We start from the raw sequence: 134,148 nt of genomic DNA on the forward strand, positions 1-134,148 counted from the left end.
AAAGACACAGGGCAAAATTAATTCTCTATACTGAAGGCAGGATTTTGCAATAAAAATCTGTTACTTCTCAATGATCTATTAATGATTAAATTACCACAACATAAATATGACTATATGAGCACACCGCAAAATGGTTTCTTGACATAACTTTTGATTAACGTTAAGAAAGTTACGAAGTTTACACAAACTAAATTGCTGGTCACCATATACTTTTAATTTGCTTGTATTGCAATGATCCACTGCTTTATTTAGTCAGTTAAATGAATTGATTTAAAAATTCTATGACAATTTTGACAGGATATATTTTAATTAAGAAATGATAATAAAAAGAGTACAGTCTATAACCCTAGAGTACTAATGCAATACATTTACAGCCATTAATCTATCCATCAACCCATCATTTAACAGAACCCACAGTCAAACCAGAAACAACGTGAATTAAAAAACAAACACATCCTTAAGGGAAGTGCTGAGTAAAACCCATAGACTATATATAAATGTAAAAAAAAAAAAGTATGTATCTTTATGTACAGTCTAGGGTAAAAACATTAACAAAATAACAGTTTTCGTGCAATCTGATCTTACCCCCCCTCCTGTCCTTAATACAGTATTCAATACTGTGTGTAACACCAAATAATTTCTAAATACTCAGTTACTCAGAATAGAATAAAAGGTGATTACAATGACCATAAATATGTTTTATCTGTTACATGTGAGATGTTTCTCACATCTGTGATCTTTCTATTGTTTGGACCTATAGTAAAATTAGCGTTAACTGTGCGTTAATGTAGCGTTAATGTGTGTTGAACTTTAACTTCCTAGAGGATATGAAAGAGCAGCATATATTTGTAGAATATTTGATAAATAAGTGTTCCCCATGCATAGACTACAGTATGGCATCTTTTCACCTCTCTGCATTCAGGAACTGCACCACAGCCTGGGTATGATAAACAGAAGATAATTTATCCAAAAACGTAGCAAACATAATATAAGACACGACAACCAGAGAGAATTATCATGCCCTGGATTAATTATGAAACTGTCCACAACCATGCGTATGATAACTATTTGGCCATATTTGAAATTAGTGTGGGGGAAAAAAAAAAGAATTTCACATCACATTTACACTAAAGAAAGGCCTAACAGCAACCAGGATTTCACTATTGCTATAGGTTTCTTACCACATTTGGTGATATACTACCAGGCTCCTATAATACCACTGTCAAAAAAGGCAAAACTGGATTTTGGTAGTTTGTTTGTTGGGACCACAAACTTAAAGGGAATGTGTGTGAGGGAGAAAAAGTGATTATAAGCACAACACTGATAACACATTCGGGTTTGTGAACCTGGAGTCTCTTTTACAAAGAGAAACAGGGAAAGGGAGAGGTGTTAAGTAGTAGCACTCCCCATGTTAAGGTAAGTCTGATGTTACAGGCAACATCCCAGAATCCTTAGCAGAGTCCAGAACACTGGTGGGTGTTGGTGAATAAGCCTTCTCATAGATGAAACGGTAGAGACTGATATCTGGTCGAGTCGTGTTGCAATTCTTACACACCACAGTGGAGTACTGGTTCAAAAGGCTGTACAGCCTCCCTGAGAGAGAAAAAGAGTGTGGTGGAGACAGGGGAAGATAAAGAAAGGTGCAGGGTTCAATGAGAGGGGGGAAAAAATGGAGGGAGACAAAATGGGATTTGAGAGAATTAGACAAAAAGGATGAGAGTCAAAGAAGAAGCAAACAAGACTGAAATTTTAACAGAAAAAAAATAAAGAAAAATGAAAGCTGGTTGGACTCATCTATAAATCAAGCGTACATAAACCCGCACACAATCCGCAAGCTTTTTCTCTGTAGCTCCACTTTAGGAAATGGATGGCTAGAGGGGGAATTCTTTGAAAGGCTTCAATAAATGTCAGCAGAAGAAAAATGAAAAGGGGGAGGGGAAGCTGGGGTCAGTCCAGGCAGTAATCCACTGAATAGATGGGCCAAAGAACGGAGGTTGCCCATAAGGTGGAATAACGTAACATACAGATGAACTGTGTTCTGTTATTTATCTGCACTATCCCTGTAATGACGCCAACAAAGCCAACCTGCACGTGCTGTATAAGTCTGATGAGTCCCACAGTGTCATTGTGGATGATATCACCATTCCTGTTCTTTCTGTAATATACTGGAAGTGCTCAACTGAGGAAGGGCTGACAAGATAACTGTGTGACTGCAGTTTAACGAGAAAATTAAAGTTCTACAACCTAAAACATTAGGCAGTGGGAGTGGGTCTTACCAACGGTGACTTGTCTCTCAGTAAGGAAAGTGTGCATTTTATGAACATCTTTCATAAGCTCAGCATCTCCGAATGTGAAGTATGCCACGTCTCTCCCTGCCTCTGCTGCAGCCATCAACTGAATCAGTACTGAAAAGAGAGAAGGAGAAAGCTAAAGAGAAATTTAAGCAACAATAATAAATTGCATTAGTATCATTAGTATCCTTCAGTTTCAGAGCGAAATCATAAATGTGTAATTGGTCAATAAGCCAGATAAGGAATGGCTTCTGGCAGAAAAGAACAGTAGTGACAGGCAATTTGTATCAGAAGAGTAAATAATCCACCACTGGTAGCATAGCCTCATCAACTGCACTCAATTTTTTAGCCTCTGCAAATTAGATCTTAAGACTTTTAAATATTTAACACAGTGGATATTGATTTCAGATTAATGAACATACATAACAAAGCATCATTTGCAAAAGGTCTGTAATCCTTACAACATAACATAACATCTTAGTCTTATGTAACTACCACATCTCAAGTTAGCTCTGGGACTTGAATGAAAAATACAATTACTGCCTTCTAAAAATATCTGCCATGCTAATTCTAGTGCTAATGGGCGGGAGTCCCCGGAAGCTAATAGTATCCTCACACAGGAAATATGTGGCATGCTAATAAAACCTTCAGTTCTACATGAAGCTGTACACAAACATAGCAATGTTATTCTAATCTCAGAACATTCATAATGCATGGACATTTGTGTGGAGATGTGCACAAACTCCAGGAATCCAGGCAGAACACTGCAAATGCTTCTTTAATAACCTGTTAAAGAAATGTGTCACACTGACTAGAAATGCAGCAGGTAAACTCTTGCAGTGTGGCACGCTAGAAGGGACAGTAAGCAGGGACCCTGTTTATGAAGAGTGATGTGGTATAAGCCCACAGAGATCTGAACCATAGATTTATGATGTCCCTTCCCTGTAATCAATCGCCCTTTTCAGGGAAAACATAAATGTGTGTTAGTGGATCAATAAAGGGAGGGAAGGAACCGGTGAGTGACACCCTCAGAGATCTACTAATTGAACAGAGGGGTCAGAGTGTGCAGTGGGCATCTGTGAGTGTGCTGTACCATTTATGCTGTGAATGAATGTCCTTCAGCAGGAGGGTTTCATTGGATAGGATATACAGCACAGATAAACATTGAAAATCTCAGTTTCACCATTTCAGTTGTCAAGATTTGAAAAACTGCAAATTTCTTCATACCTGTAGCTGCACATAGGCTTCTTCATTTACATGTTTGTGATTCAGGTAATGATACCTTTAAGCCGTGTGTCTCCACCAAAAGCTCCACAGCCCCAGTTGCCTGTGGCTACTGCAGACAAGTGCTTCCTGTTGGCGTTGTTTCGGAAGAATCCACAGTACGCCTGGGATAAATAACAGGGAGTAGGAGGAAGTGCGGGTGAAAAAAAAAACAAAAAAAACAGCTCACTGGCTTCATGCAGGCTGGCCATAAAAAAAAGCACAATATCACAATTTTAAGTGTACGCGTCACAACGTTGCAACTAGTAGTAAATGACAGCACCTCTGATCTAAAGAAGTGTAATATCACCCCAGAAAATAAATGTGTATCACCTACAGACATGTTAATTAAAGGTTTAGCGACCTTTGAATAGGTCACTAAACCTTTAATTAACATGTCTGTAGGTGATACCTGACAATATTTCAAGATTTACCACTATGTGCACTTTAGTCAAAAACAACATATCTGTCATTATCCAATCAACTACTGATAGTAGCATATTCTGAGAGGTGGAAAGAAGTGAAACTGTATTCTATACAGTAGGTTTGTTTAGAATGTTTAATATTGTAAACAACTATTTGATCACAGTGCATGACACGACACCTTATTGAGTTCTCTGGTGATCTTCTCAGGAAGAAACTGCTCTAAGAAGTTCCTGTATCTAAGAGCATCAATAGCCACGATCTCTGTACATCGTCTCTGCCAGTCATCTCTGGAAATGAGAGACAAATTACGAGTGGGATGGGGAAGACAGCAACTTAGACAGATCCTCCCACCTTTCCTGCACTTTTTTCTAATGAATTAGGGCTTTTATGTTTAAAACATTAAAACAAGAATTCCTAATATTAAACTGTATAGTACTACTGTGAGGAAAAAATACCTAGGAGTCTCATCCTTGTGGCTGTCGTTCCATTTGTAACTCTCAGCGTAACCTGAATATTTGCTGTACTGTTCAGTGCCTGCAGAATGAGAAAGACAAAAAAAGACATTACTCAGTATTCCGCAGTCAGAGCACACAGTGGGCCTAAATCTGTTTCAGCGCCTTATTTCTTAAATCAAATTTAGTGCTTTCTGTGCTCTCCATGTGAGTACACAGCATCAGCTTGTATTGGATTGTCATAAATAAAGGCCATTGATTTAATAAGTAATCCGCTTTGGGGTTTGAAATGAAAAGCTTTCAGCCATAATTAGAAGAAATGAGTAGAATAGAAAAAGATAACCTTGGCCACATTTGCGACATGCTTGCAAGACATGAAATATCAACATACCATTCATTAACTGACAAAGTAGCACACATCTGTTTTCAAGCCATTAGCCCTTTTATAACTTATATTGGTACATTAGATTTAGGCATTAGTTTCAGCATTAGAGCACGAAAGATTTCATCATTCATCTTTACAAATACTGTTGTGCTCAATTCTAACAATAACGCCTATTAAAGGCTCCATGCATTATGCATTAGGTGTGAGGTAGTTACACAGCACTTCAACGACAAGCAGGAGTTAAATGTGACTAACATAGCCTTTGGGTTTCTACTGTATGCACTGGCAGTGCACTACAGGCAGTGAGGAAGATTTAAAGTAAAGTTCATAACTGGAAGAGCAATGCATTCAAAATATTTCAAAAGTAATCAGATGCTGTTTATACAGTATCAGCTGTAATGCAAAGTCATAAGCACAATCTGTTTGCCTGTTGTGCTTTTCTACAGTATATGTCGAAGTGTGACTCAAGCTAATGGCCTGTACTAGAGCCAGGACAATCAACCAATGACGAGAGTACAATTGAGAAATTAAATTAGGCTTCTACATAAAGTAAACCCTTGGCTCAGTGAATGAAAATAACTTTTCTTTTCCCCCCGCACCGCAAGTCAAGCCAGCAAAATGGAGGACGACTCCTAATGTCAAAGAACAGATTATCTATATCAGTTTGTCCATCAACAGAGCTGCCCTCCTCCTCCTCTATCTTGATCCTATTTATCCGCCAAGCAACCACCCATGACAGCATCCTGGCATACAGGCCTCCATCACTGGATTACATCATGGACTCTACCTTCCGCTCTGAAAACACCAACTGACAAAAGCTGATATGACATTTCTTTTCCAAACACACAGGAAGACCCATGTTAGGACACCCCAAAAGAAAAGCAAATATGATTACCAGGAGAGAAAAACAAGAGGGACAAAGACTGATATTAAGAGTCTACAAACAGAGACTAGACTAGAGAAAACACTGCAACGTGCAAGGAATATTCTGAAGGTTTTAATGAATCTATGGCGCAACTAGCCCATTCCATTAGTGGAGCAATGACCTTAGTTGGGCTATAAATTCCTTTCTGTCCAAATGTAATAAAGTTAAGTGGAGGGGTTGGCGGGGCGGTGGGGGGGAGGGAGGTACGCAGAATGATGGGAGGCATGATAGGAGGTGACTAACCATTGAAGGTGACTTCGAAGAGATGGCAGTTTCAAGACGCCATGGCGCCATGCAAAACAGACAATACTTGGCTCAGTGACAGGAAAAGAACTAAACAAGACAGAAGCCAATTTTTACATTGTATTTGATGGTACTACCAGTGTGGCCACTGTTTCACTACTTTGCTGTTCGCAAGTGGCCTATAAGAAAACAGCGATGTACAGTGGCAGATAAGGATTGTGCTGAAAAATGAGAGGATGCAAACTCCTAGTCTCTTTATATTTTCAATTGTTAATTTGCTTCTCTTGTTAGGAACAAGTTCAAATGAGACCCCACTAACAGAATTAATCAAGTGCAGACATGCAGATATTTAATATTTGTTGTAGATTAAGTGACAGTAAAATAAACATGACAAGTTACTAATATCACACACATGCCTCTATAAGCTGGGAGGCTGGGAAATGGTGGCATGGTCAGTGGTGGAGGGAGGTGAGTGCGAGGGCAAAGCATTTAGACACGTTTACTGAAGCACAGTGAGTTGGAGGTTGAAAAATTGAGCAGTTCTGCTGGGGAGAAATGAAGGATATCTGGAAAGTCCCAAGTGAATCGATGCAATGGAGGTACCTTTGAACCAACTAGAAAGATGAGGAAACAAATTAATGGAGCTCAATAAACACACAGGGCTCGATAAAAGACAGCTCATAAATTACCATGCCCCTGGCACAATTTGAGAAATACTGGCCATTTTTAAAAGTTATAAGTGATTACTGTATATAGAAAACTTATCTTTATAGGTGAAGCGTTCTGATGTTATATTTACCAAGAATTGGCAATATTTCTCAAATATGCCAGTGGTTTGTTAATTCATGAGCACAACTGTAGATGTGTGGTGTGTATATATATAAGAAAAAAAGTGCAACAAGCAATTTCCAATAAATACGGTCCAATACACCATATGACATGAATACACTAAATTCAGAGTATTCATATTGTGATATCTGTCTGTTGGCTCTGTATTAGCTGTACTGCTTGTAACTATACAAAGCTAGAGCCAGATTCCCTTGCCTTAGGTCTTACATGACCAAAATACACTGATGTACAGAGATGCCAATTGATAGATAACAGCATGAAAATTATAAACCACAGCAGCACTTGCTGTTGGCTCTACAATGGCTCTATTCCCTACCTAATTTGAAGGAAGTCTTAACTGATAGAAGCAGGACAAGCAAGGTAGCCAAACTCTTTCTGCCTAAACATCTCCTCCAACATTCCCATTGGATGCTGTAGCACTCTCAGGCCAAGTGGGATATAGAATATAATCCCTCCAGTGTGCATTGGGTCTGTCCTGGGTTCTCCTCCCAGTCTCTAAGGGTGAGACCAGAAGGAAAATCATTTCAACTACTTGGACACATAATCTCTTTCTACTGGCCACTGCCACATAATCATTATCGTAAGGTGACACTTGGAATATCAATGAACTGGTCTTTAGATTCTGCTCCCGTTTCATCCCTTTCACACCCCTTAAGCTTGGGAAGCAGCCTGCTGTAGTTCCTGGAACAGTACCACAGCATCAGACTGAAAGGAGGTACTGACGGTCCGTTTCATAAGCCTTAGTGTGTCCTGGAGGTCACTGTCCAATATAACCAATGAACTATATCATTTGCAAAAAGCAAGAGAGGAAATCTTGAGGCCACCAAACACTACAAAGAGACACTGTCCATGAAATACAGGATACATCTTCACTTTGGCTATACAAGCACACATCACTCAGAAATGACATTCATACCTCATGTTGAACAGTCCACAAAAATGTAACATTGAATCAGTGGACAAGTGTTTCAGAGGAAGCTGAGGATTATGATACCAGTAAAGTGGAGCATATTCTCTGAACTACTCATTTTTGTACAAAGACGATGAACTTAAAAAGGTTATTATAAAATTAGCTTTCTGTGTCATAAAATTGCATTTATTGCGATTTATGATAAATGAAAATTTCAATCTACCTCTGAACAATACATTTATGCTTTACAATTTTTTTTTAAATCAACAGATGAAGCAGAGATTTTCTGCCAAAGAGGAAAGAAAAGCTAAATCCAATGAAAAATGCATACTCAAAATACACGTCTCAGGATAAAATATAGTAAAAGTCAAAGGTGTTCAAGAAGCCCAGTAATTAATGTCCTACAAAGAGAAACCTGAAAGTTGAAAATGATGTGTATATTTGTGTGTTCATATATACCTGTAATGATGAGGCATTCATTGTTTTCCAAAGCTTCAGTAAACAGGCGAGAGACGATAAGTTCAGGGTTGATCAGAAACCTGATTTCCTCCTGGACTAATCCATGTCCTGTTACTCCTCCACCCACAAACATATTTGCAAAGTCCACCTAGTGAAATTAAAGAATATAAACACAGGAGTTAAATGAAATGGCACCATCTTTCATTTCTCTTGTAAGCAGCTTTTATTGTTGTTTAAACATTCTTGAATTGTCTAAATGATATAAGGGCCAACAGATGAACACAATTTGTGTATGGTGTATAAGTTACAAAGTGACTACTGTAGCTAAACCAGATATTTACAAGACAAATTTTAGTTAGACTATTTTAATAACATATGTTGCCCTTTGTCCTGCCCAATCAATTCATTTGAGAAGAATTGTGAGGTTTAGCTATTGTCACTCCCATTATTTGAACAAATGACTATTAGTTACTCCTTATTGTCTGTCAACCAATGCGGTCATTTAATTCAGATAAATGTCTAAGAATCATAACAATGCTTCCTTCTTGGAAATAATCAGATCAGCAAATCATAGTGAACAACACACGAGAAATCTACACAGACAGTTGTAGAGCTGTAAATCTGCTATTAAGATTGAGCAGAGCATTTAGGCAAAATCTGCAAGCTGGTGTGCAGACATCCTTAATGTTTACATACAGAATACAACAAACCTGAGAACTTCCGTGATCAATATCTCTGTGATTCTTTCATTTGATATTGAGAAGGTAGCAATGTTAACAAATTAACAAAAACATGAGGGAACCATAAACTGAAGGTTTATGATGGTTGTGGTTATAAAGACAAAAAAATACATATTTACCAAACATTACTCAAATTAACCCAGGGTTCTAAATTTCACATGGGGGGGGGACAAAAAAAAAAACCAGCTGCAACAAAGGAAAGCACCATCACTGGTAATAAAAAAAAAATGCGCATAAAAAAAAAAGAAAATCCTAATAATGATTAGGAATCTTAGTCTGTATATTCATTTATATATTGAAGTACTGGTAAATATTTTTAGTCATGCCACTGAAGTGGGTTAGGGAAGGAAATGTCTGTGTTGTCAAACAAATTAAGTTGCAGTGACCAAAAATATTAAGTTCATTCACTCATAAACTGAGGCACCAAGCCACACCTGGACAACTACAGGTGATTATGGTTAGTTTAGGACTTCAGTGCTTCAATGTAGGAAATATTTTGATGTAATACAGCAGTTTCATTCCATGTGAGTCCACCCCTTGTTTTTGTTGCATAAATAAAAGGCCAGCCCATTCAATCACAGTGCTGATGTTTAAACAGCCTGTCAGCGGTGGGGATTCTGCTCACTGGCCCACAGCTATGTCAATGTGACAGTGAATGTTTGTATGTGCATGTGTATGTTTTCTAACCAGTCGCTCAGCTCCTCACTTCCTTCACTGGTTCACCCCTGACCTCACCCCCCTCACCCTTCAATTTCACCTCCTGACAGAATGACAGCCCACTCTGCCCTGTCGAACCCCAACACATCCAGCACCCAGCCTGCTGAGGTAGCCATCAATCCACCTGCAGGACTCCTAGCCCACTGGGTCGCCACAGTGAGACGACTCACCCTCTTCTTTTTTCCTCTCATCCCCCACCCAGGGTCCTCTCCTCCACCCTGCCATCTCAGAGGTACTCAAGTGTATCAGCTGTCAACCACAATAAAAAATGCACCAGCCACCCTGGAACATTGTGGGAGTCGGGAGATGGGGTGAATCAATGCAGACAGATACAGAACCAATAACCTTAGCAGACATGCACAAAAATAACAAAACTGATTTAAAACAACAAGCAGTGGACAACTAGTGAACAAGCCACAGAGTCTCTTTGCTTGTGAGAAGGAGTTGCAATGGTCAGAGTCATGTTTGGCCACACCATGAACAGGTAAGTTAGTCACTTAAAGCCAATAATCCTGACATTGACTTTGTGGAGCCACTGTTACAAAACTGAAAAAGAATTTTACAGTGGCTGTGCACGCTGACAGGTGTAGTGACTTTCATTATATCAGGCTGAATGACTAATTCTACTTTATACTGGATGCAAAACTGTAACAGGAATTCCTACTTGCAGCATCCCGTATCCATCATCCTCAATCGCCCCCTTAGAAGTGATATGTAGCCGTGTCAGCTGAGACTGGGAGCTTTGACAAAAGAAGATCACAAATTTTTCAGATATTAATAACACTACAGTAGCATTCAAAGCATGCAAAGAACAACCAGCGAGATACCATGCTAATGTGTATAGACTCCACCTGCACATACTTCCTAAAACAGGATGTGTACTATGGGTAATAAAAAAAATTCAAGAGGTTGAATAGAAAAAGAGGTGTTTGATGTGAGATCCTTACACCAAGTATCCCAAATGGATTAATGTTCCTTTAACTAGCAAGCATAAATGAAATAAATAGAAATGAAAGGGAACTGATTCCATGCTCTAAGGTTATTTGACTAAAATTTATAAATACCTCCCCCACATTCCTAGTTTCTACAAATATTGATTAAAGAAACAGGGCCAATTTCATCATTCTCCTTAGACATGTTGGTCATAACTGAATTTGGGATTTTACATATATCATCCATACACCATCAGACCATTTGGGCCACTGAAAGAATTTCAATTCCTGCTGTGAAGACATATTTACCAGCACTTTTCAGATTTATATAATCAAATTTTCACTTAGATGTAGGTACACTTTAAGTCTATTTGGAATGGCAATGCATATATGAAAAAAAATATGTACAGACAAAACATATAACAATATATTTTTGGAAAAAACTTAATATCTATAACTGTTATGGTGGCTTATGACAAAAATCTTAACTTACTTTAAATTCATGCCATTAAATGATTAAATTTATAACATATTAGAATATAGAGTATTACCTTTCCCAATGTGGCGGATTGTTCAATGTTTGCCTTGTGAATGTAACAAGACCCACAGGCTCTTTCAGGGGAAAAAAAATATTATTTAATCTTAGTCAACTGGAAAACAGTGTCAACATCATGTAGGACATTGTTAGTGCTTACTAGTTTGCGTAACTCTCCTGAAGTAACACAGCAGAGTTTTCAATTTCTCAATTTTTCTTGGTGAAGAACTTTCAAATAACCTGTAACAGAAAGCAAATAGAAATTTGAGTTCAAAAAGGAGACTTCTGTAAAGTAAAGACTGTTATAGAGTAATGTGATACTCTAACAGTCACTGACAATATAAAAAAGTAATCCTTTACTAAAGGTATTATTTTGGTATTATTGTTTGACCCAAGCATCCATCTATGGCTCACTGCATAGCCATGCTATAGCATGTAATGAATGATGTCAAGTTTTGAAACTGGCATGATGTGTCTTCTCCCTGTGATGGACTGGCGACCTGTCCAGGTGTACCCGTGCATTTCGCCCAAAGAGAGCTGGGATAGGCTCCAGCACATCCCCATGACCCTAAATAAGAATAAGTGGCTATAGATAAGGGATGGATGGATAATGTGTCTTCCATCTACCTCTATCTTATTATCCTCCATCATACAATGGCACTGCCTGGGGCCATGTTTAACTTCCTCAGATGCCAGAAAAAGGGGGAAGGGGGACTAAGAAGAAACCTTAAATCAGTCTATACTGGGACTCTCCTTGCATTAAAAGCAACCAAAGATGATGACTAATCACAGTTCAGCATTCATCTTACCATCCCACCGCTTTCTGCCCACACAAGTTTAAAAAAAAAAAAAAAAAAACAGAGGACACAAATGAAAAAGTGTAATGTACTAAAAGCCCTTGAGTGAATAAAAACTAATTTATTAAGGACAACTCCTGGATGTGAAGTGCATTTCCCCCCACTGTTTAAATTCCTTACACAGAGCTTTTTCTGTTTTCTATGTACCTCCCCTCCCCAAAATCCCTCAGTATCAATTTGGCATAATGTACCCTGGAGGACAAGTAGCCCATGAGACAGTGTAACTGATGCACAGGTGGAGGAAGGTAAGATTTTCAACAAAGCCACAGATCAGAACTTACTGAGGACAGAAGGGCAACTAATTATAAAGGATTTAGTTACAAAATATATTGTAGCAATGTTCATTTTCAGGGACAGTCAAAATAATTATTGGATTTCCTCTGGTGTAACTAGTACCAGGAGACAAGGATTTATGACAGCTTTACCACTACTAATTAGACTATTTTCTTGTAAATAAGGTAAGCCAAAAAGAGGATTTGTTTCTCAGTAATAAGCATTCATTGTTGACTAAATTGCTAAACAGGGTTCCTGTGTCATTTTCTTCTCATAGGAAAACACATGCTTAGGAAATAAGTCTCCTGCCTTCTTTCCTCCCCCTCGAATCTATCCATCACTTAACAGAGGACAAACCTTGACAGTTCTGCCAAAACAGCAATCAGCAGATTGCTTGCTGCTATGCTTGTCGAAGACAGAGCGCTACTGTAGCCAATAAGCAAAGTGACGGACACTCCCTCAATTACATGGGGGAAAGGGAGGGCCAGTAATGATCCAGGGCCCATTTTAGACTGCACTGGTTGTCTTGAGTCATCTTCTCAGAAACACCAAGGCCTTTTTTTCGTCTTGCTCCTTCCTCTATTTTGCTTTAGGCAGAAATGCTGATAGTGACAGCAGATCCGATTGCCTGAGTCTAAAACAGCCAGCCCTGCAACTGCAATCAATGGTTACATCATTACAGAGGCTTTGTCACTTAGGCTGCCACAAACATTTGATGCAGAGGCAGATATCATGCACTCATACAAATGATTGATTCTGAGATGAGGATTAAGGTTGATTTGATTTTAGGGGATTTAAGAGGGTAATGAACAAATCACAAAACTCAATATGACCATTCATAAGATTCATAAAATAATACAAATAATTAACCTCCAAGGGACAGTAGATGGCTAATTAGACTCTGGGTAGCATACAGATAGCAGGGAATATACAAATTATATAGTATTAACTGTACCCTTCATGTTCTGCAAAGATATTATCTTTCTAAGAGATAAACAAATCGACATCTCCAGTATGCCAGTAGGCAACAACACCGGACGTTATTACACATAACACTAATGAGGACACGATGCCTCAAAGAAAAACAGGAAAATTGAGTTGAGGTGAAATCTGGACTATATCCAGCGTACACAGTGGTGCTTACAGACCATAAATACAGGAGTATAGCTGGTAGGAAGATCTTATTATAAGTCTGTTACCAGCTCCGCCTCACTCAAACACATCATCTCATCTTTGTAGGAATTATCAGCTATGGCAAAACATGAGATGTTAGTGTCCAAAAGATTTCCCCCAGATTCAATTAGATGTCTGCTGAAAATCACCTTATCAAACTGCTTGAACAAAAATAATAAAACATGACAATAACAACAAAGATGTAACAGAGAACAACCTCAGTAACCAAGACAGGTACCAGAAAATTGTGTTAACAGACAACCTAAGTCCAATAGCCACACATTCAGCTGCCTTTTAGGCACGTTACAATAGTAGTGTGCAACAGCCACATTCATGCATCATTTTATGTTTTTTAATATACTTTTCAGCTTTACTTTGAACTGTCTATTAAAACAATTTGTGTCAATTAGCCATCCAAGGATTTCTTAACAGACCACAGGTTTTGCATAGGTAGAAACAGTGCACCAATTTAACACGCTTACTCCGAATCTCCCTCCCACGCATAAGGACATGACAGAAACATGGAGTTCTGCCCACTGTTAGATCCTCAAATCTATATGGTGAAAGGGGCAGTAACAGTGCATACTAATAACTATCAAAAACCCCATAAACCTCCCCTTTGAGTCAAAAAAAAAAAAAAAAAAAAACAACAGCAAAAGAGACTGCAAGTTGTAACTCAGTTCACCTTCTTTTGACCCATTGGATGCAAGCTTAAAAAGACACATCAGTGCACCGCACTTAATGAAATCTTAATCAGTATAAGCTGAGTAAAAACACAGGTTTCATCTCTTAAGGTATTTTAAAGCAGCAGTGCCCCCTTATGGAATCAGTTTACTTTTCTCTTTTTAATTTTACTCAGTTGAAATAGAGATATGCTTAACCATGAAAACAATGCACATTTTTGAATTTATTTGATGCCTGTTTACTGGAAAGCATGTTATTGAAAACACAGTGACAAAACCTGTTCCTGTTCTAATGCCCACAAACCTCATACAACAGGTTGCACAGTGAGAGGACTATGGAAAGCATCTTCTAGAAGAGTACAGACAAATAAGGGCAACTCAGGATCAATAACTGAGTCTGCTGTGATCTGCTTAGTCTCCTGCATAAAAGAATTGCTTACAAATGGACAAACTTTTGTCACAGCACACTGATCATTGTTTTGCATCACTCCAGTTTCCTGTGAGGGATGACATGCTTTTTACCTGTAGAAGTTTATCTCGGGATAATTGCCATACTCTGACTTGCGTGAGTTGCGTCTGGGGAATGTGCAGAAGAAGGCGTTGGCCAGAAGACAGGCTATTTGCTCCTGAGACAGAGTCAGGGAATGGTTCCTCCTTGACTTTAGTAGTGGAATTGGCTTGAAAAAAAGAAAAGCAACTGAAATCACTATCAAAACATTTCAATAGGATAAAGTCAAAGAAAAGAGAAGAACCGAGAGAGAGGATCAAAAGAGGACAATTGTTAAAGAAATTTACAAAGTTATGCAAATGCAATGGTGTAGGTCTAAGTGCTAAAGGGAGTAGATAATTATTTTTGCAATCTAGCAGGTTGAAGTGACAGAGAGAGTCCCATTACGTAAATGGGTGGTAGTAATTAAAGTACTGGTTGTCTTGGTCTCCCCCAGGTTTGTTCAGTCAGACAAACAGGGCCTATCTATCTTCAGTGATTAGGGCAAAAGAGCCTCCCAAGGCTGCCCAGTTAGCAGATCAATACGTAATACCTCCAATAACACACACATAAACATTAGCCTTGATGCTTACAATACCATACAGAAAGTGGTAAGAGTCAGAAAGCTTTTGTAGGAAAAAAAAAATAATTAAAAATTCCCTCCTTTATTTGAACTATGCATTTTTGATGTTCTGGTTTCTGTCTCCAATAACAGCTGGAAAGATCTTCCTATTCTACCTGAGTGGGAGCTGAATTAACTTTATTAAATTATAGTTAAGATTGAAATAGATAAATTAAAATCTGAAATCAATCATCTCCATTTAATGTCAATCAGTAGGTGGAGATAGGAAACCCTATTTCCCAAAATATGTAGCTCCAAGGAAGAATGTCTAATGTGGAACTCCACAGAAATAGACTGATTTTTTTAAATTCATGACCAGTGTCAGCTTAGTGGAGCACTGCATGCAACAAGTAAGAAGAATTTCCTCAAGCGCACAAGCATAATCCCTCAGATGGATGACAGGACATGTGACGGACCTCTCCTCTTACAGTCTTCATTTCTAATGAAGTTTTTGATGTGGACCAAAAAAGGGCATTCATTACCTACCATCTGTAATTCATGAGCTGGTCCTGTGCAATATGTACTATCTAAGTAGATTGCTTCTACTCCCTTCTGACTACACACACTTCCTTCTATGTACTGTACTTGAAGAAGACTGATCTCTTTGCTTTTTTTAAACTCTACCAAATGAATGGCAGCAGTTCACCTTTCAACTTCATCACACCACTCTAGAAACTCCTCCAAAATGTACACTGTACGCACATTCAAAAAACAGTATACTGCACTTACCATCGTGCAAAGGCGAGGAGCGCTGAGTGCCAAGTCGACCATGGCTGGCAGTATGACCTCAAACAAGTTCTGTACTTCGCAAGGCTCAAGATACTGGAGAGAAGAGAGTAAAAGAGAAATACAGGCAGAGGTATTGTTAAATGGGATACCTCTATGGTGTTTACTGCCTGGTTAGGTGGGACGTTACTCAGAGCCAGCAACAAATCAGAGGTGATATAAAATGAAATGAATAGTATGATGAAAAGTTTTGTTTAATTTTAACTCATCATAACCCAATACTGATAACCAATATCCAAGTTGTCACATCCAACAAGAAAACACAGTGTCAGTGAAAGTAACAGAGGTTCATTGAACTCCCACTCATCAGATACCAATAATCCTCACATTTCAGCAGAAGTGAAGAAAAAGAAAATCTGCAGAGCTACGTACTACACAGAATCTGTTTCAGAAGAAACTACCATCAATCTGGGAACAAGTCCACCATAGCTGAGGCATCCATACTTCAGCCTATAGCTTACCTCAGCATCCATCTGTAATTCCCTCTAAAATAAACACCCAGTTATTCCATCATAGACCTAGATTTACAGCGCAATCACTTATGAGTGTATTGGCTTCGATTGTCACTGTCATCTATCACTTGCCTTATTCTATCAAGGTAAGCAGGGGACCCTGCACTGATTAAATGGATCTTCTGGAGCAAATGCAAATGACCAATTGTGGGGAGCGTAGCAGGATGGCTTGATTTTCAACAGGAAGTCTTTGGTAGGTGATTTGGCCAGAGGCATTTATATGGCTGCAGAGCAGGCCTGACTAAATGCTGTCAGAAGTAATGAGCTGGCAGGCATCATAAAGTGCTCCTGTGGGACTAATAGATGGTAGCTGGTGATGCGGCAGGATGAGGGTAGAAAGATGATCCCCCAGCTTTTCCACAGCTACAGCAGCTGTCAACACAGGTTGGGCTGCACATACAAACTATATACCTTTCATATCAATACATGACTGACTGAGTGCCTGCAGGACCGTCCAGATTTAATACTGGATAAAGTGATGCCCAGTTACATCAACCATTCTGGTCTCTACAAGTTATTATTATTACTAGGCAGCTCAAAATAAACATTTTTAAATTTCTTATTTAGAGGCATCTTAAGCAGTCTTATTTAGTGTAAACCTCTGACATTAGAGCACTTTTTAAAAACACTCTGTGAAAGTGACAGAACAAGTGACAAAGCACACAGTTGAGAGGGATAGAGTGTGTTGACATGTTGCTGTTGAATGTCCATGCACTATTTGAATATCAGTTATACTTACTCCTGAACTGCTTTCCTGCTCAGCCCTCATCAGAAAGTGACACAATGACAGTTTCATTTGGCAGGGGAGAAACACAGACAATTTACAGGCAAGCCCTAATTTGGATAACTCTCTTTTTGTACCCCCAATAGCTATCACATGTTAAGCGCAGTGTCAATCAATGGCCCAGGGGCAATGCATGTCTCCTGACAATCACCCCCGTGTTGCTCACATGTTGATTTAGATTTAATTAGGTGGTCTTAGCAGAGGAGTATGACAGTTGGGATTTAAACTCACCACAAACTGAAGCAAAAGAGGATTCAAATTATAAAAAAAAATAAGCAGATGAGCAAGTAGATTGCCCACCATTACAGAATGGTTGAAAATTCAGTCCACTTGATTGTTTACCACATTGGACTGTTAGTGCAAGATAAGTCACTTGGATGGTGCATGTCCATTGTGGAATAGGAGCTGTGAGTCATTCCTGCTTGACTGTAGGCAAATGCCCCCTCATCCTCCATCCACTGACAGAAATTAAACTAACATAATATAGGCATAACCAGCAGGTATTCTGTATCTGTATGTGCATATCTATTCCCTTTTTCCAATTACTGCCGACATTTGGGCTTTATTACCAACTATTAATAATCCTGCCTTGATTTATCCACCATCCTCCCTCGCTAAATACATGGGCAGCAAACAAATGAAAAAACAAAAGGAAATACCATACTTTAGAGAGAAAGTGATCACATAAGAGTCGCTGACATTATAGACTCCTGAAAGGGCAACTTTTTTTCTATCCTTACTTAGTATCCTTTGGTCCCTTTTAATTAAATTTGACTAAGCTATAAAAAGGCTCAGTCAGCTATTGATCTACCAAACACTGCATTACTCTGAGAAATTATTTCAGAGAGGAGAAAGAAGGATAATTTTGGAATGGTTTAAATTAAGCTGAGTAAGGACAAAGAGAGTCAATCTGACTTGACTGTAATTAGTATAAAATGTTCCACTTAAGTGTAAGACTCAGGATAATGAACTTATTTCTAATGGCTCTAACCGTGAGACGTATTTACCCACACATAAATTGCCAACAAAATATTTTCCTAATGTATATAACCAAGCTTAGGTCTAAAGTGGAATCAGAGTAACACCCTATTTAGGGAGCCTTTAATCGGCCACTTCAGGGGGTAATACAGTCTATATGGAGACTCACTTCCACTGCCAGTTGACAAGCAGTACTGCTAATACCATATCTACCAGATTTCAGAAAAGATTTTTTATAAAAATGCCTGATGGTTCACTTGGAAATCCTGAATTTATAAAACAGTTTTAATAGGTAATTTTATAACAAAGAGAAACAGATACATATCCGTGTCACATGTGAAGAAGTTTCTCTAACAACAGGTATATAATTACAGTCCCTAACTGTCTGTCTGAACAGAAGACAAGAAGTGTTAAAAGAAAGGAGGAAGGAGAAAGAAAGACATTCCCCTGGTTCACCTGCAACAGCTGCTGCTGCCATGCTCTGACTCATCTGTCCTAATTGTATGATGCATATTTGCTCCTATGAGACTTGCAGCTACTAGGAGGGGAAGAAGCACACTGATGGGCTTGCACTCAAACAGAGAAGAGCAGACTCCTCATAATATAACCACTCCAGCTTCATTCTTCATGATTAATCATGGTGAGTTAAACAAACACTGCCAGACTCTATAAGGCAAAGTTGCACAAGTTGACTTAGAAATATGATGCATTTAACTGCACTTCACTGTCTGTGTTAATTTATAGTTTATTTGTCTAACAAATACAATATTAAACCCTATTACATATTGATGAAGAAACTAGAGTGATAACATAAACGTTGTGTTCCTTTGGATGAGACTTTCCCATCCAAAGAGTTCAACTGAAATTTCGTATGTCCCATATTCAGCAAAAAAACATCAGAGTCAGATGCCTTAGGGAAGCGACTTAAATCTACATGCTTTATTTTCAAATTTAGCCCAAAAAGTAGATAACAGGTTTTGGACAGCTTACCTCTGTGCAAAGAAGGTTAAGGGCAGTGAAGTCCCATCTCTTTGTGTGGGCTGTGTTATATCTCAATATTGAATCCTAAAGAGGATAATGAGGAGTTATTTATGCATGAAAAACTGATCGTAAATATACAGTAATGTATGGCTGCAGAGTAGCCACATATTTATTTCACAAAACATATGAATAAAAGTCTTATTTTAATGGATGCCATAAGCTACTGTTTATGCAAACTTTTATGCTAACTCTGCCACCTTGTGGCTGTTTGTGGAATTGGGCATTTACAGTAACTTATGAATTGAATTTGGAAAAGGCATCAGCAGCAAAGACTGACATGCTGCCCAAATAAAAATCAGATACTTGAGACAAATAACAGTGGCATCTTGTTTTTCCTTCTATTCACACTAATATGGTACTTTGAAGGCCTCCCATTTTAGTATGGAAAGAAAAAACAAAGGTTTTTGCCAAAATCCTGATATATGACCCAGACTAGTTTCAATATTGTTTTGACAACTAGAAGAAGTGCACAATTTTGTTTGCTATGAGAGAGGAGAGAAAAGAATACAATATGTTTTTGGGTTGTTTTTAGGTTGTGGGTTTTCATTAAGAATGGGATATCCTTCATTAAGGATGAATGTCAAAAGTGTGCATGCAAGTCATTTTACCTCTTCATAGTATTTTTTGTAAAATTTGGCCCAGTCCAGCTCAGCATTGTTGTCTTACCCTGACATCCAGAGAACTTTTAAACCCTCCCTTCAAGGCAGTACGGATCAGCTCCCACCGACTTTGGACACTACTTCCATCCTACATAAAACAAATGACATATTACTTTTGCCATTACATTCCTACAGTACCTAACCTTGCTGTAGTACTGACAAGATTTGATGAAAGACTGTGATGCTGCTGAAAAGCAAGACTATGACTAGTATACCTCAGTCTCCATAGGAAACAGATTCTTTTCAGAGCAGGGCATCTTCACTGACATATCATCCCATGCATCTTTGAACTTGGTGGGGTAAGGGACAGGGACCACTCCTTCTCTGAGGAGGTCTGTCTGTAACAGGGAAATAACAGGTCAGGGAAGAAAAAATGTATTTAGAGATTATTTCAGTTGTTAAAGTACAGATGGCTGAGACAACAGTTATCTCTTTGCTTATTTAAAGCATGTGTGCTACAATACTTAGTACATGGTATAGTATGGTTTATACTACAAAATCAAGAAGACTGTCACTCTGGTACTGTACATTACTTCTAAACACATTTTTAAGAGAGCAGTATATACTTAATGCCTTACTTTTAAGTTGAATACATAGATAATAAGCATTCAAGTTTGATTCCCGTCTTACCAAAAGTCAGATGCACCTTTGCTGGCTGACCAAACAATTGAAAGCTGTCCTATTTTTAATGTAGAGATACAGTTGAATTTCCTTAAAACAGTAATTAATTTAAGGGACGGTTGGCAGCCTCTAGCTTGGGTGGCAGCGGCTTTCAATGGTTACAGCGAGTGTTAGCTGCACACCAACACTGACAGTGTTCCTGTGGGACTAGCAGCAGAGGACACAGTCTGATAGGAGCTTTACTGACAGGAGGCCCTGTGGGGATCACGGAGAATGACTCCACTCTGCCCCACTCTGCCTCCCTTTTCTCATTTTTATACTTTCTTTTTTATCTGTTCTTATTTTCTCTCAATAACAGACAAAGTGCAGTACCACACTACATTAAGCAGCTATATCTGCATGCACGTTCTTGAGACTGAAGTATTTATTACATCACAAAACATAAAAAGAAGAAGTGGCTGTTGACTAACCCTGACTGTAATTGTGTGGTTAGGCACTGCTTTCAGGTGAGACAGAGGTGGGGCACACTGGGGCATTCTGTTCAGCTCATTTATGGGTGTCCCCAACCATTCCTTCTTCAAATTATTGACTGCGAATGAATCCCTGTACAAAACAAACAAAAAAACAAGCAAGTATACTACACTATTATGTAATGACTACTGTGTTAGGACACAACAAGTGGTAAATTTTCACATTTACCTTTCAGACATTGCATCTGGCTTGCTGCACCTCGCCTGGTTCATATCAGATGAGCCACTGCAATCAGCTATTTCAGCATTCTCAGTCTCCATTGCAGCCAGAGGGGCTCTTTCTTTGCCTGAATTTCCAGAATCAGAGTCATTGACAAACTGCTGAGATTCCATTTTCAAATCCCCTGCAATGTCAGAGTCCCCTGCACAAACACTGTCATCATGAGTTGTGTCTGCAGAGTTGTTTACAAGGGTGGTTTTGCACATCAGACTGTCAGGACTCAGCATCTCCACATCACTGGGTGTATCTAAACCTTTCTCGGGACTACTATGAAGACAGGGGGTGTGCTTTGGTTTTGGAGAGAGTGCAACACAGGTTGCTTTAACAGGGTGTGGACCAGGTGAACTCGGTCTCTTAGATTTCTGCCCATTAGAACAGTATGTTTGAGCTGTGTTACTTCCGCTGCCAGCAAGGCCAGATTCGTCCAGCCCACCTGCGGACCCACAGTCCACTGAAGTACAAGATGGTATGCCATCTTGTATGTCCTCTCTTAGTATACTGTCTTTTGTATTGTCATATGTCTGGGGTCCACAAACAAGTTCATCTTTTCCATCTGTTAAGCTTGTTTTTGGGACATTATTCTTTACAACCTCTGGCTTGACTTCAGTAGTCACACTGCAGCAGAACAGAGCAGAGAAAAGTGAGAGAAGGTTTTGGTTAGCAGGCTGAATCTATGAAGTGTACCCTTACAAGATCATTAGCTTTCCTTTTCCCAGAATGCATCTTGTGTCCTCATTGTTTAACAACTATATTCTATATGCATATTTCTTGCTTAGATACCTTAATAAAAAGCTTAAGCACACAAAATCCCAATGGCTTACCTACTTTGAGAATCCATTGTTTCATCCATCCTTAACAAGTCAGACAAGATCGCTTAACAACAGCTGCTTGAGAAATAAAAACATTTAGTAGTTGAAAAGCTGGGACATGGTTGATGATGTCATAATATAGGTGACCTTTTTCAGGTAACACTGGACTAGATCCATGTTAAGGTTTATGTTTCGTCTTGGACGGAAACACTCACACTTTTGATATGGGCAGCTGGTAAAACGTAAGTGTTTCAGGGCTTTGTGTGGTCCACTTATCCAGGTCAGCAAGCTGGACACCTCGCCGAGTGAGTCAAAGGCTGTCAGGCAAAGTGTTTCAGTTTTCATTTCAGCGGCTTTACTTAGGCGTCTTTACCTTTGCACAAACAAATAGCTACATGATGGGCTAGAAACACACTGCTGACAGCTACAGCAGCTACAATGAGCTAGCTGACCAATCACCCTTACACGTTACTTTTGACATTAACGTAATGTTACCTTAATGATAAAAATACTCGCTCTGCTATCAATAGCACATTATTTTCCTAGGCATTTCTTTGGGTTACTATCTTGACGCGAACATACCTTACTGAGCAAAACAAGACATTTTGAACTATCTTAGCTTCGCATAAAAATCCAAACATTAGCTATTATTCGCTAGCTTCTATAATTGTATGAAGCACTAATTCAACCAAATCGAGCTAGCAATGCTGTCTTCCGTAAAACGAATAGACACAACTTACAAACATGCCCCTCTTTATGTTGGACTTCTGAGATAGCTACATGGAATAATTTTTTTGTACATATAACTGTGTCTCTACAGACCACACATCACTCCAAACGCTAGCTAGTGTCTAGTTATTGGTTCAACATTACTTTCCCTTGCAGGGGCTACTGCTTCTTCTTCTTCGTTTTAACTGCGGTTGCGGCCGTTTTACGTGCATTACCGCCACCGTTTGCTTCGGAGCGTCAACAAGAAATTTAATGTTAACGTTACCCAACTTTCTGTTCCGTTTGTCTAAACAGCTCAAATTAAAACTTACTGATTAACAGTGACGGGCAAATGATATCGAGTCTTTGGAGCTTGTGTCACTCTTCCTAAAACAGAGTGATCGGAAACACTGTGTCGGAGCTTGTATCAAAACAACACTGTCACGTGAGCGATGACAGTTGAGCGGTTGCTATGGTTTCAGTTGGCCTGTTCTTAGTTAGACTGAAGCCTCGAAGCTTTGAAGCTTTTTCGACACAATTAGAAGGAAAGCCCCAGAGTTTCATGAGGCTTCACCTGCCCATCACTTCGTGATATTATATATTAGGCTAAGGCTTACGGCTAATGTCAGATAGGACTGGATCAGTTTTAGCCGCTCTCTCCAGGAGGCGTGTACGTTCAACAGGCTCGTTGCTGATTGGCTCAGTGCTCGTCTGCCTTGTTGTCCAAATATAGTACTTCCGGCTCCACAAAAGCAACATGGCGACATCAAATAACGGCCAAAAATGGCGAATGAATTGGCTTCATTCTTGCGGTTCGTAACTCTACGTCACCCTGTATAGATCTACCCCATGGTCTCAACCAGCCTGGCTGACAGTCACTGGGCTGGCCACGCTAATAGGACTGTCCACTCTGGAATAATTTGTGACTAATTCCCAGTATTCTTCCAATACATCCATACAGCCCAAAATGAAAGACACAACAATACCAGCAAGAGCAACCGGCTCGGACCAAAACGGGAAAACGAAAGTGTCCGTTCTTCCGATATTTCGTTTTACTAAACAAAAACAAGAAAACGGGAATTTTTCTTTTTTGCTGTTGTCAGTGACAGCTACAAACAAGTAGCTCATGTAAATAAATGAGTGCCCAGGTGCAGTAATAGCTACGTTGTGAAGTTCTATTTTGAGTTGGCCTGACTGTTAGTTGACTGAAGCCTTGAAGCTTTGAATCTTTGTGGTCTTTGTGATTGGTGCACGCAAGAAAATAATAAGTCACAGGATTCCGTACCTACTGTGTCTGGGAAACTACAGCGGACTTTAGATATATTCAAAACGAATATCAAAATCTCAATGTCAAACTTTACCATCCACAGTTGTGCTAAGTAAATACGTTTACCCCTGTAGCCTACTGTATTTTTGAGATATTTGTACTTGATATTTTTATGCTCTTTATACTTCTCCCCTTTGAACCTCGAACTACTACTTTGAACTAAGTTTATTAAATACAATGCACTTTTGAGACTGATAAGGTGAATAACATAGATTACATTTTTTACATTTTATTCATTTTCAAAAGATTTGATGTAGTTTAAAACATTTGAAAATGAGAAATACCGTACATTGGTCTCTATGAAAGGAATTATTCAGCAGCTATAGTGGGAACATCACAACTAGAGTGGGGAGGCTGTTGAATTTGTCCCTAACATTTATCTCTAACTTGTCCTCATGACCAGTTTCCATTCATTTTACGTGTTACTCACTGAATGGTAGACAAATGTGTGCTCCTTCTAACAGTATAGCTAAGGAAGCAAACAGTGCACAGTTAGCTGTTCATACTTCTTTACAGAATATACCAAACATAAATTCACACTTATAACAACATATGAAGATTTTCATTACATCAAATGTCATATTTGTTTCAAAAATTGTATTATAAGAGAGACAATGTGTTACAAAAGAGATCCAGTACAAATAATAGTGAGAGTGCCAAAAATAAAAATAGACAGCTCTGGTTATGCAAAAAGAGAATAATGAATCTCAGTTTCCCTTGGCATCAGCAGAGAAAGTTATTGCATATTTCTGAGATACAGCAACAGTCCTGAAGATTCTGCTGCAGCAAGGTAGACAACTTCTTTGCAAAGCTCCTTAAGAGAAAGGCTTCACGATCTTCATTGAGATATAATTCTGTGGGGAGAAGAATACATTTCTGAGTTAACTAGACCAGTAGTAATACCATTAGTCAAGTGTTGTGATGGAAAAATACATTTGTGCTAGTTTCAGAAATAACTGAAAACTAAATTAAATTAAGAGTGATCTTACAGGCAGAGAGTAAAACAGGATCCCCAGGAACAAGAGAACAAGCAGAAGAAGAACCCCTACAATGAAAACCCATTTGAATCTGCGCCAAACTATGAACTTCATGGTCTTGCATGGGTTTGTAAACCAGAAGAATGATGTGTCAGGGCGGCTGTTGAATGGAGACACACAACAATGTTCACAATATGTAAATTAGTGTTAAAAAACAAATTATTGTTTTGTTTCAGTCTTGTTTCTTACTTAGGTGAGTCCAATTTAGGATTCATGTTAGGCTCATCTCTGCCTTTCCCAGCAGGTCTCTCATCCATCTCCTTCTCATCAACTATTTCCAGGGTCATCTCTACTTTCCCCTGTGAAATATTCACACAGTCTTAAACAGACACCAGGTTAAAAACACTTAGCTAAGGATTGCACTGTGGGCATAAACATACACCAAGCACATGTTTCCCATCCTGCTCAATCGCACATGGCCACCAGCCTCGTACGGACTTCTGGGCGAAGAGTGAGTTGGGTTGTGGCTTTTTGGCGGAGACTGTGCATGCCATCCCTGGCAACATCTTCAGGCTGCACTTTTCTGGGGTCTTAGCAGGGGGGATCAGACTGAGTAGGTCCAGCTCAACTGAACCTGTGATATGGAAAAATATTACGTGTATTTTTGGCATATAAATACAGTGAACATAGAAGATCTTTGTCTTTAAAGGGTTTCCCTTTGTCTGGTCATGGCATAGGTTTAATTACAAAAATGTTTTACCTAAATAGTCATCCAGGGAGAATTTGTCATTGTCCCATATCTGGATGGTCAGTTTAGGAGGAATCCTGAACTCAGTTTTGTCCAGATTCCAAAAATGTTCCTGTAAAAAGACAATTTATTTATCATTACTTAACATTTATCACACCATCACAGGAGAAATGGTACGGTTACGAACACTAACGTGAGCCTTTATTTCTGATCTATGATTTCACTTACTTTCCTTGAGACGACACAGAGCTGTTCTGCAGGCAGATAGTCAAACCCAAAGACGAACCTCCAATTAAAATTGCCGTCTCCATCCAAGGATCTGTAGTGGACGTCAGTCTTCTGCTTGTCCTCCTCCATTCCTGGCATCCATCTAGGGAACATGTCAATGTTAAGTATTGGTAAACATATAGGAAAATGCATATTTAAATAAATTACAGTGTACCTATAAAAGACAACACTAACAAATGAGGAAAGTATTGTACCCTTTAACATAGATGTCACTCATGCTTTCTCCAGTGATGCTTGTTTCATCCAAAGTGACATCAGTTGTGTTCCAAATGATGGCCCGCAAGAAGTACCTGTTTTAAATATACCATTATAGCTTTCCATAAAGCTACCATTATAGATTATGCTTCAGTGCATTATGTTAAAATAATAATATTTTGTCAAATGCTTCGTACTTCTTGGCTTTGCGTGGAATGATATCAAATGGAGGCCCTGGCAAACCAAGGTTCTTGGGGAAAATGTCTACCCACATTTGAATCCGTCCCTGTAGTTTTAGAAAAGAAAGTCTTTTTTGGTCATACTACTGAATCATTTTTTAGAACATAATACATAGAACTTTACTAAAAACCCAAACACAGTGCTTTTGCTCTAACCTGGGAGAGATTAGGTTGGTGTGAGCTGCACAGGGTTCTGGTCTCCACATGCTCTGGTACCAAGCCCTGATTTTTGAGGACATGAAGAGCCAGTCTCTCGCTGGCTGGGCCCAAGTGTGGGTGGATCACAGTGTTTGCTTCTGCAAAGGATGTGACATATTTCATAAGCCAGACATTAATGCATGTTAATATTAAATAAACAGTCAGAATGTGAACAAAATCCAGCAACAGTAGTCAGTATTTATTACTAATTCTTTACAATTCTAGCAGTGAGAAAATAGAAGTAGTAATTCTATGAACAAGAAGTAGTATGAAGAAGTACCAAAATCTTGCAGGTTGTATAGTTTTCCTGAGAAAGACAAAGAGCATCCATCTCCCTCTATGCGTGGAGGAGGAAGACCTCTCACTCTAGCCACATTCTGGAGGATTTGAGAAGGCTTTAGTTGGTCTCTCCACTGATTGATCCCGGACCTGCAAGAAAATGTACAATTGAGCCTTGTACATGTTATTTTACCTTAACCTCATATAGGTAAGGTAGTGCTTTACAGGTTTGGCTGTAAGAATCTGAAACATCCAAAGAGAATTCTCTGGCCGACATCAACATGATATAGATGTCATATTTGTAGGCACTATCAAGTGCACATAAACACACAGCATGCATACTTACACACAGTAAGTCTGTGGCAAACCACAGCAGGACCTGAAACGGGACAGAAGTCTGTTCTCCAAATCGATGACTGTCTCACCCACTTTTTCATCTCTGCTCAGTAAGTCAAAGTCATATACAGAAATCTTCAGGTCCTTATCTTGAGGCAGGAAGCAGGACACCTCAAACATCCTGGACAAAAATGCAAGTTATGATGTCAGGTTGCTCATCTATGTACCTACACAAACTAAAACTAATCGGTTTTAATTATTTGAATGAAAATAAAATGAACAAAAAGTCATTGTCACACCTCCCAAACTCAGGATTAAGGGTATTTGGTTTGTAGTGGTCTCTGTCATCCAGTGTTTTCTTCCCCAATGTTATCTTAATGTATGGGTCACACTGAAATTAGAACACAAAAATGCTCTAAGCTTCACTAGTTTCAAGCATCCTTTACATTTTATACAGATCTAGCTCATACAGTAATTTTGACTCAGATCTGGATAGTGTTTTTTTACTGTACCAGGGCAGTTGTTCAGTTATAGTTTCATACAAAACTTACCATGCCATTTGTGTCTTTAGGCTGCAGGTCAATACAGCGGACTATATATATTCTGACCAGACACTCCTGAGGTCCACTCTCAGGAAGCTCCTTGAACTGGCGGGGTGGAACTGGCACCCCTGGGTCATCAGGCAGTGGGTAAATCTTGAATGAGCCCTGCATACCAATAAAGAGTAAAGCACCATTGGTTACATAATACCTCCCTGAAAACAAATTAAGATCACTCACTAGAATATAAATTTGGAAGTGATAAATGAAATATCTCTGTAGTTTTAAAGTGTCACAATAGAAAACAACTTTCCTACAAATGAAATTGTATCAGATCTTTTCATTTAACACAGAAAACTTTATTCTACCCAGTTTACCATGTTCCACTGCAGCAGGGATAGCCAAGCCATGTTCCTCAAGAGCCACTACCCTGCTTGTTTTCCAACTATCTATGCTCTTCCTGCTTTTGATTGGCTGAACATACAGTACCTGATCCTGGTCATCAGCAGTGGATAGTGCAGGGACAGTTGAAAACCAAGCAGGGAAGTGGCCTTTGAGGACCAGGGTTGGCTACTCCCACACTATGTTGTGTCCTCCCTGCAAAATCAGTTTTTAGATAATCCACCAGAGGGCAGACAAAGGCTAGGAGAAAAAGATTTGCAGTTTCAATAAATGCCACTGCTACTACAGCAGTGGATCAGACACAGTGGGATGTTGTGTGACAGAAAGTAACACACCTTGAACTCTCCCACCACAGAAGGATCTTCTTCTTCATCTTCAGTCTTTCCTCGATGAAGTTTGAAAGTGCTGCAGAAATCAGTGAGCCCATGGAACTGGGCAACATGCTCTAGCTCACTGTTATATACCTAAAAACCACATGACAAAATAACAGACACATTAAAGGTTAGCAAATCACATGTCACTAATACATCCCAGTGGGAGAATACTTTACATTTGTCTTAATGTTCTTTATTTTCAGATGTTTGCTTGTGAAAAAAACTTCTTTTTACTGTTACTATAAAATGCTGCAAACTCTCATCTCCAAAAACAACTAGGACTATCTTATGTCAGTCTTGGCAGTCCCAGTTAACTAGCTGCAGCTTGTATAACCAACGCAGATTTAAGCACTGATTCAATTGGTTTTGTGCCATGACATGTTCTTACCTGTAATGTGTCATATCCCTTTTGCAGGTAAGGTCCACACTTCTCCTGCTGTCCAACTGAGGCATAGAACTTACTCCACCAGTCTACTGCCTCCTCCTACATAATGGAAATGAATGATGAGCTTAGTATTTTGAGAGATGTTATCAACACACTATCTGTGAAAAGAGAGAATCTCACCTTTTCTGTTTGAAGCTAAAAGAGGAAAGAAATCAGTGAACACTGGTTTTCTATTGGTCTAGTTAACTGCAATAAAAAGTAGACATTAAATCTTGTCATACCTTTAATGTGAAATCTTTTTATTTACCTGAGGTTTCAAGATTGGTCTCTCCTCCATGTCTATGACAGCATCTCCCTGGGAAGCAGCTATCATTGCCACTGCAAAGTTAGTGGAACACTTAATCTCTACTGTACTGTAGCCGTGTGTGCATAAACATGTGATAATTAATGCATGAGTGCACAGTATATACCTCGAGCAGACATGCAGACTTCGCTGTTTACATGATATGGATCACAGCGGAACTCCTCCAGAGTGTCGATAGTGCACTGACCCACTACAGGTTTTCTACCAAAAGGTCGTTGGTCGATTACCTTTAGTACGATAGGAGGGGTGTACATCTCATCTTTGGGAAGAAGCTAAATAAGTAGTGAGAGAACAGGTGATGTAACAAAATATTTCAAAACTACATATGACAAACTTCCAAGTATCTGACTATCTTTAGAAAGGTTGAGGGTCAATACCACTTTGAGAAGCAGAACAGATCCAGGGAAGTTTGGGTTCTTTTTGAAGTTCTTGATGACAGCAGTTTGAACGATCTCACCGCCACATTCCACTATCAAACTGGGACAAGAAACTGTGGCCAACTGGTAGGGCTTCATGTTCCTCAAGCCCCAAGTCAAAACCTGGTATCGAATAAATTAATTCATTAGTTATTGATCCACCTACTACCACCAATGGGCTAATCAACAGACAAGCATGGTGACAGGAAAAAAAACAAAAGAAGGAAGGGAGTTGCAGATGAGAAATGCAACCACAGCAGAAATCATGGGGTTGGGCTGGTCTTGTCTAATCATGCAATGTGTGTGAGGGGAAATTGTAGCTGCTGGCAAAGGTGCTGGATGGCTTGGTGGCATACCTCGATTGCAGTGAGTTGCACTACAGGCCTGATACCCTGGGGAACCATGTAGAGCTTCTCCCCACGCCGAGGAGGATTCAGGGGAAGATTGCTGTCATTCACCTACAGGGCAAAGCACAGCATCACTTCATAAGTATGGTTTCATAAAGTTAAGTTACAGTATTTTATTTTTGTTAGTGTTTCTTATACCTTGTCCTTTAGTAGAAGCTCCGCAGCTACCAGTACCTCTCCAGCACTGAGGCCCTTTCTGGTGACTGGGAACCACAGCAGCTTAGGACTGACAGCAACACTGGGGTTCAGTTTTACTACTGGAGGACAAGTGCAACGGCCCATAGGCTCATCCTTACCCTAGAGAATAAAGTAGAGCAGTACCCTTAGAAAATCCAGTTGTTCTTTTCTTTCAATTTGACAATTCTACCTTTACATTTTGATCAGGTATTTGGCAGAGTAAGCCCATCACGTACCACTTGATCACTGTCATACAGCTCTAACACCACGTCAGGAGGGTTGTGAGCAATGTTCTGTGGGTCTCCATAGATTTCAATGTCCTCAAAGATAAGAGTCTGATCCCATGTGGGGTTCAGTGTGGCCCTTATCAATTCTGTGGTCTTACTCACATGTAGGAATGACACATGGGCGTAAGGATCTGAAGAAGACCAGAGCATTATTGGGATTGAAATGTGAGGCCATAGGTGTGACATTTGGATCGTGGAGACTTATGAAATAGGAAATATCATTTAGTACATCATGAGTAGATTCACAGTGATAAATTCCTTCTAATCAGGGTCATATTTATACTGTACAATAAACTTGGTGCTTTCTTATTACCTGAGAAACTATCTTTGTCCATGGCACAAAGATTCCTCGCCTGGTACACATACACCCTCAGATGGTACATGTAAGACCCTGGGGGTAGATCATTTTTTAGCAACATGCAAAAACAACTGCACAACCTCCCAGGACATCTGATCCACTGCTGATAAGGTATGGGCATGTATTTATCCCAAAGTTTCAGACGCCATGACTCTCTATTATCTAGCTTCAAGACCAAGCAGGAAGTTTTAAGAAACAATATATAAAACCTTTAATCAACATCAGTGACCAGGAATTAAGTTTTTTCTAACCCAACTACTTACGGCTAAAGTGGCAGGAAACAGTGGGTGTGTTAGCACCAAACAGTTTGGCCGCATCCGCTTTACTGGCCTTCTCGTCCACGTCAACACCCTGTTAATGAAATGCAGGGTGAGGTGCTTCGAGTCACACTTGACAGAAACATGGGCAAAATGGAAATGAAATATTGCAGAAAAAAATGCAGAACTTGAATAAACTTCCTGAGTTGCCTAGATCTTAGAGAAACAGGCACATGCAGGAGAATAATGACAGGATATGACTCACATGGCATAAAATAACTCCCGTTACCATGACAACTGCCTCGCCGGGGGACATTTTTAAAGAGTACAACACTAATTCAGCAATTTTTCTCAGAGGAGTTAAAAAAGACCCACTAATGCCCCTTCCAGTTTGAAGATAGCGGAGGCCCCAATGCGGTCGGATGGGACCATCTTTCTCCTCCATCGGCGGCGGCGGAAAGTGTCAGAGGAGCGTTCCTTCCTGTGGAATTTCCAGCCAATCAGGGAAGAGTATTCCCAGCCTTCCCCTGGTTCATGTCTCTGTAGAAAAGAAATGTAGGAAAGAAAAATTAGAAACTGCGCTCATAACATACTGCATATCAAATCTACTTTTTATTCACCTCAGCAGCAGCAGCTTTATCGGATATCTTCCTCCTTGGTCTTATGAGTCTCTTCCTGCGATGGACATGGTACATCTTCTCTGCTGCAACCCAGGACTTGGGCTTATCATCTGGAGGAATGGTAACTCCGTATTCCCAACCTAATGCCAAAAGACAGCAATGAACAAATCTAGTTAGTGTTGTAAACATGAAAACTGGGCAAAGATTTTAAAGATTTACCTTTCTCATCAACAGCTCTGTTGCTGTCAAAGGTCCACTCATCCTCCCAGGCCCATCCAGGTGGACACTCAAACTCTCCTGGGCTTTGAGCTTTTTCTCCATTCTATACATAACACAGACACACCTGTCATTAATTTATGTGATGTATATGTGTATGTTTGCAGCATTAAGCACTTCAAACATTAAAATCTATATTTCCTTTTCATTCCAATCTAATGGACATGAAATTATTTAATTTGAACATTGATTACAATTTAACACACTCAGTAATATACGAATATTAGCTTGTTACAGTTATTAATGGCACCATAAATATGCATGACCTGCTCCATAAGAGTCAGAACCTTATTTGGGTAAATGCAACTGCAAAGCAACCTACCTGAACAAAGCAGCACACGAGAAACTAATAACACTGAAAACAAGCATGAATAGACAGATTTTAGTTCAGGTATCTTATAAACACTATGTCGTACCACGTCTGTGTAGGGCTCTGCAGCTGGCTTCCACTCCCCACCAGGGAAACGTGTTTCATTCTGAAACACTTCGTCTGTGAACTCTGTGTGGCCTGCGTCTGCTTCTGTCAGAAGACTGTATAAAACCCCACAACAGCACACAGGTTCATGACTCAGACAGCAGGTATGTAGGATCATGTTAACAGCTCAGGAAGACTGGATTCATTATTTACATGAGTTTCACTGGGAGACTGTAAACACGGAGGTAGCAGGCACTAAAAGAAGGAATAAGATTTCCTTCAACCAAAACACCAGCTGATGCCAACATTCCTTTTCATTTCCTGTAATTGTGTTCTGGATATGGTTCTGTGTTGTGACTGGTCAAGGCATTCATTATGAAGGCTGGCAATTAAGGGGGGGAGAGCGCTGAAATATGAGCGTGATTCTTGAGTGTGTTTAACTGAACAGTGATAACAGGATGTTTGTACTTGAAACTGTACAAACCATGAATCACAATGGGCTGTTTGCGTGTGTGCTTGTGTGTGATAAAGTGAGTTTCTTAAACTTACCATCGCTCAGGGTCAACAAACCAGTCTCCCTCCCATTCCCATCCGCGTGGTGGCAGAAAGCGTTCCTGTTTAAGTTTCACCTTTCCAGTAACATCTGAGAACTTATGGCGACCAACCAGACCAGTTGTTCCCCACTTCCCAAACACCTGAGCCTGGTTCTCATACTGAATAGAGAACATGAGGGAAAACACAGCTAAAATTAGATATGTGCATGTATATATATTTTTTGAAATAGCTAATGTTCTGTCTAGTTACTGTACCATTTCAGCATAAACACTGAAATTCCCTTCTGAAAAGCTGTTGAACTTCTTCTCATGGGCAGACAGACCGAGCCACATGTTGACCCGCAGCTGGACAGGGATCTTCACACCTTTGTTTTTGTCCATGGGGTACTGAAAAAATTATGAGAGTGAGAACTGGCTCTTTCTAAAGTGTAACATTGACCCATATGTTTAAGACTATAAATGTGCTACTGTCAGTTGACTAGTCTTGTACCTGCAGGAAGATGGTCTGGGTCTGTCCACAGTGTTTGCCACAGGCCGGCTCACTGAAGCTGGAATACAGGATCTGGTTTGCTGGGACGCGAGCATAAGCCACCCGCTTCTCTCCTCTCAACATCCAGATGATCACATCTGGCATACTGTTCTGAGGCTGATACAGACAGAAAACATTTCAGTTAGATAATTCAAGTTTTAGTCATATCTTTGTTAGCTATGTACAGATACACCATTAGGTCTGTTAGAGTAGGGAGCAAAAATGTATGCAACCATGGAGTAGTTTTTCTTTCCTGACCTCTTCTGCAAACTGTTTGATTCTGTCCAGCCAGTCTTCAATGTCAGCAACCGTAGCCTTAACATCTGTAGCCTCTTCCCTCATGCGACTGGCCATCTGTTTGATACTGTCTAAGGCAGCATCACGCAGGTTTTTTAGTTGGAGATCCAGTGCGGTAATATGGGGCTGGCCCTCCAGCACTGGAAGCTGAAAACTGTCGAACAAAGAAGTAACACAACACCAGATGGCAACACAGACAGACACCTGGAAATATATGTGACCTAACGGCATTACCCATACTACATTTTAGTAATGCAAACAGACATTAATGCATGACTGTATACAGCCTACAGTGCAGGTGTGATGTAAGAGCTGTCTGGTCCTGTCTTACCTGTGAAGGTCTTCAATTAGTTGGTTGATGAGTTTAACCCAAATCTCTACCAGATGATTCTCTGGGACCTTGGCAAAGATGGCTGTTTTCAAAGAGGTAAGGTGGGACTCCTAAGATAGACATTCACACAGGCAAAAAAATGACTGGGCAGTACTACCTGTACAGACCTGCGCAACAGACAAACACTGACTTTGTCTCACCAGTCTATCAGCTATGAGGAGGAGAACATTAACAGTGTCCAGACGGTGGCTGATGTCCTCCCAGTATGAAGTGAGAATCACTACAGGCTTAGTGTCACCCCAGGGCAGGTAATAGTAGTGATTACCTGTGGGAAACAAAATTATACCCAGTCATTTTAAACGCACGTTGTAGAGTTTACCACATACTAACATTTGCTGTCTGTGTGGTTCTGGGCATTCTCTTTGGTCTGAAACATACAGACTGATGTGTATATCCAGATAAACAGTGTAGCTAAAAGGAACTGTCCAATGTCGTCTGTTACAGTGGAGTTCTAGTAATGTGCTTTACTCATAACTGTTATTTGTTTGATATCAATTTGAATATAATTACATTTAATAGGGATGACTTATCATACAGTATATTTAGACCTCTTTCATTGTTCTACTTGTTGTGACAGTAAAATGTCAGAAGCCAAAAACCTGATCATGGGCCAGAAATATATTAAAACACCCTAAATTACATAACATGAGGATGAACATGAACATGACTCATGAACTGTAGAGTCATTTTTTCAGTTGTTGCAGATTCCTTCTTTTCGTACCATCAAATACAGCAAAGCTGTACTGTGTGGTGGACGCCAGTGGCTTGCAGGTGGAGTCCAGCTTGTTGCCATAGTTACCAATGCTGACCTCGAACTGAATTGGCTCGCCCGGCTCTTGGAGCATGCATGCACTGTGGAACACAGCACACAGGGAGTACTTCCTCCGTCGCTGGTATTTCTGCACTCCATTAAAAAAAGGATATGACAGTGTTAGAGATTAAAGCACAAATATTTCCTTTTTCGAATCACTTTCAATTTAAAATACCATGTCTCTGTTTCTGACCACACAGGAAAACTCTTAAAACCCACACTATTATACCACTGTCAATGAGAAACTAATTAAGAAATGTATGAAAACATAGAGATTATGTAGCTTAAGGGTTGGAATTTAATCAAAGAAGAAAGGGGACACTAGTATTTACAGAATGGCAGGGTTAAAATACTGCAATTTATACCTGTGCCACCAGAATGTCATCGCTGGAGATGTCATCAAGGTTTTTATCAATCTTTCCATCCAGCTGAGTGGACAGTTCAACAAGGACCCTCCCTCTGTAAGCAACCCCTTCACCCTAATCCAGAAGCAAAAACCTTGCGTATTCATACTTGTTAAGGTAAAATTGCACATATCTATTCTATACTGGTCTCTCAGCACTGAGATGATTGGGTAGTCTTACTTTGCCGAAGTTAAGCTCCTCATAAGGGTCTGGTAGGCCAGTGAATTCTCTTGGGCTGCCATACAGGTTGACATAGCAAGGCCCAAAGGCTGGGAGAAAACCCAGCTGTGATGCTGCAGTGCTCGCTGTAACACATATATATTTTGCTTAAAAACCCCATCTGAACAGCCGCTTATAAAACAATACAGTGTGTGGGATATAGAAATAGAAAACACTCATTTCCACAATCATGCTGAAATAAGCTTCTACTATGCAGCATAGCTTGTGTTTCTATGAACATAATAGTCGTATTTGCAACAAGACCGTAAAAAATTAAAATTAGAGATAAAACATAAAGATGACCAATTCTTACATACATTCAGACACTGTGTTGAGATTTTCAGCCCCTTTTTCTGTTTTCAATGAAAAAGAAATGTAAATTAAACAACACATATATATTAAATGTCAAATGTCGCAATATAAAAATGTAAAACAGAGCGACAACAATCACTCCAAAAATACAGATACGATTACCTTCGATCTCACCACCAGAGGATGAAATTTTGCTCAGATTCAAAAAGGTTGTTCCAATGGCATCATCCCTGGTCAGCCGATCCCTGTGAAATGTAAACTGGTGTGTCAGGGATCAGTTGTGATATTTTCCACACGTGCAGGTTGGTGTGCATAAAATTCAGCTCTTACCAGTCATACATAGTCAGCTTGATGCATTCACACATGGATGGGAACTAGAGGGTGGAAACAGTATGTGTTCATTTATGCTGAAGGTTGAAATGTTTTCTAAATTTGAATCGAGCCCTTAAGTTCCTCTCTGGATGCGTATTTTTCTAACCTTGACTTGGAGATTGATGAGTTGATTCCACTCTGGATTAGCATTTTTTTCAATGATTTTAGAGCGCAGCTAAAACAAAAATATATGCTCATCAATCGACAACGATACAGTAAATACATTTTTAAATTTGTTGTTTTTTCACTTTAAACTTGAAATACCTTCTTCCCTGCAAAGCTGACTTCCAAATATGGATCCACCAAGTTTTTCTTGTCTCCATCCCCTCCAAAGACTTGCTTTACTGTCTGAACAAAGGCGTCATCCACTGCAACAGAAAGTTAAAAGTTCTTGGGTTTTGACTGCATTAGGCTGCAAGAAAGGCAGTAACTTATTAACATGGGTCACTTACTTTGTGGCATATCCTCAGCCCGGTAGACTTTAAGGCTCAAAGTGGCCCATCGCATTGTGACACCAGCTGGCACCAAAAGATTGCTTTCTATGTCATCCTGCTCATCACTAATTTCTCTTCTCTCGGTCTACACACAGGAGAGGGAAGACGAGGAGAGTGTGTCATGATTTTTACCAATACTGTGTTGTTCTCTGTGACTTTAAAGAAGGCGTACTCACGGGTGGCTCATCTCCTGTGCCCACAATGATTATACTGACTTTCAGGTAACCTCTGGCCCCAGAGCTGGAGTCATCAGTATCACTCAGGAGGAGCCATTTCCTTATTATGGCATGACCTGGGTGTGGTAGAATATTCAACATGTTCAACTACATACACACAATATGGTTCAGTATATACAAAGAAGATTTTTTTGCATTTTACTTTGAAAGACTGACCTGTTTCGTCATAGACATAGCCAACATCTAGCTGGATAAAGCAAGAAAAAGCAAATACTATTGGAAAATTTGAACTTTTTAACCTTTCTGCTGATAAAAGTCACATTTCTGTTACACTGAGTCACTGCTTGTGAGTAACAAATCAGTAACGCTCAGGATCCTGGATTTAAGAGGCACATAAATTGGCATACCTTGAACTCTCCTATTAGGCTATCAGCTCTAAGGGAGAAGGAGTCATAAACCTGTGAAGGACAGCATTACAGCTTTAGCAGATGCAGAAACTCACACAATTAATTGTACATTCATTTTAAAAAGTATTAAAAGATATTATCTACACACCCGAAGACTAATGCTCTCATCCAACAGTTCTGCGGGGAGCATGTTAACATTGAAGAAAAACATCTGCGAAACATAAAAACGTAGATGCAGGAAAAAATTTTCAAGCTCTATTATCATCCTGAGGTATTGTGCACAACAAGGTTATTGAAATGTGGTGTTGAGTGATTGAGTGGCAAATAAAGAAGACAAGAGGCTGTTATAAAGAGACAAGCAAGTTAAGAGGCAACAGTAAGCGATCACTAATAGATTTCTCAAAAGAAAGGAAGGTGAAAATCTTTTTGTGTGGTGATGAATTCATTACCTCATCAAAGAACGGGTTATTTCCTCTTCTTATTCTAGTTCTGTGGGTCTGTCCACACACATGCACCTTAACCACAGGCTTGATGTTGTTGCCAGGCAGCTGTCGCCCTTCGATAACTCGAACGCGAATCTGGACATTGCAAGCAATATTCAGGCAGCTGAACAAACAGTGAGAAAAATGATCTGGATCCCTTTTGAAAAAGGACCATTGGTTTGTTTGAAAAAAAAATGTGTTCTCAAAGAATCACATGGGAAATTGTTTGCCCTGATGCAAGAGAAAAAGGATGCTCACATATTTGCAGTTGTTTAGTAAGTGAGAATTATTGGCTGACGCTTCCTTCATTTTATATTTACACTGGAGAGGCCTACTGTCATTCATGTGATTAACAATGTGAATTCCCTTTTAAACTGATAATTATGAAGCTCCAGTAACAGAGTAATCCAAACACAGACAATACCTGGAAGTCCTGAGGTTTATTGGCCAAGGCCCTGTGCCTCTTACGGCTGAGACGGACCGCTTTGTGGCTGGGTTTCCCAGGCTGATTTGGTGAGGTGGGAGCTCCAGGACTTCCAACTTGATCTCCTCCCTCCACATCTGCCTCCTCTTCTTCAGCCTCCTCACTGGCGCCTGTCACAATAATGACAAACTTTCTTTCAAACAAGGTTCCAAATGCTTGTACTGCTTTTTCACCGTCATTTGCATCCATCATGAAATGACAACAGACAACCTGTGGCTGGGGAGGGAATAAAGTATTTATCTATCAAAAATTAAAATTGTTCTATGAGCAGCACCAATAGCAGCTAATAATGAATAATCCCTTTTCTGTAATGAAATGCAGTACTCCCATACCCAAGTAAACATTTTTGCATGAATGACAGTAATATGATTATTTTATTTTATATTTTCTGGCAAGAATTAAAAATTCAGATACAACCATCTCTTTTCATTTCTGAAGTTAAGTGTTTACTTACCAGCGTCCACGTGCGAGGTGCTTCCATCATATGGCTCATTTAGGTTTGGGGTGGTATTGGCAGGTGGCTCATACCCAATGAGCAAATTAATGATTGCCTGAAAAAAGCGTATTTTCTCATAACTGACAAATATAATCAGCTCTGCTGTACATCTCTCTGATATCAATTGATATGTCATAGAACTCAGCTACTGCCTGCTGAGCTATAAAAGCACCAGGCATCATTTACTACCAGCACTGAAGCTGCATTTGCTGGTATAGCATGTCATAAAATAGCAAACATGTCATATATAGGTGCATGGGTCCTGTTTAGGATCATATTATACTTAATGTATTCACCCCAATAGCTTGTTGTTTCTCATTGATTAATGACACATTCTTGAATGGGAGGGACTTCACTTGACCACTGGCCAAATCTCGCAGAGAGACTTTTGCCGAGCCAATGAACCTGAAATTAAATCACATAAATGTTCCTTTGGTCAGATAATCATACATGGGTTGCAGCTGGAGAAAAACAATCACCTTTATCTGAAATGGCAGCAAGGACGAATGGCTAAAAGAAATATCTGCCAGCTGGTTCCACCATTACAAACGTGCAAATGACCACATGAGGGAACTGGGCACAATGTTTACTGGTAGCTCTGGATAGTTGGTGGTTTCCACTTCCCAATTTCACTTCTTCACATTCAGTATTATGACAAACTGTGAAACACCTACATTGTTAATTTGTTTTGTCTCCCAAACAGAAATCATGTAGCAACAGTGATTGATAGCAGTAGATTGCAACACATAAGGTATTTCTAAAGTGATTCCAAAATGTCACAATTTCAGTTCACTGACTGACTGTGGTTAAAATTCAGTGCCACATAACCTCTTCATCACCAACAGACAAACTCTACTTTAGCTTGCTTTGCGAGCAGCAGTTGCATATTTCAAAAGAACAAATGGTAAACTTTTCTCTGTGACAAGGACCAGACGGATACACAGTCCAGAAAAAGTGCACAAGAAAAACCACTGGAAAGAATTAACTTTTACCACAGGAATGTGTTGAACACCCTGTGCCCAGTTACCAGTGGCCAAATACAGAGCCAAGGAGGCGGGAGGAAAGGCGGTCTTAAGTAAGCAACATGAGAACAAGCATAATTATATTCACGATTAAAACGGAGCTCTGTTCTTAGTCACTCTTTTCCTCAACAGTTGTGCCTGTATTTCTTAATATATCATTATACAAAGCTTTGACCAAATAGTTCTCCTTGGAAAACAGGGTCAGCTATGTAAAGCAAGAAGACAGGACATCTGGTATGGCAATTTACTGTTCCTACTCTTGCACAAGCAAGGACTGGCTCATACAGATTAACTTTGTATATATACCTGAAAACAAAACACTGAACTCTTAGTCTTAATTTTTTTTTTTTTTTTTTGGAACTACTCCATCAAAGAAAAATAAACTACAATAAAAGAGCCAAGGGACAATTCAGCTGCTGATATATTTTCCACTACACACAAAACTAATAGCATACAAAAATATTTGCCAAACAAACAAGTAATTATTGCTGCTATAGTGAGAGACATCTTATCGTGGTCGAACCACAGACAAGCTACAATCCTTTTCTAGATCTTCCTAGAGTGCAGCAGTGGGTGAGAGAATATTTTCCCTGATTTTCCCTGAGCCTGATACTATACAATTAATTTCACAAAGCATTACAGGCTGAACTGCTACCAGTCATCACAGATGTGGAAGTGACAAGCCAGAGCACCCCCCCCCCCGACAGTGATCATGGAAAAATATTTAAGTGCATGCGTGGCAGACACCCATCCACCCCCACCGCTACCCCATGTGTCTGGCTCACAATAATTTACAATATCCCCAGTCAGTCACTAGAGGTACTGAAATTATTTTACTTAGCTGATCTTCCTGCCTGCACTGCATATAGACAAAATGACTCAGATGCACAATGTTACAAAATGCATGTATGTACCTTTCAAACAATGATGACCAATAGTCTGAGTCTACCATGGGAAAGGTTAAAAAGAAGTGATTGTTTTTTCCTTTTAAGGCAACATTCCTCCCATAAGAGATAAAGTGCTTCTATGCCAGAAACAAAGCACCTTCTTTACTGACAATGCAAGTCTCAACATGGTCCTAGTGAGTCCTGTGGGTACAGAAGTCAGTGAAGTTAAAACATGCTACTCCGCTCCTTAGGAAACACTCATAACTATTTCCAAACACACTGTTTAAAAAAGTAGGATAATATTTGTAATACTTGTAGTTGACACAAGTACTTTCACAGATTATAATCACATCTATCTTCCTAAAAGGCAAGACTTAGAGGTTTTCCCTTTCAGTCATTACCTGCACCACCTGGCATAGCATAGGTGTGTTTTCTTTAAGGAGGGAGGGAGGGTGGTCTATAATGACTGCCTGCACTCTGTCATGGGAAAAACTCATATGCAGCAGTGTGTTTAAATGAGCAACAACTTGTCATACTGGAAGTGGGTCATGTGTTCATTCACGTCAAAGACAAAAATGTTAGGAGCACACTTGTGTGTCAGATTTAGAACAGCACAGGTTTGTGTTAACTTTTAGAAAAACACACGTTAAGTTGCACGATAACAATATGACATGCTAATATAATATGTCTGAACCTTATACATACTTGTGTTTGCCGATTGTCTCATAGTCTTTCACCACTACATCGATGAATGACGACGTATCCAAGGAAGAACCTTTCAGATCAAATTCAAGCACCTGTGATTACAAGGAAGAGACAGGTATAATCTATTGTTAACATACAGTAGCTTGGTGTTGAAATAGTTCACAATAAATAAATCCACATGGGATAAAGTTCATTTCCCACTTACTTCATTCCAAACTGGATTTAATTCATTGTCAATTGCTTTAGTTTTCTTCTTTTCACCTGTAAATTACATTACAAAATAAATTAAATGTATTTCAAAATGCATTCAAAACAGAATCCTAGTGCAACCACATTAAACACGCATAAGCACAACAAAGAATTACAAATCTGAAGGAAACAAAGACAGACTTAATGCATTAAGGGAGGCTATAATTAAAACACAATAATAAAGAAGCAGTTTCTGCAGCCAAAAAGGATGCTGTTGTTTGAGATAAAGTCACTATGACCTTATAAGGATGTCCCAGTGTTTTCCGTGGATCATTGCCCAAAATAGATAAATTAAACTATGAGGAATATGCATAAACTCCGACTTCGTTTAACTGCAAAAGAAAATGTGCAAAACTCTACAGATGAGAGAAAAGCTGACAGTTTGATCGTGATTAATTTGGCGAGAAACAACTTAAAGCATAAGTTACAGCGGTTTCCCAAGACAAAAATAAATATTATGGTAATAGTGAATACTTTATCTCACCTCGAAAGACAATCGTAGTTATTGGATCTGGGTTTCCAAGTTTCTTCTTGGGGATCCCGCTAGCGGACTCAACAATGACCCGCAGCATTTTGAATTTAATCCAAATTTATTCAGAGCGAAGAAACATATTCCGCTATGAACGAGGGAGCTCCGCAGAGGGAAGTGAAACGCGCAGATGTGCGGAGGAGAGCCCAGAGGACACGGGAGGGCAGCCTCATCCATGAGTCATTAAACACACCAGCCAGTCTGTGAGGCTCAGGCTAACCTTTCTCATTACCTTTTCAAAATGCTTCATGTTTATAACTCAGTTCTGCTGGGTCTCATTATGAAGGACTATGGGAATACATCAGCCACTCTCTTCTCTTGTACTGCTGCGCCCCTGGTGGTAAATGATGACAAATAAAGAGGCTAACAACTCGCCAGTATGTTTTAAATGCATTAGGGAAGAATGCATACCCTGATGAAATATAAAAACAACCTAAGCATACATGTTATTGAGTTATAAAAACTTTGCACACGTGACGATGTACTGCGAGTTAATGAAGGTTGTTTTTCACTAACGGTGGCTAAGCGGCTGAGTTTTCCCGGAGTCCGTGAAGGGACCACAGTAATTGTACTGTCCTCTCTCCTTTCTGAGGTAATTACGTTGAGTTACATTACTACAGTGACGTCCATGAAAAAGTAAGAGTAGAAAATTAAGATGCAGATTATTTCCAAAAGAACAATATTTTAAGATTGAAGATTAGTTTGCTAGTATAGTAATCTAAACATTAATATGATTACCCCAGCTAACAGTATTGTAGCTAACGTGTTAGCTTAGCCAATGTTAACATTAGCTTAGTTAACATTTAGCTACATTTCGGGTTTATGTTCATGTGCAGGTTAAAGTTAAAACAGGCTGAACTATGACTGAAAGTGTTGGAAGGAAAGTTATAACGTTAGCAACGCAAAAACTGTTTCCACAGCATGGATCATATTTAGCATGATAGCATCCTATGTGCTAACTTAACCGTTTGTGGTATCAGTAAATAAAGCAGCCTCGGGGGGTGATAAGTTAATGATAAGATAAACGATAAAATCGTTGTTTAATTGGACGGTATTTAACTATTAGCTGAGAAACTAAAGCATCCAATAGGTTTTTCCAGTTTTTCCCATCCTAATGTTAAGTATGCTACCGAGAAAAAGCTGTTTGGTGTTAAAGTTATGCAATAGAGAGAAGATGTATGAAATGAACTAGTTAACGTTAATTCAGAAGGTCTCAGTTGTAGGCCTACTTAGTAGCAGGTACTAACATAAGTTTATGTTATCATCACAGTGGTTTTGGACTTTATTAGATTGTTCAAAATTGTTCAAAATCTTTTTCTTTCTCTTCTGAATTACTTGGCAAACAGACTTGAGTCACTTCTCCAGTTGATGCGTTTGTCAGTGTCAGCAAGTCAAAGGAAATAAACTGAGACCCATTCAGAATGTTTATGTTTGAAACTGTATATCCACACATGGTTCAAGTTGTAGTTTTTCTGTCTCAGTCTCTTGTAATACTTGTGAGCAGATTCAAAAGATGGCAGCCTCCAAATATAAGGGTTTCCGCAAGAAAAAGCTCAACCCAGATCATGGTATGGTCAGCGGCCTGAGGAAGCAGAATGCTTATCTGAGGAAGACCCTGGCTGAGCTGTCCCATCAGCATTCAGAATATTACCGGCTAATAGAGGTAACCTAAATTAAACAATTTGTTTTGTTTTAACATTTGTCAAGGTTAGTCACACCTGTGTGTAGTAAACTGACTACTGACTACTCTTACTACTGACTTATTAACTACAACACTACCTGAATTTTCCTTTGGGGATGAATAAAGTTTATCTCATCTTATCTTATCTTTTTCAATGAGAACTGAAGTTTCTTTTATTTAGGACAGGGCTTTACAGTAGCTAAGCATTACAGAAACCACATTTTCCTCTGTGTCTGTCTGCAGAGATTCCTCTCACTTGAAACCATAAGGCTGGAGAGTTCTCAGCCGCCGCCGACCAAGGATGAGAAGACTGCTTTGCCACCAGAGCAGATGAGCAACAGAGGCAGGAACCCTTTGACAGAGAAGATCACAGAGAACATGAAAACAAAGAGAAGCATAGCCAGTTATGCCAGAGAGATCGAGGAAATCAAGAACAAGCTTGTAGTTGTCTCAGCTAGATGCCAGTATCTTGAGAACAAACTAGCTAGAGAGAAGGTATAACAGGGTTCATTTCTGATATGTGGTATTCATAATAGGGGATTGTACAGAAACTGTTCCTGTTGCATTTAAATTAAACTCAGCTATTGTTCATTTTATCATTTAAGAGCCTCTCATCTCTTACCCTTTTTACACCATTAGATGGCAGCAGTGGCTTTTTTTGTTCCAGTTGTATCTTACATCCACATGAACAAACAAGAGGCAGTTGACAGGAGGAATATAATGCTTTATAAAAACAGACTTCCCCTTACAAATCATGTCAAAGCCATTACAGCACTGTTGTAGATGTTTTATAGAACTAGCATTTAGACTTTTATATTTGACTGTACCTATGTGTGTCCTGATGACATGCCAGTCAGCAGTTTCATTTATTATAGCAGCTGGAGGAGTCATAATATGGGTTGCTCATTCATATATGTGTATTCTTCTGCTATATGTTCTTGTTGTCCATTAGGATTTGAAGACAGAGGAAATGGCCTCCACCACCAGTGTACCAGAGCTCCAAAATCATTTGAAAATTGTAAGCACTTTGCTGTTGCTGCACAGCTGGAAAGGGTCTCTTTTGTTTGTATTTTTCCATCAGCACTTAATCAACTTTTCTTTATTTGTGGTTTTGTTTGACTCTCTACTTTGTGTGTATGCACATTTGTTTCTGAGGGAGGGCATGTGCCTTTGTACAGTGTATATGACTTTCGCAGTGTCTGTGCTTTGGTGCCGTCCTCCTGGCATAACCTTCTGTCTGTCTTTCTCTGTTATGTGCTTTTCATTCTTTTATTCAATCCCCCGAGGCCTTGGAGAAGAACAAGCAGTGGCTGGAGTATGACCAGCAGAGAGAGGCCTATGTGAGGGCAATTCTGGCCAGAATGTTATGGCTGGAGAAGCAGCTGAATGAAGCCAATCAGGCCCACTCACAGCAGCACAATGAAGACCATTCAGATGGTGAGTCAGAGGGACAGTGGGCAGTAGGCACTCAGCAGTAGGGCAATGAGGGGCAACAGACTGTCACAACAAGGTTTTTAAGATATTGAGATTGCCCTGGAATTACCTGCAATGACAGAATAATGAGATGCATTTTCAGAATCCTGTGTTTTATTACTGTATGTGTAAAGCTGTATGTAACATTGTTCATGTGAATGTGCAGTTTTTCTTGACTCGTATTGTCTGCTTCTCACTACAGACAAGGAGCTAATCCAAGAGATGCAAGAGCACTATGAAAGACTGTTACAGAAAGCCAAAGATGAGCTGGAGGTACTCAGGGAGGAAGTTGACATGACCAACCAGAAACTGATAAAAACCCAAAACCGGTATGTCTGATAATATAATAATAAGGTCCTGTTCAATGTTGCTTAAAGTTAGGATGGTAGTCAGCAACATGACAGACTGGTTGACGTGTAGGGGCAAAGAACAGGAGAAGGAGTTGGAAGAGCTCAAACAGCTGCTGCAGACTGAAACAATGCACAGAAAATGTGCACCAAAACAACACCACTGCCCTGAGGAAGAACAGCAGCGACTGAAAGATGAGACCAAAGACCTCCAGTGCAGACTGGATCAGGCAAAACGAAAGTCGGCTAACTTTGAGCTGCAGGTATGTCTTTGTTGGACATTTCGTTCACTAGGTTTGGGTTAAAATTGTTAACTTTGTCAAACAAAGGAAAAAGGCAACTAAAATAAGCCCTTGTCAGGCAAATCTTTTTCAGAAGTTTATGTTAAATCGTCATCATGAAGACCAGGAAAAGATTGCAGAGCTGGAGCGACAGGTATTACAGGCACACTCACTTCCTTCATTCATTCATTGTAGTGTTTTAATAAATCCTTATTGTTAATTGGAAATTGAAGGTACCCACTTTTAATGATGGCACAGGTAACTTACATGTAAGAGTAGGATTGACAACAGTGGGCATGCCGTACCTTTTTTACTTATTTTCTTTTATTCTAAAGGGAAGATATTAGTCCTCACATAAGCAAAGGAAAGTGTTTTTATTTACTTTTTTAAAAACCTGCTTACACCTATAAAATATTTTATTGCAATGGCACCCTTTTTAATTTTAGATCAAGATTTCTGCACAAGACCTTGAGGATAAGAGGCAGGATTGTTCATATTTAACAAAGCAAATGGTCAGAGTCCTGAAGACGCTGCAAAAAACTAAAGCCCATGTGACAAAAGAGTCAGAGGTTGGCATGAATAGAGCAAAGGACTAGATTTGTAATTAGTAATAGTGCTGGAACTTTAAGCTGCATTAATAGATTTTTTATTGGACACTTCAGGACAGCACCATAAGCTGAAAATAAAACACTGGCATATAATTACCTTATAAATGTCTTTTAGTAACATGCTTATTTACATATCCTGATGATTGATGCTTCTAAATGCTCCACTATGTTCACTTACTAACTTCGTCTGTCAGCTGTTTGATACTAGTTTCTAGCGGGTTTGAAACGGTTAAGGAGAGGAAACTTGTTGGCCAGAAAACCGGAATAATGATTCAAGGCTCCTTATATAAAAAGACAACTGCAACGTCAATAATTGTCTGAATTTGTAAAGGTGATTCAGTCTTTTTGACCCTCCTTTGATTAAAAAAAAAAGTTTATTAGTGCAGCTTGAAGTTTTGTTGGTTGACAGTGATGATGATGTTAAGCAGACATAATCAGCCAAAGCCTCATTAACCATAACTGATAAATGACTCCATTGATACTGTATTAGAGAGACCATCAGGATTGCAACTCATGTGAAGAGGCACACCCACCCTCCCAGCTCTCCACACACAGCCTGACATCTTCCCCTAACAGCAGCTGGCTGAACGAAAGCATCCTGGAGTGTCCCGGCTGCCAGGCTGAGTATGCTGCCAGTCACTATAGAGAACTGATGAACCACCTAGATATCTGTCTCGTCTGAGCTGGGGCTGAAACCTCAGATCTCATCTCGTTAATTCTAGATCTCTTTAGTTCTGTATCTCATGTAATATGGATTATTTTTTCATCCATACTGTTCAGTCAGAGGTACACATTATTTTAATAAAGTGCAGTGTTCAGTGGTTGAAGGTGTTCTTAGCTTATGTTATCTCAACTGTTGGATGAATTATCATCAAAATTTGGCCAAATATCTGGACAGGTATTGAATGGAAGTTTGCTACAAATATTCAAGGTATTAATTGTTCTGACTTGGATAATGATTTGTTTATTGCTTTCCCATCAGCCTCAGATCTACAGTGAGACTATTGCTAGCCAGCAAATGATAGCATGTTAACAGGCTTGTTTAGCATGTAGCTTGTAGCATCATCACTGTGAGCATGCTGACACTGGTATTTAGCTCAAGGCACTGTTGTGTCTAAGCAGTCTAGCACAGCTGCTACCATGGCTGTCAACTCTTTGTCGTGTTCGTAAATATTTTTAAAGAATAAATTTATTATTCTGGGTGACACTTTGTCTGACCATGCTGCTCTTCGGTCCTTCTGTTTTAAGCCTCACACTTTTCAAACCAGCTCAATACAACTTGTGTAAATGAATTAATTTGCCTTAGCTTATTGAGTCTGAAATTGCTAGTACCACACATGAAAAAAAATCACATTCAAAGAAAAAATGTGTGCATTTTTGTAAAACACATGACTGAAGGTAATTGTACCTTTTCCTAAAGATTTCACACCTATCCCTGCAGGGTTTCTATGAGGTGAAAAACCAATTTTTAGGGCAGCCTCTAATAAGTTACCCATTCACCACTCAGGAAGCAAATTGAATGCACAGATTAAACAAAGTAGCACCTAATTACATGTGAACATTTCATTTTTGATTTAGATTATTATTTTTCAGCAGATGCATTGAATGAAGATGTTAATCCACAGTGCAGTCCAATCAACCACAGTCATAGACAAACTGTACTATGCTGTCAGTAAATGTAGATATATTCCAAAAGAGGTAATGAAGAGTATTCAAGTCTGTTTAATACTGTTGGAAAAGTGCAAATAATTGGCTATGAAAAATTTCTTTGCTAAAAAAAAAAAAAAAACAATGACATTGCAGCAGTATAGGGTAAAATCATGTTTATCTATACAAAAGCACAAAGAACATATTTGACTTCCCCTCAGGAGGCAGCTGGAGCAAACAGCATAAAAAAAAAGCTGGTCACCGCCCTCATCCCTGCTTTTACTTAATGCCTTAATCAGCTTCAGTTCCCTATTGACTCATCTGGTAGGCACCACAGTGAAATCAGTTGGCATCTTGGATGTGAATACCTTTTCTGCCTTTATGGATCGTCGCACTGACTTACTTCACTTGGGAAACTTCACCTATTTTTCCTTCTTCTCTGATCTGCACCGCTCTGATCATGTTGCCACCACTGTTGTCGAGACCCTGGTTATCTCCACTGTCTTCCTGGTCTCCGTGGCAGCAAATACAGGAGCTGCAGCCCTGGTAACCTGGGAACGTAAACTGCTGGGCAACAAGACCTTCCTGACCCTCAACTTGTTTGTGGCTGACTTGTTGTTCGTCAGCATGATCCCATTGATCGTAGCAGTGCGCTGGACTGTGTCCTGGACACTAGGGCATACAGCCTGTCACATTTTGCTCTATGTCATCTGTATGAGTGGCTGTGTCACCATCACTACCCTGGCCTCCATCAGTGTGGAGAGGGTCCAGGCTATCCTCCAGCTGCAGACTGCGCCCGCTCTAAACCCCAAGACTGTGACTGCCACGCTCCTGTTCATCTGGGTCTTTTCTGCAATTACCGCCTTACCCCTCAGTTTGTTCTTCACAGTGATAGAAGTGGATGTCCCTGAGCAGGTATGGAAAAATGGAAGGATGAAAGAAAAGCACCCTGCCTTTTCCCTGAAATTAATGCATGTTTTTCTGTATATTTTTGGGGATTTCTACACAGGAACTTTTATACATCTGTACTCTCAAGTGGCCTGACACAACTGGAGAGATTGTGTGGAATGTAGCTTTTGCCACCTTGTCCTTTCTTCTCCCAGCACTCATAATTGTGGTCAGTTACAGCAAAATATTGCAGGTAGGTTTATTATAACTGGCAAAAGTGTCAGGGGATGCAAGACACATTTTCAAAGGATAAGGCTGTTTTTTGTCTTTTTCTTACCTCTGGAAAGACCAAAAGTAATTTTGTCAGTACCTACGTGACTGCACCCTCAGACCATGCCCAATAATTTTTTCTCTAGATATAAATAGTTGAAGATCTGTCTCAAATATAGTAAGACATTTTAGAAAAAACTGCAGTAAATATTGCAGTTGTTGGTACATTTTTAGCTATAGATTAATACACATATTGTGTTTCAGTGAGTATTTACAGTAGCTGAACTTTGAGTACTCACTCAAAATGCATAGTAAAGAAAGAGTCTTTCTCTATACAGCCAGTATTTGTTGTTCAGTGTTTTGTTTTCATGTGACTTGATAAGAACAATGTAGAAAATCACCAACCTCACATCAGCCCATAGACCAATGACAGTCACTGATGACAGAAGTGCTTTCCTGTCTTGTCTCTTTGCCCTGGCCGTTTTTGTACACATATATATATATATATTATATTGTTGCAATTTAATAAGCATTTTCTTCTGAGTTGTAAATTTGTGTGAAGGAACTGGTATTAACCTTCCATTCATAAATTCTTGCCAACTCATGCCCATTTATTTACAGACATAATGACATTTCCCTTTGTTCCCTCTGTGAATATTAGTCATTTCTCTGACATTTGTGGGAACATAGGTGCGTGTGTTTTATTCATTACCAACGGTGAAAATGGTACCTGTGTGTGTGGATTCAGAGCTTTGCACTATCAACTGTCAATATTACATTGGGCAACCAGTTCTGCCAATGTGGACATTAAAATGATACAGAAAATAGATAAGGACACATTGATTCTAGCTCACAGGAGGCTTTATGGATGTTTGAGACACAGAGGAAACAAACATAAAGGATCTCATGCCCCATGTGCTACTCTATGTGGATCAATCAGGCTCCACAGTTGGATTCATCATATCTAAAGTCCACATCATATATCTCAAAGTACAGAATGTCAATTAAGGCTGAGCGTTTGACCAAAGAAATCAAACCCTGATACCTCCCACCACCTGTGTGATGGTTTTATTTCTATCTACTTCAATGCCTGGAAATGAGTTTTTACTAAAACTACATGGCGTTTCTCAAGTTACTAGTTGGGCCACGTGAAAAATCGACAAAACTAAGTCATGAATTATTTGTTAATAAACAGTAAAAATAAATCTGGGTGACATGACTAACCTTTGTTTGGCATTTTTCCGACTCCTTAGCTTCTCTGTCGGATTTAACTTGTTGACTGGCAAAGTTAACATGTGCAGGCGTCTCCAGGGAAACGTTGACGTCTTACGTTACTGTCGTAACTCCCGAAAAAGGAACCACTAATTTTAAGTTTTGCCATTTAACGCTAGGTATTTTTCACATCGTTAAAAAATTGAATTAAAAGAATTAATTGTATGTACCACTCCGTACTAAATGTAATTATTATTTTAAAATATGTTTTAAATTGTATTACAGATTGCTAAAACTTGTCGGCGAAGGCTCCAAAACCGAGCCGGTCAGCCCCCGTCTGGAGACGCTGTGGACTACCAGGTCTCCCGCCAGGACATGAAGCTCCTCCGCACTCTCCTCGTCCTGGTGCTGTCTTTCCTGATCATGTGGAGCCCTATTTTCATCATCACCTTCCTCATCCTGGCCAGAAACTTCCTGGGTCACCTGTATGTCTCCTCCACCATGTTTTTCTGGGTGGTGACTTTCACACTGGCCAACTCAGCCCTCAATCCCATCCTGTACTCAGTCTGCCTGGTCAAGAACTGCTGGCCTAAGCTGTGCTGTGCTTCTGCTGTGGTGCCGCTGAGAAAAGACCAGGGAGTACATCCATGATTATCACTCTAATCAAATAGAAGATGCAGACGTACATAAAGCATGAAGGACTCGATGGACTACATACCTCCAGTGTAACATGCAGTATGTTGGTTGCACTCATTAAACTCCATTCATTTCACTCAAAAGCAATAATTTCTGAAGAAGCATAAAACTACTTTTAAGACTGAAACACCTTTGTAAGAGCAGACACTGTGAAGATGGTTAGTTTTATAATAAACCTTTGAAATGTTGTGATTTTCAGTCGTTTCTTTTTTGTTCGAAACCCATCAGGAGCTTTTCTGTGTGAGGTTTGCATGTTCTCCCTGTGCTCGCGTGGGTTTTCTCCAGGTTCTCCAGTTTCCTCCCACAGTCCAAAAACATGTATGTCAGGTTGATTGGTGACTCTAAATTGCCCATAGGAGTGAGTGTGAGTGTGTGAGGTTGTTTGTCTCTATGTGGCCCGGTGATGGACTGGGGACCTGTCCAGGGTGTACCCCTGCCTTTCACCCAAAGAGAGCTGGGATAGGCTCCAGCAGATCCCTGTGACCCTGGTTAAGGAATAAGCAGGTATAGATGATGGATGGATGATTAATCAGATGTTCAGAAATTATAAATTCACTTTGAACTTGTTTATTTTTGGGTAAAATCCCAGAGCACCTTATTTAAAAGATACTGTTTCTGCCAAAATGTCAAATTACTGCCTTCTAAGTCATCTGTCACAACTGTGTCTCATCTTCAGGTCATACTAACAAAATCATTGCTTGCTTGCCAACAAAAGTAATTAAACTTCAAGCAGCAGTTAACAATCCACTCAGTTCTGTCAGAAGATAAATGTACTGTCACTGCTATCTAACAGGAGTGGCCCAGGCCTGTGAGATAAACACATTCATTTCCCTCTAGAGGATAAGTTTTGAAATGAGGTCACATTACAGCAAGTTTTCACTACTTGTTCTCTTTTGGTCAGTCTGAAGTTACTTCAAATTGCCAGAATCTTTATATCATAATATCACATCTATGGCTGCTTTTCCTACTCTGATAGCATCACACATAACTGATGATAAACATGAGTTTTTTCAAATCTTGTTATACACAATATTTAAACTATTACTTTGCCACTGCACTATACACAGTATATATACTGAAGAGGTGAGCCAGGGGTTTTGTAATGCTTATGACAGACATTAGTGCCCACAGGGATCCCCCTGCCCAGTCAGTCGCTCAATTCCTTCTGTTACTGGGAAGAAAGTTGAAGCTGCAGCTTTGGTCCTGACTGCACAGAGTGTTGAGAAATGCCTCAGTCGTGTCTGTGCCACCTGTTCTTCCGGAAGATTATCAAAATATCTTGTATGTCTTAGTTTCATTCTGTAGCTGTACCCCTAGTATCTTTGTGCAGCTACAGAAGGGTTCATCCAAATTTGGACAAAATGGTACACAGACACTGGAAAGAAACACTTAGGAGATGAAGTCATCACAGATGTGATCACTGCTGCATTCAATAAGGTTAATGTCAAAAACACAGCCTCTTTCTGTGTTGTTGCCACCATCCAGGAGGCTGGTTTATATTGCAGCTCATAAAGGAGTTGCAGGGCAACAGCCCAGTCAGTAACACCATGCAGAATTCTGTTCTGCTGGTCCAAACTGATCTTTGCAGCCACTTTGGCTATGGGGCCCGTAACGGAGCATTCGAGCTGTCTTCAATTTTAGTTGATTTTCCAACCTCAATCGCAACCACAGCCTGTTTCCCCCTAGCGTTAGAATTGTTAGATGGATAGATGTGCCAAGAAGAATATTACTATCATGAAGAAAGTGAGACTACAAAAGATCAGCCTACTATTTTTAATAAAACTACAAGAAACAAAAAAAAAGCAAATCAGATTTTATCCAATAAACTAAAACTGCAACATGGATATAATGTTGTTCTCTGCAGCATTTTCATTTTCTTGCATTATCTCCACGACTGACTCTTATCTTCACTATTGAGCTCATCTAAGAGGCTCTAGGAGACAGGTCACAGAGGCATTATTTATGAAGTCGTGTGCATTAATATTATCAGATACAGAAAAGAAACAACATTGATCCTAATAGTCCATTAAAAGTGAGGAAGATTGCACTCAGGCATATCAAGAGCTGTTGCCAAATAGTTGCAGCACAGTGTGTTTTCTATTCTGGTGATGAATGATGGCATTTATGAAGCACAGACACGACCCATCATCTTGCAGCACAATAATATCCAGTGTTTGCCATTTAGTCCAAGTCCATGAAAAAAAAAGACATTTGTTGCTTTCTGTCCATTCCAGCATCACAAAGCTCACATTTTCTCTGCCTATGTTTCTTTTCAGATGTTATTAGTCTCCTTTAGATTTTTTTTTTTTTTATCTCACTGGTAATAGTTTTACTCCTCCATCCCTCACTTTACAGGCGAAATGGTGTTATACACAGACAGATGATATCAAATAGTGTAATCACATCAGGGACAGAGAGACCGGAGGTCCAGAGCTGCAGATGCTTTAGAGAAATAAACCATCAACAAGAAAGGACTTGGTCACTGATGATGTGGGTTTGTTCTACAGAAAATCAGAGTAAATGACTGTTGACCTGCCCTTTGTCTGTGAGGGACACGAGGGGGATGGGGTTCATTTGAGTGAGGCAGAGCAGATGCCAGGATGACAGGAGGGCTTCCCCACACCCCTCAATCACTGGGCAGCCACGATTTGCATCCACGAGTCACCATGGAAACCGCGTGTTAACCAGGAAACACATCCAGGTTGTGCAAACCTCTGAGCCCACTTAGGAAAAACACCAGAGTCTTAATGGCATAAATAATAACAGTAATAATGATGATGCACATGTGCTTTGTAATGGCAGTCTAGTGCGGCATACCGAGCCAATAATGGAGCTGTAGGTTTCCATTATGACAATTAATTTTCATCGGGTTGCCCACCCGCCTCCCGCATTGAGAGCCCGTGTGCGTCTGCGCCACAGGCAGCAATCACGTCGGGGCTTCGTTTTCTCCAGCTGATTCACGAAAAACTGCACAATTCAATTGCCCGTTGGGCGGAATCCTCCAGGAGCTTGACGCGGAGAGTGTGGCGTTGGCCGTAATCATAGGCGTGGTTTTGGATGGAGATGCGCTGTCTGCTCCCGCTGGGATCCCCACCTGCCCTCACAGCGCGTCCTGAGCTTTAGCCACTTCCGCGCGTATTTGATTAGATCTGATCTTCTCTCACAGAGGATTCGGCGGCGGTGACGGCGCACGACACTTGGCGGAGATAAACAAGAGCGGACACGGCGCGTCGCTTGGCCTTCAGGCAGCAGCAGAAGCGGACAAGGAACCACAGCGCAGACCCCGGTTCATGTGTAGGGCTTTTCGACGCGCAGGTCGTGGCCGCAGTGGTTCCCAAGAATGGAAAATACACGCAAGATGCCCAGAGGATCGCAGTGGCTTGGCTTACTGGTGGTGGCGTCTGTTTTACTTGTAGCGGTCGGAAAGAAAGCCAAGCAGCCTCGCTGTCCCTCATTATGTACATGTACCAAAGATAACGCGTTGTGCGAGAGCGCAGTACTGATCCCTCGCAGCTTTCCATACGATGTCATCTCACTGTAAGTCAAACCATTGCTTTATTCTAAATTCTTAATAGGGTTTTCTATTACAGAAATATTCTCTGCTGCTGCTGCTGCACAGTGATGCATCTGTCCAAGGAACACACTAGGATAGCTGCATGTATGAGACAGTCTGTGCTCTAAGGCTAAACTCTGTGTCTGCCTGTCGTGTTTTCACTCCTCAGATCATTCGTCAAGTCTGAATTCACTGAGATCCCGAAAGAGAGCTTCATCCACACTCCTGCCCTGCATCTCCTGTGAGAAATCTCTCTGGAGCTTTTTTGTTCTTCAGTCTGTGTTGCATGCTGTCAGTCCCCAGTGAGGTGATCAACGCCATGTTTAATGTTCAAGACATCTCCCCTAGTCTGGTGCTACATAGGATGAATGTTGAAATATAGTCTGTTGATAGATTGGCCTGGGGAGCTTAAACATAAATCCTTCAAATTAAACCAGTTCAACCAGTCAAATTATTTCCCTACATCTGTTTTCAGGTCAAGGTAGAATCTTGTCATTACTGGGCATTTATTCAAATCTGGCCTTTAAACAAATCTGCATTGTGGATCAGGTGTGGTTTCAGGGAATCCCTCCTTTTGAAGAGGGAATCCCCTCCACAACCAGTCTCATGGGGTGGAGTCACCGTGTCCTTCAAAATAAACATGTAAGACTGCAGGAATCCTGATGGGGAGCAGCTGTGGAGCACTGAGCCTCGTGTTTGATGTATTTGGGTTATCATTAAAAGCAAAGGAAATGGTTTCACATCAGGCTGGCCCACTTTTCTGAATGCACCGCTGATAAATGTTGGAAGACAGCTTGTAGTTATCCAATTTCTTAACCAGAATAGTAAAATAGTAACTATGCGTCTGTCTGCACAGCCTCTTCACAGCCAACAACTTGGAATCTATAAATGAGGATGCTTTTCTTGGTCTTCCTCACCTGGAGTATCTGTGAGTAGATGGCACGAACATCCTCTGTACATGGTTCCTGAAAGACAAGGCTGCCTCCTTCCTCATGCATTTACTCAACTCCTTTTCAGATTCATCGAAAACAACCAAATCAAGTCAATATCGCCACATGCTTTCCGTGGACTGAAGACCTTAGTGCATCTGTGAGTATATATATATATATATTTTTGCCCTTCTGTGCAAAAACCCCCCCAAAAAACAAAGCCATTCATCACCAATATAGCGGTAATCATGTAATGTCAGTGTGATGATTGATTTCACTGTATCAGTGGAAAGTGGTATAATCCGTCTGCAGGTGCAGGCAAGTACTGTTCTAACGAAATGCTGACAAAGTTTATTACAGTTATTGCCACACAAGACAAGTTCCTCAGCACCGTGCAGCTGTTGTTATGATTATAAAGCAAATCCTGTCGCTTTCACTGCCTGACCCCAAACAGTCTTTGTGTTACACACTAAACTGATGTCAGCAAATAAAACTTACATCTACATTTACATTTCTTTTACTCAACAAGAAGATATATATTTTTAAAAAAAACCCAAACGTGATGACAGGCACGCAGATAATGTCATGATATTTAAGACAAAGCTCTGAGAAAATGGTTTCAATACAACTCCACCATTTTTCCTGAACAGCAAAATGTACTTTTCTCACTTTTCGTAGCAGAGGAAGCTATAAAATGGCTGAGGACACTGTGCTAAAAATAGCTTAATGTTTCCTCATACTAACAATAAGAAATGTTCCTGCGTTCAGTCTCCAGACTGGCAATATGTGCCCCAGCCCTTTGACAGAGCTCTGCGTTTCCTCTGCAAGGAATAAACTGCACCCACATTTGGATTTTGTAACGCACTAGAAGTTCCTCTTAAAAATCAACATACAGTCTGCAGAACATGTCCCAGTATCAGTCTATTTAATGAATTGTCACATAACAACTTTTATTTTTTCCTCTTTTATGATGCAGGAGTTTGGCCTATAATAATCTGGAGACTCTGCCCAAAGATTTATTCAAGGGTCTTGAGGCCTTAACAAAACTGTAAGTATGAATTTAAATCCCACATTACCTGGAAACAAATAGAGAAACTGGATAGTTGCTACATGTACAGTATAATGCATGCAGTGGTAGACAATGAGCTTTCTGTACAATCTCCTATAAACAGAACATTGTATCATTCCACAAGGCTTGAAAAACGTGTGGGCAGCTGGTGCTTTTAACACCATTAAAATTACATGCAGCAGCGAGGAAGAGAGATAGTTCACAATCTATCACCTACTGAACATGTTCAGTTCTCCCTTATAATCCCTCTTGATATTAATGAGAGCACAGAATGAAGCTGTGGTGGGCCAGAGAGCAAATCCACCAGTCACACTGCAGTGACTGGGTTTTTTAAAAAACCAAATCCATTCACAAAGCTGAGAACACTCCTGTTAGCGCTTGAGGGGATTGGAGGTTAGTCTGGTGTTTTGTTTTTTTCTCTCCCTTCAGAGACTTGCGGGGGAACCAGTTTATCTGTGACTGTAAGCTGAAGTGGCTGGTGGAGTGGATATACAGCACCAATGCCACAGTGGATCAGATTTACTGTAAAGGCCCAGCTTCACAGCTGGACAAGAAGATCAATGATCTGGCACCACAGTCGTTCGACTGTATCACCACAGGTAGAGTGCAGAAAATGCTGGCGTGTGAAATTTATCCTTATTTCTTTATTTAGTTTCCCCTGGCTGGTTAATCTTACTAAGTGTCTTTTCTTTTCTGTCAAAGAGTTTGCTTCTTACCAATCCCTGAAGTTTGAATCCATATCAGTGGAAGCGTTTTCTTTCGGGGATGACCAGTATGTAGTGTTTGCTCAGCCCTTCACTGGGAAATGCAGCTTTCTAGAGTGGGATCATGTGGAAATGGTCTTCAGAAACTTTGACGATATTGACAGTAAGTATAAGTAATGTCAGGTATACTGTGTCGTGGTTTTAGGAGTAAGCAGTGGTGATATTAAAAAGGGAACCACTAGATGGAGACAAGTATCTGAGACAAAGTGAGGCTGAATTGTTTTTATTCCTTTTTATTTTTCACCAGGTGCATCTACAGTAATTTGTAAACCTCTGGTCATTGACAACCAGCTCTTTATCATTGTGGCTCAGCTGTTTGGTGGCTCACACATCTACAAGCGTGACATCTCAGCCAACAAGTTCATCAAACTTCAAGGCATTGACATTGTCAAAATCCGCAAACCAAATGATGTGGAGACTTTCCGCATTGACGGGGAAACCTTCTTTATCATAGCAGACAGCTCCAAGGCTGGGTCCACCACTATCTACAAGTGGAATGGTAATGGGTTCTACTCTCACCAGTCGCTCCACCCTTGGTACCGGGACACCGATGTGGAGTACATGGAGATTTCCTCCAAACCTCATCTGATCCTGTCCAGCAGCTCTCAGAGGCCGGTCATCTACCAGTGGAACAAAAACTCCAAGGCGTTTGACAGACGCACTGATATCCCAGAGATGGAGGACGTCTACTCCGTGAAGCATTTCCAGGTCAAATCCGACCTCTATATCTGCCTGACTCGTTTCATTGGTGACTCCAAAGTGATGCGCTGGGACGGGGCCCTCTTTAGAGAATTGCAGACCATGCCCTCTCGTGGCTCTATGGTGTTCCAGCCCTTCTCTGTGGGCAGCTGGCAGTATGCCATCCTGGGCAGTGATTACTCTTTCACACAGGTGTACCGCTGGGATGCCAAGAAGGGCGAGTTTGTCCATTTCCAGGAGCTGAACATCCAGGCGCCGAGGGCCTTCTCTCCAGTCTCCATAGACAACCGACAGTTCTTGCTGGCCTCCAGTTTCAAAGGGAAAACTCAGATCTATGAGCACCTGGTCATCGATTTGAGCAATTGACCGATTGTATTTTTTGGCTGATTGAGCGTTTGGTCGATTATTTTATTTTTTTGTGGTTAAAGAAGCCTGTCGCAGAAAATACAGTGCTGAAAAACATTGAAAGTGATCATCATAAGTTCCTAACTTGAGAAAGGCATTGAAATCACTACATGGTAAATGTAAATTTATTTGGCTGAGATGATGAGGTCAGTGCACATACACATCTCAAGTTAGGTTTAGACTCAAAATATCATCAGCACATTGATGCATGACCAGGCCTCACACAGCCCATCCCATCCTGATGAATGCAGCATCTGTGCTCATTAATCCATTGACTCTAGCACTGGCCACTAGGTTACCTTTCTGTGTTCAATCATTTATGTGACTCAATGTTTATACATTTGTAATCTCATATATTTATCTACAGAAGGTAATAATGAAGTGGTTCTATTTAGTCTATTAACATGTCTAAGTGAACAAATCTGCCAAAATGAAATGTTTACATTTTTCTCTTTCCACTTATATGCTTAAAGATTTGTAAATCAAGCTTTTGTAAGTTTAAGAGGGACCACGTCAGCTGGATACATATTTGTTAAGGAGAACGACTTAAAATTATGTTTATAATTTGGAAAATAACAGAAATGTGTGATAATTTATCTGTACATCCTTGCAACTAACATTTGTATCATTAATGGTTTATATAATATTTAAAGTATTGAAAATGCAGTTTTTCAAAAGAAATACAGAAAACACTTTGGGCACACATGGAACTATTTTCACACATTTTAAAAAGGTACTGAAATGAAAAACCAAGTATATTATTCATGATACTTAACCTTTGACTAACATGTATACAAAATACATCCACTGTGTCATGATTAGGATTAAGTTATTGACTAATATGATATTTAGAATCAATAAAGGTTTACATCATTAACTGTTCCCATCTGAGCTCCCTGCTGGCACTGTATAGCATGACACCCGGGCCTCAAAGTGAAACTACACACACTAACACATCTACTTCACTCGAGGAGACCAAGTTAGTCGCCTAATTACGATACAGACGTGACAAATTAAATGAAATAAATACAAACAAATAAAATCCTTTTTATTTTCTCCAACAAAGTGCACGCCTCAATTCTACAAAGCAGCACATTACAATGTAATGGAATAAATACAATAAAATCCGCTGAATTTAAAAAAAAAAAAAAAAGAAACACAAGCAAGGAGATACACAAGTACCTGCACAATCACACTGGAGGCAGGACTAAATCGGACTCTTTGGAAAGACTCCACAAGACAAACTGCATTTTTCATGCATCTTTCATGCATCTCTGGCCGAAGACACCCTGCCCAAAGCTTTCCAAAGTAAACCAATTTAAAACCTGCTTTTTTTTTGTAATTGAGGACTACCAAACTAACATGAAAGAAATACAGGTGCATACTCTCATATTCATACACATCACCCTGGAAAACTTGTGCAATTGCAGCAGGGTCTCCAAATCACCTACCTACTGCTGAGAGAAAATAAAGTGAACACTTTTCAGTTTTAACTGAAGTTACTACTCAAGTCAATATGGTGCAACTGAATGTTTTCTTTTTTTTAACATAGGCAAAGAAAATAGAACATAAAAGGCAAGGGAACACATCCCTCAATATTACACAAAATAATTTAGTGCTCTTTAAATAAAATTTAAAACACTGTTTTCAAATGGTGGCTCTTAAAAAAAGAATTAAAAAAACTCACAGACCGAAAGGATAATGTTCTAAGAGACATCAATTATATTAGGAAACTCAAATTCCATGAAAAAAGACAGTATTGACAATAAAATCCTGTACAGAACTCAAAATCAATATACAATACAGTACCTGCAGATGTTATGCATACAGTACGATTCTCTTTTTACATAGTTTTAGTATGGGCTCCAGCCTGATCTATATACTGACTTAACACAGGTGGAAAAGCAGCTGCTTTAGCTTTCAGTAACTTTAATGGTTATTTAGCAAGGAGAGTAAATCTTGTAGTAGGCGTTTAGAAAAGAGATTGAAAACATTATTGCAGGATGGTCATCGTCAGTTGCATACTGCATGTGTTATATGAATGTGTCCCATTACAAGGAGCAGCGGGCTGATGAGAGAGAGACAGAGGGCTGGACGGATGAAAAAAAAAAAAGGAGGGCGGGGGTTAGCTGTTTTTGCTATCTCTCCATCACAGAGGTTACACCTTGTGATATCGCTATGATCCACTACCCTGTACAGTACATTCGTGGCCAGTATTGCACGTTACCAGCCGAATCCACCCTGATTCTGCGTGGTGAGGACCATCAGTGCTGAATTTTGTCCTGTAAGTCAACACTAATCCAGTGATGAGATGAGACTGTAACCAGAGCTCACCAAAGACTGACTGGGACTCCATCTGCTGTCACAGTTTGAGCTCGTTGGCAATTTTGCAGGCGATATTCTTAAAGGCGATGGACGTGCCCGATATCCTCTTGAAACGCACGCCATTGAGTGAAAGGCGGGGCAGCTTGCACACCTCCATCTCCCATTGGACCAGATTATCCTGGCGAGCATCGCCATGGACACAGAAAAGCAGGAAGCGTTCACGTTGCTCATAATCACAGCTGTTGGCGTCCAGAACCTTTCGGATCTCCCTCATCATCTCAGCAGGTTCCATGGAGGACGTGGTCTTCATGCTCCAGGTGAAACGCAGCGAGCGAGGCTTAGAGTCCCGACCACCATCCTCCTTAGTATCACCGGATGCACTCCTACAGCAAGAGAAAAAGACGACAGAGAGAGCAGAGAGAAGGAAAGACGGAGAGAGACGTTGAAGGAGGCAGAGGATGGTTACCGGTTCTCTGTGAAATCTTTGTCTCAATCAAATTCTCACCTTGGGGTTTCTGTCCTGGCACTGGCCTCTCCCTCACTAGGCACCCTGAAATAAACCAGAAATACACTGTTACTCCCATGAGTTGACGTCAATATGTGTTCCCCCACCCACTAACCAACACCACCCCCATCATGACTGGACACAGAGAGGGCTGTCAGGCATGCCAGGATAGAATCCATACTCCTGGGTGGCAGGGTTCAGCACACAATGGAGGTGACTGTGATTTACTGAGGCACATAATATCGTTGCTCCTTCACAATAACCAAATGCATCCTATGTCTACTGTATGCTACCTTTCCTTAATCCCCACTGATCTTACAGGAGGGGAAAAGTGGTGCTAAACCTTTGATCCGGCCTCCATAATTTGCCTGATCTTTTCTCTTCAGCTCAGCAGGAAGATGGGGGAGAGTAAGGAGAGGAAAGCCAGGAATTTGAGAAGCAGATATCGTGGCTTAGTACAGGGAAAGCTGGTGAGCCGTGAGGTCTGTTCTCAAGACAGTGGACACAAGGGAAGGAAATACACGGCATAACATAGGTGTCAGTAGGCAAGGATGTGGTGTAGTGGGCAAGTACATAAGGGGTTAAGGAAACACGGGCCAAGGTCATAGTGGGCACAGAGACGTTATTATTATTATTAATATTATTTGTTTGGGGGCACAGGTGCAGCAAGCGTGTTCTCCTACCTCCGGGTCGACCTGAAAGACAGAGCTCTATGCAGGGAGAAAAGGAGAGAGAGCGTGAGCCTCTACCAGGTGGGCCAGAATGAAGGTGACACAAGGAGCTTACTGCTGTATGGATGAGGAAGCTCTATCCCTTGCTTGTCATATTGACAGGATAGGGTAACAGCTGAATGTTTAATAAGCACTAAGGGCTGAGTGCAGACAGTAGCCTAGCTGTTTTAAAGAGGGAGGGATGGTTGTGTTTTCCTTTTTTCACTGCTGAAAAAAGTTTGCATTAAGTAATTTGAACATGCTGCATCAAGTATTCCTTCATTTAATTTATATACTTTGATTTGGAGGAATTTTACTCCTCTTTAAGCCTAATCAGAGACAACAGAGAAACAAAACATTGGATGGTTGTTTTATGTCTACACATGCACTCTGAAGATAAACAGAAGATCTCAACATAGTCAAGTCAAATTTTATTTATGCAGTCTAGGATTGACTGCTGCTCTCTGAGAATGTAGCATGTTATACTTGGCAGCTTGACATTAACCATTTTTAGACATTAGTCTAAATTTAGGTTTGTCCACTATTTTGACTTTTGAATAAATACCTGTAAAAAATCTCCATCAGTTGTACAATGTGTTTTTTGCTAATTAGCAAATATGGGCAAACGACCAGTCATCCATCTTTGAAAAAACTAAACTTGACATTTCCCTAATTAGAGTAAAAACTTGACGCAAATGAAATTGGGTAAGATTACTAATTAATCAAAGATCCATTACTAATATCACGATCTCGAGTTCAGACATAAAATGGCATCCAAGAGTTTGTCTTGTAGAAAAAGAGCAATTCCTTCAAAACTGACTATTTATATTACAAGCTCATAAATAACAATACTTTAGGCATTTTAGCAATAGAAAGTAGCACATTGAGGCTTTTGACTCCATTGGTTTTTGAGTAAAGAAGATGTGACACTCTCAGTTAAACGTTTGCAACATGTATTTCACAATGGCTACCAAAAGGAATACTTGAACCATTAGGTGCAAGAAGTGCTAACGATAACCTAATGTATATTTTGTGCAGCCACTTCACTGACCTGCGGACAAACTTGGAAGTGATCTTGCTGATGATCCCAGTGGAGGTGCCCCTGCGTTGCTGAGCGAGAGCCCCTGTATCGTGGGATAGTGTGGGTGAAGCTGGGGGCCCGTTGTAGGTAGCGCTACGCCGATCTCTGAGCTGAGCTCCGTGAAAAGTGCTGCGACTTGTGGTACCACGGGGGAAACGGTTCTTCTCTGGAGTGCTAATACTGTGCGCAGAGGGAGAAGTGGAGGGGCCCCGTGGTGAGGAGCTGCAACATAAACAGACATTATAGAAGAGGTCTTAAATTCAGCAAGCTCACTAAGTGTAACTTCATATTGTCATTACCAACATCTTCACCACAAGTAGCTCTGACATATTAAACACACACGACTGTGTTTTAGCCACTGTTACTGCAGATGATGATGGCAGAATCAGGGTGTTTACCTGGCTTTAAGCTCTGTGTTGTCATCGATCGGGGGCAGCGTGCTTTTTGAAGGATGCCCTGAAGATGACATGGACTTGGTGTGACGAGGTCGTGTAGAGCTCATTGCAGTTGATGGGGTGCTACCTGACACTTCAGTTAAACTGAGGATCAAGGGAATTAGCATGTGGGGATTAAGACATTTCACTGAAACATATTCATTTGTACAATGTGATTAGAGTAATGCAATGTAAAGGGGGTTAGGACAGACCAAAAAACACAGAGAACATATAAAGCAAAATCTCACCCTGTATTTGAGTGTGAATGTTCATTTACCTGCTGTCTTTGCCATTGGGAATAGCAGAATAGCGGTCTGTCGAGGATCGTTCACACACGTATGTATTCCTGCGGGTCATTGATCCATTGGTCTGTTTGTGTGGGCACCGAAATAAACTATTAGCAAAATGTGATGGCTTAAGTCACTGAGGAATTTGGTAAAGAACATCATCTAACACTGTAATTTTTTCTACAATATAAATTTTTCTGTCATTATGGACACACCTTCTCCTCTTTGTTTATGTGTATGCAGACATGTGAGTGTGACCTCTACTTTCTCACCCCAACTGCACTTGTAGTTTTCTTCCTCTCTGGCACACCCAGAGGTGAAGCAGGAACGTCTCCTTTTGAAGTGTTGAGCTCCAGCCGGCGTGCTCCATCCCACTCTTCTCTGTGGTCACTTTCCACACTTAGGGCTTGGCTGCGCTTTGTATACGATACTGCTGGGGGCACAGATGGACCCACTAGGACAAGCACAAATATGGGAACAGATTTACATATGTCCCATCAAGGACATCATCAATTCTACAGTCCCAATATAATGGACTTTAAGACAAACAAGAACAGACAAGGATGGTGTCTTTGTTACAGTACTGTCAGGCAAGCCACTAGAAGCAAGGATTTCCAATCTGTCAGGCATTATAATCTGCAAAATTTTGTTTCATAAATCTGAAAAGTTACAGAAGCCAAGGTGAGCAGGTTTAAAGCAAAGCTGTTCCCTCCTCATGCAGGTGCTGTTTCTGAGGAAGCTGCAGAGAAGCAGCTAGCCAGCAGATGGCGCCAAACACAATGGCCCCACATGACATAGAAGGAAGCTGCTAGACAACCAGGGTTGTTGTCACTGATCTGTGCATATAAATATACAGTTTATGAAAATGTGCTTTACTTATTGTACTCATCTGGTAGAGCTCAGCTGGGTGGATAACATATCTGATTACATGGCCAATCTTCAATGACTAAAAGCAGCTTCCTCCTACACAACACACAGCCGGCAGCACTCTCAGGGCTGGGAAGGACGAGGTTACTTTACTTGGCTTCTCTACGACACCACCACCACCATCATCATCCCCACCATGATCACTGTAGCGACGCTGCTTCTGATTGGCCGAGATGCTGCGTGTGACCTTGGGGTGGGCAGGAGAAATGCTAGAACTGTTGTTGATGTCGCTAGTTGGTCTCTGTCGCTGACCCAGGATGCTGTTTGTCAGGGGTTCACTTCCCTCAAACTGAAATACATAGACACAGGATAAGAGATGTGGTCAGTGTATTAACCATTGCTGATAGTGTTAAGGTGACATGATGTAAGGCAAACAAACTGACCTCTGGAGCTTTTCTGCCTAACAGCAGGTAGGTGGCCATGACGTCATCATACTTCTGGCCATGCAGAGACTCTGTAATCTCATCTTTAGGGAAACCCATGGTCACCATGAGCTCTGATGGTTGACAGAAGTCAATATATATCAGCTAGCCATAGACATGACATATTCTAGATGACAGACACAGGCCCACGCACGCGCGCGCGCACACACACACGCGCGCGCGCGCGCGCGCACACACACACACACACACACACACACACACACACACACACACACCTATTCTGGATGAATCATTGAAGTCTGCCTCAGGCTCGATGTAAGGTTTTAGCTCCTCGTCCTCATGACCCACATTCATCCAGTGGTCTTTCATGATTTGCTAACAAAAAAAATAACAAGACAGAACTTGTGTATGTCAGTGTATTCAACAGTGATTTCAGTTAATAATACCTCACTGGAAGATGATTAGTCATGACTTTTGGTAATTGTACAGAGTACAAGGCAAACAACAGAACAGAGAAATGAATGGCTTCTTTGTGAAATCTTTTTTGATAAGTTCATCCAGGGTTGAACAACAGCACGATCAATTGCTATTATTAGTGGAGAAATCTTTACTATTGACCTTCAGCCTGGTTCTGAGTGCAGAGGTTGTATCGACTGAGTGTGAAATGAACTGACAACTATATATTATTTCCAAAAGACTCAAGCTCCATCCCACTGAACATGGAGTGAAAGTACAATGCAGAAGGATTTTGTTAAATTAATCAATTTCTTTTTACAATACTTCTGCAAATACCAATTTACAACAAATAACAATTTTGTTTTATTATTTCTAAATGCTTCAATCAATCAACAATAACAAACTTTAATGAAGATTTATGTAAGGCCACTTTTTGATCTGAGATGAATAATGTTTTCAAATCCACATCTGACAAATTATAAATTGAAGTGGTCTGTTGGTTCATAATTAACACCAGTAGCAATTATGTGCTTTCAGATGACGCACAACAATCACGCTCCAAATCATTAGGGTTGTCTGGTCGACAGCAACCCAGCTGCTATAAAAAACATTTCTGAATGGAGAACAAATAACTGTAAAAATCAAATGCAACACAAATGCTGTTAATACCTCCAAACTGCCTCGTTTCACAGGGTTGAGCACAAGTAGTTTCTTCAGCAGGTTTTCACAGTCTGTGGACATGTAGAAAGGAATACGATACTTTCCCCGCAGGACCCGCTCCCTCAGCTCCTACATACAAAACCACCAGCAGAGATGTCACCAAATAAGAAATCAGCAGCACAGATCTGCAACAAAAGATTATTTTTGTGTTTATTTATTTATTTATGGCCATCTGGGGGCAGTGGATGAAGCTGTAAGAAACAACATGATTGCTGCTTGAAGTTATTATGGCAAACGTGTTGGCAAACAGTTTCCTATTCAATCATCCAGCAGATACAAGGGAAACAGTAGCATTCATTTAGAGTGATGTTCCCGGCCAACTGGTGTATGTAGGTCCAGTAATCACTCATTTATATGTAGCTGTGTCTTGGCCAAAATTAAAACCTGAGGGAAATATCTCTTTAGCTGCTGATGTCTTTGTCTTTGCTAAGGATGAATCCAAAATATTGTGTGCCATACAACCAAACAATGTCTTGAAAGCATCTTAAAAACTGTCGAGGTAGGGAAATAGCACAACCAGGTTAGAATTGATTCAATTCGCCAGCTTGAACAGGCCCTTTCACATTATATTTAGTCACATGATCAGTTCTTAATATAAAATATTCATACCTGTAGCTTTAAGAAGACTCAGCCCAGCTTTGAACATGCATTAAAAATGACCAAATGTAGAATATTCCCATTTTTTGTGATTTGATGCATTCACTGTGGCTTCACGAAATAACTTCCAAACAGCTGCAATATTAAAGCAGCGTGAATTAATCTCTACAGTGTCTCATCAATAAATGCAGGAAATTCCGCTTTTCATTTGGTTATTCCAGTAACCTAGTTTGGTTTGACACACATTAAAAAATTAACACTAACTCAGTTAAAACAGCCTCAGTTTATATCTCACCTATAAGAAACCTGGTAAAACACCAAATTGTAGCACTTCATTTTGCACTTTCTTTGTTGTCTATGCAGTCAGACTCAAGCTGAATTATTCATATATTTTGATGCATGCATGTATTATTGCGCTTACTACAGGGACCATCAATTTTTTCCCCATGCAACAGAGGCAGATGTGTTGTTTCACTCTATTTTAAAAGATGCATTTAAAGGTTATGTGTATTTCAAATGAGCTAGGCTGTAGATGTCCTCCGAATCTGTCTAAACGCAAAAGTTCTTATACCTGTCCCCTCAAATCTGCCATTATAGAGAAGGATGAGATGTGATGAATCACATAAGTGGAGAAAACACCCCAAAAGGCTTTGTGGTGTGGCAATCAGTTGGACACATGAAAAATGCAGCAATACTTGTGTGGAAAAAAGAAAAAAAGAGTTTGGAAGAGAATTATGGCTGAAGATGCAACATAAAAGTGAAGGAATGTTTATCAGAAAGAGTTGAATAAGGCTCGGTTTCTATTCACATAAACAATAACACATCTCAAAGTCAGGAGTGTGAAAGTGCACACCTTTAGGTTTTGCCCGTCAAAGGGCAGTGATCCGCTGACCAAAGTGTAGAGGATGACCCCAAGACTCCAGACATCCACTTCTGGTCCATCATACTTCTTTCCCTGGAAGAGCTCTGGAGCAGCGTATGGGGGAGAGCCACAGAAAGTGTCCAGCTTGCTGCCCAAAGTGAACTCATTGCTGAAGCCAAAGTCAGCTATCTTGATGTTCATGTCTGCATCTAATAACAGGTTCTCTGCCTGGGGTGGGGAGAGAGAGGAAAAATCACAGCGTAGGTTGTCGAGTCATCAGCACTGACAGAACATAAGTACAGAGGGTTTTTCTCAACATATACTGCCTGATGCACTTGCTGAGTGCATCAGCAAGAAAACATTGAGACCCTTACCTTTAGATCCCTGTGTACTATCCTCCTCTGGTGACAATACTGCACTGCAGACACAATCTGTAACACAAATACACACATTACAGGACATAACCAGTATATTAAGTATTAAAACCTATTTACATAGCATAGTACTATAGTTACATAGATCCATCCATTCATTATCTACCCCTTTTCCTGGCACATCCAGGGATGCAAGGGGGCTGTAGTCAAGTCCAGCTGGCATTGGGCAAAAGGAAGGAGACAGATATTCTAGGGCTGAGACAAGCACTCATTCACATGCACACCTATGGACAATTTAGAGTCCCCCCTTAGCCTAAGCCAAATCTTCATGTCTTTGGACTGTAAAGGAAGATGGCGCACCAACGTAGACAGGGAAAACATGCAAACTCAACACAGAAAGATTTCAGGCTCAAATGGGATTCAAACCTGGAACACTCCTGCTGTGAGATGACAGTGCTAACCACTGCACCACCCTAGCTCCTTAAACTGAAAATAAAGTCAGATGTACAAAATATATAAAAATGCAGGATTTATCAATTAATCTGCCAGTAAGCTTCTTGATTAATCATTTAGTCTATAATGAAGCTTCATTCAGTGAATGATGAAAGAGCGAAGAAGTGCACAACATTTTTTCACAGGTTTTTATACTAAGTGAATTCATTATCCAGTCAGCAAGCTTTGATTTTGAACTGTAAGTACAAAATCTCTGGCAGCTAAAGTTCACCTTGCATCATGCCAATAGAAACATCAAACGGTGGGCCTAAAGATTGACTAAAGCTGGTTTAGCAGGGCAGGGGACATGGCATTTTTTCCTGCTTGCAAAAGAACGGCATGACAGAAAATGTTTGAGCATCACTCTTCTATTGAATTCTTTATCTAAGGCTTATGAATAGCATTTCTCATGCAATTAAACATTCAACAGTTGCCATGGCAGTTGACGGGGGAATTTCACAAACATATGCCAGAGTAGCTACAGTATCAATCAAGCTGAAAAAACACTGTTTTTGACAGACGCCACCCACCTGCCTGCACTCAGCCACACACATAAACACTTTCTCTTTTCTATCTGTACACACAAAGTCACACAAACACCCCACACTGTGTCACACACTGTTCCTCTGAGTCATCTGAGAACACGAGGGATTTTAAATATGTTCATCGTGGATTTGAAAAATATCAAGCACTATTTTATGATTCATTGAATAAAACTAAGATTAGAAAAAAAAAAAAAGAGAGAAATGTTCTAAATGTGTTCATTCTCAAGGTATACATTAAAAAAGACTACGAAATGTATAAACTACTGTACTGTAGACGTCATGTTGGGTTTTTAGCACCACTAGGTGTCAGAGCAGCATCAAAAAGGAATTTGCTCTAAACCCCCTATTCTTTCTGACAATGCTCCATCTCTCCTCTGCAGTCGGTGATGAAGCTTGAACTCGGTGCATGAATGACGACAGAGGTGCGAGTGCTGCAATGTCGATGACTCACCTGTCTGAACTTGGACCTGGCTTCCTTCTCCTTCATTCTGCCATGAGCCACTAGATAGTCAAATACTTCCCCTGGAAGGTTGAATATACAACTAAAAATCAACACGTTTTCACCATTTTATATTATCTTTATATCAGGGTTAACATAATCATATATTCATGTTGGCTGTGAAGTAACCATCCATCAAATGGTATGCTCTGAGTATCTGAGATAAGTAGAGTAGCTACAGTTATAGATTTGTAAGAGCAAGAGTTTTCTGTGATGAATATTGCATTAGATGCAAATTAAACTTACATGACCTCTTGGGATACAGTACTGACAGTGTTTTTGTCTGTGTGCAGGTGCATTAAATTGCTCTGCAACTGATGACGTGGAAATAAGCAGGAATACACTCACAAAATCAACCAAATGTCACACTTTTAGTGGGCATACATTAATGCATCAACTCACCACCACTGGCATACTCCATCACCAAATAAAGTGTCTTCTCTGTCTCAATCACCTCAAATAATTTCACTGAAGGATAAGGTGGGAAAAGGGAAAGAGAAGAAGGCAGAGGTATGAAACAAACTGGATTGCACTTTAATTTATGGTATCTATTTTCTAGAAATTGAAATTTCTATTGGTAATACTCTTATTGGGAAAAATACAGATAAATGAACAAGATATAAGAGGATCCCACTGAAGACATACAAAATATATCATTCTCAACTGGGAAACTTCTGGACTCACCTATATTAGGATGATTTAGTATCTTCATGATTCGCACTTCCCTGAAGAGCTGTTGGGACACAGAGGAATCGTTAATGCATCCAAAAACATGCATCAACTCTGTCTCTGTGACGAAGGCAGAGTTGGAAAATGTTACTGGAGCTGATTAGGGTAAAGGAACTGTGTCCCAATAAACTCCAAAGTGTGGATATTTCTGAAACAGGATTACACTCTGAGGATGATGAGACTACTGTTCTGTATAATGTAATATGACCTATGCAGTGACAACAGCACACTAAACCCTGCCCTACACTGATAAGGAGCAGAATTACAACTCCACTGACAGGCTGCAGGCCAGCCAGTCGGCCAGTTGGCCATCCGAGCAGCCATTCAGCTGCATCACAGACAACCAGCCACTGCAGAGTAGCAGGACATAGGCTGAGAGCCAGTTAGGCATCTGCTGTCTACTATAATCATCTTAACAGGGACATGCCAAAAAGAGCAGCAAAATGATACTGGTACATTAATTCTGCAGTTCTACAAAATAACATGTAGCACAATTTGAGCTCTTCAATAAGGTTTAAGTTGACAAAACCCCCTCTACTACAAATGGAAAAAAGTTTCTATCCAGTCTTAGGAGAAACCTCCATAAAGGAAAATTACATCTTCCAGTCTATTTTCTCTGAGCAGCATGTGTAACAGCTCAGTGTAAAGTCAGAAGGGAGCACATTCAGTCATAATAATTTAAAAACGCTTCTCCTCACTCTGGGCGTGACTGTTTATGTCAGATGAGCTCCTGCTGCCACTTAGAGGTGCTGTTGAATCATTTACATTCTGCTGATTCCCAGTCGTGCTGTGCTCAGGCTGAGTTTCAGCATTACATTTCAACACTCACTCGACTGAGATTTAGCTACCGAAGACAGAACACAGATTTTTAGTGCTATTTACAGAGCACTCGAATTCACCAAAAACGTCCTGAGTGATGCTTTCATCTCATCTTTTTTCAAGACAATTACTTTACATGTCAATACTGAACATGCCAAATTTTAAAAGAATGATTGACTAGCAGTGTTTACAAGTATGTGTGTGTATATATATCAGTGTGTGCATGCTTTAATTTTAATACATGTTAATTTTCAGGAACTTTGAAGGCTTCCTCACATGCAGTCACAAAACCTATTAAAGACTCAGTTGAAACTCAGTTACCAAGACTCAGAAATCCCCAATGGTTCCTCAGAATTCAAGTAGCAGACACATTTCAAAAGGAACTGTTCAGAGGAGACTGTAAATCAGGCCTTTATGGTGGAGTTGCCACAAAGAAACCACTATTGATGGAGACCAATAAGAAGAGGAAAATTGCTTGGGTCAAGAAACACAAGGATTGGGCATCAGACCAGTGGAAATGTGTATTTTGGTCTGATGTGTCCAAATTTGAGATTTCTGTTTCCAAGCAACGTGTCTGTGAGATGTAGAGAAGGTGAACGGATTGTGTTGGCATGTGTGGTTTTCACTGTGCACGCAGAAGATGTGATGGTGTGGGGTTGTTTTGCTGGTGACACTGTTGGCAATTTATGCAGATTTCAAGACACTGTAAACTTAAACCAGTATGGTAAACACAATGTACGGAGAGATGCACCATCACATCTGGTTTTCCCACAGTGGAACCATTATTCATTTTCCAAAAGCACAATGACCCAAAACACACCAAACCTAAACCCAGCCTGGGATGGGTTTAACCACAGGATGAAGGTGAAGCAGCTAACAAGTGCTTAACACATGTGAAGACTCCCTCAAAATGAAAAACATTCCAGGTGACCTCCTCATGCAGCTGGCTGAGAGGATACCAAGGGCAAGCAAAACTGCTATCAAAACAGAAAACATTGGCTACTATGGGGAACATAAAAATTAAAGCATATTGTGTTTACAATTGCTTTTTGGTTACTACATAATTACATGTGTTATTTCAGCTTTGATGCCCTGAGTATTAATCTACAGTGTAGAAAATAAAATAAAAAAAACAAAAAAAACAAAAAAAAACAATGTATGAGTCAAAACATTTGACTGACATAGTATTTCAAGGACATCAAAATCAGCCATTATACCAGTGAGAGCAGGCCTGACTTGATGGGACCTCTCAGCTACAGCCCAGCTCAATTAACATGCAGGTATCTTCTTCTAGTCCCTGTCTCTACTTGCTCATCTCCCTCTCTTTTTATGTCTTGCTGACACCTCTGTTCTCATTAGTCCCAGCACACAAACACAGCATACAGAGCTGCTGCAGGGAGTTTAAAGTATAAGGCTTCCATATTTTTATTATTATCCAAAAAAATCCCTAACAACAAGACAACAACAAGAGTAGCCTAATAAAACCAAAGATTTTTCCTCCTAATACGTAAACTCTGTAACCAAAGCTTACGTTATTTACTCATATTTGAGTAATGTTTACAGAAAATTGCCCTTTCTAGCTATAGGTTTGTTTTTGTATTTTTTTTAGTATTGATGGACCAAGGGCTTGGGCTGAGAGCAACACTGATACTGAGAGACAGGTTGTACATATGTGTGATATATTTGTGATTTGCTTGCTTATTTCCAACAGAGATTATTTAAGTAATCTGTTTCTGTTATATGAAACTCTTGAAAATAATCTTTTCACATACAGAGTTTAACTTTGTTATGAGACCATGTTTTCGTCTACAAAAACATTCAGTTCCTGAGCGGCTCAGAATAAAGAGCTTGTGTCCTGTGTGGTAAATCCTGTTCCATATTCATCAGCTGTTGTGTTGGCCTGAGAGGTTCCCCCATGGTAACAAAGTCAATTAGAGTGGAAACACACTGACATAATGACCAGAAGATGTCCTGCAGTGCACAAGAATAAAGACATAAGTCATAGCTTCAGATAATGTACAGATTTAACATGTGACACGTCTGCCAAGATAGAAATTCTTTATTGTGGCAAATGAGTGGCGTAAAGAGTCCGTGCTTTATCTAAATCTTTTATCTCTTCCTATCTCTGCCTCCTTCCCTGCCTCTCTCTCTCTCTCGTTTGCGTCATTGCCCTAAAGCCCCTCACATGGGAAGCACACATGCAGCCACTTGGAAACAAAAATTAGAACAAATCTGAGAAAGGCGATGGAAAACAACAACAGCAAACAGTGCCTGTCAATACAAGCTCAATAGGGATGCTGCCACCATGGAGGCTGACAGGAGATAATGAGATTGCAATCTTTGATCCAGACTAGTTTTAATATCAATAATATCTACAGGCAAAAAGGAGATCCACAGCATGCCATGAAGCAGTTTTTCAGGTGATTCTGGACAAGGACAGAGGGCAGTGAATTTTTGGAGCAAATTTTCTTTGAGGCAGTACAACTTTTTAAACTAAAACAAGTGAGAAAGGTCAATTCAGTTGATTAACTGAGATAGTGACTGACGAAAATGAGCTGCAAAAACAAAATGAGCATTACACACATGAAAACACACCGTTTCCAATGCGCCTGAATCTCAGTAGTCTGTGCCAGTGACCTACTTTCAGTCACCCAGGGGCACCCAGACTCCCAAACCAGCCTTAATTACAGCAGTCCCCATGCAAAAGGAACAGAACAGCAGATATCAGACTGGGAACACTTACAGGAACTGGCTGGACTATTTCAGTCACAGTAGCACAGCTGCTCATTCAACATGGAGATTATTGATATGATGAGTAGCCTGGAAGGCTGGAAGCCCTCATCCCTCTAATGAATGTGTGCGTGCATGTTTTCATGTGCACAAATAGCACTTTAAAACTGCGTATCAGTAAATAACCGATGCTTGCTGTCTGTCAAAGAAAGACAGGGAGACAAAAAGACAGACAAACAGGCAGACACAGGGATTGAAAGTGTCATTGACAGGCACACTGCCCTGTCCTATCCCCAACTCCCGATGTAACCTTTACCAGAAAAGGCAGACATGTCTCTCTCTGCTTCTGCAAAGATGGACTACTTATTATTCACTATCCACAAAACTAAGAGACAACTCAGTAGCAGAGTTCAGTGCAGAGCTTTATATGCATGAACCACAAAAACCACACATATTTTAGCAGCCTCAACATCTAATTTGTATTATGATTCACCTTGGACAACAGTGCTGTCTGTCTAATCACATTCCACTCATCTGAACAAGACCAAAGCTTCTCTAGCTCATGGGCTTGACAGTATTTCATTGGCTAATCCAGAGTAGCAGGTGCAAGAGAGTCACAAACAACAGCCATTAAGAGAGCTTGACCCCATGATGGGCATTTTGCAACTTGTGCTAAATACACAGAGTCAGGGGATGTTTTTCAGAATGCTTGAGGTTGCCTTAAAAGTCAGAAAACATCCATCACACAGATGTGATATATCTGAGTGATGTTAGCACTGTGGCCCTGAGACATGTCAAGAAAAGAAATTTTAGGTTTTGAGCTGCCAGTGTTTCTCTCGCTTCATTTACTCTCTTCTCTCTCTGCAGCCTGTTTTGCGTCACAAGCCAAATGGCTCCACCTTTCCAAACCTGAATGTGTGTTGCATTTTAACACTAAGGTTTTATTTTGTTTGTAACAAGCAGATATATGGCAGCATGTCTGACCACAATGTACTGTACCACCTTTAGTGTTTTACTGAAGTTTTTGTTGACAACAATGAAAAGGGAAAACACATAATTACAGATTCAAAAGAGACTGAGAGCAATGGGATGATGGGATGAACAAAGTGTTTGCTGAGTGAAAGAGCGGATTAAGGGAGAGGCCTATTTTAGGCCTAAAATGCCTAAAAACCATGACAGAGTCAACATCTCTGACCACAGATGACATGTGATGCATTTCCTGTAGTGGATCTAAGGGTGTGCCTTGGATGCTCCGCTGACCTCATTTCCTGTTAAACTGAAATCACCACAAAGTCGCACCAGAGCAGAAAACACTAGTGGCCTATAAAGGAACAGGACACAGCTTCATTATAACCTCCTGAGTCATTCTGCCCTCTGCTAAGAGGGGAAAGACCAGATTCACAATGATAAGCTCAGAAAAATAAGTGATTAAAAAAAAAAAAAATGCAAAAAATGCTTGCATATACACAAAAAAACCATATGGCTGCACACAGGTACAGGAATACATACATGTGTAAAATGCTGCCAAACTGTGACTGAAACACTGAAAATACTGAGATTCTGCCAGCTAGAGCCGTCTGCATAAACCGAAGAATCTCCTGTGTATATATATATGTGTCATACAGGCTTTCGTGTGTGATTGTATACGATCTGTCAGAGCGCTGGCTGTGCCTACATGGCCAGATGGTGTGCACACAGCCTAGCTCCACTGAGAACATAAAGGGAGATCAGTGGCATTTTGACAGAGTAACATGAAAGAGCCGCCGTTAACAGTGAGTGGAGGAGTGATGTGGCCAAATCAGATCTCTCAAACCTTGCTCACCCACAGTGACAAACAAACAGGGTCAAAAATAAAAGAGAGAATCCTTCAATTTCTACTCTTCATGCCTGTAAAAAGCCTGAGTCACTAAACCAATAATTATGTCCTTCTGCTGTTTATATTCATCTCTAGAAATAGTCTGGTCAGCTATACAGAACTTTTTAACATGAAACTGTACACTGTTGCATAATCAAATTATCACTGAACAAGCTGTGCTTGGTCGAAATCGGCTTCATAAAACAGAATTTGAACATTCCTTCTTAAAATTTTCATCCAGTGTTAAATATTCTTGTTGCTATTCCAGGATAAGGTTCATGATGGGACTAGAGGAAAGAGACAGAGACACTGAGAACGTAGAAAATAGAAATCCCCCTAACAAAACAAGCAGCCAAAGCATAAAGGCTAAAATTCTGATGCCAGCAACAGTTTTGACATCACTGAAGACCAAACCTGTTGACAGTACCAACGAGGATTTTCCAAGCAAAAGAAAGATTTATGTTGATATTAAATAATCCAAAAAAAGTTTGTTGGAGGGAAAAAACTAATTTTTGTTTTATCTTCAAGCCATCTGATCTGAAAAACTCCATTAGCTGGAGTTAACTGGTTAACTAGTTTTACCCAAACATCAAGTCTTTATTCAGCCAGTAAAATCTCTCAAGAGCAACCAAGCAAAACCTGAATAAAGTTGGAGGTTCCCTTTAATGCATCTATAGTAGAGCTTTCACAAGGCACAGGACACACTGGGTCAATGAGGCAATCGATTCAATCCAGGAGACAACTGGTGCATTATAAAACAAGCTTCTGCATTGCAGATGGCACTTCCATATAGCATTACAGCAATTTACAGTACACGACCTATACAACTACATATAAGCTCCACACAGAGATATGGACATCGCTACACTTGGATAAAGATACAAAAAAACATATTAAACACATGAATGCACATGTACAAGCAACATGTACATGCATGCTTTTATGTCAATAACTCATATCCCATAAGAAGCAAAAGCTATAGCCCTTCTCCTTATTGACCCTCTCAGGTCTACTGCAGCTGACATCTCAAAGGGCCACTGAATAATTGATCAAAGAGATCCTGATTGGTCTGTCGTCTCACATGATATGTCTGCCCTGCTACGTTCGTCACCAGGCAGCGGACAACCCGAACAACCATCAGGCGTGCAACCACTCATGACCTAGACAAGACCCAAATCAGTGAGATCAGAGCCGGTTTATATTCAGACTCTTAATGTCATACACACATCTAAATGCTCAATACTCCACTGCATGTGTGCAGATTTAAAACCACGCAGTAGCCTGAGCTCGCACAGTGCAATGTATCACAGTCAGTTTAGATGAGTGTAGAAATGAAGGCTTTGAATTCTCATAGCGTCTTCGCACCGATTGGCTGAAGAATTGCAAGGTCCAAGTCAATTATAGATGTGTTTTGTTTGGAGAACAATGTGGAAACGATTGTGCCACCGATGCCCTGAAGATGGTCTTGCTTTACAGATCTATGCAAAAACCAAATCGTGTCTCAGATTAGCCCTTTAAAATTATAGTCCGATTAGCCCAGCATTCATTTCCTCCAGTAGTCACCAACTTCACCCCCTCATCCCCATTCAGACCAGTGTATAATGGCAGACATTCTGGGAACTAATTGTTGTAATTATTTAGTCATTACAATGCTTGCAGCAGCAATATTTTCTCCCCCAGGTGGCTTACAGACACGCAACATCAAGAAATCAACTGCCATTTATGTAGGGTTATAATGGTCCATTATTAAAATGAGTCACCACAGCAGTTGCTTAGCATTTAATTCATTTATATACCCAAATTAAAAAAGCAGCAGTGGTGAGCAGTGCTACAGTAGTGTCATGACAATACAAAGAAATCCAGCTGTACACTTGCACTGTTTTTAGATTCACAGTAGGCAATGCTGGCTCATAATGTAGCTGTGACCACTCTCATTCCACATGGTCAGATCTAGAACAAGGATTGTATGAGTATGAGAATGAATGTGCGTGTGCGCGCGCGCGCGCGCGTGCGTGTGTGTGTGTGTGTGTGTGTGTTTAATCAGCAAAAAGAGCTGGATTTGGACTCAGTAAACAGGAAACGGCCCTAAACCCTTTGTTGTAATTGGTTATGACTGGTAGACAAGGGTAAGTGACAAACAGGCAGGCAGAGGTATTTTTAGCTGCTCCTAACCACAAACCAACAGAGAGTTGAGAGCGGATGATAGCGGGGGGGGGGGGGGGGGGGGGGGGGGGATTAAACAAGTCTTGTGGTCTCTCCTGACTACATTGATTACATTATGTAAAATGGCACATCCTGGGTTCAAAGAGCAATAAAACAGAGCTGCAAGAACTCAGGAATGACTCATGGAAAAGCCATGAGCACTGTAATCAAGACATTAATGTTACCATGTGGCCATAAAACACAGACTCACCTTCTGCAGACTGGTGGGATTCAGCTGGGTTTTGTCTATTATCTTCACCGCCACCTAGAATTAGAAAAGGAAGAGACACAAAGACAATGGAGGAGGACGACAGGAGGAGATAGACAACCAAAATGTCAAAACTAATTATCGCTTTATATTTTCGATTTGATTGTACATTGAAAGCCAGTGTTAAAATGAACCATCATTATGTCACTATTCTCCTGTTAGGTGGTTTTGTCAAAACATGTCACAGCTGAATCGATGTATTCAATATAGATACACCTTAAATCTTTGAAGAGATGAAAATTTGATCAGTTGTAATAAAAACAGAAATATGTATTGGTTCATGAGGATGAAGATGTATATGTAAATTCATCAACACACAGTCTCAAGACAGACAGGCAGGGAGCAACTAAAGTAAACTGTCTCTGTTTGGCAGCCCAGCCAGTGTTGGTATATATGACTCTGCAGGTCAGTGATCTACTGTTGACTTGGCAGATCTTGCTAGGCAGCAGTTTGATCCATCCATCTCAATAATCACCCCAAAGTGCAGACTGAAACAGACCTGCTGCCCTCACTTTCTGAGAGCTCAGCAGCTTTCACAAAGCCACTAACTGAGCCATGCTGCAGACTCACCAGTAAGCCCATGCATTATGCTGATAAGCAATTGACAGAGCAGTTTTACAATATAATAAAGATACATGGGCTTTTTATAAATGCAGACCTAAGAATGGTTGAATAAACATGAATCTCGCCAGTACTGAGTCTGTGGTCTGATCAAATGGCTGGTTGATTGGTCCAAACCACTTCAGAGATGCACGGCTTCCAAAGGCCACAAGACCAGTCCAGACTCTTCAAACATGCATATGTTTATTGTCAATAGCTGACAGAAAATAAACACAGATGCAAGTTGTTTTATACTGTAGTAATGCTTTGCAGTGAAATGTTCTGTGTGTTTTGAGTTTGGTAGTGTAGGATACTATAAGTGACATATAATCAAAAACATCAGCATACAAAAATGTCTGGATTCTTTTTAGTGTAGTGTTGACGTGAAGGGAGCCTGTTGTTACATTACGCATCTGACAACAAAAAATGAGGAGCTACTTGAATAATGAGCCAGTCACAGCCAGATGCCTGAAAAAAGGAAGAAATAAATCACCCAATAAGGAAAGTTAAGGTACTGTAGAATATAGAGGAAATCCTCTATTGAGAACATGACACACTATAAATAATACAATAATAACAGTAATTCAATTTAGTTTCTGTCTATATTTAACCTAACTTAGCTGGAAACTTATTATATTATGGATTTAAAAGCTTAATCTCCATGTGTTGTATCATGGGACTATCAAGACCACACTCAAAAAAAAAAATTTTTTTTTTGTCATCCTGCCAACTGTAAGCCTTACGCTGCCATGAAAGCAATATTTACTAGAACAGCATTGCTGTGACTCTGGCCTTATGAGATTTTAATAAGCTTCACTGGATCTAGATTCTGACTCTAATCCCAAGCAGCCTGTTAACTGGGAAATGAGAAAGCAAATGCAGAGTCATGATGGAGAGAATGCATGTTATTCATCCTGAGCTGGGTTTCCCTAGCACTTACAAGTTGCTAAGACATTTAACTTCATCCAAAACCAAAGGCTAAACTCTATAATGACACCACTGTAGTGGCTGTGTAAGGAACAGAGTCTTAGCAGGGAGAAGAGAGAGTGGAGTCAAATACTGCAGAGAGGCCTGCTGTGTCTGTAGACATGCAGTATGCAGGTGGTGTCTATTTGCAGCTTGTCTTAGGTGGGCAGGTGTACAGACAGATCTCTCTCGCGCTCTCTCTCTCTCCCTTGCGCTCTCCCTCTCTCTCTCCCCCTCTCCCTGTCCCTCTCTCCCTGTAACGGACAACACGCAGGCATGTACAGTATGTCTTGGTGTGTGCTGATGTGTGCGTGCAGGTGCTGGAGCTCATGTGTCACTCTATTGTTCCTACTTCTACTATTCCGTTTGCATGACTCAGATGTATTCATTACATTTCCTCTACACTTCACTACCAATACTTGTCTTTTTGTCCTGAGATTGAAAGATCTAATGAATGTGTAGATGGCAATGCATCATATATGAATATTTGTGCACATGTGGGTGACTGTGTGTCCCCTCCATAATGGATTTAAGGGTGAATAATTCAGTTCCACAGTGACAGAAGGATAAAACGTATCACTGTTAATTATTCAGTGCTTTGTAACACGCGTGCCATATGCTCTTCATCGTATACAGGTCTTGAGAATGTGCTCGCATATAAAACCTGAAACGTGAATATTCACACAGAGGACATGGAGGGGAATCATAGTCCTAGCATCACCTCCATGATTTATATGTTCTACTGCACTTTTCTTTCCCTCCGTGGCATTTTTCTCCTATAACAACAGGGTCATGCACTCTGCATGCTAAGGGAAGCTATTTCAGCAGAGTATAAGGTCATGTGTCATACAAAGAGAGGAAAATTATGCTTGTTGAGTAGTACAAGCACTGGGTGAAATGTTCAAAATCAATACTATAACAGTAGTAAGAATATATATAAAATGTACATATACATAATATTCTTTTCCTGTCACATGTATGTTGAGATAAAGTGTATATACTATGAACACACATCATCCATCAATGTATACCTGTGTATACAGAGACATTTATTTCATAACCTTTGATCATCCTGACTTTAAGGAAATTGTGAGAAGAATTTTTCACAATTTTTTGACGTTATTGTGAGTGTGAAGTGTGTCCTCATCCTCTTCTATAGAGAGAGGACACTGCTACCTAGAAGTGACCACTGCTCTACCTTTTGATTTTTGACAACAACACTAAACTATTTTTTTTTTTTTTTTTTTAACTGTGTGCAAAACCTTTGCTGGCTGCAGACTAGCTAGGCTCAAGCTAAGATAGCTTCGTTTTTATTGGGTTATGTTCTTTCCACCTGTTCCCTCCCTCACTCTGATCCATATCTTTGCATTCTGATGAGCCAGCAAAGGCACTCAGGCACACAAAGCACGCCTGACCTTCTCAGCAAACATTGGGCACCATACCAAGTAAGCCTTTTTTAACATTAGCACTAAAGGACACAGAATGGATCAAACTTTTACCGTTTTCACTTAGGAGAATAATTATGGAACAAATATGTCCAGGCATATAATAAAACCTAGAGGATTAAAGGATGCAAGTGGCTATGACAGACATGGGTGGACATCTGATGTGAATCAGGGCTGTCAGCGAGTGCTGTGGGCCCTGCTGAGTTCAAGGCAGTGAACAGATCGCAAGGCACTGTTTTCTCCTTAAGGAAACAGGAGCTTTAATTACTAACACACCAAAGCAGGACGTTTATCAGTTTGACAGGTCAGCAGTGTATGAGAGAGAGAGAGGGAGGGAGGGTGTGTGTGTGTGTGTGTGTGTGTGTGTGTTTGTGTGTGTGTGAGAGACAGAGGGGGAGAGATATAAAGAAAAAGAGCTTGACTTGACCTGTCAGGGAGAGCTAACATGCTCAACTATAATACTGTCATGACAGAAGATTATTCATTCACTTGAAGCAGGCAAAAAAAAAATCCATATCTCTCATTTAAAATTCCTGCATTCAAGCTGATTATGTAAGTCAATATAGGCACTATGCTATCATGATTTGTAAGGATGCATAAAATTGTAAAAATTGTTACAAAGTCATAACTGCAAGAGAAATGTAAGTTGACATCCACAGATCAGAGAAGACCAAGTACACTTTGTATTCTAGCTTTTTTCCTTTCAAGTGAGCTCGTTTCCATTGTTGCTACAGCTAAAATTAGTTTACAATTCATCACTTATCTAACGAGAGAGAATTACATTGTTTTTAAGCAAAAATGCCAAAAATTCACTGGTCCAAACTTCCTAAATGTGAACATTTGAAGGTTTTCTTTGTTCTCTTTATAAGTAAGTTCAATAAACTTGAGTTTTTGACAGATAAAACAAGCAACTGTCAACTTCTGAATATTTTCTGACTGATCAATAATGAAAGTAATAAGCTGCCGCCTTGTTAACATGTACACCTAAAGTGAGGCTTAGTGAGTAGGTTTGACGATGAATCATTCAATATGGTCAAAACAGTAACACATAAAGGGTTTAGGAAATATACATAAAAACTTGTCTTACCTCTCGTCCAGTCAGGACATGTCGTGCCAGCTTCACCTTGGCAAAATTCCCCTTCCCGATAGTCTTAAGGAGGCGGTAATTGCCGATATGGGGATACTCCTCCGTGGAGGTGAAAGAGTTGCGACATCGTGGAAGGCTGTGGCGACTTGCAGACTTTGTTGGTGGAATTGGGGGTTCAACAAAGCCATCAACCGATGAATGCTGCAGGAAAGTGTGGAGATCAGAAAAAACCTCATTCCTTGTCTGGAACTCTGGTTTATACAGACACCAATACTAGTATTTTGGCATACTTAGTATTTCAAGGTTATAGGGCCCTTCCTCTTGGTAAATTGGTTGGACACATACAAACAATGCATTAACTAAGACTCAGATATGTGCCTGAGCAAACACACAAATATTGTTACACAGAAGTAACCCTCTAGCAAGTCCAGGGAGAGTCAGGTTCTCTCCTTTCAATGTTTGACTCCTTAACCTCCTAACCTAAAGACCTAATCAGCCTCGTAAGATCTGATAGCAAAAGGAAGTGAACTGTTTTAACTTAGAAATATGTTCACAATGTGTAGAGCAGAGTCATGGTTTCTAACAATTACTGGCTCCACAGATAACAACACGCGTCCCTGTGCTATGGCATGTGAAGGTGAATTAGGAACAGCTTGTCATAAGCACAGCACTGGCAGAGACTACACGTAGCCTCTTTTGTTCTGCTTCCTCCTCTCTACAACAGCTGCTGATGTCAGTCCAGGTCAGAGATCTCATGAGCCTCTGCTCCTCAGCACCACGCCCGGCCACAGAATAAAGCCTTAGTCTGGTTACCCAGGTTCCCCTGCTCCTGTTTCACCGGGGAAACGCTACACCCTGCAGGGTGCGTATCACCTCAGTGAGCCTACCTCCTGACAGAGGGAGAGCTACGCTGCAGGTTTCAAACACTTCTAAGGGAAGTCTCTGGGTTACACCCACTGTGTCACACTGTGTGCAAAGAGAAATCCTTCTTATATTTTTTTTTTTATTTGCAGTTGGTAAATAGAAACACTAAAATGACCTTAACTCCTTCCACTAACTTTTACTCAGATCTGTCATATGGCCAGCTCATCGTTCAGCCACACATGCATGCTCACACAAACACACACTTGGCCTGGCTCTAAATTCTCTAAATCAACAGAGGAGCATCTGGACAGGCAGGTGATTAGGAGAACTAGTGTTTAATTAACGCAAAGTTTGTTTCACTCGCCCATGTATTAACATCCAACCAATGACTTTACAGCTACAGGGAGGCCAGACATAAAAAAAAATAATAACTCACACCTACACAGACACACGTGTAAAAATAAGAAAGCCAGCAAAGAGCTTCTTCTATTTTACTGCACTAAAAGCCACTCAACCCTCTGAGTAATAAGCTGTTATGCAATGCAGTTCAGATGCTGCTAGTGGGCCCTGGGGCTGCATGCTGTTGTCTTACAGAGAGACTAGCCGGGCTGGCTGCTGCCAGGGCTGCTTTAATAGTCAGTCTATGTCTGTGAGACCTGAAGCAGCATTATACTGTTAGTTACATTAGCAGTCCCCTAAACCACTGCATTACCAAACACAGAGCTGACACTGTCCTGTGAAGTTAACATCGAGGTTTAACTTTATGCATATTTTCATTTGAATTATTATTTCATTTTAAAAATAAAGCAACTATATATATTTAAAATATGATAGCAATCTTTAAAATACTGCTTCCTGCTGTTTTCACTACATAACCCAACACAAGGAGACTTTAGTCTGTGGCTCATCTCATTTCAAGGGACAAACAGATAAACCTAGATATGTCAGCGCCTGTCAGCACGCGCGCACACGCGCACACGCACGCGCACACACACAGCAGCGCTCATTCGGGATGACTTTTTTTTTTTTTTTTTTTTTTAAAAAAGAGGTTTTAATTTTTATTATTAAAATATCTTCTGCGTGCGCGTGGGGAGCGGGAAGCTGCGTCGTTCGTAAACATTCCTTCACACCGGAGAGGATGAGAAACCTTTTTGTTTCCTCCTCTTCCTCCTCTGGCTGGTTAATAAGTACATTTCTTTGTGATGCCTCAGCTCATCAGTGTCGTGGCAGCAGAGCGGTGAATAATAACACGCTCCCTCCTCCTCAGCACCGAGCGTGCAGTGACGACAGGGCCCGGTAGGTGATGGATGGTCACATTGCGATGCTACCAAGCGTTTGCCACTGAAAAGTAGGGCACCGTCCTCCCCCACCCTCCCTAAATATTGATGTCGCGGACTAGAAAATACCCCCAGTCGCACGAGTGGAGCAACGTTTAATTCTCAGGGTTAATGTTCAAGTCCGGCCATGTAGCATTGAAGCCAGCACGCTGACGCAGTGCGTTGTTGAGGCTAGCCTCATTGTGTGCACAGAAACTGGGGCAGACATAACCGAAATGCACCTTTATTCTGGGTAATTCTCGCCTTCGTGCTTTTATTTCCATCACAGGAGAAAAGAAGTGAGGAAAAAACGCCAAACTGCTCATTGGTAGAGTCGCTCTGCCAAACTATATCCCCCCCCTAAGGAAAAAGCGGTGTCATAAACCTGCACCGACTAGTGCGCAAAACAGCCGAGTCCCCGGTCATTGCTATTCCGGTACCACACCGGTGTCTCTGTGTAGCAGCACTTACATTCTCGGTGTCACGCTCGTTCACCGTGGGCAATGGCGTTCTGGTCGACATCTTGGTTGCTTCGCAGGCCGCTCAGCGATGTAGCAGGCTGGGCAGAAGCAGCGCAGACACGGCGCGGTCCTTTGCGGAGAGCGGTGCCTCTGTCCCTCTCCTACATCCCCCGTAAACACCGCAAACAGCGGCCTTTTACCGCAACATAGCGCGCGCAGGGCCCAGCCGACACGCCAGATTCCTCAGTGGCTTTGTGCACTTCCCTTCAGGTCGGCTAGTAGCAGACAGACAAGGAGGAAAGAGAGACTGAGACAGGGAGAGAGAGAGGGGGGCAGGCCAGGAAGATGCGTCGGTAGCGGACGGGTCTGCGCAGCGCATCTCAAACCTCCCACCAGGAAGGAAGAATGGATGGATGGATGGACTCTCTCTCCCTCCCTCTCTTTGTTGATCTTTATTATTGTCGTTAGTAGAAAACAGTTAGGCACACAGTTGGAACAGTGTCCCTCAGATTTAGACCAGATCTGGCCTAAGCCTCAGGAGCCATATTAGGCCTGGGGTTTTGTAGAAACCCCAATAGCCTGAACACAGAAACATTTCATCACATTAGCGACATATTCATTTTTGCAGTATGAATAAAAGGCATAGTGTCCAGTTCAGCCTATATACAATGCCTTATTGCTGTTTACATGTTTATGGTTTTACTGGATGTGTCAGCCTCTTAGTGGAAATATGGTCTTAGAGCTCAATGATTTACTACTTCATGTGGTGTAATGTGGTAAACACCGTCCAAAGAGTGGCCTTGTCCAAGGGTAAGGCCTGTGTCACTCTGTAAACTGGGCAGACTTTGCCATCTGTTGGACTCTCGCAGCATTACACCGCTCACTGTTCCTCCAGTCATGTTTGGTAATTTAACAATTCATCCTTCTGAATCAAAAGTGAGCATCTGACTGCTGGGAGACACGTTTTGTATTTCTCATCCGTGAATCATCGCCTGAGATTTTCTGGGTGTGGTGATGATGATAATGTAATGTGTGCACCCTGATGTACATGCGCGGTTTGACCACTAGGTGTCAGGCTGCAACTGCAGTTTGACATGTGACGTGGGGGGCAAATAAATGACAGCACTCTTGTAATTTCTTGAATTATCATCTGTCTCATGAGTCATGAATGCACTGACCTGTCGTATTGTGATAAAGAGCAAGCGGTTGAACAGGAGTGAGCCTCCATTACTGAGGCTTTTGTATGAAATGTCACTTCTTCTTTGTCTTATCAGTAGTATTGTGGAATTCAGGCAGACAGAGCACCTTCCAGGGTCTTACATGACTGATGGTTTGTCTCACACAGCAGAGAGGCCCCAACCATAACAATGGACACAGCATGACATAGCGTATCACAATAACTGATGGATATAGGACCTGAAAGCCGATGAGAACATTCGGTCTGTTTTTGTAGTTGTGAGGAATCTGTAGTTTATTTTTCACCCACTACAAACTCAGTTTCACAACATCAGTTCAAAAAGACCTGAGCACAGTCAGGTCAGAGTACTCAGATAAATTTCATTGAAAACTGTTTTGTCTTCATAGTGTTTTTAGGGAGAGATACCAGAACAATATGCAAAGAGATAAGATGGTTCAACAAAATGAAAGGGGTCCAACACTGATTTTTGGCATGCGGATGGGCATTTTTGGAATTCTGTATCTGATCCCAGTGTGGACCGGGTCCCAACATAGCAGACCTTATCCTCTCTGAGCCCTAACAACTGGGACCAGTTGAATTATTTTAGCAAGACATACCTTCTTATCACTAATAGTGAGATATCTGGCTGTGTTTTGCCAGTATCTATTTTAGATTTCATAATATTTACCTGGTTTTATGTGTGCGTGGATTTACACAGTGAAATGAAATAAATTCAGTTTTCTTTGTGTTCATCTGAATGACTGACCTGTTTGCTTGGAAAGGTATATTTACTGTAAAAACAATCAATGCTTGTGGTCTTCTTGTGGTCTAGTACTGACCTGAGGCCGTCAGCATCGTCCTCAGTGCTGAAACTTCCACAGAGCATGTTTTGTTCGTGCCTGGGATTTGCATGCTGTACCTGAGTTGCACTGCTGTGGAATGTAATGGGCACTGACACTGGTTTAATGAGTGCATGTACACCCAGGGCCAAATGCAATTACATGCTCACACAGGCAAGCATCAAAAAAGAGGCAGCTGTTAACAGCCATTCATCGCGGATGGTCATGCAGTTAACTGTATTTGCAGGACAGAGGGTGAGAGGAAAGAGTAGAAAGACAAAGAGGGGGGGAGAGACGCTAAACCCATTACGAGATAGATAGCGGAGTAGCATCTGTCAGCATTGGCACTTTACCACTGCTCCTTTTGCCTTACTCACTTTCACCAGTGAAAGTCACATCACGCTTCCCACTCAGTAACAATGTCTCCACACATCCTGCACAAGTGTGGGAAATACCAACAGCCTCTTCAGGAAGGAAGATGTTGTGTAGAGTTTTGCATGCTCACATTTAGCTCCAGTTGGTGCATTACAATTACAGTCACAGGCCTACTGTAAGCACTGATCTCTCAGAAAAATTCATATGGGATGCTTGAGAAACCCAGCAGGCTGTTTAACTGTTACCACTGTTTTAAAATCCTCAGTCTCTTGAGGAAGGCCAATTTCTTATCCAGGTTAGCAAAAAAGACCTACATCCTTGCTCTTTTTTGTGCAACACAGAAAGTATGAAGATATTTGTTCAATAAAATATAAAATGTTACAGCTTGACATCTCACCTTAGATTAAAAAATTTTAATGATTAGCAGTTTAATATATATATATTATATATATATATATAAATATTGACGCTACAAGATCAGAGAAGCCCACATTACCAAAAACGCCACAGATTTGGTATTTTGGTGTGTTATACTGGTGGTGCCTAGTGTGGCAACAAAGACAAAGAGATGTTATAGTGGTCTGTTAAACACACTTGTTTCCACCTTTACAGCCAAAGAATTTTTTTGCTCAGATAAACAAAGAAGGAGTTGCAGCTTGGGAAAATGGTTAAATATTTTTGTTGTGCCATATATTTTTATTTTTTCATCCAGATAGTTTGAAGTTTGGTTTTTTTTTTTTGTTTTTTTTTTAGATTCTGGAAATACTGAGCTATTTTTAAACTACATTCTGGGATTTTCAAAGATAGCTGGCTTTTTATTTTTGGAAAACAGATGCTCAGCTATGCGAGATGCAATCTGGGGCTACCTCACATTAGACTTTTGAAGGAGCATGTGCCAACATGATTAAGACACAGATTTGGATAAATACTGTCAAAATCAGAAATCTGCATTCTGAATTGAACTGAACTGTCCCAGCACGTGTTGCAATTCTAATAAACACTCATCAATTTCTGTCACAAAGTCAGACATTCCTGCTCCAGATACCTGTTGGCTGCACACCTTACAAGGTAGAGCTTGCACTCTGTTGTCTGCTTTGACAAGTCAATAAAACCCACTGGTATGCTGAACATTTTTGGAAGGCAAGATAGATATGAGGCTCCGGTGGAATTTGATCAGGCAGAGAGCCAGCCTTCTGTTCATTACAGAGCTTTCCAGCAGCAACACACCCTCCCAGTAAGCACACATCAACCTGAGGAAAAGTATTACTGACTGGCACATCAAGAGCCCACGCCTCTCCTTGGCCTCGCCTCACCTGCCTGTCTTCATCACTGTCCCTCATGCATGTGTTTCACACCCACACACACTTTATTCAATACACACACATCGTGCACTCACTCTCTCTTGATTTCCCTGAAGTTGCATTGGGAGGGATGGCAGGGAAATGGAAAATATGAAAAAGCTTGAAAATCCAGGGCAGATGTGAGCTGACAGGGTGGGAGAAATGGAAGTGGACTATGAGCAATGGGTCTAAGTGAAAATCTGAAGATTTGACTGCATAATTGTTTTGGATTGTTTTCTGACACAGTTGAAGAGTGGGGCAGGGAATATACAGTAATAACTTGAATTTTGGAAGATATCCACGTGCTCTGAATAACCCAGCCTCATATTTGCCTCAGATAAACTTGAAAACATTTTTACACAGAACATGAACTGTTGAATTTGTCCCCCATCACTTACACATGGATCACATAATGGTCAGTTTGAACAAGAGGAATGATTAGATCAAGCAAAACTAGTTTCGATATTCACATACCTGGCTATTACTAACACAGCTGGGTATGAGGCTCAGGGTAGGAATCCTCTCCTCTAGCTGTGACCTTCCTTTTAGGATTATCTCAATTCCATTGCTTCAGAATCGGTCAGTAACACTTTCTGGCTGTACTTTATATCTGGGTTTCAAGATTGCACACCTTGAAAAGTGCAACAAAACCATATAGGAGACTGGCCCAGTCCAGCACAGTCTATGTGTTTAAACTGTCATGAGAAGAGGTCGCATTAGTGAAATTACCTGTGTGGGTGCGCAATAGAACCTTTAATTGATCATTTGCACCATTTAGCACACATAGCAGGGAAGGTCCTCCTTCATTGCAGTGATGTAGCAGTTATATAGTGGTAAATCTTAAATCTCCTCTCCAGCTTTTTTATGTACTGCCCCAAAACATAAAATCAATGCATTTTCTTGTGTATCTTTTAAATTTAAAACAGTGTTAGTAATTAGTCTCTAGGACCTCTGTTGTTTTGCTCTGTGTGTGCATATTTTATACTTTAGCAATAGATTAAGTCTCAGCTGAATAAAGCACCACTTGTATAGAAGTAACTGTGGACTAACAGGTCCAGGTCCAAGATATTTTCCTCTGTTGGCCAAGCAGCTAATGATAAACACTACACTGTGTAGCAGAGCCTCTAAGGAGAAATCTAAACCTTTCCCTTGTTTCAGGCAAAGAGAAAAGACAAAGGTTTTTACTGTTACTGTACTTGGGGATAATTATCATCCTTGTATGTCATGTTTTCCTTACGTCATAATTCAAAGCTTTCCCTGGTGAGCTAAAAACAGTCAGCTACGTCATCATATAGAAAACTCTTCTCTGAGGTACAGGCCTATTAATTGTCAGGATATAATTACATTCACAGCACCCTGAGGCCTCGTCTCATTTAGTCATCTCAGAGTTACTGCTCCAAACTATAATTAGAGAATGTAATCACACAGGTATGGACCTCCAGGACTTATTTTTCAGCCTGACTGAAAACGACATCTGTGGCACAGCATCTGTGGTACCTGTGGCACAAGTCAGAGTGTTTACGACCTGGCACATGTTCAGCAGCCACACACAGTGGCACCAGACTGCACACCATACCAGCAGAGTTCATTATTTACGTACACAGACATGCACACATGGACGGCTGGATCTGCTAATTTATGTATTCTTGTTAGCCGATTACACTTCTTCAGTGACTTCTTGAGCACCACACATGTATGGCTGTGTCTCCTTGAGAATCTCCTTGTGTTGCCACTCCACCCTCATGTGGGAAAAAGTGCATGGGCATGTGGTGTTATGTATTTTCTATCTTAAATGTCTTCCAGTAAACTCCTCATTTCTCACCTATTCTCTCATTAAAACACGTCTTCTTTCCCTGACACCTACTCTAAAGAGCTGAGAAGAACATAAAGTAACTGTACAGTATGAAGTGATTGCAAAAGACTTCTCAGTAGTCAAGTAACCACTTGAATTTCAACATTTTTATGAAGCTGTGTGTTTTTATGTTTCTTTTCACTGAGAGTACTATGTATTTTATCTCTTTGGTGTCAACACTGGTATACCACCTGGGCAAACCAGGCAACTGCCCAAAACCATTGTGGAAGATATCCATGCTCTGTCTAACCCAGCCTCATATTTGCCTCAGACAAACTATCTATCTAGGTTCACTTTGTGGCATATAGCCTGTAATTCATTTCCAACACTTGCATTAATACCTAATTTGGGTTATTTTGAGTTAGGCATGAAAGTTCAAATGTAAAAAAGAATAGCTGTGTTTCCCTGTGCTTGTGTAGGTTTTCTCCAGGTACTCTGGTTTCCTCCCACAGTCCAAAAACATGTATGTCAGGTTGATTGGTGACTCTAAATTGCCCATAGGAGTGAGTGTGAGTGTGTGAGGTTGTTTGTCTCTATGTGGCCCTGTGATGGACTGGTGACCTGTCCAAGGTGGACCCCTGCCTTTCACCCAAAGAGAGCTGGGATAGGCTCCAGCAGATCCCTGTGACCCTGGTTAGGAATAAATGGGTATAGATGATGGATGGATGGATGGAAATATAGGATCCAGCATTTTTTTATTACTGGGTGTACTGCTTAGTGACTATTGGGATATTTGATGAATTTTTATTGGAACTGTACTCAAACATCTGACTCTGTACAAGTTCACAGTATAAAAACTACAAAAAAAAGACAGTTATTGCATCACTAGGATATTGTAATAAGGAGGTGACAGAGGGTAAAAAACATCCAATTTACTACAATTTCATGACTTTTTTTCTTTGCTGTGATCTTTAGCCAACAATGGCTGGGGCTTGATCTATTTAATAAATCTAACAGTGATTAATGAATTGTCTAGTTATCTGCAGGGAGGTTAAGTTAATTATCTTCACCGTTACACCGAGTGAAATATTAATCAAGAAAACGAACCTGAAAATGTTGCTTTTCTTAAGAAGTTCAGTGCATGGTTGAGTCACAGAAAAAGTGGGTGAGCACTGTTTTCTCTTGGGGGTTGAATCATGCATGGACAGCAAAAACACAGCTCCAATGAGCAGGGAGCTGAAGAGGGTAACAATGACACATCACGTATCATCTTACATGTCCCAGCGCTGCTCTGACTAAAGCTCTAGACAGCAGAATGATTGAGTAACAACTTACCATAAAACCACTCCCTACCAATTTATAAACGTGTGTGTGTGTGTGTGTGTGTGTGTGTTTGCAAGCTTCACATTTGCCCCTTAGCACATGCTGACTATATTACTACAGTATATCCCCTCTGGATCTATTTAAATAAGATAGATATGAAGGCTCGGGCATCATGTCTGCTGCATTTGTCACTGTTATATTCAGATGATATCATGTTCATGTTTTCCCAAACGCATGGGAAGAGCAGTGGAGCATGTCACACAACTGCAGCATTTTCCAATATACTGTGAAGTCAGATCTTGTTCACTTTGATACAAACACAGTGCAAAACAGCTTTTCTTATTATCTGTATTCACACATTCCAATTATCCATCAAATTTTATTTAACAATATAACTTTTGCTCTTCGGAGTACAATCAATATACGATACATATGACAAAAATATATTTTAAATAGAAGGGAAAACATTAAGGCATTTCAGTAAATGAAGTTAACAGACTTGACAGCATGTATGATTAGATTAGTGTTACATTTTTTGTGTATTTATACCTCTAAGGCACTATGGCATAATCACCGCTGAAACCGCATAAAAGACTTTTAGGCAAAGATGGATAACTTTCTACACTTAAAGAGTGGTGACAACATGTTGGCTTTCAATGTGGTTTTCAGTGCAGTATGACTACAGTGTTCAGTGTTTCAGCAATAAGGTAGAGCTGACACGTGAAGTCATGAAAGGCAAAGCAGCCAGTGAAATATTTCTTATTCTGCCAAAAGTGTGGTGGCATTGCATTAGCACTTTAATAATCCCCTGTGTCACACATGAATCAGCTACAGGGCAAAGCACTGCAATTATTTTTATCACGCAAGCCAGCCTGGTGCTGGTGTGACTTCTTTACTGGGACCAACATTAGAAAGCCCAGCTGGTCCCGTGGAGAATCGTTGTGGCACAAAATGAGCGGTCAGTTGGCCAAGGTGTGTTGTAAAAGCCATCATTTCCTGTGCATGTTCTCGAGTTCAAAAATCTCAGTTATTGCTTCTGTGACCGAAGGCTGTTAGGATGTCATCACAGAAACATAAACAGTTCAACCACATGCACTGAACCTGGGGTAAAAAACAAGCGCTTTCTCATTCTTTCCCTTTTTCACCCACTGTGATTCACACTTTCACTCGCTTTCATGCATAAACACAGGCAGGCACAGGCAGGCACGCACACACACACACACACACACACACACACACACACACACAGTTTGTTACCTATGTACATGACTTAAATCCTGTGAATAAAATCTGCAAGCATTGGGCCTGTTGTCATACAAAGTTGTGTACTCTCTCAGTTTCCCTCCCTATACACTTTTGAAATGTTCTGGACTGGAAATTAGTTATTAGTTAATTAAAACTATACAGAAACTTAAACAAATAGCATGGTGAAGCAATACTAACCCTTACAACATTTATGAACAGAAGCTGTGATTTGCAAGGTCTGTAAATTATTTTTATATCAAAAGATGCTCATATTGAATATTTGTCTTGTACATTTATATAAAAAATATGTTTTGCCACTGCTAAAATATGAATTTTTTAAAATTTCTTAGTGCTGTTGTTGAAACACAGCACGTGACTCTTCAGGACACTAAAGGTCTTCACCACAATGCTTCCCAGCACCTTGATAGAAAAAGATGCCCAGTGGTCACATTGGGCTGGTGTGTTTAGATCGAACCTACTGGAACTTCTGTGTTGCCGTATGGGTCTGGGACAGCCTATTTATTTATATATATATATGTGTATATATATACACACATATATATATGTGTGTGTGTGTGTGTGTGTGTGTGTGTATGTGTGAATGAAAATGTAAAGTATGTTGTTGCTGATATAGGCATCTGCTGTGCTACACTGCTGTTTGTAGAACCAGACATGCTTTGGCTGCTGGGAACTGTGGGGCTCAGAAAGCGTATGGCCCGACGATGATAGTGAGGCGCAGCAGTGAACTGGAGCGGTAGTTCATGGTCAGATGGTGAGTGATCATCTCCAAGTCCACAACATACTCCCGTGGTCCTGTCAGGGGCTTGGTGAGCACCAGCATGGCACTCACATTGCTGGAACGCTGCAAAAACCGTGATTGGTACATATGTAAGCATGTGGATACAGATTTATCATACATTTTTTACTACAGTTTAATATTGGTAGGATAAAGTTATACATATTCCTGGTTGCAACCACTATTATCTACTACAACTAACTTTGATGATCGGTTTTTGTCTTTAGTGAACTGTCTTGACAGCTATTGACTAGATTGCAATCAAAATTGGCAAAATATCCTGTTTCCCATAACCTTTGAAATAGCGCCATCATCAGGTCAACATTTGTTTGTCCGGAACTATGATTTATGACAAAGTGTAATTACTGGCATTCCCAGTAGCCTCATGTTCTTTTTCTTAGCCCATTAGCATCTCTTACACCTAACCCCAGCTTTCCATGCAACACGGAAAAAAAGTCTTACCCGCAAGAAAAATTCTCCTGCCTCATTCCCAGCTTTGATCCTGAAGGTGTTGTGTGTGTTGGTGTAGATGTTGGTAGCCTGAATCTGGAAGATGTCTGCTGGCACAGTCCGTTCTGCCTGGATGCTCATGTATTTGTAGGCAATTGACATTGGAAGACCCTGGCACTCAGCCTGAGACCGGCAGATACAGCGACTGCAAACACACAACAATTATGACAATCTCTGTGAAACCGCCCACGCTCAGGGGAAACAAAAAGACCTGGATGATGATTACTGACTTTTCAGAGGTTTTGGTGTAAGGCGCCTCACACGGGTTTTTGGGATAGCAGCGGAAGCCTCCGTAATAGTTCCAACACATTTCATCATCTTGGCAATTATGGGCCCCTGTCTCACACTCATTTATGTCTGGTGATTGGCAGAGTGACAGAGAGAGAGAGAAGAGAGAGAGAGAAAAGTATTGAATAGTCAAAAATGGTTGCCAGTACTAGTGTCCCCCACTTCCAAAACACACACAAACTCTGCACGCATTATGAAACTAAGCTGTGAAAACATAGTCAAAGTTCAGGATGTGTACGATTTGAGAATACTGTTTTTAGGGATGTAGCTGCATTTCCAGCAGCTCTGGAGATGCAAGGAAACAGGAGAGGGAAGTCCCCAGTGCAACCCCACAGAGGCCTAACTGCAGCTTTTTGCTTCCATGAAAACAGCCCCATCAAATGCACCACAAACCACAGGGCTATTTCTGGCACAGCAACCTGGATTCATCACCAAGCGGTCCCTGTGACACAACAGGCCGGATTCACTGTTCCCCATATAAAGTCTACACCTGACTGAGGCGGAGAGGAAAAAATAACAGCTTTGAGAACACACCGGAGCTTCAAATAAATCCACTTCAAGAGACCAACATCATGCATATAAATTCACAGAGGTGGCTTAGAAGGAAACACAGAGTTGCTGTGTTTTCGTTGCTTAACCTCTGCATTCTTTCCATGACAGTACTGGCTCACAGTGGCTTTCATTCCCACTTGAGAGGTAGAACAGTGGATGACAGCAGGAATGGTCATGTGAGTTCAAGAAGAGGAAGAAGTGAGGAAAAGAATTGCCTGGGAAGTTTGTTGTATGTGAAAACAGAGGAGAGTAGGAGAGATTCAAAAATAAACTATAAAAGGATACAAAAAGACTGGTGAAAGGAACAGGAATAGGGAGCACCACAGTACCTTGACACACCCTGTTTCCCTGGAGCTGATATCCTTCTGGACACTCACAGGAGTAACTTCCTGGGTTGTTAATACACTGGTACTGACACATGTAACTGGAAAAGCTGCATTCGTCAATATCTGTCCAGAAAATACATGCACATACAAACATAGGTAAAGAATGAGGCAGTGCATTTAGGATATCTATCAGCATGCATGAATCTGCCACTGTATATCTGTGTATGAGTTACATATGTGTGCATGTGTTTGTTTGTGCATGTGACCACCTTCGCAGGAAACCAGGTCTTGTGCCAGTTCGTAGCCCTGGTTACACTGGCAGAGGAAGGAGCCAATCAGGTTGTAGCACTGGTGCTGACAGGGAGTCTGCACATCACATTCATTCACATCTGGAACAAAAGCAGATGTTTTAAAGATATGGATAAAATAAGAATAATCACGGTTTATTACACATAATATAAGCAGTCAGACCAAACTAACAGCATTTATCAGTGAAAACAAAAGGAAACAGTAAAACTTTAACCCAAACTGAGTGTTGTTGCCATCCATCATATTTCTTACCTCCACCTCAGCCTTTTGGGAGGATTTGCAACATCTTTTAACTCCAGTATGTTGCTCCTGTGTCTTATTTATTTTGTATTTGTAGCTTTTGTTATAAACTATTCCATGATATGTGATACTTTGCTGTGTGGAAACATTTTTACTGACAAATACAACATGCACACATTCATTGCATATACACGTCAACATGTTTCAGTACAGCTGGGAACCTGTCATAGTTCTTTCATTTACTTGTATTGTTGTATTGTTGTTAGAGTAAATTTAATTCTTTGTGCTGCCGTGTGGTGTCATTCTAATGCTCCGTAATTAGTTTTTAGAAAATGAAATATATGACTCATAATATGATTATTGTTATAAATTCTTGTGAGTTGCACTCAACATGCACGTAACAGCAGGTGCCCAAATGTACACACAAACACATATGTGTATAAATTGTTTTTCAGTGACTTACCAACACAGCTGTGGTTGTTGCTTGCCAACTTGTGACCTGTATTGCATTCACAGTAGTATGAGCCTGGGGTGTTCACACATCTGTGCATGCAGTAGTGGGTCAGGGCACACTCGTCTCTGTCTGCAGGAAAAAGCAAATACCCAGGCACAGGACAGTCATGAAGACACAGTACAGTACGTTGCAAAAAGAAGTTGCATAAATCAGCTTGACAACTGTTTTCATCAGGTGACAGAACGAGAGTGTGTTCTGTGTATGCAAACGACAATGACTCACCTACACAGTGGTCTCCGTTCCTCTGGTAGCCTGGAGGACACTGGCAGGTATAGGAGCCTCTGGTGTTGTAGCAAGTCTGCTCAGGGCCACAAGTGTGTCTACCTGTTGCACATTCATCTATGTCTGCAGGAAACACACAAAAAACACTCAGATATTGAAAACAAAATCTACAGTATACAAAGCTAATGTTTAGAGCAACACATGTCTGAATTTATGTACTATATAATCTGTGACCTATGTGAGAGTAAAATGTGTAAAATCACAGACACCACCACAACACACAAGTGGGCATAAACACTCATGTTCTCACACATACCAGGTGAACAAATGAAGGGGGCTTTCATTCAGCAGCTCCAGGTGAAGGAGAAAACACAGATCCTATCTTCTACTAACAGGACAGTTTTTTGAACATGAAGTGTGTGTGTGTGTGTGTGTGTGTGTGTGTGTGTGTGTGTGTGTGTGTGTGTGTGTGTGTGTGTGTGTGTGTGTGTGTGTGTGTGAGACAAAGAGAAAGAACTGATAACTAATGTGCTTTCTACCATAACGCTTTGCTCACTCAACAGACCTCATTCAAGCCAACAGTACACAGATCCAAATGCATTCACTGTCTATCAGTCACACCATCAATAGTGTTATTACAAGATTAGGCAGTGGTCTGATGTGAGCATAAGAAATATAAAAACAACAAGCTCCTTCTACAAAGATATCATGTTCCCCAAATCAATGCAAATATTTTACTGCAGTGAAAAATATTGTATTTATGTGGTCAACAAATCTGCAGATTTGACTTAAAAGTTCAATGTGTGATATCTAGAGGGATCTATTGGGAGAAATGGAATTTAGTATTCATAAATATGTTGTCAATAGTGTGTAAACACCAAAAAAATACCAACTAACCAACTTTTTATCTCAGTATGAGCCTTTTAAATCTACAGGTCTCCTTTCATGGATGCAGCCATGTAGCATCACCATGTTTCCACAGTAGCCCACCACTAGATGCTGCTAAGTCCTTCACATTTTACAAATTGCACCTTTAATGATAAGCATGATTTCAAAAGTACAAACTAAACAGTCATCAAAGGACTGTACTGTACATAAAGTACAATCAGCACTTGTGTTTTAACAACTGATTAAACCTCCTGCAAGTTATTTGTTAACTTTTAAGTATAAATTTGAATTTTCCAGCTTGGCCTAAAATACATAACACAGCAGTGGAAAGATTATGTTGATCCTACAAACATGTTCTCAATTTTGGTTTGTTTGGAAGCAGCTTTTTCTCACTATAACCTTCCTTACCCTCTTATTTTTGAACTCTCTCTTTCTTACACACATGCACACTACAAATACAACCATACTCATCCCTGTGGGCCCACCAGCAGTCTTCCTGGGTGGTCTGACATAACCCATCAAACTGTATGCAGTCAGCCAGTGGGCATCAGTTTAAGAGCATGACAGACAGTTATCCTCAATACCACACGCAGACACAGGAAAAGAGGGGATACTGTTACTGCATTACTGCATTGTGATTTAACACATGTGCAGCCTAATAATAGTCAGAGGAACCTCACTGGAAGGGGACTGGAAAACTTAAAGTTGCATTCACTCTGCCCACCCTTGCTGAGTGTGTTGCCGTGACAGACATTAATATTTTTACCCCCTGCTGTGTTTAGACGCACAGCACATGTAACAAAGACTTACTCGTGAGGTTCCTATTTATAGAGACCAAACATGTACTACACAACTGATAAACCAAACCATTAAAATGAGTGCACAAACCCAACTTGCTACTGCATAGATGTATTGAGCTGACACTCAACTGGAAATGTTTCATGCAAGGGCAAGAATCTTGCCCTTGCATGTGCCTTAAATGCCCCACAGGCTCCACTACTCAGTGGGACTAGTTCTGGTGAGAAATTGGCTTAATTTGCTGCAGAAGAGGCCACTAAACAAAAGCAGACAGATGGTAAGTTGTCTTTACCCCTTAAAGGAATGAAAGGAGAGAGGGCTACAATATGTTCAACTCTACAGGGGCACACTGATAAGATGAGCGAGGTACATTAGGAATAAAACCAGAGCTTATCTAAAGGTACACTTGAAAGACAACAGGTGCAAATCACATAGACGGAGGAATGCACAGACAAGGCTTGTAGCTCACTGGCCTGCTTTGTAAAGGACAAAGATAAAAGTAGTGCTGTTCTGAAAAATCTACGCTCTGATGTGGCTTGAAAGGCATCTGGGAAAGTGCATCCAAAACAAGCACTAAGAATCAGTAAGAAACCAAATGTTTGAATTCCAAGAGTATCACACTATTGGATACTGACCCACTTGCACCAGCCCATTGGCTTCAAAAGAGTTTGCGTCACTGTTGATGGCCTGCAGTGTCCAGATTCAGACTCTTATGTCAAAAAATCTGCACAGCCTGAATAAAATTGTACGATGACAGATATGCATGTGCATCTGCACTGAGCAGAGTTTGTTTTTGTATTATTTGTAGAGATCTGAGTGGATTTATCTGGTTAGGTTTAGGTGACAATACAAATTCTGTCTAAGATCATCCCTTCAGTAAATAATCCAGTAATCAGGTTACTGTAATGTGAACATGCAGAAAGTTGCAGGTTGATGGCACCTGACAGCAGTGTAGTAGCCACAGTGCTGCTTAGCTTACTGTGACAGGTAGACACAAACCATCACGTAAACCACTGGCATTCCCTTTAGAGAGATAAGGCTGTGGGAGAAAAAAACTGGAGGTGAAAATCTTGTAATAACAAGAGACCTGAATGACAAAAAAAAATAGTTAGACAGGAAACAACAACAGCCAGAAGCCAGCATCAAGTCCTTTGTGAATCACCATGCCTAGTTACTGGAGGTATTTGGTGATTCATCGAGTCTGGAAATGCCCTGCCTTCTGGCACTAAATTCAGACTATACACGTCTGTGATTGCTGATTCCTGATATGTTGATGTTGTCACAGTGCCACAAAGCTAAGATGCCTGTAAAATGTTTCGGTTTAATTGGGTGACTTCACCGGTTCTTCAAATCTCTGACTGTCCTGATAAATTAACAACACTACACTATAGCCACATTACAGCCACACTAAGGAACAGCAACATGTAATCAGATGCGAATTCATTCTATTGTTAACGATGTTTACCTGATTAGTTTAAAATGTTCATATGTTAAGATTTGCTTCTTAGCACTAACCACAAGCTTTCAATTTTGCCTGTATTTGGTCATAAACCATAATAGTGGACAAATTAAAATTTTAATGCCATCTGATAAAAAGTCTGGTGATCATCTAAAGTATCACAGTGGACAATCCATTATTGTAATTTGTTTACTTCTAGAAATGAGCCACAAACCCATTACTGGTAATAGCATTTGCTCTGGTTTTGTGTCACTGATGTCAAACAAAATTAGATCAGGTGCACCTGGAATTATTTTGGTGTGTGTTACCTGTCATTCATTGACAGCACTGTTGGGCAGAGTAGTTCTGGCAGCCTGGGAAAAGTTGCGAACCATTAAACAAGGTGTCTGAGGAGCCTTTCGTTGCTGGATCGTGTTGCAAAAATACACAGTGTGTAGAAAGCATGAAGTGTTATAGAAAGAGGGAGTTGCTCATGGCTAACATTAAACTGTTTAAATGTGAACAATGTAGTCATGCTTCCTAAGAAGTTCTGTGTAGAGAAAAGTCTAGGTCATCCTCGCTGCCTTTAAGAAAGCTCGGAGAGCTCTAAATAAAAACATATGTGTTGAATTCAATCCAAAGGTTCATTCACGGGAATATCTTGTGGTAACTGTTACTTTGTCACTAAACCTTTAAGAAGCTGCCAATACAAAGTTCCACAAAAGTTTGCGTGTGTGTATGTACAAGTGTGTGTTCGTGTGTGTTCGTGTGTGGGTGGGATGGGAGGGCATCCCATATTGGCTGGCTCGTAGGTCCCATAAAGTCTCACAGTTTACCGCATGGAGTCCAGTTCATACAGTTTACACAGGGAAACAGATTTAACTGCAACAAACCATCAAATGTGATGATGTGTTGCGTGTGGGGAGAGGAGACTGTTCTCTGAAATTTATTTAACACAGCTTTCATGTTTCTCGTAAGAGCGAGCCTGCTGTAACATCACAGGGAAAGATAAGGCTGTCGGCAGAAAAGTGGACGATGTGGAAGGAAAGAATGAGGAGAGAGGGTGGAGGCTTTTTTTTTTTTAAACAAAAAAGGGCTTTTTGAGATTTGAAGTTAAGATTTACGGCTATGTGTGCATATGTGATGTCAGAGTTAAAAACTCCTTGCTTTTCGGGGAGATTAATTCTAAATGCCTTGCGGGAGTTGGGGGAGTAATGGGGATGGCGGGAGCTCAAAGAATGCAAGTGTCTGTGTGTGTGTGTGTGTGTGTGTGTGTGGATGAATGGGTGTGTGTGCATCAGAGGTCATATTTGAGGTGTTCAAACTAAACACTGAATGGCCATTTTGCAGAACTTACAACATTTTACAGAATGGAATGGTAACCTATACAGACACACATGGTCGGTGTTAGTGTATAAAACAGCATTTGTGTCCAAAACAGGGAGTAAAAATTGTTTGGCCTGAATTCAGAACAATGTGTTATTTACCCCAGATTTAAACTGACATGATAGGTCTTGTTGTAATTATCACTTGAGAGCATTTAGTCTTGTTTTCACTGAACCACTGCAATGGAAAGCCGGAGCTGTTCCAAAAAACAGTTGGAGTCATCCCGCTGTTGGACAGCATCTATGTTTCCTTCTTATTATTGGATAATTCAGTCTTTGGGAAAGCAGGGGGCAAGATGTGCGATGTTAATAGCCCATAAAATTTCCCAATGTCAAATTTATCAGCATGTCATACACCAGAGTGTTTGGTTTTGCTCAACCTCAAACACCTTAATATCACTCCTCCTGGCGAACACTGCACTGCACGTTGTTTGTGTATAATTCTTGCTGCAATGCAGTGTGAAATGCAGCTATCACTGGCTTGAACACAACCTCAGGACAAATGGGAGTGGTAGTGTTTCCCTTTCATAGCAAGTCCAAACACAAAGCAGATAAGAAATCAAAGAATTCAAGACACTCTTAACCTTGTATTCCATGTATTTTCATCCGTATTAGGACATGAAATATTTCCATGCTCTGGCTATTCATACCACTCCCAAGATTCTCTTCTCATCGCTCTCATTGTTCAGGGGGAACAGGCATTTTAGTCATGCTGACACCTACTTACTGATTTGCAAGTTTGATCCAGACTGTTCTATAGGTTGGGTAAAGTCTTGATGTTCTTGAAAAGCCATCTGTTGTGCCAGCCATATTCCGCTTCATAATTATCCCTTCTATTACTCTGAAAATGACTAGAAAAAACAAATCCTTAAAACAACTGTCCTGCTCCTCAGTGTGAAGAGCAGTCACTCTCCCATACCTGATCAGTAGTCACTCTCCAGCCATTTACAGCTTTTAAAGAGATTTTGTTATCTAATGGAGAACACATATGGTATAACTACCACTGAGATAACCACAATAAAGAGAAGACAAGGAGAAACTGCACTGTGTGATTGCATGCGAGTGTCACCCAGTTGAGCGCAACAGTGATTCATAACAGCCCCGTGTCCCTTTCCATCATGAGGTAAACGGAAAGATCAACACATGTAAGCACATCAGAGGAGGAAGCAGCTGGCCGTTGCACAGGCACCGACCTCAGGGAGAATAATAACAACAACGCCAAGCACTTACAGAACACCAATGGAGACACTGCAAAGCTGCTTCCCCCTTGCTTTTCTCTGCCATTGTTGTGACGGCAACCGCAAACCACAAGCAAAAACGGCACACTGTGCAGCAGTGCTGCACAGGCTGCCTGCAGGATGCTTGGATATACTCATGGAGTCTGAAAGATCTTTAAACTATTTGAAAACACACTACTTGTTACTTATCCATTGAGAAATGTGCAGATACTGATTTATATGTGATGAAATAAAAAGATGATCTGTTGAGCTCTAGCTGACTTCAACATCCAACATTTGCTGTGTTAAAATGTTACATGGCACCATAACAAAATGATTTATTCATTTAGACAGTGTATTATTATTCCATTTCTTATTTAAAGGTAAGAGGTGCTAGATGCATGCTTATATCAGCATGACAATAAAAGTCAAATAAATATTTTTGACAATTTATTCAACTATGCACTGTCATTGCTTAGTTGAATAAACTGTGGCGGGTTTAACAAACTGACCAACGCTGCGTGTCCAATACAAAGGCTCAAAGAAGCAACACTAGTGATTAAGGGTGGGGCTGCAGTGTAACAGGTGCAACGAGCTGGACAGTAAAACCAAAGAGCACTAGGACAATCACATAGTGAAGATGCAGTGATGTAGGGCAGTGCAAATCATCAGTCTGAGAACAGGTGGAAGACAAGAGCTTAGCTGCTAATAGAAGGGTTCAGCAGGCACGGAGCTGCACCTCAGGTGTCTTTTTGTTTGAGTAAGCCTAAACATTGTGGGTCAGTTTTCATCAATCAAAAGGCTTTCCGTTTGATCCCACTTCCTGCTGTCGAGCAGCAAAATATTGTGGAATGTGCTCGTGTTCACCTAATGTTGAAGTCTTCCTTGTCTGTCCAACATTCTCTAAATTTGTGTTACTAATCTTTGATGGATGTTCAAAAGAAACAAACACGAACAAGATAACATCTGAAGGAATTTCCTGAAAAACGCTCTGCATATAATCACATCTTGTTACATTGTCTGTGTATTGGCAAAGACTGGTCACTGGGGCTTGTAGTGCAGCTATGAAGTTCAAACTGTAAAGGTCAAGCCATGGAGCACACTGATGTCATGTTATGCTTTGCAACCACTGGGCTCTCTCTGCTTGTCCAGCTCTCTGCATTCCTGCTCTTCGCAGATCGATCTGATGCTTATCCGTCAAGGTGCTGAGTAATTCCTACCATCACAAAAGATGGGAGCAAATGGAAAAAAAAAACAACCAACACTCACATTCCAGAGATATTCCTCCCAAGTGCATTGCATCTGTGTGGAAAAATGTTGTTGCACGCACTCAGCCTTGATCGGAAAAGTACACAAGTTCTCTGTCACACAGGGATTACTGGCCCTATTAGAACATTTTTAACAAAGATTTCCAGCCGCTGCAGGTGAAGAGCATCCAAACATACTGTAGCTGAAATTAGTCAGGCATGGATGTGGTAATGTAGCCTACATGACCTCAGGAAACCAGACAGGTAAACAGGAGTGGCATGTCCTTTCATGTCCTATACTGCATTGCAAGAGTATCTAATTTAGAGATGAAAAATAAATAGGCAGCAACTAAAGTATGCAAACTTGTGACTTGAATAACAGAACCTACAAAGTGTAAAACATGTTTTGCATTAATCTCTTTGGCCGACTTTATATGTCACAAGTCACTGACATTACAGTCATGGGAGTGTTTCTAAAACACGAGGGCGTGCTCGACTGTAAAACAACTGTTTGCATTTTTTCATTAGACTGAATGACTGATTCAACTCTTTTTGATGGACAGACTTCATTTTTAGGAGGAAGTGATCTCACCTCTGCTGAGAATAAGAGTTTATATGGATATGCAAGACTACAACAAGCCACTTGTATGGATCTCCCAGTGGTAAACACAGTAAGCATGTGTGTGTATGTTTGGAGGTTTGGGAAGGTCATGGAAATACGGGGCATCATTAAGTTGTTACACATACAGTAAAGGTTCATAGTTTCTCTGTGTAGCCGGGCTGGACTAGTACACCAAATTCCCCTACATGTCATTACAACAACACACACTTAGTCTCATGTTCACACTCAGAGCCACAGGGCTTTATTCACATTTGCAAATAGCTCTCCACATGGGAATGAACATTAAATCTACATTTAAGAAGAAAAATATCAGTGTGAAGTAATATAATCTGTGGTTTGTTTCACTTTTAATCAGCATAAAGAATAGTGCACTTAGAAGATAGTTTATTTTATAACCTTTTTTTTTTTTCATATTTGAAATTATATTTTGGAAAACTGGCTCGATTTCAGCTGATCTCTCTACTGTTCACCACACACTCAGCAGTAAATCACTAAAATGACTCAGTAGCAGTGCAACCCATGACGTTGGTACGACCAGGCTTGGTCAGTTCTCTGGCACTGTCTGTGGTTTTTCAGTCAGTGTCAGCCTTTCATCTTCACCTTTTGACCTACCTGACTCTGCACTCTAGGTTTCATCCACAGAGCGGTGAGTTAGCAGGGAGGGAGCCTGATGTAAGCGCTATTTGATACACTGAGGTTTTCCCCCCATTGAAAGTTAATGGGAATTCCTTTGGTAGCAGTATACATAACTGTGCAAAACAGCCACTGTGGAACAAAAAAAAAAAAAAAAAAGAAAAAGAAAAAGAAAAGATAATTCTGTCTCCAAGAACAACTGGCTCATTGTAGCGAGTTAAAGGTAATGACAGAGAAACCAGAGACTGATGTAAACAAAGATTATATCACTCTACCAGCTGAAACATACACCCACATAATGGCACAAGACGCCTTCCAGTTAAAACTCCAGTCAATAACACTGACACCAACAGCCTATCTTTGTTTAGCCAGTAAATGAATATGTACTTTACCCATGCTAGCTCGCTCGTGTGGTTACTTTAGCTGATATGCTGCCATCTTTTACACTCTAATAAAACCTAATTGGGTTCCAACTCAGAGAAACACATAAAACAATTCACACAGATCTTTGCCCCAGGTGTAAAATCAAATTTGCTACTTTTACTGGAGCTGTGTGACAGCAAGCCCCACCACACAGCCACCCACCACATGCCTCTGCCTATTGGCAAGAGGAGTTCCTATTAACCACTTAACGCTTTTACTGTACGGTAATGCACATTGCATTTATGGAGCTCGACACATCCACCATCACACCCCCCTTCCCAAGCTCTCACAGACCAAAACAAATGTCAAAATAAAAGCCATAAGAGGTAACGAATCATATCGGACATGTTCTCTCTCAGGTGCAGCTATGAACACCTGGTACAAAGCAGCAATGATGGCCAACAGTGTGTGTGTCTGTGTGTGATGGTGTGTGATGGTGTGTTAGCAAGACAAAGAACGAATCATTAAACCACTCCCCATCCGAGAGGATCAAAGAGTCTCCCTCAGACACAGGATCACACCCACACAGCCTTGTGCAGCTACCAAAATCACAAGCTATTCAAGACCCAGGGAATATTTTCAGTAGGTGTAAAGGCTACATGTGAGCACCAAGCTTGCCACAATATTATAAAATCTCTTTCATTTGCGCCTGAAGCAGAGGATCTCAACATCCAAACCAAAAACAATTTTTTTTTTTTACGTTTTAAAAAGAAGCTGAACTCCAGCCAAGAACCTCGTGCTGTGAGCTACCAGAGTTTAAGAAATATGACATCACATTTAAAAAGCGAGAAGCTCGCTACAAATCTGGCAGCTACGCATGGTTTAGTTGTTGATGTGTGTCAGTTCACCTTGGAGCTCTGCTTATTGAGGCTCTAAACTCTCTAGCAAGTAATTAGCGAATACCTACATAGTTCTGCTAGAGACATATTTAGGCACTTTCTTCCAGGTGGCAGTACTGCATCTGGCTAAGGGCAGTAAGAGAGGTTTTACTCTTGACATTCAGGAGAATAAAAACACTGCCGTACATGACAGTCAGTACTGTGGGATTCCAATCTGCAACCACATTTTAGAGAGTAATTTGTTTCATGAATGGAAATGTTGAACCTTTAATAATCGGGATAATGAATAGAGTGGGGCAGGCATCCCTCTTGCACTTTAGGACCATATTTTGTGGTCACATCTCGGGTCCTGCTGAGTCCAGTTTCTCTACTGAGGAGCTCATCAACACCACCTCCTGAGATAAACTGTCTCCATGTGTTGGAGATAGCAAAAGACTAGCTTTCAAAGTAGTTTGAAGGTACTTTGTATGTTATAACAGTGAGGGGAAGGCGTGCCTGAGGAACTGATCTTACCTCTGCAGAGGTTTTGCTCATCTGCAGTGAATCCAGGCGTACAACGGATGGTTCGGCCGGACTGAGGGACCCTCTGGCTGCCTGAAAACACTCGTGGGGGCTGAGGTTGGCTTGCTGGGACAGGAGGGACAGGAGGAACAGGAGGGACAGGATGGACAGGAGGGACAGGAAGGACAGAGTCTGGCGGCGGCACCTGCTCTCCCTCCTTACTGATATAGATGACGGCACTCTTGGGGAGGCAGAGGTATCCACCAAAGTGATTGATACACTGCATCCCTCCTTTGCAGGCATCATTTAACAAGGCACACTCATCAATGTCTGATGCAGGGACAGAAAAAAAGACATTACATGTGGCACTTTCTGTACTGGAATTATTTCATTGGCTAAAAAGACCATTTTAATTAAACTTAGGTGAAAATAGATGAAAAATAAATATAGAACCCATTAGGAATGAAAATCTGCACAACTGTGTTAAACCCATGTTTAACACTGAATATTTCATTTGGCATTTCTCACCTCTGCACTGCTCTCTGACACTGTCATACTCATACCCTTCTGTGCACTGTGAAGGACAGATAATGGCTACCATAAATTGACATCCTTTGGTGTAACAACAAATACTGGATAATTTCCCCATCAGCAAAATAAAGCACACAGCATTTCAAACATGACAGGTTGTGTTTATACCCAGACAGGTAAGACAGTAGCTGTTAAAAATATCTGACTTACTGTGTAGGAGATGGGCTCCTCGGCCTCCTGGGAGAGAACATGCGTGAAAACCGCACAAAGACACACGCAGATCCCCAGCATGACGACCAAACTTCGGATCAACACTGTAACGAGACGTGGAACCAAGTGGATAGAGCGTGCAGGATCATTTTTGCTTTGACAAGGCTACAAGTTTTAATACCAGTTATTACATCATTGATGGCATTGCTTAACGAGTCCCAACATCTCCTGCTGCTGGCGTGATGTTTACATTGGCACCGCTCCAGGTAAATCTGCGACTTCAACTTAGTGAAGCGTTTTTCTGATGCTTTTCTCCAAAAGGATTAGTGCGTAATACGCGTAAAGATCGTGCGTAAACATGCCCTAGTGTGTCAGGAAAATGAACGAGTTAATCAGCCTTGCAGAGCTCATGCTGATTAAAAGTCTGTGTTTGCACAACACATCCGACCTAACAAGCTGCTCCATCAAATCATTTTTTGGTTCTCCCTTCTTCATCCCTGCGTTTTTTTAAAGACACTGACACTTGTTACTGGATAATTCCCTGAAATGAACAAACTACATTAGAAATACGTGCTACTGACGTTTTGTCTCACTTGTTTTACACTCCTGTAATAATTCTTCAGCGTATTGTTTTCATTGTTGTCTGATGACAGTGCTGTGTGTGCAGTAGCTTTGTCATCCCGTGGCGCCTTGGCAACGTACCTGCAATTACCTGCGGTTCCAACTCTCCTGGTGTGCTGAAGAAAACGTCCCGGGTTTATGTTTTCTTACAATTCCGAGGTTGTGCGCAAAGCGAGCTGACCTTTACCGGACACACGGCGCAGAGGGTGTTGGATGGTTGTCGGAGTGCGAGCGGCACTTGTGGCGAACATGCGGCGCGTTACAGTATGACATGCTGGGGGCGGTGTACCGGGCAGGTTGAGCTCCGGGCTCTTCTCTCACCGGGGTGCATTAGGCGATCAGCAGATTACAGTGGCTCCCTCTATAGACTGATGAATAGTAATTTAAAAAAAAAAGGTTATCATCGCAAGAAATAGTCCAGATCAGAAAATGATATATAACTCGAACTGATTCTACAGCTGCACGCTATTCATGGGAAACTATTTTCACCAGACTAAAAAGCTAAAGTAAATAAGAGTTAAGGTTACCATTACAGTATATCTCTGCTTTGGTCTCATATATGCAATAATCCTTGAACCTAGAATTTATTGTTGTAATAACAAACATAATAGATTTTTGAGTTAAACTCTAATAAAAAAGTGTGTCCTTGTTGTACCACAATGTTCTTTTCTTTAAACACTCCCAGCAGAGAGTTGGGAGTGATTCTGTTCTTATTTTTGTATGATTTCAATGGTTTTCTAAGGGAAAAGCTTTAGGAAATCCCCGGTTTATAGGCCTACAGCATTTTTATGTTATGCTAGGAATGGACCTACATAACCTTCGGGGTTGTGACATCCAGACCCCATCAATCTGAAAGAGACCTCAACACCTGTATATACAGCACATGTGCAGCAGGTCACACAGTCAAGTCATGTGTTAAAGACCTCTGTTAGCAACCAATAAATTGGCCCCTAATACAGTTCACGGTGTTTACAAGATGCCTGCACTTTAGGAACATCTGCTGGAATTGGCATGGCTTCCTAGATTTCCCATGGGTGAAGAGACAGCAAGTGATTGTGTGCGTATTCATGTAGACGTGCCAGCAGCTTGCTAATATGAGTGCATAGAGATGGACTTGGCACCACCTCCTTTAATGCTGACCTTCTGACCTTTTCTCAGAGGGTGTGGATGAATAGAGATTTGCAGATAGTTTCTGCATGGTGCGGTATCCCATAGGTGCAAATGCAATGTTGTAAGAGCATTAACTTGTAATCAGTGAGCACAGATAAACACATTAAACCTGGAAATTTAAGAGGCAAGTACTGGGCCTGCACAGTAAGAGAAACACTAACACTATAAAAAAAACATTTCTATACATATATATATATATATATATATATATGTATGTAAAGTAAATAGCACAGATCCACAAAATAACTAAACAAAAAACAAAAGCCTTAACTCTTCACTAATAGTTTATTATCCTTGGCAAGCTATTCACACTATGCACAAAAGACATAGAAACTGAGATAAGGCACTTTAAACAGTTTAAAGAGAGATTAATAGAAGATTTTATCTAAGACTGATAAAAGACAGGATGAGAGAACATTCCCTTTGGTCCAATTTCTCACTGGAACAAAATCAGGCAGCTATGCTTACAAATCAAGGCGAGACTGAGGTGGGTGCATCCCCCTGGGTGCATCTCTAGGTGTGAGAAAGTGTTTGCTAAAGTTGAAGCAGATAATCCTTTTCAGAGTCGTGTTATAAAAGCACAGGGCTAACAGATAAAGAACATTTTGACAAAAAAAAGACTTATAGCTGATTTTTTTTGTAAAAACATTAGGCCACAAAACAAACAAAACAAAACAAAAAATCATTTAGCTTCAAACAGTTGCCTCAGCAAAAAGGTTGTCGGCTTGAGCCTGTGCTGACTACGAGGCCTTTGTGTAACTTTGAATATTTTCCCCATGGGGTTTTTCTGGGTAACCTGGCTTCCTCCCACACACAGACATACAAGTGAATTGGTGACTTTAAATTGCACATAGGTGTGAGTGATTGTCTGCCTCTGTGTGTCGGCTCTGTCAAAGATTGCCGATAAGTCCAGAGTGTACCTCACCTCTCATCCAGTGTCTGCTACATTGGTTTGGCAACAGCCCCCACCTGTGACTCTCTACGAGATAAGTGGAATAGATAATAGATGAATGAAGCGGGGAGCACAATACACCAGAGAACACAAACATACATGTAATAGATTGGACCTCAGCTCAACCTAAGTACTGCTTTGAGATTCACAACATCTCTGATCATTTTTACCTAATTCCCCAACCCACATAGTGACTAATATGTAAACTGAAAACACATGCATACATACACATGTGTAAACGTGTGTATGTATATACACACATTTACACATATACTGGGATAACAATGTGGCAAAACTATATATGTAGTATATTAGGTACATTGCGGAGAATTTGTTCATGATTACTGTGTAACAGAACAAAAATACTAATCCCGTACACTGAGGGCTAATACACCAGAGATGTACTGTACGTTTTCAGAGCATAAAAGGAGCCGGTGTTTGTGATGTTTCTTTCGATGCTGACAGCAATGCATCAGGTACTGTTGGCTATTGAACATAAGCCAATCAGTTCCTGATGCAGTATCATCCACATCAGAAAGCTCTTCCTTCATACCAACATCAGTGTGGGGGGTACCAAAAACCTGGATAGTTTACGACATATTTACTGCAGGTCATTCTGCAAAATCTAATGGTGAGAGGAGTAATACAAAAATAACCAAAACTAAAAAACAAGACATTATTATTCTTTTCATCCTACAATAATACAATAGGCAATACTGTACAATACACATCATGGTAAGTCAAGATGGCAGAAGCATCTGGAAAGTGAATTCATGCAAATTCAAAATGGGCATGCATTATGAAAGAGCTGCAAGAGATGAGGCTGCACTTCAAAAGACTGTCGAAAAGAAATTTTTTTAAAAGTGGGAAAGGGGGATGCGAGAGGAGGAAGAGCAGACACAGAGGGTGTCTGTGAAACGTGCTTGTGTAATTGCAGTGACATCTTCATTGAGAGCCCTCCATCTCTTTCCTGCGTGCTCCAAAGGGCGTCGCTGACGCCGGTCGATGGGGAGAGCAGCCGAGGCGCTGTGTTTAGCATAATCCCAGAGGCCATTGTGAGAGCAGCTAGTGAACGACTCACAGTTGCCAGCTGAGATTTCACCAAAACACAGCAGAACACAGGAAGACGGGGATGAGACAGGAAAATCCGAGATGGTGGAGAGACAAGGGTGAGGAAAGGGCTCAGGCAAGAAACAGCAGGGTTGGTGGTGCTAATGAAGAAAATCATGTAAATGTGGCAAATATTACAATCCATCCAATCTAAAGAGGAAGAATTTGTGTGTATAATTGTTTTCCTGAGTTCTGGTAGTAGCAGGATCATATTCTGACGATGGTGGTGGTTATCTGGTGAGTGTACATTTTGCATCAAAGCATCAAACAGGCCAAGTCTAAAACATCTGCCTGTATATTAATAAAAAAAAAAAAAAAACATCTGTGAAACATGTTTTCTTCCAAGTGCACTGCACCTGTTGGCCCTTATTCAGGAGTATAATTCAAAATTCTTCCCCTTTTTCTTCTTTTAACCACTCACTAACTGTTATGACTTGTAGCGGTCATGGCAACGGTTCTTCATTGTGCAATGTCTGTTACCTTAAGCTGAAGTGTGAAATCTTCTTTGATCAAACATTCAGGTAGGCAGACATTTTTAAGCCAACCTTCGGTAAACAATTTGGCCTCTTCCTAACTTGTTTCAGGCAACACTGAGATGGAAAATAAAATTGTGTAGCTCACATGATTGAACTACACATCTTATAGCGTCTGTGGTTTCTAATACAGAGAGATAGAGATGAATTAAACACAAGCATATTAGACAAACTGCAGAATCTCTCCAGGTGATTGTGAGAATATAAAGCACCATCACAGTTGCCTGCAGAGATTACCCAGTCAGCCCACAGATTCTTCACTTTTGCCCCATCTCTCACTCACACACGCTGTTCTGCGGTGGGTACATGGATGTATCTATAAGAGTCAATTGGCAGCAGATGGTTAACACTGATCAGGATGAAGACCAAGCTTAGACCCTAACCACCCCACCCTGCTCCAAAAGGTCCTGTGTTACCATGGTGACAAGGCCACGGCACGTGCCTCCCATTGTTGAGCTGTATCCTCCAGGGTCAGCTGCACATCCAGCTAGAGGTCAGATGTCATCCAGACCCCTCTCTGGGGTCACCACTCATCAGCTTTCTGCTTTGACCCCAACAAACACTGAAACAAATTAAGAGATTGGGGACAAGGGAGAACGAATTGACAACATTAAACATATTTACCCAAAATGCTGCAGGAGCTCATAAAAGTTTAGGATATTCTGAATACAGTATGTTCAGATGTTTAGAGTGCAGATTAGCAGTGTGGTCCCCTGTGGGCAATGAACAGTGTGGTTGAGAATCACTCCTCATGTTACAGTATGTCTCCCTCTTGTGGTAAATTATGATACTTTTCAAATTTTTGAGGACTTGCTACACAACAGCAGAATATGGGGCATCCTCATGGCTCATGGAGTTAATGTCATACTCAGATATTTGTTTACCTGGTGTGATACTGAACAGCCTTTTTTTCCTCTTGAAAGATTTCAGTGCTTTCATGAAATATTCCAGCAAAACGTAAATTTACATGTAATCTGGCCACATATTCATCACAGTCAGGCATACATTTTGCTAAAAAAGCCTCTTGACCTTTATTTTGTTTTTATCAGCTATCACATGTTAAGTGACCAAATCAAGCATATGTCCCAGCATTTTGGAAAGTTTTTGCCAGAGATACCATCTTTTCCGCTGAGTCTGAGTCATGTTGGGATATTCAGGTCATCGAGTTGCAAAGTGTTGCTTGAGCGTTGACAAAAGAAAAATCTTAAGTTTATTAAACGGAACAGGCTGACAGACCACACTTTGTTAGGCAGTGAATGAACAGAGTGGTTTTGACAGGCCTAACCTCTTAAGCTTCGGGTCCCACTGAGCTCGGCACAGCTAGAGCTAAATGCCATCTGTCCCAACATCGTGAGCCCCCTCCCAACCAGTTCCCAACAGTTTACAATACAAATCATTCAATACTGATATTGAAAGAGAAAATAAATATATATCTGATAAAGTCCCTAAATAAAAATTATTAATCTAGTAAGGATCAGTAAACACTAACTTTTCCAGTCAAACAATAGCTATGATTGTAAAACCACAATGTACTTTACAAAAGGAAACACCCCTGGTATATACACTATAGATTATCAGTAAAACTGCTTTTGTTGAAAATAAAGGCTGGTGTGAATGTATTTCTTAATTTAATAACATTTGTAAACTTAAATCAGCTTTTTTTTTTTTTTTTGCTTCTCTCTTTTGGTTCACACCTGTAACCTGGATCTTGGGCATCCACCAACCTTGTTGTATGGTTGAACTACAGAACAGAGCCAGAGAGTTACAGGGAGTGAGAAAAGACGAAAGGAAGGAATAGCCAAGCTGATGCTGGTGACCCCTGAATAGTGTCATTGCCTTATTATCACTACAAATAACAAGCCTTTAGCAAATGACCCAAAAGGGATGATTCTGCAGATGTTTTGGCCTTATGTTGGGAAGGTTGAGAATAGACAACCTATTCAAACAGCAAATTATTTTCTTTCAATTAGTTCCTCACTCGCTATTCTGAACCCAGTTGTGAACAAATTGGTCTACGCTTTAATGACCTCAACATACAGCACTGAACAATGAAATAATATCACCATACTAGTCTCCATCCTTTCACAGTGTCGTCTGCTCCGTTAGCTGTCATCTAATGTTAAGAGCAAAAAATGACCTTTGTGCCCTGTAGCCAATGTGTGTGTTTTAGCTCTTCATTAAGGCCCTGGACCTTCACTCTATGAGCAATTGTCTTCCTCTAACAAAAAGACTGACGCATTGTATCAGCTGGAGGTAAATTTATCAAAGGAGGCCAATACAATAGACAAGGCAGCCCAAATTATGAAACAGATTTGTAAAGGGCCTCCTGGTGAGCCATATTGTGCTGTTTGTTGATGGTCCTATTCGGAGTGAATGACCTGGAGGCAATCAGACAGTTTATAGACTTGTGTGTGTGTGAGTACAAAGAAATACAGATGTGGACTATAATATATAATATATGCGTCTGTAGACTTGACTGCATGTGGAGCATGGTGAGTAGAGCTGTATGAAATAATGTGGGATTGTGTATACGAAGCCAGGCTGAGAAACACAACCTGTAGACCTTTCTGAGGTGCACAATGGCTAAAAACAATTGGACTCTTCATGAACTGATGTGACATGTATTTGTCCCAGCCTTTCTGTCACAGAAGGTCCACTGTAGAGGTGAAACCAAAAAAAATGCATAAAAAAAAGAAAGGGAAGAAGGGATACTAGGATGAGGAGGGGGCTCAATGAGATCCTTGGCAGTGTAAAAAGTATCAAACTGCAACAGTCCAAGCTGCACTGAGGGCAAGTGTCTTCTAGTATGCAACTGTTAGTCATGTCAAATACAGCATAAAGGCAGTAAAGGCAGTAAGTTCCTCTAGTAAAGATGCATATAAAAAAAAAAAAAGTCTGGGTTTTGAACGGTTGGTCAGATAAAAGATTTTTGAAGGCATAATCTTGAACTCTAGAAAACCCAGACATTTTATAAACTAACGGAGAAAACTTATAATCGTTAGTGGCAGCACTATTAATCTTACCTTCACAAAAATGATCTCCTGGTTGTCAAACAAATCATTTAAACTAGATATTTAATTTCATATAAAACACTAATGTGTCCTGTGGAGACCAGTTTTAATTTGCCATTTGTGCGGTGTCAGACAGGCTGCCATTTAGCCTCTGCACTGCAGCCTCACATCAAATGGGCTAGTGGCCCATCAGACTACTGACTGTAGTGGCCATATTTACATCCCATCTTAGTTATTGGATGCATAATTCGTCCACACATCTCTTCACTCTTACATTACGAGCGCACGCACAACCTACTACAATTATAGTTTGATATGCCCCAGTGTATCAGCCACCAGAGTAATTTTCTGCCATTTAAATGTGAATTTATGTCTCGTGTAAATGAGGGGGGAGTCCATTTAGACACATTGGATGACTGGCCTTTTCCCAGGGAGCATTCTGTTATAGGCCCCTGGTCATTTCAAGGTCTCTGTTTACACCTTGATTTAACAGACAGCACTGGCAGTGAACGAGGCCTTGCCATCTATTCAGTAGCTTCTTACCTGGATCGAGTATTATGCAATCTTACAAAAAGTAGCACCTAATATATATATATATATATATATTTTTTTTTTTTAAACAAAACTTACAGGGGGAAGAATTAAACACAAAGCATCTCCTCAAAAATGTAATTGCCCCTATGCTCTAACACATGAACCCTATTTAAAAAAAAAAACAACGATGCACTTAAATGTAATTGCTTCCTGTGGTACTATTACTTTTGATTCATACAAATGCATGGTATAATAATAAAATGTAGCTCTTTACATTTAGCTTGCTATGTAAATTTGAACACTTAGAGTTCACTGAATGTAAAAGCTATTGTTTTTTTGTTTTTTGTTTTTTAAAAATGCTGTGTCATGTTTAATGGACCAAAAAAAAGGTTCCACTAATGAAGTCTTCTTTGTTACTCTCTCAGCTGAAAAAACAAAACAAAACAAAACAGCACACTCCTAACAGTGTGCTAACCTACACTGCATCACTGTATGATTAACCACTGTATGTCTATAAAGGTGCTCACAGGCAGAACAGGAACACACACTTTTAAACCTGCTCACCACAACACAGATAAACAGCTTCAGTCATATCGAGGCTTTTTTTTTTTTTTTTTTTTAAATCAAAATCAGTTTTTTAATAACTACTGAATTATGGGTTCTTGGTAAAGACATTGGTTAAGTTCGCAGTTCCACGAATGGGGCTGGAGGATTATGTCATATTTTGGTAAATGGCATATTTTCAATCCTCAGGATAAAACACTCTAATTAGTGTGTGTTTCACGGGGTCAGTTATTGGCTGTTTTATTGGCCGCATCACAACTTGGCCAGCAGTAATATGTGACCTTTACAAAGAGCATTTCATGACAACCTGGGCACTGCATCACTTAAGGCCCCATCAGAGAGCAGCTTTCTTTCTACATTTATCTGTGAAAGATAAATAAATGTAATGGTCTTAAACACGTATTCCACTGTCAAACAATTCCTTCAATAATTATTTATTTTGATTCTCATTCTACACATTTCTGTCACTAAATAAAATGGAATTATTTTCTAAATAACAGGCTATATACTGCTGAAAGTCAGGGATGTTTTACTCATACGGAATACTTGCCATATGACTAAATTAACTACTGTTGTAGTTCAGGAGATAAGTGTGAAGTGAACCTCTCAGCTGATCAAACTATGTCTGAAAGACAAGACCTTGGCCACATGATCAATTACTTGCTCTTATCAGAACAATAACCAGTCCACCTGCTGCTTATCACACATGCTCTCCAAAACCCTCACAAGTATTGCAAAATGCGTGGAGCCTTCAGCCCACTCTACCTCATCGCTTATCCAAAACCCAAGGCCTTTACACTCTTTTATCAAATACAGCTGGCTTTTGCCCATACCACAGAGCCATAGTTAATTTGGCTTAATACATGTTTAAAAAAATTATTTGAAGCTTGAAATTTTACAAAGTTTGCAAAATTATTTAAAAACAGAATGTGAAAGAATTTTAGATGATAGAGACGAACATGCGTAGAAAGAATATAAATACTGATATTGGTTAAACATGAGGATTTAAAGTTCACTGCAGTTCACATGCAGAGCTCTTTACCAACTGACATCAGGTACATGCAGGGGAACAAGATGCTAAGCAAGCATGAAGTATCTTTGTGGGGCTAATAAATGTGTACAGCAGTTAGAGCTAGTTCATTAACATGCACTATACTCATACTGTGTATGTAAAGGTGGGTGACGACTCTATTCCTAATGTTAGTCAATTAAATCATAAACATTATAGACATTACTATGTGCAAATATCACTGCAACTACAGAATCAAAACCTCTCAGAACCAGGTCATTCCTTATCCAACTGTATATATGAGCCTCAGTTACATCATAAAATTACACCTCTTGTCATGGTTTAACAAGACATGGCACCGCACTGTGTTGTGTCAGTTACGGTGTAGGGTTAAGACAAAGTCCAGGAAAATGCAGTGTTGCAAGTAAAGTGCTGTGTAATTCCAGCCCATAGAAAGGACTTGAGGGACCAGCAAAAGAGCAATGCGGCTTACCGTGCATTTGTGATTGATGGTCTCTGTCTGTGCAATAGCTGACTGAGCAACATGTACATCTCTGTTATTCACACACTTAATAGCATGCACACATCCTATTGTGTGCCCAGTCTGACATAGAGGCATTACTGCCCATATACTGTTCGCAATCTGCACGCAGAGCATTCCTTAAAGTAATACACATCACCATGGTGGCTCATTTGGCGAAGGACTACACTATGTTAACTGCAATCGACCTGAGGTCTGTGACACGTGCTCTTTCATACTCCGCTTTCTCACCATTTTTTTCCTCCTATTACAGTGCACTGTTAAATCAAAAAAATAAAAAGTCTAAAATCTACAGAATGCAAACATACCGCTGTTATACTTTTGTTGATAAAATGGATCAACACCACAGCACACTGTTTAAGTATATTTCCCCAATACTTGATACTGTCACAGCTCTGCTGTCTGTAGCCAAGACATGTCTGGTCTGGCTTTTAGCCAGGATGGGCTGGTCGCCACCACAGCCCCAGCAGCCGAGCAGGCAGGCCTAGCTTAGTGCTGACACATCGCTAACATCAGCCAGGGAGAGGAGACCTCTGGGAGATGCTGAAACATCAGCACAGCACCATTTCAAATTTACAGGGATACACTTGTTCATCTGCAGCAGAATTTAAGAATATGTCACACTAACATTGTGGGATATAATATGGGATATTATTTTAAGAAAATTCCTCAACAAATGTGTATTTTAAAAAGTAACTGCAAGGCTATAATGATATATACCAGCAAAAATTGTGGAAATGTACATAAAAGCCACAATTTCTAATAACTCACATAAAGGCCAATGTAGTTATTCCTATTTTTCTTGACCAGATAAACAAACCCTTTTATTTGGTGGTTTCTGTTTAACGCTTTCTGGTATTAAGATATAGCATGGAAGATAATGGATTGGTACATGGTTTAAATCACTTCAGCATTGAAAATTGTAACCTCTATATCTTAGACACATATGTATATACACATCTCCTGTGTGTGCGTGTGTGTGTGTGTGTGTATACGTACACACACACACACACGTATATATATATATATATATATATATATATACGTGTGTGTGTGTGTGTGTGTGTGTGTGTATATATATATATATATATATATATATATATATATGTATGTATTTTTAAGGAAATTGAAATTGTAAGCAGTGTGACAACTGGTTAAAGTCAATTTACATTAACAATTAGAATGTTACTTAAATGACTGCGTAATGAAGTGGGTTAAAATTACACAAAGTAATGGGTAGTGGTAAAAAAATGATTACATGAAATAGAACAGTACTAAAAATGACACAACCCAGCCTCTTCACCATATTTGCTATTTTCATTCACATTTATATGATCGTAGTGGTTGACATTTTTGCTTAGCAAGCCCTGCAAATGAGATTGGCAGAAATGACCATGTGTCATCAATATGCACAGATATAACCAGGAGCTCCACTGATTGATGATGCAAACCGTCTCCCTATAGCCTTGTTTGTGACCTCCGACTTTTCACCCCTTGAGGGGTTAAACTTATTACCCTTTGACTTGTGTGACCTCTGCTGTGAAAGGAGATAGATTGAAGAATGACCACAGCTTTGGTCCTATTGGCCACTCTCTGAGCAAACTGTGGCCAGAAGGCTGACCATCCAAACCCTAGAGGGATGTGACCCTGGCCCTGCCACACGCTCTGTGGATAATGCTATTACCAGGTCAATACAAGTCAGGAAAAGGGGGGAGAACAAGCCTGCTTTAACCTGAAGGATGAGCAAAAGAAAGGGAAGAGGGCGAAATATTGTGGAAGAACCAATTTGCAGGATGGATTTGGAGGTTGCCCATCAGGTCCTTTTGAACAAATGGTCACCAATTTGATTTGATCTGAACAAAATGTGAGGATTACTGACAATATGAGTAGGGTTACACTGAAAATAGCGCTGAATAATATACATATATATTACTGCAACCTGGCGAGCTAACAAGCAAAAGCGATGAAAGTGAGCCAATTCAAGTTTTATTCACTTAGAAAATTCAGAAAAAATAAAGTCAGACTAAGTCCCAGCAAAATAATACCAACATTTTAGCTTAGTCATCTCACTAAAAACTAAAGTGTCACGGAAGATATGCTAAAAGGTAGAATCACAACAAAAACACAACTTGACATTCTGTTGAATACAGATGCCCAATGAGAATATTTTTTATCATTATATTAAACAGTGATTGTTGCTTTATGTTGTGCCTCCATCTTTAGTATGAGCAGGAGTGGTGTACTGGGTATTTGCCAATACAGCAAGTTACATGCAAGACATGTGCCCCCACACCACATACACACACCCACATGCAAAATACACTGGCACAGACTCCAGTTATAGGATTACTAGCCATTTTTGCTGCCATCTCTTCTTCTCTAATAAAGCATATAAGGTAGTTTTGACTTTTGATTAATTAAGTCTATGTAGAAAAAAAAAAAACTATTATGCAGCATGGTCAGAACTCAACCGAGTAATACATTTTAAACTGTCTTACTGTTCAAAGAATACAGTGCAATTTGAAAACCATTAGACTAAATCTCTCAAAATTCACTCTGTTCTTCTCCAACTTTCACACTTACCATTATCACTATTGCACCCCTCCCCTCAAAAAAAACACAATACTCTATTTGTAATCACAAATATGGTGTAAATGTAATTCTGCTAGATTTGATTGGACTGAGAGCCTACCCAAACATGAGTACGCATATACAGTCTACACAGAGCATACATAATGCGCTTTGTCTCCCTCCATCCTTAAGAGTTGAGCACCAATAAAAATAATAAAATGGAAGTCTAAGTAATGCAACAAGCAGCCAAAGCCATGACCCTTATAAAATTAGTTTTGAAAACGGCATCACAGGATAATAAAATTAAATCGAGCTGAAACACATGTAGCTAACAGAATACACTCGCTAAAGTTGTTAGACCTGCGGCTATAGTAGATCTCATAAACAAGCATACAAGCATGCATTCAGTTTCCCACAACGCACATGTAGTCTTACACAAACACATACATGTTAGCAGCAGAGGCTCACGGATTACTCAGACATGAAGAGAGGAATCTTCGAGTGAAGGAGAAAGCGTAAACCAAATAAAACTGACAAAAAGGATAAATGGCAAAAATGAAACAGAAAAAAAAAAAGAAATAGTACCTTCTAAAGCATCCATGTGATGAGAGAAGGGTGGGACACCTGCAGAATCTTACATGGTCTATCCAGAGCTCTTCAGCGACTGCTCCCTCATGGAGCAGAGTGTGTGTATGAGGCAGAGAGAGTATGTGTGTATGTGTTGGTGGCTCAGGGAGGGGATCCTACCCCTCCTCCTTAGGACTGTGCCTCCTTAACAGGATGGAGGGGTAGGTGGGGCCACTGCAATAAAGCAAACACACACACACACACACACACACACACACACACACATTTTCCTATGGTTATGTCCTCGCTTCTCTCGCTCTTTCCCGCCTCCACACTTCCATCTTTCTGTCTCTTTCCAAGACTTGTTCTCTGCCTCCTTCTCTCGCAGACTTGGTCTCATTCCTCTTGCCTCGTGCTTCCCTCTGAATCTCAGCCTGTCTGCAAGGCTCTTACACTCTACCTTTCATCTCCTATCCCTGCCTACCCCTTGCCCCTATCCCTTCCTCCGACTATATAGTAATATTAACATGCTCTCATTAATCCAGAGAGGGAAGGGACATATGCTGTTTCTGGCTGGTGGTCCACAACCTGCTAAACTCCTGGTGTGTGTGTCCCATTATTCTTTGGTCTCATAATATTACGCTAAGATTAAGTGGAACACTCAGACAAAACAAGATGAGAGGGACAGTAGGAAATAGAGAGGAGTGGTGCTGTGATCAACAGCAGTTAAAGCACACTTTTTTTTTTTTTTTTTTAAACCATTTATAGTTCTTCCTCTGGGTTGCTGTACCACCACCCCTCTTCCTTCGCTCCACTCATCCGGCCACCAAACACAAATCCCATCTGATTTGGGGAGTAGCCATCCCTACATAAATCATTCCCTTATTCCTCTGGCCACACATTACATTGAAAGTATTGATTTTTCTCCCCCCCCCCCCTCCGTCCGCAGCAGTGATTGCAAGGAAACCCTTCACAACAGTCACAAACAGGAAGTGGAAAAACAAACCATGGGTGTGTTTCGACTGACCACAATGGCGGGCTCTGAAGAACTGGACACTGAAGAAGGAGGATCTATGCTGCACATAGCAAAAGAAATTTGAAGAGTGCATGTAAAATACAAAAAAAGAAAAGTAAAACAAAAAGCCACAGTAAAATGTAATAAACAGCTCAAAAATATTTCAGCAGCCATGTCCTCAAAACCTGGAATCAGTACTACAATCGATACTACTATGTACACCTGTTCTTAAATATTTTGATGTAAGTCCACAAAGATTGCACACATACAATAAATAGGTAGACAAAACAAGAGCAAATGAAGTGCTATAGTTTGAAGTGAACCACTGCCTTTAGATTAAAACAGACCATGAGGGAAGCGAGCACCACTGTTTCCATGACAGCACAGCTGAGGATACTTTGAACTCTGACCTTATACTCCTGCCTGTGCTCTGAAGCGATGACCAACCCAAGAGGTCAATCAAAAATAAGGTCAGCAGGGGTCAAATGGTAATGACCCCTCTCTGGTTACGCAACCACACCACATCAACCTTCACCAAGGAGCATCTAAGCATCATTTATCCTAATCAAAGCAGCACACCTTCCAGTAGTACAGGGTGATACACACTCTGTATAATTAAATAGGTCAAAGTCTATGTGATGATGCAGGAAAGATCAAGAGGAAAAACAAAAACTACTGTTACTGATAAAGCATTTACACGTGTTAACTCCTGGTATTAATTTTATCTTAATGAATCAATCAAAATATTCCATTGGAAGAAACATTGTTATAATTGGCCTACAATATTTCATGTTTTACTAAAACTTGGAAGTGAAAACAAGAGCAGTAAGCATGAGGAAAATTAGTGGGTTGTAATTGTACATCTAAATGTTTGCTGAAAACCCTGACAGGAGAGAAGTTTCAGAAAGTGTAATCTTTCCTTGCAGCATTGTTTTTCTTGTACATTGCATTTGCTGGTATGCTGGTTGCTTGTGACGAGTCAGCACAAAATAAAGACAGGTTTGATGAGTGATGTGATCATGACAATAAAATATTGAGAGTCATTAATAATACAGGTGAACCGTCACAACCACTGGAACGAAGTTAAAACAGATCTCTAGAGGATGAGGGGTTGATCTTTAAGAAAAGGATGAGACTCTCTTAGAGTAGAGAAACTGGGTTGGAAGAGAAGGGGGAAAGCCAGATGAAGGGGTGGAGGGACTGATCAGAGGGGTGCCAGACACAAAGAGGCCAGGCCATGGCCGGTGGCACGCGATGGGCAGATTAACCAGCGTTTCCTCCCCTAACTGAAGCATTAGGACACCTGACTGAGTCCCGCCAATGGCAGCCAGCCAAGGATTTGGGGGGGCAAAAAGGAAGGGGGGGCGGGGCAAACTGAAGCTTGCCTTTCAACACTCAGGCTCTTCAACAACACAAAGAGGGGTGGGGTGATATTCATGGGGGGAATAGGGGGTGGCTTGGAGTTGGGAGGGGAGCTACAAGCCTTACCCCTCACCATCTGCTGCCCAGGCTAAGTGAGGACAGGGGTAGGGCCAGAGTGTGGGGTGGGGTATGTAAGCGTGTGCGCAGAAAACACGTGTATCTGCATGCACGCACCTGTTAGTGTGTCAGTGGGTGGGTGGGTGACCAGAATGGCAGATGGACAGGGCATACTACTGGCACCAGAGCTTCAATGTTAGTCATCCCACATTAAGGAATAGCCCCCTCCCCCCACAACCCTAACCCCCACTATCTAATCCACATTGCCAGGCAATTCTTTATGTTTTGCTCAGTTTGATTAAGACATCCATGATTAGAGACATTATGTGCTGGATGAGTGTATGTGTGGGAACTGCTTATCCATGTAGCAGTTGCAGCTGTAATCAAAGCCAAACAGACACAGCTCCTGTTCCCCACACTGCACTAAGGTATATCTCCAACACTGAAAGCACCTTTCATCAGCCACTATACCCAGCTGTTTTCATTTAGTCTCTAAATAGTTGCTTCATTGGCTTGAATAGGAAACACTCCTTTATAACAGACAGGACATCCACAAACATGAATGTTTTTATGACACATCTGATGGACTCTCTAGCCCCTAACCACAACTTCAAGCATCACAACTAAAGGCCTAACCTCCACCCACTCCTAAAACCCAAATCCTAACCTTCACACTAAGTTAAGTGTGAATCTGCAGACAGCCCTCTGGAGTTATGTCAGAAAGTGAGGACCTACCAAAATGTCCTCTTGCAGTTTCTTTAAAAACAAAAAAAAAAAAAAAAAAAAACACTAACTGGTCCTCACACTGTGTGGCCATACAGCACACACGCAGGCACACCCACCACCCCAAACTACTCCCATTTACACATTCATAATAGACAACATTTTCCTGTATGTTTTTGTTCACTTTATTTCCCACTGTTTAAAAAAACAAACAAAAAAAAAAAAACGGGGTCAGACACACAGACAGTCCAGTCTTGCTGAGCAGTAATCTGAAAATGCCTGTAATCCTCGATACAGAGCCCTTCTGGAGGCTGTGGTTATTGTAAGGAGAGGTGTAGCAGCCATGTGTCTGGCCAAGCTTAACACAACCAGAGCTTCACAGCTGCCAGGACACAGATGAGGCAGAGTAAAGCTGGCCTCGTCACTCACTGCAATAATTACGCCGTTTTTCTGCTGTATACAACGCAGAACGAGCGCAGGTCATCGACTGGATTCAACCCAGTTAGAACAAGTGGCAAATCTCTGAGCCAATGAAATCATTGGTTTATGAATATGACAGTCTAAAAATGTGTGCGCTCACAGTACATTAATCAAAGTGACCATCTGAGATGAACACAACACACTGCTCAGTAGCTAATTGTTTATTTGGCAAAAAGAGCGATGCATCAGACTTTTGTTTCGGTACATTTTTTTTCCATAAGCCTGTATCGCGGACCCTCCCAGGGAACTTCAGTAACGGTGAACTGGCACTCCAAGTCCTGAAATAAATAGAAAATTAGTGCGCCCTCTTAACAGGTTTCCACTTCGACAACAACTCACTGACATACAAAAATCACAACTCCCGTTTGTGGCTCTGTGCCACTTCTGGGTACCTTTGTTTTACACCACCTGACATCTTAAACTTGCCTTGCGAGGAGACTGGAAATTACAAGAGGATTTAACAGTCGAGCCGCTTCTCCTGCACGTTGTACGTCCCAGTTGTACTTTCAGGAAGAAGTTCAGACCCGCGACCACCTAAAAGACACACCACGAATTAGAATAGACTAAGCGTTATTCGAGGTTTAACATTATGTGGATTATGAGACCGATATAAACATTTACCTGAACTTTGGCAGATTTTATCCTCACTATTTTGTAGAGAAACGGGTCTCCCAGGTTGCCTCTGTTGAATTCATCCACAGCAAACGATGCTGCCGCCAAAACTTGGGGGCTGTTAACTTGGGCGTCGGTTGGCTGACCGGGCATCGCTCTTGCGGCGGTCTCAACATAACCGACCGAGGCACAAACAAAGATAATAAACCAGACGAACATCTTAAATCCAACAAGTCGCTCTGGAGTAGCAGAGTCCTGGTTGTCGGTCTGAGCTAATCAATGTGCCGTCAAAGCCGCTTAAAATAGGGCATCTAAAAACGCGCACCTGTTTCCCATGTGCTTGTTAATGAACGTCCGAAGTGAAAAACGCCAAAGCGGCCAGAATCTCCTGTGTTGCGCGGCAACCGCGTTGCTAAGGTGCCGTGAAGCTGGTGCTGGTGGTCGAAAACCTGCTAATTTTCATTAATTGATACTGGCTTTACAAAATCAGAAGTAACCTAAACTATTATTTATTATTGATTGAATCATCATCACCAAGCACAGGTGTGACTTCCATCATCAATATTCATCTATAGGCTAATATATTTCATGGTGACAACATTCTGCTCATAAATCAGGACAAGCAAGTAAAGTGTAATTTTTAAAATCTTGTTTCCATGCTGGCACACACACACACACACACACACACACACACACATGCAATAGGCTAATTATATAAAATATAGCTATACAAATGCAAAACAAAATTCATGTCCATGGAGGTTCAGGTCAAGGTGTGACAAGTGATCTGGATAGTCTAAAGGCTGGTTAGTAGTTAGTAGTTAGAAGGGCACTTGTACCAGGCCACCATAAAACAAAGTGTAACTTACAAGCTCATCAAACTTAATGCAATAATTAGTGAAAGCCAAACACTGCACATTAACAGAAGCACACTATGTCGTGGATATGCAGCAGGACTTCAGATGAGAACCATATGAGAGTTCAGACACCCTTCCATTTGAAATTTTGTGTCCAGGCTTGACAATACCTACTGACTCCCTATGCAGCTTGACAGAACCTGAGCAGTTTTCTGACACTTAAAGGTAAACCACAGATACATTTGTATATGCAATTTGTGTTTTTTCTCCTCGCATTTGTACCTGTAACATTAACGAATTGATCACTGCAAAAATCCATCTGCTGTTATTTCATTTTCCCTCTTGAATTTTCAGTGATTGCCAGTGCCTCAAAAGTGAATAATCTTTCATTCTGGATGAGTATCAGACATTTATCAATTCATTTTTACTTGTTTTACTCACTGAATTAAAATGTGTCAAATTAGAATTTGGTTCTCCTGATATCAAGTAGTGAAATCTACTGTGTGGTCTGATGTGTAAGCTCAACATCAGTCTGTCCTGAAAGGATGAGCTCTCTTCCATTGCTCTTCCTGATGTTTCTTAAATGTTTTCCCATTAAGAGGTTTTTGAAAGTGGTAGTAGTAGTTTTAGCTGTAATCAAGGAGTTTTTCCTTATCTACTTTAAAGACCAAGGGTGCTGTAGGCTGTAAACACTGTAAAGCTACTTGAGTCAAAATTATGTTATAATGGGCGATAGAAAAAAATGCCTTGGACAAATTTACCTTCATAGCAGTTCAAAGTATGCAGTTATTTGGATTATGAATTGCTAATGCTTGAATCTATAATGATGAAAAAGGTGTGTTTCCATCCATTCCTTTTAGGGGTTTAAATGATAAATACTGTGTCATCTATAAATGTCATATCATACAGCATTTGCTTTTTGCAATTAAATGTCAGGGAATGTCTTTAGCTCATGTTTGCAGAGTCACACTAATGAGAGGTTCTTGCAGCCAGGGAGCAGTGATCAAGCAAATCAGGAGCATGGTGATGCTAGATGTGCAATGCGACTTAGAATACATGTAGAGAAATCAAAATTAGTGGAAACAAAGCAATAGCAGAATTTAGATTTTGGATTTGCAACACAGTGGAGCGTGGGTGGCACACAGCAAAATTTTCCTTTGGTGGAAAATCAACCTGCATCCATAGGTTTGTTTTCCACTGAAAAGGAAGGAAAGGAGTTCTTTAAAGCCAAATTGGACAGGAGCTGCAACTAGTGATTATTTTCACCATCAATTTTTTTTTCAATGAATCAAATGTTAGAAAGCAGTTTAAAATTCCCATTATAATTTTCTAGACCTCAAGGCACTCTCAATCAATTTCTTGTTTTGTCTGATCAATGATTCAAATCCCAAAGAGGTTCACTTTACTGTCACACTTGACAAAGAGAACCACATCCTAACTTCTGAAAAGCTGAAACAAGATAATGGCTGGCATATTTGCTTGATGAATGACGTAAAATAATGATTGCAGAATAATTTTCGGTTGAATATCTAATCAACGAATTGCAGTGTTTCAACTAATAATTCCTTCCATATTCACATACAGTAGACACATAAACATCCTAAGATAGATTTAAGCCTCTTCTACCCTAAAGAAGCATATAATAAAACATGTTTGCAGCTGAGCTGTTTAAGCTTTTGTTTCCAAACACGAAAACACCCTATGTCATTCTGAACGACATACAAAGGTAAACTGATGCATAATGCAGTTTATCTGGTTAATGCTGCTGCTGTTTGAAAACACTGGGCTTTACTGTATTGTTTTTAATGGCAAAGCGTCATTAATTGTAGGAATAATCTGACACATAATACACAGTATAGCTATATATTTGCAGACACTGTATTTCATATATTATATACTGAAGCCAACTGACATTCAAGGGGAATTTTAGGCTTCTTAACTGAAAACAGACATGAGGGCACATTATATAAAGGGACTGGCAAAAGACAAATTCAAAGGGTCAAAGAAATGCTGTAAACATAGCAAAATGCTTGAGAAAGACTTACTTCAAACTGTAAAATAACTATTTTGGAAGATTTATCTTCTACCAGAACTACACCAAATACAATTTTTTCAATTTAAGCATTTGTGGAAGAACATGAAAATGGATCCCCATAGCAATTTTACTAAGACAGGTACTTATTTACTCTCGTATAGGCTACCACAATACAAAAACACTCAGTTACAAGTAACAGTCTAGCATACATATGTTTATTTAAGCAAAGGTACTATCAGGAGAATGTACTTAAGGTACATAGTTTTCTAATCTTATATCACAGTTTTACTGGACTATTATCATTGATGCTATTAGTATTATGGAACAAATTTTAAGTGCTTCATATAGTAAAGCAGTAAAACATAAGGTTTAAAACATACACCGATCAGTTAGACCACCTGCCCAACACTGCGTACACAGGAGTCAGTGCAGCAGTAGGTTGCCACTTGTGATCACTCTGCAGCTCACGGTGTATCTTCTGCGAATCTGTTTGCTTTCATAGTTCTGTCAGGAAGAGAAACATTTGTCGAGCACTCAGCAAAAAACCTATCAAAAGGAGTGAAAACTGCAGTCATGAGAACAAGTTAGTTATTTTTTAAACATTCTTCCCACTCTGGTTGTCATACAGCCATTGAATATTTCTCTGCATAGAGACAAAGGTACATTATTTCAACATTGCAGTGAGAACTCAAAATGGGATTTTTATTTGAAAAGTATAAAATTTGAAAGCTTAAACAGATTAAGCTCATTAGTGAGCCTTGGACTTCCATGACCCTGTCATCTGTTCATCCTTCCTAAGACAACATTGGGTTGGTACCAACCTCTGCAGACCAGGGGCACACAACAAAAACTGCTCTGACCCAGTCATTTAACTACGACACTTCGGCTCCAGTCAAAGCCACTCAGATCTTTACACCTTCCCGTTTTTCCTGCCTCCAACACATCAACTTTGATGACTTAATGTTCACCTGCTGCTTAATATACCCAACATGCTGGCAGGTGTCACAGTAACAAGAGAATCAGTGTTAGTCACTTTTAGTGGTCATGTTATGGTTGATCGCTAAATTAGAAATGCTAAAGTGCTTCAAAATCTACTTTAGCAGCAATAGAGTTAAATTTACGTACAAAGATTTTTTTTTTTTTTTTTAAACTGCCTCTAACAGAAGCAGAAACGTAACACCACTGCAAATTGTCTACCATGACTAAACAAGGCGCTTCATTTAAGTATTTACGGTAGTTGACAAATTGGAAATGACGTATTAGCGCCACCAGACGACTGGGAGTCGCAGGTACAGTACATTAAGCAGCAGTATTTCTAAAATGAACACAAAACACTGCTCAGTAGCTAATTGTTTATTTGGCAAAAAGAGCGATGCATCAGACTTTTGTTTCGGTACATTTTTTTTCCATAAGCCTGTATCGCGGACCCTCCCAGGGAACTTCAGTAACGGTGAACTGGCACTCCAAGTCCTGAAATAAATAGAAAATTAGTGCGCCCTCTTAACAGGTTTCCACTTCGACAACAACTCACTGACATACAAAAATCACAACTCCCGTTTGTGGCTCTGTGCCACTTCTGGGTACCTTTGTTTTACACCACCTGACATCTTAAACTTGCCTTGCGAGGAGACTGGAAATTACAAGAGGATTTAACAGTCGAGCCGCTTCTCCTGCACGTTGTACGTCCCAGTTGTACTTTCAGGAAGAAGTTCAGACCCGCGACCACCTAAAAGACACACCACGAATTAGAATAGACTAAGCGTTATTCGAGGTTTAACATTATGTGGATTATGAGACCGATATAAACATTTACCTGAACTTTGGCAGATTTTATCCTCACTATTTTGTAGAGAAACGGGTCTCCCAGGTTGCCTCTGTTGAATTCATCCACAGCAAACGATGCTGCCGCCAAAACTTGGGGGCTGTTAACTTGGGCGTCGGTTGGCTGACCGGGCATCGCTCTTGCGGCGGTCTCAACATAACCGACCGAGGCACAAACAAAGATAATAAACCAGACGAACATCTTAAATCCAACAAGTCGCTCTGGAGTAGCAGAGTCCTGGTTGTCGGTCTGAGCTAATCAATGTGCCGTCAAAGCCGCTTAAAATAGGGCATCTAAAAACGCGCACCTGTTTCCCATGTGCTTGTTAATGAACGTCCGAAGTGAAAAACGCCAAAGCGGCCAGAATCTCCTGTGTTGCGCGGCAACCGCGTTGCTAAGGTGCCGTGAAGCTGGTGCTGGTGGTCGAAAACCTGCTAATTTTCATTAATTGATACTGGCTTTACAAAATCAGAAGTAACCTAAACTATTATTTATTATTGATTGAATCATCATCACCAAGCACAGGTGTGACTTCCATCATCAATATTCATCTATAGGCTAATATATTTCATGGTGACAACATTCTGCTCATAAATCAGGACAAGCAAGTAAAGTGTAATTTTTAAAATCTTGTTTCCATGCTGGCACACACACACACACACACACACACACACACATGCAATAGGCTAATTATATAAAATATAGCTATACAAATGCAAAACAAAATTCATGTCCATGGAGGTTCAGGTCAAGGTGTGACAAGTGATCTGGATAGTCTAAAGGCTGGTTAGTAGTTAGTAGTTAGAAGGGCACTTGTACCAGGCCACCATAAAACAAAGTGTAACTTACAAGCTCATCAAACTTAATGCAATAATTAGTGAAAGCCAAACACTGCACATTAACAGAAGCACACTATGTCGTGGATATGCAGCAGGACTTCAGATGAGAACCATATGAGAGTTCAGACACCCTTCCATTTGAAATTTTGTGTCCAGGCTTGACAATACCTACTGACTCCCTATGCAGCTTGACAGAACCTGAGCAGTTTTCTGACACTTAAAGGTAAACCACAGATACATTTGTATATGCAATTTGTGTTTTTTCTCCTCGCATTTGTACCTGTAACATTAACGAATTGATCACTGCAAAAATCCATCTGCTGTTATTTCATTTTCCCTCTTGAATTTTCAGTGATTGCCAGTGCCTCAAAAGTGAATAATCTTTCATTCTGGATGAGTATCAGACATTTATCAATTCATTTTTACTTGTTTTACTCACTGAATTAAAATGTGTCAAATTAGAATTTGGTTCTCCTGATATCAAGTAGTGAAATCTACTGTGTGGTCTGATGTGTAAGCTCAACATCAGTCTGTCCTGAAAGGATGAGCTCTCTTCCATTGCTCTTCCTGATGTTTCTTAAATGTTTTCCCATTAAGAGGTTTTTGAAAGTGGTAGTAGTAGTTTTAGCTGTAATCAAGGAGTTTTTCCTTATCTACTTTAAAGACCAAGGGTGCTGTAGGCTGTAAACACTGTAAAGCTACTTGAGTCAAAATTATGTTATAATGGGCGATAGAAAAAAATGCCTTGGACAAATTTACCTTCATAGCAGTTCAAAGTATGCAGTTATTTGGATTATGAATTGCTAATGCTTGAATCTATAATGATGAAAAAGGTGTGTTTCCATCCATTCCTTTTAGGGGTTTAAATGATAAATACTGTGTCATCTATAAATGTCATATCATACAGCATTTGCTTTTTGCAATTAAATGTCAGGGAATGTCTTTAGCTCATGTTTGCAGAGTCACACTAATGAGAGGTTCTTGCAGCCAGGGAGCAGTGATCAAGCAAATCAGGAGCATGGTGATGCTAGATGTGCAATGCGACTTAGAATACATGTAGAGAAATCAAAATTAGTGGAAACAAAGCAATAGCAGAATTTAGATTTTGGATTTGCAACACAGTGGAGCGTGGGTGGCACACAGCAAAATTTTCCTTTGGTGGAAAATCAACCTGCATCCATAGGTTTGTTTTCCACTGAAAAGGAAGGAAAGGAGTTCTTTAAAGCCAAATTGGACAGGAGCTGCAACTAGTGATTATTTTCACCATCAATTTTTTTTTCAATGAATCAAATGTTAGAAAGCAGTTTAAAATTCCCATTATAATTTTCTAGACCTCAAGGCACTCTCAATCAATTTCTTGTTTTGTCTGATCAATGATTCAAATCCCAAAGAGGTTCACTTTACTGTCACACTTGACAAAGAGAACCACATCCTAACTTCTGAAAAGCTGAAACAAGATAATGGCTGGCATATTTGCTTGATGAATGACGTAAAATAATGATTGCAGAATAATTTTCGGTTGAATATCTAATCAACGAATTGCAGTGTTTCAACTAATAATTCCTTCCATATTCACATACAGTAGACACATAAACATCCTAAGATAGATTTAAGCCTCTTCTACCCTAAAGAAGCATATAATAAAACATGTTTGCAGCTGAGCTGTTTAAGCTTTTGTTTCCAAACACGAAAACACCCTATGTCATTCTGAACGTCATACAAAGGTAAACTGATGCATAATGCAGTTTATCTGGTTAATGCTGCTGCCGTTTGAAAACACTGGGCTTTACTGTATTGTTTTTAATGGCAAAGCATCATTAATTGTAGGAATAATCTGACACATAATACACAGTATAGCTATATATTTGCAGACACTATATTTCATATATTATATACTGAAGCCAACTGACATTCAAGGGGAATTTTAGGCTTCTTAACTGAAAACAGACATGAGGGCACATTATATAAAGGGACTGGCAAAAGACAAATTCAAAGGGTCAAAGAAATGCTGCAAACATAGCAAAATGCTTGAGAAAGACTTACTTCAAACTGTAAAATAACTATTTTGGAAGATTTATCTTCTACCAGAACTACACCAAATACAATGATTTCAATTTAAGCATTTGTGGAAGAACATGAAAATGGATCCCCATAGCAATTTTACTAAGACAGGTACTTATTTACTCTCGTATAGGCTACCACAATACAAAAACACTCAGTTACAAGTAACAGTCTAGCATACATATGTTTATTTAAGCAAAAGTACTATCAGGAAAATGTACTTAAGGTACATAGTTATCTAATCTTATATCACAGTTTTACTGGACTACTACCATTGATGCTATTAGTATTATGGAACAAATTTTAAGTGCTTCATATAGTAAAGCAGTAAAACATAAGGTTTAAAACATACACCGATCAGTTAGACCACCTGCCCAACACTGCGTACACAGGAGTCAGTGCAGCAGTAGGTTGCCACTTGTGATCACTCTGCAGCTCACGGTGTATCTTCTGCGAATCTGTTTGCTTTCATAGTTCTGTCAGGAAGAGAAACATTTGTCGAGCACTCAGCAAAAAACCTATCAAAAGGAGTGAAAACTGCAGTCATGAGAACTAGTTATTTAAACATTCTTCCCACTCTGGTTGTCATACAGCCATTGAATATTTCTCTGCATAGAGACAAAGGTACATTATTTCAACATTGCAGTGAGAACTCAAAATGGGATTTTTATTTGAAAAGTATAAAATTTGAAAGCTTAAACAGATTAAGCTCATTAGTGAGCCTTGGACTTCCATGACCCTGTCATCTGTTCATCCTTCCTAAGACAACATTGGGTTGGTACCAACCTCTGCAGACCAGGGGCACACAACAAAAACTGCTCTGACCCAGTCATTTAACTACGACACT

At 40.4% G+C, this 134,148-nt stretch overlaps 9 protein-coding genes across 18 annotated transcripts; 3 read left to right on the top strand and 6 right to left on the bottom strand.

Annotated features, from left to right (window-relative positions):
- Positions 1 to 282: 282 nt before the first annotated feature.
- Positions 283 to 23,402, bottom strand: parga (poly (ADP-ribose) glycohydrolase a). 6 transcript variants are annotated; one of them, XM_026309601.1, is made up of 19 exons: positions 23,203 to 23,402; positions 22,378 to 22,479; positions 22,175 to 22,237; positions 21,303 to 21,968; positions 21,074 to 21,206; positions 20,198 to 20,320; positions 19,990 to 20,070; positions 19,273 to 19,347; positions 15,952 to 16,044; positions 14,636 to 14,790; positions 11,288 to 11,367; positions 11,144 to 11,204; positions 10,325 to 10,400; positions 8,204 to 8,351; positions 4,436 to 4,514; positions 4,159 to 4,267; positions 3,574 to 3,679; positions 2,277 to 2,405; positions 283 to 1,593 (listed from the first exon to the last, which is right to left on the bottom strand). In XM_026309601.1, the coding sequence occupies exons 3-19, from the start codon at positions 22,201 to 22,203 to the stop codon at positions 1,412 to 1,414; spliced, it is 2,325 nt and encodes a 774-aa protein (XP_026165386.1). In that variant the 5' UTR covers positions 22,204 to 22,237; positions 22,378 to 22,479; positions 23,203 to 23,402; the 3' UTR covers positions 283 to 1,411. The 6 variants fall into 6 exon arrangements, with proteins under 6 accessions (XP_026165386.1, XP_026165385.1, XP_026165383.1 ...); XM_026309600.1 differs by having other exon boundaries at positions 22,378 to 22,535; XM_026309598.1 differs by lacking the exon at positions 23,203 to 23,402 and adding an exon at positions 22,903 to 23,088.
- Positions 23,403 to 24,689: 1,287 nt separating this feature from the next.
- On the bottom strand, positions 24,690 to 42,804 carry myofl (myoferlin like). Of its 2 annotated transcripts, XM_026309596.1 has the most exons (54): positions 42,510 to 42,804; positions 41,982 to 42,037; positions 41,777 to 41,868; positions 39,459 to 39,567; positions 39,121 to 39,217; positions 38,607 to 38,776; positions 38,150 to 38,278; positions 37,849 to 37,911; positions 37,701 to 37,751; positions 37,510 to 37,540; positions 37,294 to 37,409; positions 37,076 to 37,202; positions 36,888 to 36,991; positions 36,730 to 36,798; positions 36,582 to 36,625; positions 36,414 to 36,496; positions 36,257 to 36,292; positions 35,901 to 36,025; positions 35,682 to 35,795; positions 35,227 to 35,404; positions 34,646 to 34,770; positions 34,446 to 34,555; positions 34,076 to 34,268; positions 33,779 to 33,934; positions 33,544 to 33,675; positions 33,284 to 33,447; positions 32,736 to 32,850; positions 32,263 to 32,365; positions 32,044 to 32,183; positions 31,799 to 31,963; positions 31,430 to 31,517; positions 31,122 to 31,199; positions 30,758 to 30,939; positions 30,483 to 30,641; positions 30,294 to 30,395; positions 29,899 to 30,060; positions 29,628 to 29,793; positions 29,465 to 29,535; positions 29,338 to 29,352; positions 29,161 to 29,256; positions 28,734 to 28,862; positions 28,009 to 28,164; positions 27,757 to 27,848; positions 27,468 to 27,638; positions 27,123 to 27,271; positions 26,801 to 26,940; positions 26,603 to 26,691; positions 26,405 to 26,500; positions 26,151 to 26,292; positions 25,935 to 26,034; positions 25,615 to 25,808; positions 25,424 to 25,533; positions 25,187 to 25,334; positions 24,690 to 25,051 (listed from the first exon to the last, which is right to left on the bottom strand). In XM_026309596.1, exons 1-54 carry the CDS (start codon positions 42,595 to 42,597, stop codon positions 25,013 to 25,015), a joined length of 6,159 nt encoding a protein of 2,052 aa, XP_026165381.1. In that variant the 5' UTR covers positions 42,598 to 42,804; the 3' UTR covers positions 24,690 to 25,012. The 2 variants fall into 2 exon arrangements, with proteins under 2 accessions (XP_026165381.1, XP_026165382.1); XM_026309597.1 differs by lacking the exon at positions 29,338 to 29,352.
- A 303-nt stretch (positions 42,805 to 43,107) lies between these two features.
- On the top strand, positions 43,108 to 48,258 carry LOC113131873 (centrosomal protein of 55 kDa-like). Of its 2 annotated transcripts, none has more exons than XM_026309606.1 (9): positions 43,108 to 43,146; positions 44,059 to 44,217; positions 44,479 to 44,730; positions 45,188 to 45,253; positions 45,522 to 45,672; positions 45,911 to 46,037; positions 46,129 to 46,318; positions 46,416 to 46,490; positions 47,435 to 48,258. In XM_026309606.1, exons 2-9 carry the CDS (start codon positions 44,068 to 44,070, stop codon positions 47,624 to 47,626), a joined length of 1,203 nt encoding a protein of 400 aa, XP_026165391.1. In that variant the 5' UTR covers positions 43,108 to 43,146; positions 44,059 to 44,067; the 3' UTR covers positions 47,627 to 48,258. The 2 variants fall into 2 exon arrangements, with proteins under 2 accessions (XP_026165391.1, XP_026165389.1); XM_026309604.1 differs by lacking the exon at positions 43,108 to 43,146 and adding an exon at positions 43,161 to 43,190.
- Positions 48,259 to 48,886: 628 nt separating this feature from the next.
- LOC113132012 (free fatty acid receptor 4-like) lies at positions 48,887 to 51,612 on the top strand. Its single transcript, XM_026309806.1, has 3 exons — positions 48,887 to 49,506; positions 49,601 to 49,732; positions 51,247 to 51,612. Exons 1-3 carry the CDS (start codon positions 48,973 to 48,975, stop codon positions 51,610 to 51,612), a joined length of 1,032 nt encoding a protein of 343 aa, XP_026165591.1. The 5' UTR covers positions 48,887 to 48,972.
- Positions 51,613 to 54,582: 2,970 nt separating this feature from the next.
- LOC113132181 (leucine-rich glioma-inactivated protein 1-like) lies at positions 54,583 to 59,958 on the top strand. The gene is made up of 8 exons (XM_026310119.1): positions 54,583 to 55,194; positions 55,380 to 55,451; positions 56,067 to 56,138; positions 56,228 to 56,299; positions 57,116 to 57,187; positions 57,638 to 57,807; positions 57,911 to 58,075; positions 58,220 to 59,958. The coding sequence occupies exons 1-8, from the start codon at positions 54,998 to 55,000 to the stop codon at positions 59,035 to 59,037; spliced, it is 1,638 nt and encodes a 545-aa protein (XP_026165904.1). The 5' UTR covers positions 54,583 to 54,997; the 3' UTR covers positions 59,038 to 59,958.
- Positions 59,959 to 60,621: 663 nt separating this feature from the next.
- LOC113131787 (serine/threonine-protein kinase MARK1) lies at positions 60,622 to 85,938 on the bottom strand. 3 transcript variants are annotated; one of them, XM_026309456.1, is made up of 18 exons: positions 85,626 to 85,938; positions 82,975 to 83,175; positions 78,820 to 78,873; positions 70,958 to 71,006; positions 70,676 to 70,741; positions 70,226 to 70,296; positions 68,738 to 68,794; positions 68,355 to 68,591; positions 66,854 to 66,973; positions 66,004 to 66,103; positions 65,729 to 65,841; positions 65,481 to 65,634; positions 64,691 to 64,872; positions 64,409 to 64,500; positions 64,096 to 64,236; positions 63,668 to 63,919; positions 61,907 to 61,951; positions 60,622 to 61,784 (listed from the first exon to the last, which is right to left on the bottom strand). In XM_026309456.1, exons 1-18 carry the CDS (start codon positions 85,674 to 85,676, stop codon positions 61,439 to 61,441), a joined length of 2,331 nt encoding a protein of 776 aa, XP_026165241.1. In that variant the 5' UTR covers positions 85,677 to 85,938; the 3' UTR covers positions 60,622 to 61,438. The 3 variants fall into 3 exon arrangements, with proteins under 3 accessions (XP_026165241.1, XP_026165240.1, XP_026165242.1); XM_026309455.1 differs by having other exon boundaries at positions 65,439 to 65,634; XM_026309457.1 differs by lacking the exons at positions 60,622 to 61,784; positions 61,907 to 61,951; positions 63,668 to 63,919; ... (4 more) ...; positions 65,729 to 65,841; positions 66,004 to 66,103 and having other exon boundaries at positions 66,945 to 67,029.
- Positions 85,939 to 93,614: 7,676 nt separating this feature from the next.
- Positions 93,615 to 109,184, bottom strand: efemp1 (EGF containing fibulin extracellular matrix protein 1). The gene is made up of 11 exons (XM_026310195.1): positions 108,898 to 109,184; positions 108,196 to 108,299; positions 107,983 to 108,028; positions 107,467 to 107,784; positions 97,464 to 97,586; positions 97,191 to 97,310; positions 96,448 to 96,567; positions 96,182 to 96,301; positions 95,243 to 95,369; positions 94,965 to 95,157; positions 93,615 to 94,568 (listed from the first exon to the last, which is right to left on the bottom strand). Exons 2-11 carry the CDS (start codon positions 108,274 to 108,276, stop codon positions 94,407 to 94,409), a joined length of 1,410 nt encoding a protein of 469 aa, XP_026165980.1. The 5' UTR covers positions 108,277 to 108,299; positions 108,898 to 109,184; the 3' UTR covers positions 93,615 to 94,406.
- A 16,037-nt stretch (positions 109,185 to 125,221) lies between these two features.
- LOC113132068 (cystatin-F-like) lies at positions 125,222 to 126,038 on the bottom strand. The gene is made up of 3 exons (XM_026309877.1): positions 125,697 to 126,038; positions 125,502 to 125,609; positions 125,222 to 125,353 (listed from the first exon to the last, which is right to left on the bottom strand). Exons 1-3 carry the CDS (start codon positions 125,904 to 125,906, stop codon positions 125,261 to 125,263), a joined length of 411 nt encoding a protein of 136 aa, XP_026165662.1. The 5' UTR covers positions 125,907 to 126,038; the 3' UTR covers positions 125,222 to 125,260.
- Positions 126,039 to 129,917: 3,879 nt separating this feature from the next.
- On the bottom strand, positions 129,918 to 130,734 carry LOC113132097 (cystatin-F-like). The gene is made up of 3 exons (XM_026309918.1): positions 130,393 to 130,734; positions 130,198 to 130,305; positions 129,918 to 130,049 (listed from the first exon to the last, which is right to left on the bottom strand). The coding sequence occupies exons 1-3, from the start codon at positions 130,600 to 130,602 to the stop codon at positions 129,957 to 129,959; spliced, it is 411 nt and encodes a 136-aa protein (XP_026165703.1). The 5' UTR covers positions 130,603 to 130,734; the 3' UTR covers positions 129,918 to 129,956.
- Between the last annotated feature and the right edge of the window lie 3,414 nt (positions 130,735 to 134,148).

The sequence above is a fragment of the Mastacembelus armatus genome, chromosome 15 (genome assembly GCF_900324485.2).
Source record: "Mastacembelus armatus chromosome 15, fMasArm1.2, whole genome shotgun sequence".
NCBI classification, from domain to species: domain Eukaryota; kingdom Metazoa; phylum Chordata; class Actinopteri; order Synbranchiformes; family Mastacembelidae; genus Mastacembelus; species Mastacembelus armatus.

Coding starts and splice junctions, on each gene's coding strand:
- parga (XM_026309601.1), bottom strand. CDS start 22,203: ATGGATGAAACAATGGATTCTCAAAGTAG. Junction 10,401..11,143: donor AATCCGCCACATTGGGAAAG/GTAATACTCTAT, acceptor CTTTTGTCAAAG/CTCCCAGTCTCAGCTGACAC. Junction 2,406..3,573: donor TGGAGACACACGGCTTAAAG/GTATCATTACCT, acceptor CTCTCTTTTCAG/TACTGATTCAGTTGATGGCT.
- myofl (XM_026309596.1), bottom strand. CDS start 42,597: ATGCTGCGGGTCATTGTTGAGTCCGCTAGCGGGATCCCCAAGAAGAAA. Junction 34,269..34,445: donor CTAATTGAAGACCTTCACAG/GTAAGACAGGAC, acceptor TTTGTTCGACAG/TTTTCAGCTTCCAGTGCTGG. Junction 27,849..28,008: donor CTAAAGACACAAATGGCATG/GTAAGTTTTGTA, acceptor TTCTAATTTCAG/TGTGACCCATACATTAAGAT.
- efemp1 (XM_026310195.1), bottom strand. CDS start 108,276: ATGCTGGGGATCTGCGTGTGTCTTTGTGCGGTTTTCACGCATGTTCTC. Junction 107,785..107,982: donor TGTCAGAGAGCAGTGCAGAG/GTGAGAAATGCC, acceptor TCCCTGCATCAG/ACATTGATGAGTGTGCCTTG. Junction 96,568..97,190: donor CAACAACCACAGCTGTGTTG/GTAAGTCACTGA, acceptor CTTTTGTTCCAG/ATGTGAATGAATGTGATGTG.
- LOC113132068 (XM_026309877.1), bottom strand. CDS start 125,906: ATGTTCGTCTGGTTTATTATCTTTGTTTGTGCCTCGGTCGGTTATGTT. Junction 125,610..125,696: donor TAAAATCTGCCAAAGTTCAG/GTAAATGTTTAT, acceptor TGTGTCTTTTAG/GTGGTCGCGGGTCTGAACTT. Junction 125,354..125,501: donor ATTTCCAGTCTCCTCGCAAG/GCAAGTTTAAGA, acceptor TATTTATTTCAG/GACTTGGAGTGCCAGTTCAC.
- LOC113132097 (XM_026309918.1), bottom strand. CDS start 130,602: ATGTTCGTCTGGTTTATTATCTTTGTTTGTGCCTCGGTCGGTTATGTT. Junction 130,306..130,392: donor TAAAATCTGCCAAAGTTCAG/GTAAATGTTTAT, acceptor TGTGTCTTTTAG/GTGGTCGCGGGTCTGAACTT. Junction 130,050..130,197: donor ATTTCCAGTCTCCTCGCAAG/GCAAGTTTAAGA, acceptor TATTTATTTCAG/GACTTGGAGTGCCAGTTCAC.
- LOC113132012 (XM_026309806.1), top strand. CDS start 48,973: ATGGATCGTCGCACTGACTTACTTCACTTGGGAAACTTCACCTATTTT. Junction 49,507..49,600: donor AAGTGGATGTCCCTGAGCAG/GTATGGAAAAAT, acceptor ATTTCTACACAG/GAACTTTTATACATCTGTAC. Junction 49,733..51,246: donor GTTACAGCAAAATATTGCAG/GTAGGTTTATTA, acceptor ATTGTATTACAG/ATTGCTAAAACTTGTCGGCG.
- LOC113131787 (XM_026309455.1), bottom strand. CDS start 85,676: ATGTCGACCAGAACGCCATTGCCCACGGTGAACGAGCGTGACACCGAG. Junction 68,795..70,225: donor CCAGGTCCAAGTTCAGACAG/GTGAGTCATCGA, acceptor TTTGTGTTACAG/ATTGTGTCTGCAGTGCAGTA. Junction 66,104..66,853: donor TGAAACGAGGCAGTTTGGAG/GTATTAACAGCA, acceptor TTTTTTTGTTAG/CAAATCATGAAAGACCACTG.
- LOC113131873 (XM_026309606.1), top strand. CDS start 44,068: ATGGCAGCCTCCAAATATAAGGGTTTCCGCAAGAAAAAGCTCAACCCA. Junction 45,673..45,910: donor CAATGAAGACCATTCAGATG/GTGAGTCAGAGG, acceptor TTCTCACTACAG/ACAAGGAGCTAATCCAAGAG. Junction 46,491..47,434: donor TTGCAGAGCTGGAGCGACAG/GTATTACAGGCA, acceptor ATACTGTATTAG/AGAGACCATCAGGATTGCAA.
- LOC113132181 (XM_026310119.1), top strand. CDS start 54,998: ATGGAAAATACACGCAAGATGCCCAGAGGATCGCAGTGGCTTGGCTTA. Junction 55,195..55,379: donor CCATACGATGTCATCTCACT/GTAAGTCAAACC, acceptor TTCACTCCTCAG/ATCATTCGTCAAGTCTGAAT. Junction 56,300..57,115: donor CTGAAGACCTTAGTGCATCT/GTGAGTATATAT, acceptor TTTATGATGCAG/GAGTTTGGCCTATAATAATC.